Here is a 144,179-nt window from a genome sequence, read left to right as displayed (position 1 = left end):
GAGCTCATCGAGTGATTTGTTCATCTCATAGTTGGATTTGTTATTTAGTTTCGCAATTACTTGCTGCAGCTGTTGATTGTCTTGAAGGATTTTCTTATGTTTATTTTTATATCGATCTAGGTCTTCTTGTAGTTTTTCTTTTTCGTTTAATGATTTTTCTGCCTATCGTAGTTTGTTTTTTAATTTTTTGATTTTACTTGATTCGGATTTACCTGATGCATGTTTATTTGATTTGGTTTTACCTGACGCATGTTTATTTGATTCGGTTTTACTTGATTCGGTTTTACCTGATGCATGTTTATTTGATTTGGTTTTACCTGATGCATGTTTATTTGATTTGGTTTTACCTGATGCATGTTTATTTGATTTGGTTTTACCTGACGCATGTTTATTTGATTCGGTTTTACTTGACGCATCTGATTTATTTGATCCTCCATTCCAAATTTCGTATAGCCTGGTGTATCCGATCCGGTATTTATCAGCAATATTTTTGGCAGAAAATTTACCTCGTGACAAAATGATATCATCAATATTTTGCTGAGTCAAATTTGTTTTGGATGGCATATTTATTTTTACTCAATTAATTTTACATCCTGCGATATAATTATATTTTTTTCACAAAAATCTCGTGGTAAAAATATATCAGCACGTTTTTACCAACCAGGTACTTTGTTTATTGTAAAGGGTATTGTAAATACTGATTTAAAATAATATATAAATCAGAATGTATTTCTTACTTAGCAATATATGTGGAACGAAAATTTCACAAACTTCTACAAATCAAAAACCTATCCTATTCTTCACATCTGCAGAAGAAATCGAAGAGATGAGGCGGTATTGTGCTATCGCATATAGGACAGAAATACCTGATTTACGTAAGTCTCCTGAAGGTTAGACCTCAACCAGAGTGCGTACCATGCCAGTTTTCACTTACACTGGAACACTTTCCTCTTGAGTGCATCGACTTTCATCTTGTTAACGAAATAATTTGTTTATGTGAATTCGATGACGAAACTTTGTGGTGATGTACCACTCGAGAAAATCTTTGACTTTTTGAGGGAATGCGGAATTATAAAATAAACGTTGACCATCTGTTATAAGAATTTAAACTATTACCTTTATCTTTTATTTCATATACTTTTTATAGGTTTTTAACACCATTGGCTTTAACTAGTATCTTCTAGCAATTCATAATAGCGTTTATTTCAAAGGTTGTATGTTTCTAGATTTGTTTTAGTTTTTTGTTTATAAGTCTTTATATATACATTTTTATAATTTGGCTTTCATCAGCACAATGTAGTCAGTGATGTGCTGCTGACGTGCCGTTAACTCCTACATACATACATTCCGGTCTTCATTTGCCTAAATTCTACACGACTCTGTGCAAAACTTCTTCCAATATTCCACAGCAGTGTTGCGGAATACCATTCCCAGTGATAATAAACAAAAGCCAACTCTCTCTTGTTTAAAGAACAAGCTTATACAAATCGTATATGTATGTTTATATAATAGTTCAAACACATTGAAACACCTAACTTGCATATTCCACTATTTTCACATCTCCCAAACTTTAATATATATCATGTTTGTCTTATTCAAATGTGTGTTTGTGTATATGCATGTAAGTATATTTTATCTGACATGTGTTTGTCAGACACTGCAGCAAGAAAGAGATTTAGTTGCTAATATTTGCTGCATTTATGGCTTTAATGTCATATTATTTAATCACTAAATGTATCATTGGTTGATTCTAAACCAAAATGTATTCTCCACAGAAAATAATGGTATTATTTTCTTATTAATATAAATGCACATATGTATACATATTGGCTCTTACGTAAACATATACGTACATAAAAACATACATACATTTGTAGCCATGGTAGCCCATTTGAAAGAAAGAAAGGGCATTACAGTACAGAACTATATCCACCAGGTCTTGTCGAGGTCGCACTCTTAAAATAATTGATCATTTCCTACTGGAGCTCTTTTTCCACTTAAAACCAAGTGTCATTAAGTGTCAGGCTATTTAGCAATTTGATTTCGGGACTAAAATACAAGTGTGCCAGTAGAGTGTGATTGGTACTAAACTAATAGTGTGTCTATAGATTATGATTTGAATTGAACCAGTAGTGTGCCTGTAGGTTTTGATTTGAACTGAACCACCAGTGCGCCTATAGATTATGACTTTAACTGAGCCACCAGTGTGCCTATAGATTATGATTTGAAATGAACGACCAATGTGCCTGTAGATTATGATTTGAACTGAACCACAAGTGTGGCTTTATATTTATGACTTTAACTTAACTATGAGTGTGACTATAGATTTAAGATGTGAACTGAACTACTAGTGTGCCTATATATTATGATTTGAACTGAACCACCAGTGTGCATATAGCTTATGATTTGAACTGAACCACCAGTGTGCTTCTAGATTATGATTTGAACTGAACCACTAGTGTGGCTTTATATCATGATTTGAACTGAACCACTAGTGTGCCTATATATTATGATTTGAACTGAACCACCAGTGTGCTTCTAGATCATGATTTCAACTGTACTAGTGTGATTATAGATCATGATTTGAACCGAACCACCAGTGTGCTTCTAGATTATGACTTGAACTGAACCACTACTGTGCCTGTAGATTATGATTTGAACTGAACCACCAGTGTGCCTGTAGATCATGATTTAAACTGAACCACAACTGTGGCTTTATATTATGATTTGAACTGAACCACCAGTGTGCATATAGATTATGATTTGAACTGAACCACCAGAGTGTTTCTAGATTATGATTTGAACTGAACAACCAGTGTGCCTCTAGATTATGATTTTAAATGAACCACAAGTGTGGCTTTATATTACGATTTGAACTGAACCACCAGTGTGCATATAGCTTATGATTTGAACTGAACCACCAGAGGCTTCTAGATTATGATTTGAACTGAACCACCAGTGTGCCTGTAGATCATGATTTAAACTGAACCACAACTGTGGCTTTATATTATGATTTGAACTGAACCACCAGTGTGCATATAGATTATGATTTGAACTGAACCACCAGAGTGTTTCTAGATTATGATTTGAACTGAACAACCAGTGTGCCTCTAGATTATGATTTTAAATGAACCACAAGTGTGGCTTTATATTACGATTTGAACTGAACCACCAGTGTGCATATAGCTTATGATTTGAACTGAACCACCAGAGGCTTCTAGATTATGATTTGAACTGAACCACTAGTGTGCCTGTAGATTATGATTTGAACTGAACTACTAGAGTGCTTCTAGATTATGATTTGAACTGAACCACCAGTGTGCTTCTAGATTATGATTTTAACTGAACCACAAGTGTGGCTTTATATTATGATTTGAACTGTACCGCCAGTGTGCATATAGCTTATGATTTGAACTGAACCACCAGTGTGCCTATAGATTATGATTTTAACGGAACCACAAGTGTGGCTTTATATTTATGACATTAGCTGAACTATTAGTGTGACTATAGATAAAAGACTTGAAGAGAACTACAAGTGTGTCTTTATATTATGATTTGAACTGAACCACCAGTGTGCCTACAAATTATGATTTGAACTCAACCACCAGTTTGCATATAGATTATGATGTGAACTGACCGACCATTGTGCCTATAGATTATGATTTGAACTAACCCACCAGTGTGCCTCAATATTATGATATGAACTGTGTCTCAGTGTGTGTATATATTATGATTTGAACTGAACCACCAGTGTGTCTATATATTATGATTTGAACTGAAGAACAAGCGTGCCTATATATTATGATTTTTAACTGAACCACAAGTGTGGCTTTAGATCTATGACATTAACTGAACTATCAGTGTGTCTATAGATTTAAGACGTGAACTGAACAACCAGTGTGCCTATTGATTATGATTTGAACTGAACCACCAGTGTGTCTATAGATTATGATTTGAAATGAACCACCAATGTGCCTGTAGATTACAATTTGAACTGAATCACCAGTGTGCTTGTAGATTATGATTTGAACTGAACAACGAGTGTCCCTGTAGATTATGACTTGAACTGAACAATCAGTGTGCCTATAGACAATGATTTTTAACTAAACCACAAGTGTGGCTTTAGATTTATGACTTTAACTGAACTACCAGTATGCCTATAGATTATGATTTGAACTGAACCACCAGTGTCCCTGTAGATTATGATTTGAACTGAACCACCAATGTGCCTGTAGATTACAATTTGAACTGAACCACCTGTGTGCCTCTAGATTATAATTTGAACCAAACAACCACTGTGATTTGAACTAAACGATCAGTGTGCCTGTAGATTATGATTTGAACTGAACCGCCACTGAGCCTGTAGATTATGATTTGAACTGAACCACCAGTGTACCATTAGATTATGATGTGAAATGATGCACCAGTGTGCCTATAGATTATCATTTGAATTTAACCACCAGTGTTCTTGTAAATTATGATTTGAACTGAACCACCTGTGTGGCTCTATACTATGATTTGAACTGAACCACCAGTGAGCCTGTAGATTATGATTTGAACTGAGCCACAAGTGTGCCTATAGATTATGATTTGAACTGAGCCACCAGTGTGCCTATAGATTATGATTTGAACTGAAAAACGAGTGTGCTTGTAGATTATGATTTGAACTGAACCACTAGTGTGCCTGTAGATTATTTTTCGAACTCAACCATGAATGTGCCTCTAGATTAAGATTTGAAATGAACCACCAGTGTGGCTTTAGATTTATGACGTTAACTAAATAATTAGTATGCATATAGATTTAAGACTTGAACTGAACTACTAGTGTGCCTATAGATTACGATTTGAAATGAAACAAAAGCGTGCAAGTAGATTATGATTTGAACTGAACCACCAGTGTTCCTGTAGATTACAGTTTGAACTGAAATACCAATGTGCCTGTAGTTGACGATTTGAACTGAATCACCAGTGTCCATGTAGATTATGATTTGAACTGAACCATCAGTGCGCCTGTAGATTATGATTTGAACCGAGTCACCAGTGTGCTTCTAGATTATGATTTGAACTTAACCACCAGTGTGCCTATAGATAATGATTTGAATTAAACCACTAGTGTGCCTATAGATCATGATGTGAACTGAACCACAAATGTACCTGTAGATTATGATTTGAACTGAACCATCAGTGTGCCTGCAGATTACGTGTTGAACTGAATCACCAGTGTGCCTATATATTATGATTTGAACTGCCCCACCAGTGTGCCTGTAGATTATAATTTGAAATGAAACACTAGTGTGCCGATATATTATGATTTGAACTGAACCATCAGTGGGCATATAGATTATGATTTGAACTGAACCACCAGTGTGCCTGTAGATTGTGATATGAACTAAACCACTAGTGTGTCTGTAGATTATAATTTGAAATGAGCAACAAGTGTGCCTATATATTATGATTTTTAACTGAACCACAAGTGTGGCTTAGATCTATGATTTTAACTGAACTGAACATCTGAACCACCAGTGTGCCTGTAGAATATGATTTGAACTGAGCCACAAGTGTGCCTATAGATTATGATTTGAACTGATCCACCAGTGTGCATATAGATTATGATTTAAACTGAGGCACAATTGTGCCTATAGATTATGATTTGACCTGAACCACCAGTGTGCTTGTAGATTATGATTTGAACTGAACCACCAGTGTGACTGTAGATTATTATTCGAAGTCAACCATCATTCTGCCTACAGATTATGATTTAAACTGAACCACAAGTGTGGGTTTAGATTTATGACTTTCACTGAACTATTAGTGTGTATATAGATTTAAGACTTCAACTGAACTACTAGTGTGCCTATAGATTATGATTTGAACTAAACCACCAGTGTCACTGTAGATTATGATTTGAACTGAACCACCAGTGTTCCTCTGCTTGTAGATTATGATTTGAACCGAACGACGAATGTGCCAATATATTATGATTTGAACTGAACCACCAATGTGCCTGTAGATTACAATTTGAACTGAACCACCTTTGTGCCTCTAGATTATAATTTGAACCAAACCACCAGTGTGCCTACAGATGTTGATTTGAACTGAACCACCACTGTGCCTGAAGTGAACCACCAGTGTTCCGTTAGATTATGATGTGAAATGAAGCATCAGTGTGAACATAGATTATGATTTGAACTTAACCACCGGTGTTCTTGTAGATTATGATTTGAACTGAACCACTTTTGTGGCTGTAAACTTTGATTTGAACTGAGCCACAAGTGTACCTATAGACTATGATTTGAACTGAGCCACCAGTGTGCCTATAGATTATGACTTGAACTGAGCCACAATTGTGCCTATAGATTATGATTTGAACTGAACCCCCAGTGTGCTTGTAGATTATGATTTGAACTGAACCACCAGTGTGCCTGTAGATTATTATTCGAACTCAGCTACTAGTGTGCCTATAGAGTATGATTTAAACTCAACCACCAATGTGGCTTTAGATTTATGGCTTTAACTGAACTATTAGTGTGTGTATATAGATTTAAGACTTGAACTGAACTGCTAGTGTGCCGAGACATTACGATTTGAACTGAACCACCAGTGTGCCTGTACATTATGATTTGAATTGAACCACCAGTGTTCTTGTAGATTACAATTTGCACTGAACCACCAATGTGCCAGTAGATTACGATTTGAACTGAATCACCAGTGTCCATGTAGATTATGATTTGAACTGAACCATCAGTGTGCCTGTAGATTACGATTTGAACTGAACCACCAGTTTGCCTATAGATAATGATTTGAACTGAACCACCAGTGTTCCTATAGATTATGATTTAAAGTGAACCACAAGAGTGCCTGTCGATTATGATTTGAACTGAACCACTAGTGTGCCGATATATCATGATTTAAACTGAACCATCACTGGGCATATAAATTATGATTTGAACTGAAACACCAGTGTGCCTGTAGATTGTGGTTTGAACTGAACCGCTAGTGTATCGGTAGATTATAATTTGATCTGAACCACCAGGGTACCTGTAGGTTATGATTTGAACTGAAAAATACGGGTGCCTGTAAATTATGATTTGCACTGAACCACTAGTGCGCCTATAGATTACTATTTGAACTGAACCACAAGTGTGCCTATAGATTACGATTTGAAATGACCCACCAGTGTGCCTGTAGATTATGATTTGAAATGAACCACCAGTGTTCCTGTAGATTATAATTTGAACTGAACTACTAGTGTGCCTATATATTATGATTTGAACTGAACCACCAGTGTGTCTGTAGATTATACTTTAACTGAACCACCAGTGTCCCTGAAGTTTATGATTTGATCTGAACCACCAGTGTGCCTGTAGATTATGATTTCAACTGAACCACCAATGTGCCTGTAGATTACAACTTGAACTGAACCACCAGTGTGCCTCTAGATTATAATTTTAACCAAACCACCAGTGTGCCTATAGATGTTGATTTGAACTGAACCACCACTGTACCTGTAGATTATGATTTGAACTGAAAAACCAGTGTACCTTTAGATTAAGATGTGAAATGAAGCACCAGTGTGCCCATAGATTATGACTTGAAGTGAACCACAAGTGTGCCTGTAGATTATGATTTGAACTGAACCATCAGTGTGCCTGTATATGATGTGTTGAACTGAATCACCAGTGTGCCTATCGATTATGATTTGAACTGACCCACCAGTGTGGCTGTAGAATATGATTCGAACTGAATCACTAGTGCCGATATGTTATGATTTGAACTGAACCATCAGTGGCCATATAGATTATGATTTGAACTGAACCACTAGCGTGAACTGTGCATGTAGATTGTGATTTGAACTGAACCACTAGCGTGTCTGTAGATTATAATTTGATCTGAACTACTAGTGTGCCTATAGATTATGATTTGAACTGAACCACCTGTGTGGCTGTATATAATGATTTGAACTGAACCACCAGTGTGCTTGCAGATTATGATTTGAACTGAGTCACCAGCGTGCCTATAGATTATGATTTAAACTGAGCCACAATTGTGCCTATAGATTATGATTTGAACTGAACCATCTGTCTGGCTGTATATTATGATTTGAACTGAACCACCAGTGTCCATGTAGATTATGATTTGAACTGAGCCACCAGTGTGCCTCTAGATTATGATTTGAAATGAACCACCAGTGGTCCTGTAGATTATGATTTGAATTGAACCACTAGTGTGCCTATATATTATGATTTGAACTGAACCACCAGTGTGTCTGTAGAATATGACTTGAACTCAACCATATGTGTGCCTATAGATTATGATTTGAACTGAACCACCAGTTTTCCTTTAGATTACAATTTGAACTGATCCACCTATGTCCCTGTAGATTTCGATTTGAACTGAATCACCAGTGTCCATGTAGATTATGATTTGAACTGAACCATCAGTGTTCCTGTAGATTATGATTTCAACTGAACCACCAGTGTGCTTGTAGATTATGATTATGATATGAACTGAACCACCAGTATGCCTACAGATAATGATTTGAACTGAACCACCGGTTTGGCTATATATTATGATTTGAACTGAACCACAAGTGTGCCTGTAGATTACGATTTGAACTGAACCATCAGTGTGCCTGTAGATTACGTGTTGAACTGAATCACCAGTGTGCCTATAGATTATGATTTGAACTGACCCACCAGTGTGCCTGTAGATTGTGATTTCAACTGAACCACTAGTGTGCCGATATATTATGATTTGAACTAAACCATCAGTGTGCCTGTAGATTACGTGTTGAACGGAATCACCAGTGTGCCTATAGATTATGATTTGAACTGAACCACCAGTGTCTCTGTAGATTGTGATTTGAACTGAACCAGTAGTGTGTCTGTAGATTATAATTTGATTTGAACTACTAGTGTGCCTGTAGGTTATGATTTGATCTGAACCATACGTGTGCCTGTAAATTATGATTTGAACTGATCCACCAGTGCTCCTATAGATTATGATTTGAACTGAACCACAAGTGTGCCTATAGAATATGATTTGAACTGACCCACCAGTGTGTCTGTAGAATATGACTTGAACTCAACCATCAGTGTGCCTATAGATTATGATTTGAACTGAACCACCAGTGTTCCTTTATATTACAATTTGAATTGATCCAACTATGTCCCTGTAGATTTCGATTTGAACTGAATCACCAGTGTCCATGTAGATTATGATTTGAACTGAACCATCAGTGTTCCTGTAGATTATGATTTCAACTGAACCACCAGTGTGCTTGTAGATTATGATATGAACTGAACAAACAGTATGCCTATAGATAATGATTTGAACTGAACAGCCAGTTTGGCTATAGATTATGATTTTAACTGAACCAAAAGTGTGCCTGTAGATTACGATTTGAAATGAAACACCAGTGTGCCTGTAGATTACGATTCGATCTGAATCACCAGTGTCCATGTAGATTGTGATTTGAACTGAACTACTAGTGTGCCTGTAGATTATGATTTGAACTGAACCACCAGCGTGCTTGTAGATTATGATTTGAACTGAATCACCAGTGTGCCCATAGATAATGATTTGAACTGAACCACCAGTGTGCTTGTAGATTATGATTTGAACTGAACCACCAGTTTTCTTGTAGATTACAATTTGAACTGAACCACCAATGTGCCTGTAGATTACGATTTGAACTGAATCACCAGTGTTCATGTAGATTATGATTTGAACTGAACCACCAGTGTGGCTTTTGTTTTATGACTTTAAATGAATAATTAGTTTATATATAGATTTAAGACTTGAACTGAACTACTAATGTGCCTATAGATTACGATTTGAACTGAACCATAAGCGTGCCTGTAGATTATGATTTGAACTGAACCACCAGTGTTCCTGTAGATTACAATTTGAACTGAACCACCAATGTGCCTGTAGATTTCGATTTGAACTGAATCACCAGTGTCCATGTAGATTATGATTTGAACTGAACCATCAGTGTGCCTGTAGATTATGATTTGAACTGAACCACCAGTGTGCTTGTAGATTATGATTTGAACTGAACCACCAGTGTGCCTATAGATAATGATTTGAACTGAACCGCCAGTGTGGCTTTTGTTTTATGACTTTAAATGAATAATCAGTTTGTATATAAATTTAAGACTTGAACTGAACTACTAATGTGCCTATAGATTATGATTTGAACTGAACCATAAGCGTGCCAGTAGATTATGATTTGAACTGAACCACCAGTGTTCCTGTAGGTTACAATTTGAACTGAACCACCAAAGTGCCTATAGATTATGATTTGAACTGAACCACAAGTGTGCCTGTAGATTATGATTTGAACTGAACCACTAGTGTGCCGATATGTTATGATTTGAACTGAGCCATCAGTGTGCCTGTAGATTACGTGTTGAACTGAATCACCAGTGTGCCTATAGATTATGATTTGAGCTGACCCACCAGTGTGCTCGAGATTATGATTTGAACTGAACTACTAGTGTGCCAATATATTATGATTTGAACTGAAGCATCAGTTGGCATATATATTATAATTTGAACTGAACCACCAGTGTGCCTGTAGATTGTGATTTGAACTGAACCACTAGTGTGTCTGTAGATTATAATTTGATTTGAACCGCCAGTGTGCCTGTAGATTTTGATTTGAACTGAACCACCTGTGTGGCTGTATATTATGATTTGAGCTGAACCACCAACCATTGTGCCTGTTGATTATGATTTGAACTGAGCTTCAATTGTGCCTAAAGATTATGATTTGAATGGAACCACCAGTGTGCTTGTAGATTATGATTTGAACTGAACCACCTGTGTGCCTGTAGATTACTATTCGAACTCAACCATCAGTGTGTCTACAGATTATGATTTGAACTGAACCACCAGTGTGGCTTTAGATTTATGACTTTAACTGAACTACTAGTGAGAATATAAATTTAAGACTTGAACTGAACTACTAGTGTGCCTATCGATTATGATTTGAACTGAACCACCAGTGTTCCTCTAGATTACAATTTGAACTGAAGCACCAATGTGCCTGTAGATTACGATTTGAACTGAATCACCAGTGTCCATATAGATTATGATTTGAACTGAACCACCAGTGTGCTTGTAGATTATGATTTGAACTGAACCACCAGTGTGCCTATACATAATGACTTGAACTGAAGCACCAGTGTGCCTATAGGTAATGATTTGAACTGAACCACAAGTGTGCTTGTAGATTTTGATTTGAACTGAACCATCAGTGTGCCTGTAGATTACGTGTTGAACTGAATCACCAGTGTGCCTATAGATTATGATTTGAACTGACCCACCTGTGTGCCTGTAGATTATGACTTGAAATAAACCAATAGTGTGCAGATATATTATGATTTGAACTGAACCATGAGTGGGCATATAGATTATGATTTGAACTGAAGCACCAGTGTGCGTGTAGATTGTGATTTGAACTGAACCATACGTGTGCCTGTAAATTATGTTTTGAACTGACCCACTAGTGTGCCTGTAGATTATGATTTGAAATGAACCACCAGTGTTCCTGTTGATTATAATTTGAATTAAACTACTAGTGTGCCTATACATTATGATTTGAACTGAACCACCAGTGTGTCTGTAGATTATGACTTGAACTATACCACCAGTGTGCTTGTAGTTTATGATTTGAACTGAACCACCAGTATTCCTCTAGATTACAATTTGAACTGAAGCACCAATGTGCCTGTAGATTACGATTTGAACTGAATCACCAGTGTCCATATAGATTATGATTTGAACTGAACCATCAGTGTGCCTGTAGATTATGATTTGAACTGAACCACCAGTGTGCTTGTAGATTATGATTTGAACTGAACCACCAGTGTGCCTATACATAATGACTTGAACTGAAGCACCAGTGTGCCTATAGGTAATGATTTGAACTGAACCACAAGTGTGCTTGTAGATTTTGATTTGAACTGAACCATCAGTGTGCCTGTAGATTACGTGTTGAACTGAATCACCAGTGTGTCTATAGATTATGATTTGAACTGACCCACCTGTGTGCCTGTAGATTATGACTTGAAATGAACCACTAGTGTGCAGATATATTGAACTGAACCATGAGTGGGCATATAGACTATGATTTGAACTGAAGAACCAGTGTGCGTGTAGATTGTGATTTGAACTGAACCACTAGTGTGTCTGTAGATTATAATTTGATCTGAACCACCAGTGTGGCTCTAGGTTATGATTTGAACTGAACCATACGTGTGCCTGTAAATTATGTTTTGAACTGACCCACTAGTGTGCCTGTAGATTATGATTTGAAATGAACCACCAGTGTTCCTGTTGATTACAATTTGAATTAAACTACTAGTGTGCCTATACATTATGATTTGAACTGAACCACCAGTGTGTCTGTAGATTATGACTTGAACTATGCCACCAGTGTGCCTGAAGTTTATGATTTGAACTGAACCACCAGTGTGCCTGTAGATTATGATTTGAACTGAACTACTAGTGTGCCTGTAGATTATGATTTGTACTGAACCACCAGTGTGCCGTTAGATGATGATGTGAAATGAAGCACCAGTGTGCCTATAGATTATGATTTAAACTGAACCACCAGTGTACTTGTAGATTATGATTGGGACTGAACTACTTGGATCCCTATACCTTATGACTGGGACTGAGCCACTCGTATTCTTATAGACTATGACTGACTGAACGACTACTGTCCTTATAGATTATGATTGGGACTGAACTACTTGGATCCCTATAAATTATGATTGGGACTGAGCCACTCGTATCCTTATAGACTATGACTGGGACTGAACAACTACTATCCTTATAGATTATGATTGGGAGTGAAATACGTGTGTCCCTATAGATTACATTATGGAGTGAACAACTAGCATGCCGATAGATTAGTTAAGATAAATAAATATAAAATTTAGACTAAAGTTTAAACACGGCATTATGCAATTTAATTGGACAACACCACCTCCCCCCCACCCAAAAAAAAAAAAAAAACATAGCCCCCTTCAGTCTGGCAAACAAGTGACCATTCAAATTTTTAATAACTTTGACTAAACATTTTCGACATAATTGATCACAAAGTAAGAATTTATTAAGATCGTTTCAAATGTAAATGTCAATACCTTCTCAAATACTATATACCGAGTAAGTTGATCTAACTTAGTATATTGTCAGCAACAAAATAGTTCTTCAATATTACGATACAAGACCGTGGCACGCACCTCAGACAGGCGAACGAATATTAAAATAAACAGGATGATGAAAAGAGGGGTGAAGTGGAATGATGGAGGAGGGGGAGCACTAACTGGTGGCATTTGTACTAAAATGGACAAAATGTAGTTGTTAGATTTTCAGCATACGTGTTCATATTTTAAAATTTACACTGATCACAAAATGGATAAATTCTACCTTAAATACGCATTGTTCTACCGACATTATTTCATAAATGTATAACACATACATGTATAGAAACAGTCAAACTGGAAAGCACACACCCACACACCCACACCCATATATATATATATATATATATATATATATATATATATATATATATATATATATATATATATATATATATATATATATATGTGTGTGTGTGTGTGTGTGTGTGTGTGAAGAGCGAGATATAAAAGACACAAATATACACCAAACAGAGCCAAAAATACTGATATCCCTGGATCCTATAGGGAAATGCTTGACAACATTAACAGAAGTTGTCAATACGAAGAAATAATATTATCAAACAGGTTAGAGGATTCGAAACCGGGTCATCAGGTTACGGCAGCCATCCCCATAATCCCCTCACGAGCATGCACACATCATAAGATAATGTTACAGTGTCACTGGTGCATATATATATATATATATATATATATATATATATATATATATATATATATATATATATATATATATATATATGCATACAAGTTACGAATATTCATCGCATGAAAAAGAACAATATGTTCAAATTTTTAGAAATATATTTCTATTTTAACATTTGATAGCTTTTACAAAAGGTATTTCAGCATGACAAGTGTGTGTGTGTGTGCTTTGGATTTTTAACGTAGCTTTAACAATTTTTCAATCATATCACTACCATGTATACAGTCTGGCAGTTTATAGTGATGCCTAGCACTGGGGCATCATACAGCAAACATGTAGCATGATGTCCCACCCAGTTACATTATCCTGATACCAAGCCGACCAGTTCTAACAGTAACCTCTTAATGCCGAGTGCCTAGCGAGGCAGCTGTTAGTACCATTTATATGTCTTTGGTATGACTCGGCCGGGGTTCAAACCCGCGACCTCCCGCATCCGAGGCTGACGCTCTAACAACTAGGCCACCGGAGCGGTCATCTGCATGACGTAATGACAATACTCTGTATATTTATGATTCATTTACTTATTAAATCTTGTTCCGAACAATTATATGCCTGGGGGTTGCTTTGGGTGGTGGTGGGGTAGAATAGGATTTTATAGTCTTCTGTCATATTGTCCTTAGAAAAGTGATCAACATGTAGTTCCCGAATGGCGTTAGCAGCAGCTATATTTGTGGTATCCTTGCAGATTTTTTATGGTCTTTATAAATTGCAATAAATTCATTAAATCTCAAGATACTGTTACAAAACATACACACACAAACAGAACGCAAATCAGGCTTTCTGTTGGTATCTATTTGTAATTTATAAGTTGATTTTGCCTCAGTGTGCCTTGTACAAAATGGACAATTTCGATGGTCGCATAAAGGAGAAACTGCAAGGTTGTTAATCGTCCAAGTGAAATGGCAGAATATCGTCTGCTAGTGATCTTATCCGGAAGCATCTATAGTTGTGTCTCTGTGGACCATTTTGTTGATTGACGATTATCGGAATTTGCTGTTTATTCATTATTTTATTGTGCTTATTTTATATTTTAAAAAAATTACCCGTTTTAGTATATTTATCAAGTTAAGAATATGTTGTTAACAATGGGAATTTGATTTGTCAATACGCCCGCTTCAGACATTATGAAGTGAACCACTTTGTACTAAGAAATAGCAACCTGATTAAAATCAGATCTCCACTGTTATAACTGAAGGATAGTGGAGGTCTGATTTTAATCAGACTGAGGAAATAAAGATACCGCATTTCTTTTTTTAAGCAGTGGATGCATCGTCGTCTAGAAAGCAGAGCTAGCGACCCATAGCTGTATATCGCCCTGCACCATCGCAGCTAAGAAAACGCCTTTATATCTTGACATTCACTATCAATCCTGTATATTATCCCTACGCCAAAAAACTCGGAGGACACGTCTGCGTGTGAAGAATAACAAAATAGTTCCAAACATGTGACCCCATTACTTTATTTATTTTCATTTAATTGTGAGGGTCAGTCTAAATAATGCCCAAATGAGCATTTTAAAAGACGCCATTATTTCTCTTGCTATGGGCAGCAGACACGATGGGTTTAGTGAAAAAAGAATATCTTAAAAACGGCATGGATGAATTACATCAAGCTCATTTGAACAAAACGTTTTTCAAAATGATCACATGATCAAACGGTTTACGATTACACTACGAGCATCACGTTGTATTAAAAATGACCTTCAGACCAGAAAAATGCATTGGTGAATTTGTGTGGGGTTGAGATACAAACACTTTCTTTGCTATGAGCCTTCATCAGGTCAAATGAATGGTATATTGTTTTGATTTATTACGGCTATACAAATATGGACATTTTTGACATCACTGGTGTACTATAGATTTTATGAATTTTTATATCAGGCAGGTTGATTTGGCATCCGAATAGTCCCTTGCACCCTTAATCCTTTACACGTTCTCTGCACTTCACCGCGATGTGTAGCAACAAAATATCGCGTGAGCTGCTTGTGCTGGCAACCAGACAATTGCATCGCCCAAATTTTTTTGTCTGCCCCCCCCCCCCCCGGCAGAACAATTTTAAATGTCTAATAGCAATTTTGGGCCCCCACAGAACCTATCCCAACCCCGTAGTTGTGGGAATTGGCATGCCACTGAACGACGCTTTTTATGTTTGAAAGATAGTCAAGGGGGAGTAACTGCAACAATACGTACTTAAAGGATAGATATAGCTACTTCCCCTCGTTCATTTTCTCGCGGGGACAATGTTGAAATACGGCCTATGGAAATTTCGCTTTTAAAAGCAACCTCTGCCAGCAATGCACGTTCACATCTTTTAAAATTATTTGAATAATTTTACAATTCCTGTAAGAGTAAAGTAAACTGAAATTTACATTTTCATTTGATAAAACTGTTTTTAATAATAATAATAATAATAATAATGAGCCAAATAGTAATCCCATTAAAGATTTGTGTGACCTTGGTTTGGTGGTGTACCAAGGGTAAATGGTGCCTGCTGTAACAATTGGCCCAAAGGGGTTTTGGTGCCTCAAGACATTAAAAAAAAAAGATCTATTTAAACAAGCTGAAAGTTAACAAGGCACGATATGAGTCATTTCATAGTATCATGAAATTTACCGCATCACGTGTTATAGAGTTCTCATAATAATCGGCATGAGTGGTTGACAACATATAAAATGTTACCTTATGAATATGACAGTATCTCGTTAATATTAAGGAAATGCATTTTAAATTACTTTATTTTGTTCTGTTTTAAAATACATGTGTCTACACTTTCTCTTTTCATTTTGTCTGGAATAATATTCAAACCATTGGATTTTGTCCTTCTATAAAATGCAAAAACACCCCCCTCCCCCAAGAACTTTTTACTTTCTATCTTTGATTACAGAACTGTGCTTTTGCTTAATCACCAATAAGCTAGTTTGACTATTTTATTGTAAAATCATCAAGATTTGTACTGGCATCAATCAGAAACAAAATAAGGACTCTTTGATAATCATCACCCAGCAACTTGTACCACTTATTTAACTTACAATCAGGGTTTAACAGTCATTTCTTTTACCATTGAGTAACCACTTTTGTTTTTAAAGCTGTGCTGAATAGAAAAGTTTGACATATCATAACGATGTAATTAAAGAAGTTTTGAATTCAGTCTCTTTCAGATGCAAGTCTATTTTACAACAATTTCTTACTCCACAAATTAATATTATGATACTCGATTAGGGACATCATGCTAACATCTAAATCACAACTAATTTCAACTTACTGATTTGAATGATTACCTCAGTGGTTCTGAACCTTTCTGGATGGTGACCCATACAAGGTTTGTGGTGTTTAGCCTTGCAACCCACTGAATGCTAATGAAAAACCCATTTGTATGAATTTCAAATTTTTAAGGTTTATCTCAGCAACCTACTCAAAAGAATATGGTGACCTAGTTTGGGTCATGACCTAGGCTACAGGTCAAGAACCACTGGCTTACCTGAACATTGAGGCAAAAATATGTTTTGTTTTTTCTTCTACTAATCTGTAAGGGGAATACCTTGTTGAATGTTAGTCAATTTAAGACCAGTACCATGGAATTTATTACTTTTATGCAGTACTCCACTCAGACCAATTAGTGTTTCCACCCCAGAAAAGTGACCACGTCTCACTACCCAATAAATGGTGGCTTTTCAGGAAGTTACTCTGCAGTAACAGAAAATAATATATTGGAATTAGTGAGAATGTTTTTGTAAAAAGACATTCCTTTGGACACATTATATTTTATGTAACTGTTTTCTTTTATTTCTTGTCATCAAATTTCAAATTGGAGCCTTTCATCAAATATGTAATGAGAGGTATTGTTTCTTTTCAGTTCTTTTTTTTTGCCAAGTATGATGAGATTTTATAAATGGGTTCAGGAAACATATGCAAATTATGAAACTTAAAAAGCGCAAATTTTCTACGAGTATAACCTTCACCACAAGCAAAATTGGGAAGAACTAGTGTGTAGCTGAATAACTTGACCAAGCTTCTTTATTCCTGTTAATTATGATAAGAAACTACCATGGGGTCTAGGAATTATAAACAAATGAATATGTTTAATGCTAACATGAATGCACGTTTTCTATTACTGTGGCATTGATCCCAAGGTAGATGGCGCGAGTAAGCAGGTCATAGAATGAATTGTCTTAACTTCATAACAATTCAAATCCAGCATGATGAGAATCAATCAAGGGGTTTAGAAAATGTATGCAAAATTAAAACTTTATCCAAAACTGTAAACTGTTGATGATGATGCAGAAAAGAGGGACTGGTATTCCTACTAAATAGAGCTTGACAGAAACTGAATTCTATAGGAAATTTAAATAAAAATCCCTGAAAGGGACCGACTCTCTCCACTGTCAGGAAACAATTTCAAGGAATTCATGATGAGATTCTTTTTTTAAACTGCTGTGTTGACCCTAACTCAGATATTCTAAAGTGATTCAGCAGAATTATTGACAGGTTTTTCAATATTTGTATTGTGGCAGCCATACTGGTGTTGATTTTATTGTTTTATGCCACATCAACATGTGTAGATTATTTAGTGCCAAGGCAGCCATACTGATTGTCTGCAGGGCACCATTTTTCGTTAGGACCAACAAGAATTGCAAAATATGAAGAAGAAAGAAAGGAAGATATCAGCTTTTTTTTTGTCCAATTTACCTCCTTTTTTATTAAGGATCCAATTGATTTCATAATTAGTTGTCTTTTCATACTTAATCATCTAATTAGATGTCAACATGGCTTGCCATTTTGCAGAAGTGGCAATGATTTTAAAAATAACTGCCATGGTGGTCATTATACTTTTCAGATTGACACCATTTACATTTAGGATCAACAAGACATCATAAAAACTCTTCTGGTGAAAACCTATGACAAGATGATTTCATTTGAGGAAGAGTAAATGGCTGGTGTGGTGGCCACATTTAACATCACACTTACACCATTTTCATGTTGGACACACCACTCCGTTGGAATAGTGGTTAGAGCATCTGCCTTGGATGTGGGAGGTTGCAGGTTCAAACCCTAACCAAGTCATACCAAGGACATAAAAATGGTACTAACAGCTGCCTTGTTTGGTGCTCAGCATTAAGAGGTTAGTGTTAGGACTGGTCGGCCTGGTGTCAGGATAATGTGACTGGGTGGGACATCATGCTACATGTCTGCAGCATGATGCCCCAGTGCTAGACATCACTATAAACTGCCACACTGCAAACGTTGGAGCAATATGACTAAAAATATTTTAAAACGTAAAAAATATCAAAACACACACACACACATTTTGGACAACCTAGAAAACTTTATTGAAAACCCCATGCTGATATGACCATCAAGCATAACAATAACAAGATTTACAAGATGGTTACTGTGGTGGCCATATTGGATGTCCGAGTGGTACCAATTTAATTTATGACTAATAACCAGACATGACACGAAGCCTTCTCGTCAATATTACTTTCTGTTCATAGGAGTAGCAGTAATCAGATTGTCAGGATGGCTACCATGTCCCATTTTTTCATACACATCTAGTTTTTTTAAATTTATTTAAACCAATTTTGTTTCCCAATACCTCCTGAAAATGCACACAGAGGAATGGTTTTATGAGTATTAACATCTACAGACATACTGTTTAGCACTCCAAATTAGCGTTTGCAAGACAGTGGAATACTAATGGTAAATGGCACTGATGATGGCCCAAAGGTATTTTGGCACCCAAGACCTCTGGCACCTGGGGTTTTTGGTGCATCAAAACCTCTGGCACTGACGGCTACTGCCCCCTCCCCTTCCCCTCATTAGTACGCTACTGTTGTAAGGCTCTCATTATTGCCAATGCTTCTGAAAATATTTATTAAAATGTGGCTGTTTTTCTAAATTCATTTCTTTCAGATAATCAAGTACTTTTCCATAAAAACAACTTGTACACAGCTACATTCCAAAATTAAACGTAAAGGCTTCATGCTGCATGGATTGTATAATAATAATACCTATGATGCTTGAACAGATTTGTACCTATAATTTTATTAAAGTTTATGTTGAAAATATCTTGAATCTGTATATGATGTACACACAAAAGGATTTTTTTAAATATTTTTTTCCCATCATACATATTTATTATGAGCAGTTATCATCATGTCATTCACAAACTTCTAATCTGTTCTGAAAACAGCATGGTGAACTTGTGTCTGATGGAAATTTTCAATAAAATTAAACATTATTCAATTCAGCCTGATTCCCTTTTGGTTTCAAAACTTTAGGAATGCACTCTGAAACAATTACTTATAAACAAATCCTTATTCTCTTAAATAATTTTGTATCAGAGTTCATTAATGTGTAAATCCTATTATTTACATACTCATTTTTGTCAATCAATCCTGTATCAAAAAGTATTTTCTTTCAGTGATGCATTTGGAAATTATTCCATACTGTTACACTTTCAATTAAAATTAGATTTTCTGTTGAATTAAAACAGCACCTTGCTCCAAGTATTTCTTAAAAGAATAATGGCCCATTCACTCTACATTTTAGAGCTTTTAAATTCAATTACTCTAAAAAAAACAAAAGCTGACCACCAAGTTTATTTAATAATCTAAATTTATTGTCCAAGCTCTATAATTTGTCCAATCCAAATACTGCTTGACCAAACTGGCCTTTTAAAGAATTCATGAAGTCTTTAACATCAACTGTTCTCAAGCCACCTTTATTATACTTCTCAATGAAGCATTTTTTTTTTAGGTGGGGGAGGGTGTGTTCCATAAATAGTCTGAATTTATGTTCTTGATTTTCCTTAGTGTGTTTAAAGCTTTCAAAGACCATTACTCCACCTACAAGCAATAATGTACAACCATTTTCATTTTTCCAAATAAGCCAAACTAAGTTCAATTAACTTGCTTGTTCTCCACTCATTGAAATGAAAAGTTAATTCCACGAGTTTCTGCAGATGTGGAGGTCCAAGTAAACTGTTTATTGGGACAATATCTAATATCAATAATTTTTAGTTATCCATTCCTCCATACAAAAGACTTTTCACAAGTTAGGTATACATAAAAAAATTGTCAGATAATAACTTCAATAAATCTGATACCTTCGGAGCCATCTTGTGCCAACGTGGTGTCATCTGCAAACACTGAAATTTACATTTCTCTGTTAAAAAAGGGTCACCTTTTATGTTTTCATTTTTTGTGCAGAAAATGTTTTCTACTGATAAATAAATACAAGAATAAAGACCATCCTTGACTTACAAAGAGATTTAAAAGAACTGAGATCAGAAGAGTTCTTTATTCTTAATTTCCTCCATCATTCAAGTCATATTTAGCAATTCTGACTTGCATTGTGATGATTTCAGTTAGAAAATGCTCTATGTATGGAAAATGAATGAAGCTTACCAAGAAAAAAAAAAGAAAAAAAGTTAAAATAGATGGGAGATAAACATAAAATTTTCTTGAGGAAAAATACATCAATTTTTCTTGAAGAAAAATGTTCCACCAAAAATTATGAATGTTTTGGAAAAGTGAATGGGGATATGATATATTTTAGTGAGGACAGTAAAAGTAGTCAAATGATATACACAAATTTATTTCCCAGGTCATTAAAATTCTTTAAACAAAAATATTTAACCCCCAAAATGATAACTTTTTCTTTACAAATATTTCTATTGTTGTTCTGAATTTTTTTCCCCCAATGTATAACCTTTAAATCCCCTCCTGAATTGGAATAATATACAAGGCTTTGCATTTCTCTTGATATTAGTTTCAAGAGAAAGTGCCCTTGATTATGCTCAGTCAACTCCAAAACAAAAGGAAGTGGTACTGGTACATTCATGTTTATAAAACTCAATGATTACTTACTACCACAGTGAACCCCCTCTTATAAGACCAACATTTATGCACTGAAAATCTGGCCATATAAAATGGGTATATGGCCTCCCTTGAAGTACAACAAAATGGTAAAAATTATACTATAAAGCTGGCCAATTAAAATGGGTACATGGCCTCTTTTGAACTGCAACAAATTGGTAAAAATTACACTATAAAGGCCACTGTGTGGCAGTTTATAGTGACGTCTAGCACTGGGGCACCATGCAGCATGATGCCCCACCCAGTCAGATTATCCTGACACCAGGCCGACCAGTCCTAACACTAACCTCTTAATGCTGAGCGCCAAGCGAGGCAGCTGTTAGTACCATTTTTGTAAGTCTTTGGTATGACTCGGCCAGGGATTTAACCCACGACCTCCTGCATCCAAGGTGGATGCTCTAACCACTAGGCCACTGGAGTGGTCACTGTATTACTATTTCTATTCATTTCTGGATTTAAAAAAATGGCTTCTATATTTCACGATAAAGAATGCACTTCACCGTTTACTATAAAATTAGGTTCTAAACGGAAGACAAAGGGCATTCTCACCTAATGCAGAATAATATTAGAATACAACATAAATTTTTAGGATTGTGCATTTGGTTTATGAGCATGTATTTGCATTTTTCCAATCAAAAGTTTTAATAAAACAGGGCAAGAAATTAAAAAGAAAATTGTCACAGAATAGCAGGTAGAAAAAGTCTAACACAATTCTGTAACATAAGTTTTTTTATTTGCTTTCAAGATCTGACAGCAACAAAATTCCAAAATGGGTCTGTACCTATCCTGATTTTAATTAACATTGCTTGATTCAGGTGATCAAATTAGCTTCAATTTAACAGTGTACTACTCAACCTGTATTTACCTTCTTGGATAATGCAAACTTATTTTTATGACCAATATGAAAATTTAAGCAACAAAGCTAAGCTTTCATCTAATGTATATCCTACTAGCAATGGCATGGTAGATTGCAGAAAGTCTACAGCGTACTGAAAAGAACAGCTGGAGCTGGCATAGAAACTCAGCCAAATGTTTTTCCACCTAAAGCAATATTTGATGAATCTAGATCCACAAAATTGATAAAGAATCTGAAAAGAAAGAAAAAAATATTTGGAAAAATAAAATAATGAACTAAAATAAATATTCCTATTAAATGCATTTTACCTTAAACTCTAAATATACCCATGAAATACAATCCAACAAGAATATTCCAATACAGACATTGGGGTGCATGTATTAAGGTCATTGCTTACAAGGGATTCAAGCTTTCAAAAAGGTTGACATTTTTTTACAATCTATTTTAAGTCTGTCAAGACTTTAAAATAGCCCTCCAGAAACCTCTGAGAAAATAATTTGAACCTTTTCTGACTTGGTTTTGATTGGTTCCTAATCTTAGTATTGCACCTAGGGATTGTGGATTAGGCACAAGTTTTTGTCCAATATATTCTAAATCTTGACCCACATGATTGAAAAAGACAATTCTGGAGAACAAAAATGAATATTTATTATAATAAATCCTGGTAGAAAACAAATGAACACTTCAGTTAATGAAAACAAGATCCAAAACAGAAAATTCCATGGTGCAGCTGATTCCAGGTGAACCAGATACTTAAACATGTTCATATTTTTATGAGTAACATGCCTAATTTAATTTTTTAATATAAAGACATAAAATCTGTACTACAATAAAGTGTGACTATACAGGGCATCATCTTTGTTAGCCAAGGTTCCAATAACCTTATCTACACCTTGGCAAATCGAACAGATATATTGGTGCTTTGTCTTAGTGACATCTATTGGATTTCATGAGTTGCCTCCCTTAGTGTGTAATGCTAACTAACCAATAGTGTGATGCATTGTACATTGGCTGAAAACGGTTGTAATTGGCGTAAAAAGGATAATTTGTAACTTTAACCTCGAAAGTATGACTATGTACCAGAGGGAAGCCATTACATGTGTATTTGAGTGAAAGGTACTTAGGCCAACATGGACTGGCACTGAAAAATTGTTCTTTTATCAGCCCATTCAAGTTGTGTGCTCCCTTGATGACAGAGCATATGACAAAATTAAAGTGGCAAAACTGTCAAAGCAAATTAGAATATTTTTTTTGCACTGCTAGAGGATCTTTTGATAACATTTATTTAATGAAGTAAATGTTTCCTATCCATTCTTGAAGTGTTGTGCACATGAGAGAGAGAGAGACAGAGAGAGAGAGAGAAAATTTCTCTCTTTTAACAAGTTAATACCTTTGTCTAGGTATTTTCAGATGCTTTTCAATAAAATCACTTATAGCTTTGGCATGTTCATTATTTGTAGGGCCCAATGAACCAAGGCTAAGCAGCTCTATTGATGCACAGGGGTCAGTGGAGCCTCCATGGCACATCATCTGCTCTGGGTGAATTCGTACTGTCACATACTGGAATGCAAAATGTAAAAGAATTGACAACTTATAAGAGGCATGATTTACTGATAAAATTTCTGAGCAGTAATTGTGAACACGAATCATTGTACTCTTTCATTATTTTTAAAGCCAACAGACACTTACATTTTCATCATCATATTAAAGACTGTATAATCAGGAATGGGGACAAGTAAATATTACAATTACAAATATTACAATTTAAGGGACGAGTGATTGTTAAATTTTTACCTTAGTTCAGCTACTCCAAATTGGAGGTAGAAGAGGATTTAGTTTCAAAGGTTGTAAATCCCATTTATTGTGAACCTTTTCTTATTTTTCTATGGTCATCTTGTATATTCTTAATGTGTTCATTATGATTACCACAGCAATGCCAGCTCATTCAGCTTTCAATCTAATAAATTTCTGAAGCTTTTGGTTTGGTTATGTTAATTACAACCAAGCTGGACTATACTGTACAAACTAACCAGAAATTAGACAAAAAATAAGAAAAGGATAATAATAGCAAGTTAATGACCCAATTAGACAAATAATTTCTATTTTAATTACAGCTAAGCTGCAATTTACTTTACTACTTACTCCGAATAAAGAATGGTCTAAAAATTTTATTTCTATTGATGGAGAGACTAATGTACAAATGTTTAAATGAAACCAAGTCTGTTTACCAAAAGTTAGAAATTTACACTCACTATGGTGAGCAATAATTAGTTATTTTCTAAACAAGCCTTACAGGAATCTAGACTCAATACAACCAGTTACAGAAGCTTCAAGTTAGCATCAGGCACTTATGGACAGTGGATATTTTTTTATCTATGGAACAATGAAAGGACTGGAATTCTGAAACATTATGCATCTGTTTTTCTCCTTTCCTTTTCAGTTCTTTTTTTTCTTTCTTGTACAAAAATACAGCATACACTCAAGCCCAAAATTTTCAATATATATTCTAGTTGATACCACCCATCTTTCTTGATTTCCCTGGTAATGCTTACACACATAGACTGTAACAAGTGTTTTTTCTCTGGACACTTTGTTACAAACATTATGTAACTTAACTCTACTGTTTTGAAATTTTATCCCTTGATGAGAGCTGTGCTATATTTTATATGGTCTCTGTGCATTTCACCACTCATAAAAAATATTCACAAATAATAAATGAAAGGCATGTAATGAGCATTTCTCAACATATTTATTCCAAGAACAAAGTCCAGAAACCTGCTGCTTTCGCAGAAACTTGGAGAAAGCCAAATTCATTAAGCACTGACCGTGTGTCAACATTGTTGCCAAGGTTGTAGAATATTTTTCAAAATCAAGTTGTCCACGGGCAAGTGAATTGAAAGTTATCTTGTCCATATAAAAAAAATTATTGTATTTTACTAGTTAAAAAGAATAGTGGAAGAAAAAACCATCAAAATATTTATTTTTATCGAGCTAGACTATTTCAATGCATGTCAATTAGTGGAATGTAAAATATACTGGATATTTTGATGTCTCTGATTTTTGGACTGTTATGGTTGGCAGGGATGGTCCTGGCTTTTAAAAAGCTGTCGCAAAAAAAATTGCCAACCTCAATATTTTGTTGCCAATTTTCAAAAAGTGTCGCCAGAACAAGTAGTGTACATTTTTCCAAGTGCTAATTTAGTCTATTAATGTAACAGGCAATGAAAATTACAAAAGATGGGTTACTTAATTCTTTAATTACAACAAGCATTAACAAAATGTTACAAAGTGTTACATGAAGATCCGTCGCAATTTTAGGCTGCCCGCTTGTTGAATGCAGTTTCAAAGTCTAATTTTTCACATCTGTACGTGCTGATTCTCATGAAATTCTCGAGAGACGAGATGCAGAGTTTATTTCTGATGTCAGTTTTTATGAGGTTCATCTTACTGAATCCACGTTCACAGTCCACAGCACTGACAGGTGACACCAGTAGTCTATCAGCAGCCCCCCCCCCCATGGCTAGCTTACAAAGCTTGTAGTGAATTGCTTCCTAAATCCCAAGAATGATCACTGAATGCTGTATAAATTTTCTCGACAAACAAAATATGATCTCCATTCCCACGAATGAAACTTACACGAGTCAACACCTGGCAATATTGGACCGTATATATAAGCATAAATTCACACCCAATTTAGAGATTCTTTCACTCTTGTATTTTGAGAAATAAATAATTATTATTAATTATGCAAAACTGGTTGGGGTTTTTTTTGTGCTATTTCTTGTTTCGGAGTTTAAGTCTCAGCAGCCGTAACATGGATTGATGGCAAAAGGAAAAGATCAATGAGTAAAATGCTGCACTGGTGACAGACATAATTGTGATTGAGATTTTTCCATTTGCTTTGTATTTATACACAGTAGTCGGTACTTCAAAGGTTATCGGTTTTCTATGAAGGTTCAGCAAAACTTTTGTACTGGTATATGCAAAAAAAAAAAAAAAAAAACCAACAGAAGATTTAGCCATTCAATTAATTGTATCTGTTCTATTCACGTCTTCAGAAGTCGGTCAGTTGTAGGTATAGTGCGGTAGCATGATTGACTGTATCGCAGCATACAGTACTCAGCCCAGATGTCAGCATAAGCAGATTATGATGTAACAATGCACTGTAATGATGGGGTTGTCAATACGAACAAAGGATTGTTTGTGTAACAGATTGATTCCAATGCATTGCTTAGTCAAGTTTGTGGCTTCCTTTCGTTCTCCCTTTTAATTTATCCAGTCCAAATCTATGATTGTATGTACAAATTAAATAACCAAAAAGTCTGTCGCCAAAAAAATCGCCAGATGGGATATTTTTGTTGCCAATAAGGAAAAAAAATCGCAATTTGCGACATTGGCGAAGCTTAGGACGATCCCTGGGTTGGGGTCATCAAATTGAACAAGAATCAATACTAGCATCTGAAATGATGGATATGAATTTAGCTCTAGATCTTTTATCCTTGACATTCTGCAGTAGGACGTCTGATATACTGCTCATCAAGTCTATGCATGAAGTTGTGTTGGTGTGATCAGTTCCAAGTTCAACTCCAGTTCTGATTTGAATCTCACAAAGAAATTCATAGTCTGAAAAAGATTTTCTCTACTTTGCTGTGGTGTATGCTGTGTTAAACAGCGTCTTGTAGTGCTTGGTTTGGCTCACACTTATGTTTTTTATTACTCCGCCTCTATCACTCACTTCTTTTTCTCAGATTTGGCTTTTTTCAATATCAAATTTTAACTGACATGTATTTTGCACTTTTTGGTGTGTTAACAGTATGTTTCCTTGTGATAACCTGCCCTGCAAATAATCCACTTGTTTTGTCTGCAGCTGAGGAGTATCTCTTGCATATATTAAGAGATACGACTCCTTGTTCATCATTAACCGTGAGCCAAGGAAACTCCTGCAGCCAAGAATCTCTGAACACGTTTTCTTTTTGTTAATGTATTCATTCCCCATCAGAGACAAGTTTAGCTTTAGAACATTTTGTTAACTTTGCTTAAATTTTTCACCAATTGGCCATAGCTTTATTTACCCATCCAGATGCATTCCTGGAAAAATTCATCAGTCACACATAATGGTACTTGAACGGCAATTGTGTAAACTTTGCTCAGACAAAATGGGAACTATTGCCCGTCAAGTTAAAAGCCACAATTTACTTGTCAATGGACAAGTAACCATGCAAACATTGCTTGTCCATAAGAACAAATGTCTGACTCAGACAATACGTACAACGGATTTCTGCACCCCTGGATAATGTTGGTATCACTTGACTCCTGCACTGACATGCGATCTCTTCTTGGTGAATCTGGCTTCTGTTTTTTTCTTACAAATATGACTTTCATTTAATATTTTTGAATTTGTTGAACAACATTAGACAGGTTTATTGCTGGAATTACATGACTCTTAGACTGCTGATGTCACGGACATGAAGGCTGCGGGATTTATGGTCATGTGACTAGCATTGCAAATGGCAAGTACCTGCTCAAATTTTATCAATGCAGTAGTTTCATCTTATCTATCAGCAGATTAAAGACAAAATAATATTATATTCTCAATTTCTGAGAAAATAAATATTTTTCCTATTGATTTCATGCATGTATGGCTCAATGGTTGTTCAAGGTTGTTTGGCCCGCTAGTAAGCAGCAACCACATGCTGCCACTGTGTGGTGGCAGTAAATTCCAACTTTTCTATAGGCAATTAGCTCTGAGCCCACAACCCAACATAAATATCAAAATATTTCAAAAATGGGGTGGCAAGGGTTTGATGAAACTTTGACCACGACTAGGTCCAATGTTATTTTTGAAAAGCTATTTAATTATTCTCCCCTCTGCACCCTGAACATAGCAACAAATTCCTGCACAAACTTCACAAGTTCCCACATTTTTCAAAACCAATCAATTCTATTTGGGCATTATGCAATTGCAGACTACATGCAAGATTAACTGACCTCCAAAACTGAAGGTTCCAAAACTACGCAAGTCTGAAACTGAGATGTTGCCATTGTTGAGTCTCCTGGACAGTATTCTACATTACGTACTAGGACCATTATATGTTTGGTCTTTTCTTTCGTTCCACGATTTCTATGATAGCAAGGTTGACTTATTAAAAATTACGTCTTTGAGTATGTTTGAGTCTAACTCAATATATTTGAGTGTATTTGAATAAAAAGACGCAAGGTTTCCTATACATTATAATTTAAAAAAATGAAAATGCAATGAAAATAGTGTTATTATTTATGCTGATTTTTTTTATATAATATAATTTAATTTCGTTTATTGCTTGAATTAAGAAGTAGTTGCGACTTACTTACTTTGAGGAAAATATCTTGTATAAATGAAGACAATAATTTTTAATGCAAACTACATTCAAAATAGTTTGACACTTAACTTCATTGAAAACATTTACTAAAATGAAGACTAATAACATCCTAAATAAAATTATTTAAAACCTTGATAAAGCTGCTCCTGCATCAGTTATCACCTTCAAACGCACCGGATTTGCAGAGGAATTGTTAAAGCTATGTTAAAAATCCAAATCACACACATACAAATCTTAAATTACAAGCATAAAGACAAGTCCAATTATGGAATTGAGAACTGTTACCAAAATGTAATATCTGTAAGAAAATTACATGAAAGCAATCAAACTTCTTTCTACTGTTGGTCCAAACACCATAATGTGGGATCTAAGAATAATGTACATTCATCAAACAGCAAAAAAAATCATGCCAAGTGTTCATCGTATAAGTATGTAACTCAAGGTATTTTATGGAATTTTGGTGTAAATCTTCACTGATCAGTGCTTCACTTTTTGAAGCTTAATGTTTTAGCAATATATGCAAATAATGCCATTGACAAAGAAGTGAATACATATGGGTATTAAAAAAAATATGTCATGAAAGGAAAACTGAGTTTACTTTTTATTATCATTGAACAACTGATATGGAAATTGTAACTACTCTGAATCATGGGACCAAAAAATTCTTGTGATGTAAATTCCAAAATAAATACGGAAATGATCTGACATGCCATTTTTGCATCTAACTTTGTATTTAAATTACTAAAATAATTGTCTGTGCATAATTCTTGATAGTTACACTTACACTGTACGGCTATTTAAATTGCTGATTTTCACGAAGTTCATTCATCCTGGCATTATTACAAAATCATTACTAATATATATTTACTGGTAACAGATTAAGCATTAAACTTATGTAAAAATTGTATTATACACTATTAATAGTAAATGTTATTTTCTTTTTTTGTTTTAAATGTTGCAAATTTCACAATTTCCAGCTATGGTATATATGACATTGCGTTTCGGTACTTTTATTGCATTCCGGCGTTTCGGTGCATTCCGGTGTTTCTATGCACCGCACCATGCGGCGCACGTTACACAACGCTGTTATTTCTGCAGTAAGGAGCACCACCAAAACATGAATAACGTGATACTTCTTACATTGTAAGACTATCATTGATGTTATCAATAGTTTTCCAATTTGTTTAAATGACTGAACGAGTGTCTGTGCTCAAAGTACTCAGATGCAAATTGTGCCCCATAATCGCACCCGGATGTGCCTATGACATGGCCCCCGGTGTATAACAATAAATAACATGTTCTATACTCACCGACTCTGGTTTTCCGAGTTGTTTCGCAATGAAATGTGACGCTTGGAGGAGGAAGCCGTCTGGAATTTCACTTTTTGGTGTATTTGTATAGATCCTAAATATTGGCATTGTGTCAATGTGGTGATTACTTCTAGGCTGAAACGTTGATGAAACAGTCGCAAAAGCACCTGCAAATAGCCCCTTATGCCTTTGTCCAAGAAAGCGTCCTTTTTAATTGGACGCTTGACTTTTAAGTATACTACCAACTTAAACATATCGATGATAGAGAGCATTATTTTGCTTGAGTTAAGCGGCAAATTATTTCTATTTCGTAATGACAGAAATGCACACAAATTTAGCCGTTCAACGATGACTTCAGACAAACAGTTCAACATTGACGATGCCTTTGAATCAGACGATGAGGACAGAGTTCGACTGTATGGATCAACGAATGTAGTTAAACCATTTAAAGGCCCTAAAGTTCGAGAAAATGTACGAGTTGAACAACACAAGTATTTTTTTATGTATATTTTTTTTTTCTTTTTATACAAACGAAGTCTGTTGGGTCGTAATTTTTGTTGCTTATAATTAGAAGCAAAAAATTTTCTTCGTATTTATATAAAGCTCAAGTGAAATGATCCGAAGACAAAACGAAACGAGATCTTAAGGTAACGCCTATAATCTGCGCTATCCAGTTGAAGCATGTTCAGGTTTGGTATTTGATTTCTGGTTTCTCACTCGATTTATTTCATATCAGTACTTCAGCAGAGCATGCCTAATACAGAGCAGTAGGGCAATAATAAAAGAAAACAAAATAATAGTAATAGTTTTTTTTAATGTATAGCGTTAACAAAAGTATATTCCAAATTCACATCATTGGCTATAAGCAATCTCAAAAATTATATTTGATCTGTGCCAATTTAAAAGGTCTTCAAGAAATCCTCTATTTTTTAATAGTAATTTCAGTGAAATTTGAGCCATCTATCATGGCCATATGTCACTGTAAACAGCTTGAATGATGAAATCAGTGCATACTGGCAACATCACAAGCCAGTTGCCAAGGTTTGAAGTCAGTATTTTTCTTTTCACTAATCCACAGGATCACAATAATACACTTTTTTTATTGGTCCTGCTAAAATGTCACTAATCCTGCTAAAATCAAACAGAATCCAGTTCAGTTTCTAATTCAACAATTATTCATTAGTATCAGCAAAATATTTCACCAACAAGACTAAAAAAATGTTGAAAGTTCATGTCCAGGCTTATGTAAGATGCCCATGTTCAAAGATGCTGCAGTTTGCTATGCTTCAAAGGAACCCACTTTCTTTTTTTTTATCACATATTTCTCTGCCATTAAGGGTAGGTAGCTTGCATTGTGTGATTCCATACAAGTTTTGTGCCCATTGACAGGTGAAGTAGCATGTGCTCTTTCATATTTCTCCAAATACTAGTACATGAAGTTCACAACATCATAGCTATTCCAGGGTAATGCTTTAACCATTCATATTCATTTGCCTAGCATTCCTTGTACTTGCTTGCTGTCCTGTCTTGATAATATTTGTGACTGTATTCTCATGTCATTAAATTTCTGCTGTTTTGTGGTGGCTGCAAATATGTGTACATGTCACCATAATGCAGTGAATATTGACAAAAATATAAATACTAAAACAGATTGTTCTTTATAATTTGTGATTATTTGTTGTCAGAAAATGCAATTTTTTATCTGAATGGTCAGTTTCCTACCATTTGTCATCGTCAATAATTAAGTCAGTGCTTAGGGTCAGTACAATAGTCTCACTACTTTACTAGATGAGTGGTTTAACACTTGTCCAATTGCATTTTTAATGATTGTTTATATATATATATATATATATATATATATATATATATATATATATATATATTTATATATATATATATCATCATCATCATCATCATTGGCGACTCAGTCTCGAAAGACCATGCGAATAGTGCCCTTGGGGTGTTGTCTGTCTTTGTTGGCATCGTCTGCTGTGGCTGTGCAGGCCTATACGTGAGTGACAGTCCCTACTGCAGTTGGTGCAGACATACTGGGAAGTCTGCATTACTGTGGTTGCTGCATGTTCTTCTTTCTCTTATGTTTCTCTGCTGCCAACTGGCCTCTCCTCGCATCAGCGACTGATATGCCATTGTTTACCATCAGTCTCCAGGTGCCTCGGTCCTCTGCCAGTTCTTCGTAGCCATCGGGTGAAATGTTGCATGCCTTCATGTCCCTCTTGCATACATCCTTGAAACAGAGTGAGGGGCAGCCAACTCTTTTCATGTCAGTGGCCAGCTGTCCATATAGGATGTCCTTTGGCAGCCTTCCATCCTCCATGCGTCGGATGTGTCCCAGCCATTGAAGGCGGCGTTTGCTCAGCAGGGGGTACTTGCACGCTGCAGGATCTCGCTGTGTGGAACACGTCTTGCCAGCTGATTTTTAGGATGTGTTTTAGGCACCGTATATGGAAGGAGTTGAGCTGGCATTCTTGCCTCATGTAGGTACTCCAGGTCTCACTTCCATATAGAAGGGTGCTGAGAACGCAGGCCTGGTAGACTAGGACCTTGGTGTGCTCTGTCAGCGCGTTGTTTTCTCACACCCTTTACGTTAGTCGTGCCATGATCGTGTTTGCCTTTCCAAGCCTTCTGCCCAGCTCCATATCAAGCAAGAGAGTGTTGCTGATGGTTGACCCCAGGTAGGTAAAGTTGTTGACTGCTTCCAGGGTGACACCGTTGATTTTGATGGAAGGGGCAATGATGGTATCTTGCACGCTGACATTTGTTTTTTCCAAGCTGATCGTGAGACCGAACTGCATGCAGGCATTAGCAAAATGGTCTCCCAGTCTCTGGAGGGCTTTCTTGGTGTGGGTCACAAGAGCTGCGGCATCTGCAAAAAGCATCTCCCTGATGAGCACAGCTCTCACTTTGGTCTTTGAGCGCACTTGTGCCAGGTTGAACAGCCTCCCATCAGACCTGGTGTGTAGATATATACCATCCGTGGATGAGTCGAAGGACAGGAGCAGGGAGAAGAAGATCCCAAAAAGTGTTGGTGCCAGCACACAGCTCTGCTTCACACCACTGTTAATTGGGAAGGAGGTTGAGGAGGATTCATCATACAGGACTGTTCCCTTCATATCTGTATGGAAAGAGATTATCATGCTGAGGAGTTTGGGAGGGGGGGCAACCGATCTTACTGAGAAGTTCAAAAAGGCCCTTCCTGCTGACCAAGTCAAAGGCCTTGGTGAGGTCGATGACCTTGCTCTCTGCTCCTCTTGTAGTTGTCATAGGGAGAAGATCATGTCTGTCGTCGACCTGCCTGCTCTGAAGCCGCACTGGGATTCTGGGTACACACGGTCTGCCAGCAACTGCAGCCTGTTGAGTATGATGTGGGCATACACTTTACCAACGATACTCAAGAGCAAGATCCCTCTGTAATTATTACAGTCACTGCGGTCGCTCTTGTTTTTGTAAAGGGTCACAATTGTGGCATCGCGCACGTCTTGGGGGACTGCTCCTTCCTCTCAGCAGAGGCAAATTAGCTCATGCAGTGTTTTAATCAACGTTGGTTTTCCACGTTTGATAGCTTCGGGCAGGATGCTGTCACTACCTAGTGCTTTGTCGTTTGGGATGAAGTCGATTGCTTTGCTGAGCTCCTCTAAGGTTGGCACTTTGTTGAGCTCTTCCATGGTGGGCAGATTCTTTATGCTGCTGAGGGCTGCATCGGTGACTGACGTTTCTGGGGAGTATAGCTCTGAGTAGTGCTCCACCCATCTGGCCATCTGTTGCCCATGGTCTGTGATCTTCTGTCCCATCAGAGATTTCAGGGGAGTGACCCCTTTCACTGTAGGGCCTAGAGCCTTCTTGATGCAACTGTACATACCTTGGATGTGTCCGGACTCGGCACTGCGCTGGATCCCTTCACACAGTTGTTGCCAGTACTCGTTCGCACACTGTCAAGCGATGCATTGGGTGTTACTTCTGGCACTTCTGAGAGCAGCAAGCATCCGCTCATTAGGGCATTTTTTTGTAAGCTATGAAGGCTTTTCATTTCTCCTCGATTTGTGGTTCCATCCTTGATAGGTGTGCATTGAACCAGTCCTGGCTGGGTCATTCCTTCTTGCCAAACGTGGACATAGCTGTACTGTAGATGGCACCCTTCATGGCATTCCAGTTGGCTGTAGCATCGTGCTCAGGCAGGTCCTGGAGAGCCTTGTCCACCTTGGCGGGGACTGATCTCTGCACAGTGTTTATGCAAGGGCGTCCTTTTGGTTTTGAGCAGTGTAGTGTGTGTGGCTGTAGTCGCACTCTGCAGCTCACAAGGGCATGGTGGGAGTCACAGTCTGCACTGTGGTAGGTTCTGGTGGAGAGGACGCTGTTAAGGGCAGAGCACCTGGTGATGACCAAGTCGAGTTGGTGCCAGCGATGAGACCTGGGGTGTTTCCATGACAATTTGTGTTATGGCTTACACTTGAAGAAGGTGTTTGTTATGTACATGCCATGGTAGGTGCATAGCTCCAGCAGTCTCTGACCATTTTTGTTGGTCTTTCCAGTGCCATGATATCCGAGGCAGGTAGGCCATTACTCATGGTCCCCACCTAATCTGGCATTAAAGTGGCCGAGGAGAAATAGTGGTGCGTTTTTGGGGCATCCTTTGATCTGTTCGTCCAGCTGCCCTTAGAACTGATTCTTTGCGTCTTCTGACGATGTGAGGGTGGGGGCATAGACACTGATGATGTTGACAGGACCTGCAGCAGTGGTGAGGCAGAAGGACAAGAGACGCTCAGTGCCCCCTGTGGGAGGTTCAACCGAGGCCAGGAGATTGTTTTTGATGGCGAAGCCCACTCTGTGCTGGCGAGGCTTCTCAGATTCTCGACCCTTCCAAAAAGAAGGTGTAGTTTTCCTCTCTGAGGGAGCCACTAGAGGCGAGCCTGGTTTCCTGGAGGGCAGCTATGCTGATATTTAGTCTGGTGAGTTCTCTATCGATGATGGCTGTCTTTCTGGTGTCGTCCACTTCTCTGAGATCGTCAGAGATGCCTGTACACATGGTGTGCACATTCCAGCTTGCAAATCGAAGAGCTGGAGTCTTCTTTATTGGTTTCTTGTTTCTTTTGTCTGGTGTGGAAATACCGTCTGCTTGTCATGCTGAATAACACACTGAGCTCCAGACACCCACTGGAGCAGGCAGACGATGGCGGGTCAACACCTTATTGACCGGGGGCTGCCCGCCTTGAGGCGGGCGATAGTCGGCCAGTGGGACACGATGATCCCTCCCACTGTCAAAGCTGACCCATGGTGCCCTTTCCCTACGCCAATCGGGTTGGACTTATAACCTGTAATCTGTCAGCTTACGTGTTGTTTCCTCACTCACTAGCGAGACTGGAGTGTCCTCTCCAGGGCGCAAGCCTGGGCATGGAGTATGGAGATCCTGGGCTGCCCAGATGTCAGGATCCCCCTCTCATCCTTGCTGGTGGGGTCCAAAGGAATGTTGAGCATGACATTTGGCACCGGTTTGGATGCAGGAGCTGCCGGAAGGAAGTCATAGTTGACACCCAGTCGCCTTGGGGGCTCCACTACAGATTTTCTGTCTGGGTTTACTCACGTAGCCTTTCCTTCTCCCTAAGATATCCACAAGACAGTGGACTTGGTGGGTTTTGAATCAGTTTCCTTCTCCTAGATGAACTGAATGACAAGGCTAACGAGCTTCATCTGCCAGGTTTGGAGTCAGAGTTTCCCTTCTCTTAGACTGGTTGCCTGCCAAGGCTAACGAGCCCAGTCTGCCCACCCAGTTATACCGCCGGGCACTCGGTCGTGCCACACAGCAGGCTCTGCAAAAACGGGGCCCTGCGTGAAGGTGCTGCTGTGGACACAATAGTGTAGGAGAGGCCAATTGCAAGTAACCTCCTGCTCCGCAGAACGAGACAGTGGTCCTGCGGTGATCACTACACCTGGGATGGAGAGGCTATGAGAGACGCTTCACTTTCCTTTGGCAAGCAGGACATCAGGCCCAGGCCTCACACACACACACACACACACACACACATATATATATATATATATATATATATATATATATATATATATATATATATATATATATATATATATATATATATATATACATATAGACAAACACACATACACACACACATTAGCAAGCCCAGTCATTTTTCTGATATTGAAATAACTGGAAACACTTCATTTCTTTATATAGATCTGTTTAACAGCATTACAAAACAGTTTAATTTTTTAAAATATCTCTATTAGTAAAAAAAAAAAAGTTATGCAACTTTTAATTTCCAGAATATTTACAAATTTCTTGAATTTGTGTCTTATATAAATGTATTCAGATTAATATGTGGCAGTCATGGAACCGAAGTAAAATGTTCTTTCCATAAAAAATGTTATAACTTTCTTTTTGTTGAGATATTATTATGAATCTGGTGTTCTGATTGCATTTTTCCTGCTGAATTCATTGCTCTCATTAAATCTATTGTCCAACTTCATTATCTCCATTTATAAATGAAAAGCATATAAACACTTCACAACTTTTATGACAATACAAATATATCACATTACCGGTAGCAATAGTTCATATGTATGTAAAACAACCTCAAAAACAAAACAAATGGAATATTTGTTCGTAGCTGTCATTGAAACACTGATGCAAAGACCTAGTTTCATGAATAGGATTCAAGTTGGTTTCATCTTCTAAATCATGTGATGTTATATTTAGCTTCTTGAAGAATGGACCAGGGAACTAATGTTTCAATATCATATACCTGCAAGATAATTTATCACTTTCAGACTTTGTATTTTGAAAATAGTATTGAATCCTTTTCAATCTTATCAATGCATTGGGAATTTAAGAACCCACTTTCAGTGTGCGTGTAGTTACTTTGCTACACTTGTCAAAGTAGTATTTAAAAAAATTATGATATCGAAACTTTGCATTTGTCTGATAGTGATGCGATTTTTTTATCATTATTTCATCAGGCAATGTCCCATTACAAAATTTAACAAATGCAATAACATAATGAATATATGGTTGAACATATTTTAAAACCGATGACCGTTCGTCAGTTCAGATATTTACAGCATCAACAACTTGAGCCTATTTATAGTGGACAAAAATCTATGCTTTGTGTGTTCATTTTGCGACTGTATACTGTCTGAACTGTACAGCAAGCATTAATACGATAAAAATAATTAAAAAAAACCATCTTAGCATGTTCTTCTGGCACACCAATTTGTACGAAATTAATGAGTTTAGTTTTGTAACATCAGTTGTGGAAGTTAACATTGTTATCAGCTGTTAGAAAATTCAAAAATATGGTAGACAATGTCGACACGGGGAGATTCAAATGTTTTAAAAATTCAGTGCTCGTTGTGGTTGGTTTATAAATGTTTCCAATATATAAATTTAGTAGCAAAATAAAGCTTGGAATATGCCAATTTTGATGACATGTAATGCATTTATTTAAATTTCCAATCTTTTGGTCAAATCTGCATAAAGTTTGAGGGATTATTTCTTTGTGTAGGAATATCATCAGAACGTGCTTCAATCACTGACTGAATCATTTTCATTTCCTCTGATTGGATTGAAAATTTCATGAATATTCATAAAAATTTAATAACCTGCATTTTGTATCAAAGAAGAGAGGTGTCATGTGACTGCAGCATGATCAACACTTATTTCCAATGATGTGTGAAATCTGTTACTTTTGGTGATTCTAAAGTAATAATTCCATTAATATAGCATCAAATATACAAAGAAAACATGCCCATTATAGATAATTTTATTAGCTTTTACAATATATAAAATGTTTTGCAATCAGATGACGTGTATTAATGCTGCAATGAAAATTCTACACTTGGTCAGCAGTTTCATCAGATTTCAAGGTAAACTGTCATCTTATCTGTGTTAGACTGGGGTTGATATATTTATATTGTCTGATCTGTCTACAGTGACCACCCATGGGAAAATACCAAGTGGTTTTTGTATACAGTTGATCTTTGAAGGCAGGTCCAGTTCTCAGTATGAAGTTTAAAGAGCAGATATATGTCAGCTATTGTTTGAGCAATGATTGTATACAGAATGCATTGAAGGCAAACACAAAGATGACTTTATGTTTTTATTGTTCATGGATCAGTAATTAGATTAACACTTATAAACAAATAGCTTTCAAAAATAAACCTCGATAATAATTCTCAAAAGGCTCATTAGTTCAGATACTCATATTTCTGATGTTTATTTTGGCACAAAACTCCAAGAAATTGGTGAAATTTTAAAAAAATCAGGAAATGCGTACTTGATCATTTTATATTTGAATTCATACATGATCTCTTCCCCAAAATGATAATAAACTTTTTGCCATGCCACAGTCTTCTTATATTACATTTCAGTCTCTTCCCCAAATTGATAATAAACAGTTTACACTTTGTTTCATACTATTAGAAGAAAAAATATTTTTTTGTGTATGAGAAGAAAAAAGTATATATATATATATATATATATATATATATACACATACACACATATACATATCATACTTGATGAAACCACTGCCTGGTTAAGAAACACATGGTCAGTGACTGCAGAACACAGATGACTGATGATCACATTACATATATTAGAATGGCTGTTGTGACCAGTGACTTAGGACACGTTTGACTATGTCTACATGTCTGTATGTATTTATATTATATATATATTGTACAGTGTAATCCAGGTTGTTTAATACAGTTTAAATGGAGATGCAGAGGAAACTACTGCTTTCTGAATGATCTGTCTTGGGACTTAAGCTGATTGTTGATGATTTCGTTGTTGTTAAAAAAAATTGTTTTTGATGTTGGGGTAAAAATTGCAACTTTTCATGTACATGCGTAATCTTTAATCTTAACATTTTATTTGCCAAAAAATATTTTCTTTTCAGTGTCCTATTATAAATGGCTTAGAATTCAATCCTGATATGTATTAAAATAATGCTTGTATATATTTTTTTATTTTTTGTTTCTATCCTTTTGAAAGTAAGGACCTCCTGATTTTATGCCAGGGAATCGCAGAAATATTCTTGAGACTCCTGAGTTCCACAAGAGTCCAGGACTCCGCCTCATGAAACTCTTTTGAGAGCCCTGTAACTGTTATGATTGTGAAGGTGGTTATTTTCACTTCCCCAACAGATTAGTAGTGATTCTGTTTCAGTGTTCAATTGGCAAAGTCATTAACCATGGGTTAGTCCATTTTAATGTTATCTTCAAGCCCTAGCTACCAGATAATCCTTTAGTTTTTACCACAGAAATTGGAGTAATTCAGAAGAATGTATTGTAAGTTTATTTAATAAGCAAGTGATAAGTTCATAGTAAATAAGGAAATGATAGAGAGATCCCTCTGTAAGTTACAAGGGCCCCATACATTTTCACCTTGGGGATTTTAAGGGCCCCTTTTATGGAAAAGCTGGAGAAAACACCCCACTTATTCATGTCCATGTATTTATCATGCATTTCATTCATGTCCGTGTATTTATCGTGCATTTCATTCATGTAACCTGTACTTTTAGGATGAGGAAGAAGACGAAGATGTTGAGATAGCAAAACCAAATACTAATGGCCGTCCAACCAGGTTTGGGATATGAGTTATTATCTTGGTGTAGTGTATATCTTCTAACACTGTTGATGTTGACGGTACATCTTTCAAACTTTATTCTTTAACACTGTTGAAGGTACAGCCTTCAAATTGTATCCACTAACACTTTTGAAGGTACAGCCTTCAAATTTTATCTACTAACACTGTTGAAGGTACAGCCTTCAAATTTTATCCACTAATACTGTTAAAGGTACAACTTTCTAATTTTATCCACTAACACTGTTAAAGGTACAGCCTTCAGATTGTATCCACTAACACTTTTGAAGGTACAGCCTTCATATTTTATCCACTAACACTGTTAAAGGTACAGCTATCTAATTTTATCCACTAACACTGTTAAAGGTACAGCCTTCAAATTGTATCCACTAACACTGTTAAAGATACAGCCTTCAAACTTTGGGACATTGTGATTTGTTAATGTGCAGTGGGGCTTTGAAGTTTTGATGTTACTTCAGGGGGTGCAGATAAGGGATTTGGTGGGGATATTTGTTAAAACTAAATTTGTAATGTATTTTCTGAAAATCTTAAAGTTTGGATCTGTCGCTGTGAATGACAGAGCTATAACATTTGCAAACAATATTTGGATTACACCCTTGGGTCTTGTCTAAGTGGAAGTTTAATGCTGCCTCTGGCTCATGAATTGGAGACTGTTGAGATCCACACACTATAACCATTTACTGGTTTGAAGGACATAAGTAAACTAAATGAAGCATATGTTTTTCCCCTGGGTCATCACTTGGAAGTGTTAGAGAACCACACCTTGTAACCATAGATAGGTTTGAAAGACATGAACAGATTAAATCAGACTTACTACACACTAGTCCAGTGTCATACGCCTGGAATAGGAGACTTAACCCAAGGCTCATGACTTAGAAGGTATCATAATATATTCAATGCTAAGCGTTTATCTCTACATCTTTGGGCCCAATGTATTATTGTCGACATACATAGTTTTGAGATAAGTGTTGGTGTTTGTTTCTGGAAAAACGAAATTTCATATGCAAGTGAAATTGATCTGTAATGGTTGATCTTTTGTGCAATAAAATCCTTAATATACTAAGCACTGTATAAATATATGAAAAACCCATGAATTCGAATATTGGCCACATGTTAAAAAAATTAATGTACCTGTCACATCCTGCTAGAAAACACATATAAACATGTATATTAAAATAAAAATAGTAGTCTTCCTTTGATCTATATCCCATTGTCAGCCAGTATGTGGCAATAAACATTTCACTGTGATATTCATTGTCACCAGTAGTACATGGCTGTATAGTTGTTACTTACTTGATACAGTACTTAAAGTGGCCTAGGTTCTTGCCTGCCTGAGGCAGCAAACATAATCATCTTATTGAGGCTACCAAGGGGCTGAGACTATTCATAGGGAAATGACAACCTGTCAACAAGTTATGAATTAATTCAGCACAAGTAGAACTTGTATATACACACTAAAATTACAGAAGAAGCAGCATAATATCATAACTAATTAAAAGTATCTTCAGCATAATCAATACATAAATTTAAATGAATTAAAATTAAATGTTTTAGCAAAACAGTGGGGATGGGAAATAATAAGAATAGTTTTGAATTTTATGCAAGCTTCTTTTGTTTTAACCCTGACATTTGTTCTCTTTGGATAAAATATAACTATTTTACTGAAGATTGTAGCCAGCTTGCTTTGATGAGGGGCACATGCAGTATTGAAGTATTCACAAAATGTCATTTTCAGAGGACCTGACAAAGGCCTATTTAATGTGACTGCAGTATCAGATAACAATATACAAGAATTGGCAGTTTGTCAGCATAAATGATAAGAAAACAAATGATTTGTTCAAGCTGGGACCTAGTGTTTCTGTTGACATATACATTTATTTTCTATCTCTACTTTAACATAAGCTTGTTACATTTTGTACTATCAACAGATTATGGGCCCAGGACTTTGCATTTTTGTCAACATTGGCAGCTTGTTGACATAAGTGATGTCAATATAAGTTAGTAGGACTGTACACTTCCTGGACAAGCAGATCCAAATGCCCATGTTTGATGTTGCATCAGTGTCCCTTGGGTTAGGTCATGCATGTAGGGACATAGTACATTTACATAATGTCACCTTTCATCTCATGATAACGGTGGCCTAGTGGTTAAAGCGTCCGCCTCGGATGCGGGAGGTCATGGGTTCGATCCAAAGACTTACACAAATAATGCTAACAGCAGCCTTGCTTGGCGCTCAGCATTAAGCGATTAGTGTTAGGACTGGTCAGCCTGGTGTCAGGATAATGTGACTGGGTGGGACATCATGCTACATGCCTGCGGCATGATGCCCCAGTGCTAGACATCACTATAAACTGCAACACTGCAGACATCATAGCGATATGACTGAAAGGTTTTTAAAGCTGTGTTAAAAATCCAAATCACACACACACACACATGCACCTCATGATAACCTACATAATAATGGCTACATAGCTGTATTTAAAAAACCTGGTGTATTTAATGTAATAATGTTGTTGACTGTATGATTATTTTGCCAAGGAGATTAACATTTGAATTCATTGTTATTTTTCAATATATTATTGATTTTTTATATATATTGATTAACTAACAGATTGATTCTTCAGTTGAGTTGGAAACTGATAAGAAGTTAGGGAGTATTTGATACAGTTTAACTCCGGACCCAAATAATGTTGTTTTTCAAAAAGGTTCTTGTCTTTGGAATATTTAGTCTTCATGTTGTTTGCATATAAGCATCCTCAGAACAAGTCAGCTACTCAAGGGTGTCACTGCAAAATATAACTCAAAGTATGTACTGAAATTTTTGCTTTCAGGCTCGCCAATTTTAATTGAAAATACTTAAGTAGTTTTCTAAAAACTTGACTCGATTTCTGGAGATAGCATAGGTCTTCCATTTTAAAATCAGATAGAAAGGTCTTGTTAACTAGATATTTAGCTGTTTAAATGCTGGGTGTAAGAACAAGACGAATATTAGTCAAGGTTGCCATATACTCTGTATGTAATGTTTTCAAGATTTTACAGGGTTAACATTTTTTGAAGATCCGTGTTTGTCTCTGAGCAACAAATTTTGAAAATCTGGTTGCCCAGCTGACTTCTCTTGTTGCCCAGTAAATTATTGCAGTGACTATTAAGATTGCCTATCAAAATTATTCAGCACCTTCTGTCACATATATATATATATATATATATATATATATATATATATATATATATATATATATATATATATATATATACAGCATTAGTCCTGTAAGTGGAATGTGTTAAACAAATACACACAGTTATTAATTACTTAAGATTAGCAAACAAACAATAAATGAACAAAATTAATTTTTAATGCTGTCTTGTTGTTCATCAGCTTTCATTTAGTTGGCCTCCCCTGACCACAAACTTACCTATATTGTATGTTTATCTGAGTTTATATAACAATGGCTTACACTATTACTAACCCAATACTATTAATTCTTTGTCTAAACTATCAGGTAACTCAAACCTTCCATGTGGGATTTTCATTCTTAACCCACAAGCTAATATCGTATGCAGACCGCTCCTGTAGCCTAGTGGTTAGAGCATCCACCTCTAATGCGGGAGTTTGTGGGTTCGATCCCTGGCTGAAACATACCAAAGACTTACAAAAATGGTACTAACAGCTGTCTCGCATGGCACTCAGCATTAAGAGGTTAGTGTTAGCACTGGTGGCCTGATAATGTGATTGGGTAGGACATCATGCCACATGTCTGTTGCATGATGCCCCAGTGCTAGACATCACTATAAACTGTCACACTGTAGATATCGTAGCGATATGACGGAAAAGTTGTTAAAGCAACGTTACAAATCCAAATCCATATCGTATGCAACAACAATTATGATTGGTTTGATCATTTAAACTTGCTATATTCCTTTTGCTAAATTTAGCAAATGGAAACAACTGTCACATGCTTAATTTCAGGAATAATGTCAAGCCAAAATATGTAAGACTTTGTTGCCATATGTTAGTGTATTTATAAAAGACAAACATTCATGAATCTTGTCTGTTTGAGGGTTTACCTTGAGCAATTGGAGTTTGGGTTGTGATTACTTCATCAGAAAATGAATAGCGACTCCTGGGGATTAGTGTGGCATCTTACTGATTGCAGTTGCTTGCAACTCAATTTTGCAATTATATGGAAATTTTGGAACTATATGGAAATATTTCGAGCATCCTGCTGTAGGTGGCAAGAGTGACAATTTGATGGTGAGATGTTTGTCTCTGAAAAACAAACCAAATTCCATTTTAATTTTTAGCATGATCATTTTTTTTATAAATTCTTTTATTTTCCTGGCCAGGCTTTCACATTAGGAATCATTGTTGCCTGGCATTAAATTTTAGTTATCCCAGTCTCCCAGGTAATTAATTTTTCTACCCCAAGTAATTATATTTCATGCAGTTATTGAAAGAAAAGAGTTATATTCATGTTTTGACAACTCTAATTTTCAGCCTCCTACTTCCAGCCACTAGCTCCAGATCTTTGAACAGAATCAATTCAGGGAACACCTATGTGTCATCCAAGTCTTTATCCAATTCAACAAGGTACATGTGTACCTTTTTCAGGATATCTTGTGCAAATTATTTCTTTTAATGTTTGGGTAACACACACACACACACATACACACACCATGATTGTAAAATTATAGAATTTAATGATAGAGGGTTAGGTGTCACAAGACATATCCTGATTTTTTTGTAAGTGTATCCAGCAGTCTTATATTGATAATCCAGACACATCCATTAATATGACTGATATTCCAAACCAATCCATTTGTATCACATTCCTAGTCAGACCCATCCAGCATTATATAACATTGATAATCCAGATATATCCACCAGTATAACATTGATAATCCAGACCAATCTAAAAGTAAAACACTGATAATCCAGACCCATCCAACAGTATTACATTGATATTACAGACCCATCTAACAGTATTACATTTATATTACAGACCCATCTAACAGTATTACATTGATATTACAGACCCATATGTAAGTGACATCATTGTAAAAAAATGTTACTGTTCTCAATCTTTCTCTTTTAGAATGATTCAAAAATCATTTTTGCCAGAATTTGATGCACATATTTCATGCTTATATATTTATTGGGGTAGCTTATACTGTTAATTTCATCTTCATTCATTCACCCACATGAATTATGTATACTTTATATTGCATTTATGTCATTTGGTGGGACATAAAACAAATTTTTGTATTGTTTAAATTTATACTAGATAACCATTTCTGTTGATATGTAATTTCTTTTGTATATTTTTCTGCTAGCTGGCTGAAGCACCCAAAGATCAGAGAAAACTGGAGAGTTGTCTGTGGAGCCTTTGCATTGACAATTATTGGATGTGGTAAAGCATTGAACTGTTTCTTTAACCTCAAAATCAATGAGATAAATGTTTGATATGCTTTATAGCAGTTGTAATAGATCAGAAAGGCTTGTAGTAACAGGCTATTGATGTTCAGATTTGCAGATGTAATTAATGATCTTGCAATCAATTATCATCTAAAATTATTTTAAATGAATGCAGCGGTTGACAAATTTGACATCGGTCAGCTTGACTGGAGAATTAAATTGTCCTTTGAAGGAATCTGAGCTTGCCCCATAATGTGACATAAAAAATATCAAAACTAAATTAAAAATGAAAAGGATGGTAAAATAAAAAAATAGGATGTTTTAAGGAAAATGTGTTGTATTTATTTTACAAATATCATTCTGTTTTTCTTTTTATCATTGTTTGCGCCTTACAACCAAATGTTGAAAATCAGAGTTATTAAAAACAATATATGTAAATAGTACATGTATATATGTAGAAAAGTTTTAAAAGAGCAGGGTTAGAATGCAGATGTAGTTAGAAAACATTTATAAGGTAGGAGGTACATATAGGTTTGGAAATGGTTAGAGCTGAGAGGGAGAGGTAGAAAGGGGGAGGGGTGTTTAGGTGAAAGAGCTTATGCTGAAAAATTAAACACCTAAGGATAGAACAGTGTTGACTTAATTTGACTTATGTGTTAATGAATTATAAATTTGTTATTAATTCATCATGCAGTGTTAAGTATCCATCCAGTAAGGAAACAAGCTAAAACCAAGACCCTCAATGAAATATTCCATTATCAGTTATTTCCCTTCTAGCTTTTATTCTGAGAAATGTTGGGTCCAATCATACGTCTGCTTGCACTTCCATGTCACATGCATCTGAAGAATACCTCCCTTTGGCACCGATAGGTGTTGCTAGTTTTAGCTGAGCAAGATACAGTAGCTTTAGTCACTGATGATGTGATTTTGCATCTGACTGGCTGAGCTTGTTAGCCATATTTTTGTTCCAATTTTGATCAAACTTATTGAAATTTGCATCTTGTATGGGTTCATTAAAGAGCAAGATACAAGTATACTAATGAGGCAGTCTTGCATTTGATTGGCTCACCTTGTTGCCACTTTAGAGGACATATTCTGGTCTCCTTTTGATCCATCTGAATAGTCCATAATGACCACCAAAGTACTTCTTATGATGTTTAGTTGGCTGTAAATGCAAAATGTGAAACCCAGGCATCCAATATGGCCATTTGGAAGAAAAAAAATTTTGGCCACTACTACACGAGAACGGATGGTCATACTGGCATGTCATTTTCACTAAAAGACCTTCTGTGATGTCTGGTTGGTCTGAAATGAAAATGGTACTGAGCTGACACATCTTTAAAATCTTGTTATTTGCAACTTGTCCTAAATGGAAAGTCATATTACATGTAGTAACACCAGAAAACTAATTATGGTATTTTGTTGACACTGAATGAAAACTGCCAATTTGACCTCAAGTATGTCTGCCACAATGAAGATATTGAAAATCTGGTCACTTAATTCTCCTGAAAGAATGGTCATTATCATGAGACATTCAGGAAAAGTCTTCTGAAGGTGTTGTGTTTATCTTAAATGAAAATGATGCTGATCTTCCATCCAGTATGGCTGCCACTGTGGCTAATTTGATAATCTTATTAGTCAAGAATATCAAAGATGGTTTCAGCAATCAGCAGTTAAAAATAAGAAATGGTCTTAGGTTGAATTACTGGGAAAAAAATTTGATAAGTAAATCATCAGCATCCTCAAGAGACTCCTCTTAATTGAGTAACCATCTTAACTTAGATTTTGCTAAGAATATATATGCTTATCACTGTCCCTTATGTAAAGTTCCATATACGGGAGGAGCTTGTATTGGCATTTTTTCAGTTGTTACTAAAAGCCACAGTTCCAATTTGGAAATGAGTTAAAATAAACTTTAGGTTTTAGTATTTTCAATGTGTACAGGTGGTATAAGAGATTGTATCCATAATTAAAATAACACCATTATAAGATATAATGGTTGGTATAAGAAATCATTCATATATATATATATATATATATATATATATATATATATATATATATATATATATATATATATACACACACACACAGAGGTCTCAGAAACACTTAATTACACCTATTTGGGTGCCAATTTTTGATCTGGGAAGCAGAAAATCACTGAGGCAGGAGTCCTCCTTATGCATGCAATAGGTGTGCGGCAAAATTCAAAGACTCACCAGTCCTGCTTCAGCCACCTGCTTTGTGGGAAAATGTGTTGATCATTTAGCTGTGCTGATATTTACAATGACAGAATTCAGTGACTGAAAGACCCCTTGATGAACATACATGTTGCCATTATAAGAGTACATCAAAAAGAACATGATGCAATAGCTGGGCGGCAAGTTCAAAGGCTTCGACTTGCGGCCAGGTGGGAAAATGTACTGATATTTACAGTGATTGAATTCAGAGGAAGAAATACCCAGAGATGTACATGTGGTCATTTATAAAAGTACATCAAAAAAACAACTTTATCTCTCATTATTGTGTTCATTTCCGAATGTATCGGAATAAGTAGTGCATGTGACCTCAGAATCAAGACATGTTGAGACTTAGACAAAATGCCATTCATAAATTTGGATAAGTATTTTTGGGTCAAACGGCAAACTTGCAAAGATTGCAACAAGATTCAGAAGAGTGCTAAAGTTGCTAGAATTGATAGTTCGGATGGGACAGTAGCTAAGTGTAAGAAAGTGTGTGATGCCTAGCTTAGTGTTTGGAATAAGTCCTTACTTGAATTGACAAAATTCAGTCTCACTCTGATGGATGAACAAGAGCTATTTAAGAGGTATATTGACCATACTTTTTTTAAATGCCCCTCGCCTTAGCCCAGTTAGTTCTAGTGTTGTAGCAAAATGTATTCATCAGGACATCATTAGCTAGGCCTAGTTTTGATATTTACGTTGACAAACAAACTCTTGCCCATTCACGAGCATATGTTTTAATAGCTGATTGACCATTAACCTTTTTCCGAGTAGGGTAGCAAATATCAATTTCCTGCATCACATCCTTTGATGATAAAACATACAAACATGTGTTTTAAGATCAGAATCGGTGATCTGGATATATGTTAACTGCCTCTTGTACACTATTTTGTCATAAACTTAGTTTGAAACTCTAATTGAACCAGTAGTCCAGATGGGAAATAATGGCGCCCTTTGCTAAGTCTGTGATGTACCAGTTTATTAGATTGTCTGTTTTCGTAAATCATCGGGCAGATATATTCAGAAAAATATACAAATCATTGAAAGCAAAGCCTAGGTATTATTTTATTAAAGATTTAACTTTAAAATGCAACTTATGTAGGTCAGAAACATATGGAACAATGCTATGTTGTGGAATTTGCGAGATGCACTTTAAGGTCTAAGCTGTTTTCTGACTTAACATGTATTTGCGAAAATATGGGGGAAAACAGCAAATCAATACTTTTTAACTATTGCCTAAAATTACTACAAGTACATAGACAAATAAACCATAAATTTGCAATCCTGTCAATGGACTGTTGTAATGAAGCTATATTAAAGTGAGTGATTACATTACGGAAACCTCTCCATCTAAAAATAGATGTACTCACGTCTGTGTTGATTCTGAGGAAAGAAGAGACTGCAACTTTTGATTGTGGGACTCCTATTTTTACCAAAATGGGAGTCCTGGACACCTAGTTTTAAAATCATAGCGAGACCTCTGTATATATATGGTATATATAATTATATTTTGGGGTATGAATTAATACCATGAATTAGAGTGCAGAAATGGTAGCCCAATGTCTATTTGCCATCCTAATTAAAAATGGTTCAACTTGCAAGCCAGTATTTCTGACACAGTGGCCAGTTTAAAAATCTTCCTGATGTATATAGTTGGTGCTGATCTGATGTCCAAATTGGCCATCATAGCAGCCATCTTGAAAAATTTACTGCTGTTGCTCCTGATTGTAGTCATATCATCATGAAACTTTTCATCAGGAGGCTTCTTATGATGTCCAGTTGGTCATGATAAAAAAAATTCTGATGTGACATATACTGTGACCACTTTAGCAATTTTGTTATTGCTCTTCCTCTGAATGGAAAGTTGTATCACCAGTCTACTTATGATATCTAGTCTCATGAAGCGGCTCTTGTTTTTTCATGTATAATTTTCAAACAGTCTGTAGTTCTACCAAGCCAAGACTTTTCAAATTCATCACTTTATGAATAGGTTATGTAGTGGATTTATTGGCAGTCAGATGTTAGTGCAAATCTAAACATGGTAGTCACTTTTCAACTGCCAGGAACAGCCTCAAAATCAAAAGTTTGTTATGGGTTTTTAATTTTTTCATTTGCATATATTTCCATTTCAATTCATTTGGTGACACACTTGCATGCCGATTGTGACCTAAGGTCAGGGTCATAGTCATAGACAATGTGCAGTAAAGTTTTGGTTAAATTTGTTGAGCATATTTCGTAACCCCTTGATGGATTTTCTTCATACTTTTTATAAATCAGTAGTGTACATCCAGGGCTTGAATGACTAGTTTTTTATCCTATAAGTTAAGAAATAATTTAAAAAGCATTTTCTTTCAGCATTGTTTCTGACTGGTGTGGGGATTGTAATCTCACCTCAGAGAGGTAAGCTTTTCATTTTTTTTCGCTCACCTTTCTATGATACCAGTTTAGGTTATTGTATACGTATGCATCTGTTATGCATTATTCGTCCGTCAACAACTGTTTTTCTAAACTTCTCAAAATTCTCTGGAGCAATTTGTACAAGTAATGACAATTCGCTATCAATTATGACCATCATTATTAAAAATTATAAACATTTATACAGCTACTTTTCAAAAACTGCTAAACAGAATTTGATCAAATTTGTTGTTGCAGGAAAACCATTTAGATCAAAAACTGAAGAAGTCAATTGTTGTCCATCAACAATTGCCATTTTCACCTTCTCAGACTCCACCAGCTACTCCAGGTGGTCAAAAGTGCTGATTTTTACCAATCACCATCTCATCTCTTTTCACATGGGTTTGAGTCTGTTTGAGTCAATGTGGTTATGTCAGAAAGCTTTCCAGTAGCTTCCCATAGGTCGATGTTTCCTTCCAATGTTTTCTCGGTTTCTTTCTCCACCAATTATACTGACCATCATCCAGCACTGAAATATAGCGTTAAACCAAAAACAACAACAAATGCCGTCATTCCATTATTAGCTAAACTTTTGGAACATGGTGACTAATTAGAATGTGATATGGCTTGAGTAAAGATCTGTTCCAGATCAGTGATACCTCTTCTTTGGGTAGTTGTTTTTTTATAGAAACACCCAAATTAGTGTCAGAAAATACACATGACTGTTACAGTGAGCTTAAATTGCTTAGAGTTGGTGGGATTATTATTCATAATTGACTGTGTCGTGTAGGTTATCAGAGCTTTAGTGAACATTAACATCGGACATGAATAACTAGTCAAGCTAATTACAAGGTCTGTAGGGGACCTTGAAAAGCCTTGAAAAATGAATTTGTCCCTCAGGGCCATGAAAACACCTTGAAAATCAAAATATTTTCTGGGTACCTTGAAAAGCCTTGATTTTCTTGAAACCGAAAGGACTTAGTAAATAGTTTTCATTTTGCAGATTTATAAAGAAAATGGAAAGGAAAAAACAAATAAAAAACAAAAATGATCTCTCACTAAGTTTGTGCCGGAACAGAAATTCCCACAACTGGCCATAGCACAGTCATACATTTTGATCTTCTGATTGTATGAAGCCTGGATATAGCCACGGTTTTAATTTGAATCATTTGTACGCTTTGAAATGGCTGGCTGCCAGTTCCAACTTCATTGGCTGGGTGAAGAAAAATATAAAGTTCGGATTATGAGATCTTTCTCAGAGAGCTTTACAAACTATGATAGAAGGATATTGATTTGCATTTAGTGGGTGTGTGCTCTACGGTCACATACAGCTGGAAAAACCCCACCAAGCTGTCATAATGGCGGCTAATATAGCAAAACAAGAATCCTTCAGCATGAAATTGTTTTTGACAAACGAAGTATGTCTTTGAAAACAAAGATTAAAGTTTTAAATAGAAATTGTATATAGTCTTAATTATGAAATTAGTTAGTCCAGTTCTGTTTTTGGATTGAGTGGAAATAAGACAGTCAATAATTGCAATGAACACAATAAATCTAAAAATATAGAATACAGCTAAGCTGAAAAATATTAATGTATCTAATATGAAATAGTTTAAAATATCCATACAGTTTTTAAATAAGTGATAATATAGAGAGAAAAAATCTTTGTTACTTTTTTTGTTTTATGGGGGTGGGTGAAGAAGAAAGGCTGGTTCTGAAAAAGACATTATTCTGATGCCCAGATGTAGGATATTAATGGGAATGATATCAATGATCATACTATTGATTCCTGTTTTGGGGTTTTTATAAAAATAAATTTGCAAGAAATGTTCCTCATATGAAGTAATAGTAAGTGTTAACTTGTACATGTATTTACATACAGTTTCATTGATGTATCCTTTAAAATTAATGTAAGAATGCAACTTGAAAAACATGATTTTGAACCTTGAAAAAACCTTGAACATTTTGAAAGAAATATGCTACTGACTCTATTATTATAAACCGTAGCTGTCACAATCTAATTTATTGACTAGGCTTTGGCCATGTTATGCTTGCTTGTCTGAAATTACAATTTAGTAGTCATGGGCTACAGGGCAATAGATTTGTTGTGCCTTGGAGTTCCTGCCCAAAGCTACTGACTATTAGACCTTTCAGATTAATACAAAAGCTGCCCACCTGCCATCAAATATGACCACTGTTGGAAAAAAAACTTGTAACGATTTCTTTTCAAAGGGCAATCAACAGAATTTGACAAGAAAACATATGGGCATAGAGGACAACTTTGAAGCAAGTTTGTAGAACAGGTGCAATTCAAATATGGCTGCCATTGCTAAAAATAAAAAAAAATTGAACAACTTAACTGAATTTGCTCATAATTAACAGAAAGCTTCATGACAGGAAGTCCTTTCAGAATTATACATCTGCCATCAGGTATGGCAACAGATGTTAAAAATTGAAAAAACCCTTTAAACAACTTATTTTCCAAAATTGTTGACACAACTTAAAAGAAAGCTTCCTTGCATGAAGTCTTTTCAGATTTGTACAAATAATGCCACTCCACCATCAAAATTAGCAGCTGTTATTAAGAAGTATAAAAAAAAAACATTTAAATGACTTCTTCAAAAATGCTGAATAGAATTTGACCAGACTTGAAAGAAAGCATCCTGGCACAATTAAGGCTGTTACTGTGACTGAAATGCAGAATTTAACAAAACTTGACGGAAAGCATCTTGGTGTCGTTAAAGTTTATACAACTTAATCTGTTCTGCCATTACTAAAAATATAAATATCTTTAAATGGCTTCCTCAAAAAGTTGCTCAAAGAGAATTTGACCAAAATTGACAGAAAACATCATGGCTAAATCATTTGCCTTTTCAGAACACTGCTATCTAATGTCTGTCTGCTTGGGTTTGAGTAGCTTCCCATGGGCCTATCAGGTGCTGAAAAATGGCATTAAACCTGAAACAACAACTGTATTCAAATATGGTCGATCTTGGTAAAAATTGATCGCATTTAAATTTACTTTTTTTTAAAAAAAATTGGTTTGTAATGAATAATTTAACTGAAAGCATTCTGGTAATAAGGGCTTTCATATTTATACATTTATGCCAGTTTGCCTTCAGATATTGCCACGGTTACTAAATATGGAAAATTTATTGACTACTTCCAATCCTTTGTAAGAATTTGAATAAATTTGGCCGAGAGCCGTCTGACATGAAGGGATTTTAAGTTTGTATAAGTGACACCAATGAGACATCAAATGAGCTTGAAGTTACTAAAATAGAACAGCTGGTTTTTTTTCTAGAAATAAAATAACAGCTGGTTTTTTTTCTTCTAAAGATACTGCTTGGCAGACCAATGAAATTTGACAGAAAGTGTCCTGTCTTGAACACCTTTCAGATTTAAACTAGTGATGATGTGTTCTGCCAAAAGAAATATACCTGTTATTAAAAGTCAACATACATTTAAACAACTTTAGCTTAAAAACATTGAATCTGACCAGTTTGACACAAGAAATCAGTGCATGGTGCCTTTCATTATTGGTCATGCTGTTTGATGTGCCATCATGTATGAATGGAGAAGCTAGAGAAACTTTGAAACAGTTGTTTTCATAACATATTCAGTCAACAACATTGGAAGAAATTCCAACAAAAACATCCAGCTTGGTTTAATGGGAAGGTTTCAGTTGAAATATCTTGGACAATTCCCTTTGCATTTGTCAGAATGATGAACAGTCTCAGTCCCACTTGGGCATATTGTTGAATTACCCCAGCACTTGATGGTGACTATCAATCCTGTTTTGTCAAAGACGTGATCCACATTTGGCCATTCTTATATTTGTACATCCAGCCATTCACTTTGTTTGCATTATAACTAAAATATTTACATGTCTAGAACTCTATTTACAAATTTAATATAGAAAAGTGTAATTAATCAGTTTATATTTCCAAGTTTGTGTTGAGCTTGCCTGTGACTAATTGGAGTAAACAGACTTACAGATTTGCCCAAGAGAATCATAAGTTAATCTTTAAAACCATTTTTGAAGTCATTTATTTGAAGGTAGTCCACTTTCATCAATGCTTATTTGAAACTCAAAATGACAAGATTACATTATGACATCATTGATATGATGTAACATTTTGATTAGTTGTGTCATAGTGCTATGAACTCTGGTTACATAGCGGATTTAAAATGATATGGTTGCAACTTCTGTCTCATATTAAAGAAAAATTGGTGTATAATTTTTATAAGTGCAATAACAGTCCCGTGACAGAAAATGAAGAAGTCCTCCATAAACACACAATATTCAGGGGCTTGCTCATTCAGATTAATTCTAAATACTTTATCATTGACAGTGACCATCCATAGTTACATAATGTTCAAGGGCTTGTTTATTCAGATTTATTCTAAATAGTTAAAGTGCACAAAATATGCATTATTTTGGTCTCTTTGAATTATAACATATATTCACTTAATAAACAAGCCCAACTGAAAACTGCATAGACCCAGATTTGCCCTCGCATAATATGCCAGCAGATTGGGGTATATGCAGTTTGTTAGGAGTAATCAGTACAACAAACAATGTAGACCTTGATCTGCTGGCAGATATGTGCTAGCAGATCACGATCATTGTTGTATGCAATTGGACTTAATTTATGAGCATGAATATATGGTAAACCTACATTTTTTCATGATTTACAATGGCTAAAACCCTCTTTTATGATTGTGTTTAGAAAAAACGAATTCAGAATAATATAAAACAGTGGGAAGAATTTTGTACTATAAACTGAGCACTATCATTGGAAAACAGAATCTTGTACCAATAATCATTGGCATGTAAATTATTGATATAGATTATAATCGTTTATAGAATTTTGACAAGAGGAATTGCTGTGTTTCTGATGTATAATACTTTGAACATACTCAAAACTAAAGATAAGCTTTAAATACATGGCATACTAATATAGGTTGTTTTCATTGTTGGAAAACTTTGCTGTTTTACACATTTCTGGCATTAACCTGGTATTGATTAATGTAAATTTTATAGGTAACTTAATCTTTTTATTTCCAGGTATGCATTCCCTTGTCTTCTTCATCGGAGGCTTGCTGTTGTTAATTCCAGGAGGTAAATGCATCTAGCATGACATCTCTAAGAAATGCCTCCACTAAATATTTCTTGTTTCACGTGCAGATATTCATCTTCAAAAGTTAGCATGTAACTCTCGTTTTACAAGCCAATCATTAAATTGAGTTTAATGAATTATGCAGTGAGCAGCCAGTCCGTTTTTGAAGGTGCAGTGCAGAATGTAAAGTACAAAACGAATTGACCATATATCACTCATGCTGGTTGAACACGCTGTTGACTGTAGTTCGGTTGACAATACCTTTCAGATCTCCCATCTGTATATCTTTTCACCAAGTGTAACTTACATTCAGCTCCACTTCAAAAGTGGATTCTACCTGACCATTTTATGGCTTATAGCTACATCCCCAAAAGAATTACCACAGGTGGCAACATCATGGGTTATAAATCAATTAAGACAACTGCCCAACAACTCAGTATAGCTCAGGTCTGATTCTGTACAAGGCAACAAATGTTGAGGCAATATCATATAATGTGTATAGGGGCCGAGAACATGCAGTGGGAAGAGTGGAGCAAACAGGGATCTGTAGGTGTAGCCATGCAGATTATCACTCTATAGAGAAGTGGCATTATTTACCAAATGATTACCATCTTGGTTTATTCAGCAGTTTAACAATTAACAGATTGGAATTGATTTGATACAGGCATATTTGCAACATAAACATACCTGCCAAGATCACAGCATATCACATGAAAAACAAAATTTCTCAGTTACCAAATTCATACCTGCCAAGTCATGATGTGTTACATGATAAACATGGTTTTCAACAACAAATCCCCTTTACATACTTGTGCTTGGAAGAACATATTTGTTTAAAGTGCATTCATAAAAATGCTGTTCAGACTGTTGAGCTAGAAATTGGGCACTCATTGAAAAATTAAATAGATTTAAGTGAATCACACTTAACAAAATAATAATTGAAACACAATGGCATTGATAGTCACAGTCATAAAATAGCTGGTTTGTTGTAACCATTTAGTTATTGTGTAAAACAAAAAAGTACAGCTTTATCTAAAATGTTTGGTTAGTAATTATAATTATCACTATTTTTCAATTAAATTAACATTCTTGCAAAATAAAGATGCTGTAAGATCCATTGAACTGTATTAATTAAAATGTTTTATTGTTAATTTTCATGGACTTGGACTGAATGCATTGACCCCTCCTATTCACCATAAAACTCTTCATGTGAAAGTATTTTTACCCCCCCTCAAAAAATAAACCCAATATTGTCCAGAAAGTTGGCATGTGGACATATTTCATGAACATAATTTATGTCACCTTGTCTTCTCTTATTCCTTCCATTTATCTTTGCAACAAATTGACTTTATTATTAAATATTTACAGTCATTCTCTTGTTGTACTTATTAATACTGATATTTATAAATCACACAATCAACCCTTGAATTAATTTTTGTGGTTGCTACACCTTTGAGACCTTTAGTCTGTCTGAACTAGTTGTGGATGCCTAAGCATCAAACATTTGGAAGTTTTCAGTGTAATAAAATCGTTAAACTATAATGCATAATGAAGAAATTTCATGGCTATGTTCTCAAGGCAAATTTTATCATTACCATGATATAAAGAAATTTCAATTTTGTATTTATTTGCCATTTAGGAACTGAATAAGCTGGCAAGTCAAGTTTTGTAATTTAGATAGCCAAAGTTTTTCCCTATTTCACACAGCTTTGATATTTTCCCAAGTACAGGAAAGAATGTCCTTTTCATACTTCCAATGTGCCAGAAATCTTTGGAACTTAGATGTGGAATTTCTTAAAAGTATATCTGATTTTAACAATTCTTTCATAATGGAAACTATTTGTTCTGAGCAATCTGCAATCCTATACAATTTTGTGAGATTTTGAAGCTTAGTGGTAGTCAAACATTCAAAAACAAAAAAATTGATGGTCAGTATTTAGGACTAAAGTGTGTGTGTTTGATTTGGATTTTTAACATAGCTTTAAAACAAATTCAACCATATTGCTAGTGTCTACAGTATGGCAGTTTATAGTGAAATGTCTGGCACTGGGGGATCCTGCTGCAGACTTGTAGCATGTCTCATCCAGTCACATTATCATGACACCAGTCCTAACACAAACCATTTACTGCAGAGCGCCTAGTGAGGCAGCTGCTAGTACAATTTTTCTAAGTTTTTGGTATGACTTGGCTGGGGTTCAGACCTGCGACCTCCCGCATCTGAGGCAGACGCTCTAACCACTAGGCCACTTGAGTGGTCAAAACCCTAAAGTATTCTCTGCTAACCTTTTAAGATGCCTGTTTGATCACCCTCCATTTTTTTTCCTTTTACAGCATACCACCTTGTCTACATCTTCCTGGCTGTGAAGAGATTTAATGGTTACAGTCTCTATAATCTTCCTGTTTTTAGATAGAGGCTGGCACAGTAAATCCACCAAGAAACATTTGTCATGCACTAAATTACACAGATTGCAAAATTATGGCACTGTATGAAATCTGTTGTACATTATTCCAATATGCCTGACGTTAGATAATGGCAGGCACAGTATGCATGGACAAGAAAATATTAGTCTGTAATATGGAAAAATGGCTGTTAGTAACTAAATAGTATGATGTATAATCTGTTATCCATTCACTCAAGTAGATCATATGAAGTGTGTTCCTAATTGTATATGTGGTTGATAAATGTATTTCTATAATGGGCATTGCAGGAGTCGTGTTAAATTCATGAAGAGTCAAGATGTAGGGAATTTTTACATTGAATTATTCCAGTTCAATTCATGATTTTACTACATTATTAACATTCTTTTCTTTCTTCGTTTATCACCTCCCAATGTTATGCACCTTAATCCAGCCATGGAGTTAAAAGTTTATGCCTTTTGAGAGATCTTTTTCTGTGATAATTTGTTTGATATGTAAAGGTGTTTAGTTAGTGCAGTGGTTAATTTTACGTCATTTTCAGTACCCATATATGTTTTACAACTTAGGCCAGTGAATTTAATTAATGACATTGATCTTTATTTACTTTCTGGTTTAGCGTAGGAAATATAGTAATTTAGTACTATAACACTACAGACCTGCCACCTCTTTTGATTTTCTTTGTAAGTCTACGATAATTACCCTCAAAATACGAACTTATGGCATCCTAGCAAAAACTATGGAAAAATGATCGTTGCCAAAAAATCTGGATAATTGGTTCATCCGTGTTTTGTTTGGATCTGGGTTTCATCTTAGAATTAGTCAAATTAGTCAGGGAACCAGACTAACTTTACAACAGCACCCCAGATGCTTTAAACTGTTGATTATAGAATTTTTAAAAATGGCATCCAGAAAGCGATGCATGTTTAGGTGGTGCTCTACAGTTTCGCATTTTGCATAGGGTTAGAATTTTAAAGAAAAAGAATTTCCCCACCTTTCCTTACTGGTAATACTGGCTATTTAAAAAAGACCTTGTATATCTTAGGTATAATTCAAAGAACCTTTAATTCCCTTTATTTTGGTGTATGATTGATGGGTGTAATATGGGTTATAGAGTATATAGCTTGGCCTTACTCCAGATGTGCACCTCCGCTTGGTCATTTTCACTTCCTGAACTTCAGAGGTAAATTGTATAAAAAGAACTCATAACTTTTTTACATTTTATATATTTGGTAATTTATTCATAGCACTTTCAGAAGCTGGTATTGTCTAGTCTGGCAAAATTCATTTTCCCTATTTTAATAGCTGCTATAGATAGTGTACTTTAGACTAATTCAGGCTGATTTTTTAGCACAAGGGAGCAGTCTTTTTAGTTAGCAGTGTGCTTAGATCATGAACAATTTCCAAAAGTACAATATCCAAAGAAATATCATCCGCATTACATTAATTTAGCATAGAGGTATGACAACATTCTCTCCATTGTGCATGTTTTAAGTGCAGACAACTTGACCTTACATACGTCGCTCTCTCAAAAGTACATAATAACTGGTGAGCACCCCCTTAAGATGAAAGGGAAAATAAGTTTCTAGAAAAGTGTAAATAATCAACACAAGAATAAAAGGAGTAATCAGATTCTTATGAATAAAAGCTGGAAAGGACACAATTATGTTTATTGGACATCACATGCCAATTTGAGTATGTCTTGTGGTGGGAGATATGATTGCTTTCGTCATGTGAAATGGAAAAGAATTTCCAAATATTTTGTCAAGTTGCGAGATAGCAACAAGCCATTGAGCTGCATAGGGTTTGGAACTAGATTTTGTGCAACTGTATTAGTGGTAAATAAAGTCTACCCGTACTTTAAAAAAATTTCAGTTGAACATAAACTTTTAAATACATTTTCCAGCTTTACAATGGCAATAGCAGTTATTGATATTTTGTTACACCTTACAGAAAACTGGTCAATCTTATGGAAAAAATCAACTGCTTTACTGGACAGACTCGTCAGGGTTGCCAGGTCTGTAACAAACCTCAGTGTTAAAAAATTTTGAAAAGAGAAACACTAATCTTGAACCACAGAATGCACATGTTTATAAAATATAATCATAAAACAGACACTTGGATAATCAATGATTTACACATTTTTTTTGGGTTGTGGAACTTTTTGTGTTTCCTTGATCTCATCGGAATAAGAGAGCAAAGGTTGTGACCTATTTTACTGGTTTAAATTCCTCATCTAATTGGTAAGTTAGGTTCACCTCTGCAAAGTAGTGGAAAGCTGTTGTATTTTGCCCAGTATTAGAGTTGACTTCCACATCTCATTACAAAAACTTCAACCCTGAACTAATGTACATATATAAAGTTTGCCCCTTACCCAGGGTGTAGGTGCTATTAAACCCAGACCAGACTGTTGCCTTGGACCTAGGAGGAAAGAATGGTTGAAATGCAGTATGGCTGCACCTATGTAAATACCTGCATATGTATAGATGTACTGTTATACCTGAAAAATGAAACTTGGTGAGGGAATGCATCTTGATAAATAAAAAAGTACTTTTTATTGGAAAAGAGGTCTCTCGGGTCCGTATTTTATGCTAAGTGACTTAATTGAAATTTTGTGTTTTAAGGTCATTTTTTGTGTTGTTAGAATCATGAAAATTGATAATTGGGTTCTTCATCTTTACAACCAAAGAAAGTAACTGTGATGTACATTTTATGCTTTACTAACATAGGTATTTATGGTTAACCTATAACCAAAGATGTTTTTTCATGCTATATACATTCTAGCCTACACAGAAGGACCTTTCTATCACAGATGGTAGTAGGAGTAAATAAGTTGTTAAACATTCCATATAAAATAAATATATATATATATATATATATATATATATATATATATATATATATATATATATATATATATATATATATATATATATATATGTAGTAGCTAATCAGGGTAATTACTGATGCATGATCTATGCTTCATATAGTGTTCAGACTGTTTGTCATCTTAGCTGTTTTGGATGGACAGTGATAATAACTTCTGAAAAAGATGTTAAGAACAATGAGTTTTTTTATTTAAAATAAAGCTAATTGATCTCTGGTTTTTATCAACTAATTATTGTACCTTTACTTTAATGTCATAGGAATGAATGTTCTTTTTTACTTGTTTTATGTCTTTTATACTCTGTCACAGTGACCAATATTTCACTGTCAGGATCACTTTTGTCAGAATTTATTTTTGATTACTAATTAACGTTTACAATGGCAAGTGGAGACTGAAAAGCTTTGCATTGGTCAGTTGTTGATTCCACTCCGGTTTCTGTATGGTTGTACAAATTATTCCATTATTTCTTTGCTATATGAATTACCTTCACATCAGTGGAGTTTTTATTTTCATAGTTTTTGTTGTTTTTGTGTGATGAAAAATATATATAAAAATACAGTTTGCCCCGTGTCTTTTGAATATTAATGCAGGTAGTTTTAGTTATTAAATCAATTGCATACTGTTTTCTTTGAGAGTTTGTTTGCATTGGTTTCTCTTTTTAATATTTTGAACATAAAGACATTCCAGTTACTCATATTTAATACCGGTACATTTATTTAGCCAGTTGGCAAATGAATAAATTTGTACTTTGTTTAGCTTTTACTTCTATCACTTAACTGAGGACATTTGTATTCAGTTTTAGCTCCTCTGACAAAAAGGACATATGACTTTATCGCATGGCATTGTGCATTCTTCTGTCCACATTTTCTGTTTTTCACTTTGGAAAACATTGGACCAGTTTAAATCAGATTTGGCATGAATGTTGTTCAGATTTATAATAGGAGTGGCTCCCCTAGCATTAATGCACCTTCCAAGTGAGATTATGGTATAGTTCATTGTCCACTGTGCATTGTGTTCTCAATTGCTGTTTGCAATTTTTTTTTATTTAAAAATGATCACTAAGAATAATTGTTACAAATTTTTTTTTAAATTTGTTCAGGTGATACTAATCCATGATCAGATATGGACACCAATTCTAAAAACTTTTGAAACTGCTGAACAGAATTTTGACCAAAGTGGTCAGAAAGCATTCTGGTAATGAGTTTTCAAATTTGTTCTGATCATACTGATCAAATATAGCCACTTGCTAAAAACTTGGAATAAAAAATTTGTTCTTCTCAAAAACTGCTTCACAGAATTTGACAAAATTTGATATAAAGCATCCTGGCATGAAGGTCTGTTTGTTTATGTGGTGTCAATCTGCCATCAAATACAGTCACTGGTACTAAAACTGGAAGAACCCACAAAGTTTTTTTTCTCCATAAAGAAGACACCCAGCAGAATTTGACAGAGTACTTTAGGTATGTGGGGTTTAATGCCACATTTCAGGACATGACAGGCTATATATATGGTGGCCAGTATATTTGATGGAGGAAAAAACGTGGAAGAACCACCCTATTCCCAAACTTTCATGCATGACTAGTTGGTAGTTGATAAGGCTTATCAGATGGTGTAATCAAACCTGAAACCTTCTCATCACGTGTCCAATGCTTTAACCACTAAATCACTGCAGCTCTTTTGGGTGATGTTCTCGATGGTGTCCAAATAATGATGCCAGAGGCAAGGCCTCAGGGGGATAAGGACAGACCCATGCTGAATGCACAGACTGACTCCTTTGGTAATGCCAAGTAAGCGAGCATATGTGCTCCATGGCTGGGGCTAAGAGCAGTTTCCAAGTTTATTAATTACAACACAGTTCCTGAAAATATCCAGAAGGCAATGCTAGTTTTCGAGTTTTCGTATTCAATATGTATTAATGAGCTGACATGACAGCTGCCAAGTAAGTGATATTAGGCCTACTTGGGGCTATTTTAATTTTCTTAAATCTAGCAAGTAAATTGTTTTGTATACACATCCAGTGTACTCCCAACCACATTCCTTGTTGCTTTTCTAATGTACCGTAATATTACACATATAAAATATACATGTTAATAGTCAGTGTTACCTATATGTATTAAATAACTAAAATGTACATGTGGAAATGCAGCATAGATAGTGAATTGTAGAACTGTGAATCTTAAACAGAAGTATGAAGTATTTAGAAATAAATTATGCAATATGAATCGTTTTCTGTTTAATTTCTGAATGAAAAACTAATTTTCTTCTTGTTTAAGACATGAATGTAAAAAGTTAATAATGGTTCAAATTATCTTTGTATAAATGAGTCCTATTAATTTTTACCATTTACAGGTTGTCGTATGTGTTAAGGAATATCTTAGTTGTTTTGACGTGTGGCCATTGTATCAAAATAATGTGTTCATCCAAGATATCAGACGGCATACATTAATCTATTTATACATTTTATAATCTTCTGATTTATAATTGCATCATTTCTTGAAAACTTACCAAAAATATACATGAATATTCCATGTTGGTTGTTTACTTGGCTTCTTTCATAAGTCTAATTATGACTCGATAAATATAGTGGGTGAGTTGGATGACCTCATTATGTACAATATTGGGAGACGTCAGAATGTCATAAATTTACAGGTAAATATTGTTCATTTTAAGTAGGAACCATGATGGCTTAGAGGTTTGCATGCTGGAATTGTGCTGAAAGAGTGCAGGTTTGAATCCTACCATCGGACCAGCCTGACTCGGTTACCATCGTGTGTCCTCGGGCATGGAACTTTACTTCAGATGCTTGGCACTAAATAACCTACTTGTGTTGCTGTGCTATAAATCAACCAACCAGTCCTGTGTTAAGTCTATGAAACAAGATTACAATACAAAATTAAGACTGTATTATGAAGTCCACATTTAAGCAGTCTGCATCCCCAACAGAATCTATCCTGGCTATGGTGTTGAATAAGGAAGTCTTGCAAGAGGACAAGATTTCTGACACAGGAACAAGACTTTGCCAAGTTCCGGCTCACAAGTTCAATCCCAAGGACATGAAATTTTCATTCTACTGTTATGTATATTTAATTGTTTGTCTGTTTTAAATTTTCTTTTATTATTGCAATGTAACATTGTTTACTGGACTTGACCTTGTCCAGAATCAAGTTCAGTTCTTTTTGACCTGATTGGCTTTTTTTAAAATTTTTTTATTTCATTGCTGTAAATAACTAATAATAGCTTCATGAAACATTGTAACTAGTTGCTGACCTTGTTCCAAAATATGTGACAGTTTTGGTAAACAACTTTTAATTTTATTTTTATATATCTTTCTCAGAGTAAGAATAATTAAGTTGAGTCACGATCATACCTGGACTATGTGATATTTTATCATGTTCCAATTGGTAACAAACTTCTATCTTTTCCAGAAGAATGAGCTTTTGCCCTCATCCGGGAATCTGTTTTGTGTCTTAGTCATATAACTGATGTTTCGATAAAGGATTGTCAGTTGGGCAAAAATCACTTGACATGTTAAGTTGTATTATGTTGTATGTAACCGCTCCGGTGGCCTAGTGGTTAGAGCGTCCGCCTCGGAAGCGGGAGGTCGTGGGTTCGAACCCCGGCCGAGTCACACCAAAGACTTACAAAAATGATACTAACAGCTGCCTCGCTAGATGCTCAGCATTAAGAGGTTAGTGTTAGGACTGGTCGGCCTGAGGTCAAAATAATGACTGGGTGGGACATCATACTACATGTCTGCAGCATGATGCCCCATGCTAGACATCATATAAACTGCCACACTGCAGACATCGTAGAAATATGACTAAAACATTGTTAAAGCTACGTTAAAAATCCTAATCACACACACATTATGTTGTATGTTAAGTTGTATTATGTTGTGACCAGTTTGGGCTGAATTTTATTTTTCTTCAAATTATTGAATTCAAGTGATTGTTTTCCCTGGAAATACTAAAGTGCTCTGATAATTCTTGGACATTTATTGAAATTTATACTGAAATTAAAACTGGAACAATATTTTCTGTGATTCAACAAGAGACTGTTGACACATCTAGGATATTACAGATTGTAGACGTCATTGCCTTCCATCTTGAATTTCATCAGGATTTGAACTGAATTCACTTAGAACTTTTTATTACTAGGACTTGTTTTTAATTCTTTGATTATAATTTGGATTTAATTTGCAATACTGTAAGTTCTTTTTTCTCATTTTTCACTTTGTGCTCACTGGAAATAAATTATTTGTTAAATTTTACAAAGCTTGTTGTCTTCCCTCTTTTCTGTTACTTATTTTAAGAACATAGACTCGTAACACTACAAAAATACGTATGATGCATTATTTTTCTCTCATTTATTCCTTGGAAATAGCATCAGAACAGATCAAATGAAATATCGGTTGGTATTGACATAGCTTTGGAAGTACATAGTATTTTCACAATTATTTTGCATCATTGGAAAGAGTGTAAAAAAGGTTAGTTTATGACTGCAAGAAAGAATTTGTTGTAAAACCGGGTTTACTGCTTTTCGGCTGGCAAAATTGGTCCTTACAGTGACACGTCATAACCATCATCTAGCGACAGTGAGAACACACTTATATGGATTAGTATATACCACATAACTTTCTCCATTAAATACATTCCTCAATAATGTTAACTTGGGAATATTATCCTGCTACCTTGTGAAACCAGCCTTAATAAAAGACAATAATCATCTTTCTTAATATCTTATGTAGACAAAGGGCAATAACTCTTGCCCATTACCTCCCCTTGCCACCGCCAGGTGCCACAAGTTTCTAGCTTCACTGCTATATTAATAACATCATACATTTTACCTCTGACAATCCAAGCCATCTTAGTGTTAAAACTGGACCATCCAACTTTAATTTTGGATTTATTGTGTTGGACAATCAATCTTCTATAGGTTGTACACATTATTTTTACAAGTTCTGCCAATTTTGTGTACTTTGTAATCTTTATGGACTTTTGTCTATTTCAGACCATCTTATACGATGCTATCATTGAACCTCATGCTGTCATTTACGAGTTAATGCAACACTATTTTCACTTATTCTTTAGTAACAGAGAAGGTTTTAGTGAGTTAATAACATGTTGACTTGCTCATTTACGCTTTGTGTTTTTTTTCTTCATTTTATGAGAAATGCAAACTAAATGCATGAATGCACAAGTTTAAAGCACAGCACTGAAAGCATCTATTTTCAGTGATATTAATGAGTTATTAACATGCTGAATTTATAATTTATGTTTCATTTTTCTGTTCTTGTGTTGTTTCCTTTCAAATATCAACTAAATGCTTGAAATGCCAAAAGTTCAAAGCAAAGGAAGACCACCATGATTCTTGTATGTATTAAGTGTACATCATCTATGCCATGCAACATGCATGAACAGAGGAAGTCTGGGCTATAGTAGTCCAGAAGGCAGCAAACGGGAAGGAAAGACGGAATAAGTTGAGGTATGATAATGCTGATGTCCTCAGTATACATCCCAAGTTAACCTCCATTACGAGACTTGTGGGGGATGCTCCCCACCACCTAAAGTTTGTCAATTGCAGCTCTTAGCCTTAGTAATATCAATGGCTGGGGAGGAAGATGTTGAGATGGTACAACCATCCATCTTTGAATAGATGCATTGTCTGGTCCAGGAAATGATGATGCAGTTATTAAAATTGGGCCAGATATTACTTTTTTTTCTCTCGCTTCTGCACCCTTTTTCATCTCATTGTGGGAGTGTCCCCCTCCCCAATTTTAGGCTGCCCAGTGGGCTTAAGTCATGGCATTAGGGCCTGTAAATCCGGACACATGGGATTTGTACCAGATTCATTGGATCGATTTCTTAATACAGCTGCACCATCACCAGCCATCCCAGCTTGGGGACTTTTTGACAGTCCAGCCAGCTAGGATTTATGGGGATCTTTGTGGTAAATCCATCCATTTAGTCGTACCATTGGCAACATACCCTTACTATGACAGAGATTTCAGTAAGAAATCTGCCCATTCAGCCAGGCCCTTGGAGTGACAAGTACCAGTGATAGCTGGACTGTCTGATATACTGCCAGCATCCAGGCTGACCATGCACCAAGCAAACCAACTGGCTGTTCTGCCAGTGCTGGACTTCATATATTCACTGCTTTTCCATGATGGAGAATTAGTGACATTTTCACTGAGGACAGAATTGAGTCGTTGATGCCACCTGGTATGACTTATTCAGAGCTGCAAGCTGACCCAGGATCGGGACTAAACACACAGTGTGACAAAGTTCCTTCAAATCAGTCATACTCAGATCCAGCCATGAAACAAACTAAATCTAGCTTTAAAGCCACAGTTGAGGAAATTTATTGGGAGTTTGTAACTTTAGAATGCCCGCCACCCACAACCACTACACAAAACAAAGCATCAGTAGATCTCGGCGAGGAGAAAGAGACGCCATCCTTTTGGTTCCTTCCCCAATTGGCTAAAATTAAGGAGATATGTCTGCTCCACTATTTGATAAATTCGTCACAAGTGTGTTCCATACAACATCAAAACTAGTCTGGAATATCATCGCTACATCTCCAATGTTAGGTTTGGCTTCACTGGCAATTTTCCAACTCTCAGAGAAATATGGAAATAAGTACACTTGGGAAGCAATGGCCAGGACTGCTATAGTCATTAACTGGGCAGCTCACCATGCCATGGCCAATGTGTTGACTGCTTCAGACCTGATATGAGTTGACACATGTCTACAGTCCATATTGCTCAAGCCTTGTCATACCCTGGCTTCATGAACGACCAAGTTTGGATCAGCAGTGTTTTTGGGATGAAGAATTTTAAGAAGTTCTAAGGCAGGCAGATCACAGGAACTGCCCCTCCAACTTGCTGCTCAACCCACACAGGCATTTCAGAACAATCTGCCCTCGCCATTGCAGAGGGACATTAGGTAGACTCAGGATAAGGGATGTTTTCAGTCAGATGTAAAACAATATAGATCCCAACCCAGTGCCAGGAGACAACAGTCTTACCAAACTTGGAGGCATTGATACAGCGGTAGCAGGAAACCAAGTTTCTCAGCCTTCAATCCTCCTGACTATAGACACTGACTTACCCTCCCCAGTGCCTGCAGACAGCCTACCTGTGGTCAGCCAACTCCTGCAATTTCAGGCTTACTGGATCTCCCTGTTCCTTCAGAATGATTGGGTTATCATGGTAATTATGGCAGGGTTTTGGATTTCATTTATCCAACACCCTCCCCTTTCCACTTCTCCCCTCTTCACAGAGGTACCATCAGATTGGGAGAAGGATTCCTTTCTACAATAAGAAATACAGTTACTGATAGAAAAATTGGTGGTGGAGATTGTGCAACAGCCAAAACTTCCAGGAATTTATTCAAGACGGTTTCTTATTTGGAAGGTGAATGGCCATCATCAACCCGGGTCACCTCAACCAATTCATTTCATCATTGCAATTCAAGATGGAGATGGCGAGATCAATCCATCTCTATCCAACCGAACGAGTGAGCCTTCAGACTCGATCTGATTGATATTTTCATGTCCCTATCCAGCCAGCATTTCTGAAATTTGTCCATTTTGCTTACCACATCAAGGTTTATCAGTTCAAAGTCCAACTGTTTGACCTCAACATCACCCGTTGGGTTTTTACCAAGGTTATGGATTGCATTGTCACCATGTTGCAATCAATTTCATTTACAACAATGGCAGCATACCTGGACATGTAGAAACATATGGCAAGTTCTATTCTACTCGAAGGTAGAAACAATCTACTCTCACTTTTGGTTCATCTAGGCTTTCAAGTCAACCGGGAAAAGTCCTACCTGTGTCCATTCCAAAAGGACATATGAAAGTGGCATGTTTTCAGTACTTGTGCCATATCAATAACATTGTCCCTCTGAGTGCCTCAGTCCCTCAACTGGCTAACTTTTTTCTCTGGCTCTTCAAAGAGGAACAGTTGGCCCCCATTATAATCAAAGCTACTGCTCCTTGATATCGGACACATTCCGGCATCATGATAGATGTGATCTTGGCATCCGTCCGTCTACGAGAGACGATGGCATAGCTCCAAAGTACGCTTTTGCTTATCCTTCTTTATAGCTCTCTTTTCAGCTTGCTTTATTCTTCTCTTTTCCTCTGCGTTTTGAACTCCCTGCCTGACAGCTAGACGCCAGCTGGAACGGTTGTTTGCACAGCTCTCCCAGTCATTGACATTGATGTTTGCTGTCTTCATATCCTTCTTGCAAACATCTTTGTAGCGCAGATGTGGTCGTCCAGTTGGTCGTGCACCTTCTGCTAACTCCCCATATAACAGGTCCATGGGAATGCGACCTGGGTCCATTCTCTTGACATGGCCGAGCCAGCGAAGGCGCCTCTTGCTGAGTATGGAGAACATGCTGTTCATGTTGGCGCGTTCTAGAACCTCTGTGTTGGGTACTTTGTCCTGCCACTGGATGTGCAGAATGCGCCGCAGACATCTCAGGTGGAAGCTGTTGAGTTTCCTCTCGTGTCTTGCATAGGTGGTCCATGTTTCGCTGCTGTAGAGAAGTGAGCTGAGCACGCACGCTTGGTAGACACGCAGTTTGGTCTTCTCTGTGAGGTTGGGGTTGTTCCAGACCCTCTGGTTAAGTCTGGCCATCACTGCTGCTGCCTTGGCAATCCTGCCGCCCACCTCAGAATCAATGGAGAGTGAGCTGGAGATGTTTGACCCGAGGTATGTGAAGTTCTCGACAACTTCCAAATTGTACCCATCGATGGAGACAGAGGCAGGGGAGTCTGTGTCCTGTGCCATGACATTTGTTTTCTTCAAACTGATGGTCAGTCCAAATTCCTTACATGCATGGGAGAGGCAGCATACCAGCTGCTGAAGTCCATCTTCCGTGTGTGATGTCAAGGCTGCATCGTCGGCAAAGAGCAATTCACGGATGAGTACCTCTGTGACTTTAGTCTTAGCACGGAGACGGGCGATGTTGAACAGCTTGCCGTCAGCCCTGGTATGGATGTACACTCCCTCGCTGCAGTCCTTGAATGCGTACTGGAGAAGCATGGAGAAGAAGATGGCAAAGAGCGTCGGTGCAAGGACACAGCCTTGTTTGACTCCGCTAACGACTGGGAATGCTTCAGATGTTGCGCCATTGAAGCACACTGTGCTGTGCATGTTCTCGTGGAACGACATAATGACAGCAAGCAGACGTGGGGGGCAGCCGATCTTCTGCAGAAGTCTGAAGAGTCCACTCCGACTAACCATGTCAAACGCCTTCGTCAGGTCTATGAAGGCAACGTAGAGGGGCATCCGCTGCTCGCGACACTTCTCCTGCAGCTGATGTAGTGAGAAGATCATGTCTACAGTTGACCTGCCGGCTCGAAATCCACACTGGGATTCTGGGTAGACGCGGGAGGCTAGGATCTGCAAGCGTGCCAAGGCAACACGGGCGAAGGCCTTTCCGACGATGCTGAGGAGGGAGATGCCCCGATAGTTGTTGCAGTCGCTACGGTCTCCTTTGTTTTTGTACAAAGTGACGATGTTGGCATCACGCATGTCCTGTGGGATGTATCCCTGTTCCCAGCAAAGGCAGAGGAGTGTGTGTAGGGGCTGGAGCAGTGCTGGTTTTCCGCTCTTGAGGACTTCAGGCGGAATGCCGTCGCTTCCGGGAGCCTTCCCACAGGCAAGGCAATCGATGGCTTTTCCGAGCTCTTCCAGGGTGGGCTGTGTGTCTAGCTCCTCCATGACAGGCAGGTCTGGAATGGCGTCCAGGGCAGTTCCAGTGACATTGTTTTGGGTTGCATATAGCTCGAGATAGTGCTCAACCCATCGCTGCAGTTGTTTCCCCTGGTCTGTGATGACTTCGCCCGTCTTGGACTTGAGGGGGCGGTCTTGTAGCTGGGGGGGCCTGTCGCTTGTTTGATACCCTCATACATTCCTCTTGTATCCCCGGTGTCAGCAGCTGTCTGTATACTGTTGCAAAGGTTCAGCCAGTAGGTGTTGGAACAGCGGCGGGCGGTCTTCTGGGCGTTATTCCTTGCAATCCTGAGGGCTTGTAGTGTTCTGGGGCTAGGTGCAGCCTTGTATGCCAGGAGGGCTTTCCTCTTTGCCTCAGTCACGGGCTCCATCTCCTCCCAGTTTGCCTCATACCAGTCGACATTCTTTCGCTCCCTCTTCCCGTAAGCTGTGATGGCTGAATTGTACACAGAGTCACGGATATGGGACCACTTGGAATCAATGGTGTCATCAGGTGTCACTTTGGTGAGGGCTTCCTTCAGTTTGCTGATGAACTGCTGTGTTTTCTCTGGGTTGCTTGCACAGCAGGTGTTGATACGTGGGTGACCCTTCTTCTTGGCGTGGTGCAGCTTCTTGGGTAATATTCGCACCTTGCTGGCCACGAGGGAATGGTCCGTGTCACAATCGGCACTGTGGTAGCTGCGGGTAAGGAGGACACTGGCCAGTTCTGCACGCCTGTTGATGACGAGGTCTAGCTGGTGCCAGTGGCGTGAACGTGGGTGTCTCCACGACACCTGGTGGATCTCCTTGCATTTGAAGAAAGTGTTTGTCACACATAGGCTGTGGGAGCAGCACATCTCCAGCAGTCGCTGACCATTCTCGTTGATCTTGCCCCTTCCGTAAAAGCCGAGACAGGTGGACCAGGCCTCATGGTCAGCTCCCACTCTAGCATTGAAGTCTCCTAGTAAGTAAAGGCTTTCATTGTTGGGGATACTGGATATTGCCTGATCCAGAACCTCAAAAAAACTTGTCTTTCTCCTCGTAGGTGGAGTAGAGGGTTGGAGCGTACACACTGAAGATGTTGACCGGGCCTAAGGATGTTGACAGCCGGAGGGCAAGGATTCTCTCAGTACCTGATGATGGAGGTTCAATGAAGGTGATTAGCGTGTTCTTGACGGCAAAGCCTACACCATGCTGCCTAGGTTCATCCAAGGGCTTCCCCTGCCAAAAGAATGTGTAATTGGCTTCCCTGATGGTGCCGCTGTCAGCCAGTCGGGTCTCCTGGAGGCAGGCAATGTCGATGTTCAGTCGGGAGAGTTCTCTGTCAATGACGGCAGTCTTCCGTGCATCGTCGATCTGCTGTAGGTCAGTGGTCAATCCAGGACACATGGTCCTGATGTTCCAGGTTGCAAAACGAAGAGTTGGAGTCTTTTTATTTCTTCTTTTAGTCTTCCCTGGTGCAGAGTTTTGTGGCCCACTTGTCGAGATGGTTCTCTAAACTCCACGCACCCAGTGAAGCAGGCAGGCCATGGCGGGCAGCACCTTACTGACTGGGGGCTGCCCAGCTTGAGGCGGGCGGTAGCTGTCCAGTGAGACCTGATGATCTCTCCCACCGTCAGAAGTAACCCCTGGCGCCAAGCTCTACGCCAATCGAGCTTTGACTTAGAACCGGTAAACTGCTACTTCTCGTGTTGTGCCGACGCCGTACGACGACGCTGGAGTGTCCTCTCCAGTGGAGCTATGAAGCCTGGGCAGGGTGGTATGGAGAATCAGCTGTTGCCCATGCAGCAGATCCCCCCTCTCCGCGCAGCTGGTGTGCCCAAGGGAACGACGAATGCCGATACAGCTTGGCACCAACGGCGTCGCAGGAGTTGCCGGAATGACGTTGAAGTCAATGTCATACCGCCTTAGGGACTCCATCTCCGGATTTTCTGTCGGGGTTTACTCCCTTAGCCTTTCCCATGAGTGGGTATAGCCACAAGGCAGCAGAGGTTTGGAATCGGAGTTTTCCTTCTCCTAGATGAGCTACCATCCAAGGTTTACAAGTCCCATCTACCCGAAGATGTGATATCAGGCACGATAAAGATCTTTTGGATCTTTTAGTCAATTTGTATCTCAATAACCAAAATCCTTACATTTCTAGCGCCTCTTTCTTCCAGTGAAGCTGGGGAACAGAATATCACCCCACAAACCCCTGGTTTGTGGCCAAAATGGGTTTTATGCGCAGTGTACTTGGAGCAATCTCTGAGCCATGCATTCAGACATAACCTTTGAATCCGAGATATAGTAGTTGTTGGCTGGCATGCAGTCAACCTCCTTGAGTTTTTATCTTGGAGATTTAGCTTCACAGAATCAAACCTTGAACCTGGTAGGTCCAGTGATGGCATCCCAGATGACCATCAGGCCCAATTAAACAACACAGCTTATCAACTTCGCTGGATTTACCATTGAAATCTTTTAGGTAAGATTTCAATAATTATCTTCTTAACCCTATTTAGGGATCGCAGATGAAGAGACCCTAAGCTGTGTTGCTTATATAATTGGGAGAAGGGGTTATTCATTGGTATACAGAATCCAGCCATTATTCCCTGGATGGATACCTGAGTAGAGGTTGGATTCTCAGCGTTCCCATGAATCCTGCTATTACCTATTTTCCTAATGTTAATGTCACTGGGGAATGTATTTGAAGGAGAAAGCAGTTTTAAGTAAATGGTGTTTCTCCAAGAAAACTTACCCAATTACATTACTTAAAAACTCTCCCATCCACCCCGTCATGCGAGCGTCCTCGTTAGTATACCTCTCAACTTAAAGACTAGCCACACCTGTTGGTGGCAAGGGAGGTAATGGGCAAGAGTTATTGCTCTTTCTCTAGATGAGATAGAAAAAAGATGACTTTCTTCTTTTAGTTGGACTGGATTTGCAAGTTAGCTGGCAAATATTCCTAACATTAATGTGAATGGGTAATTATTCGCAACGAAACACAATTTACTTAGACATTTGCCTTCTCACATGGGCAAACTGTATCACACGTATAGGATCCAGAGAAGTGAATATAATTTATACAGCAATGGCAACATTGTTTTAAATTTTAAGGTTCTAGGTTATATTCAGCACAAACCTTACACAAAATATTGATTTCACTTCCATGTAAAACCTGTCTATCACAGGTGCCACTTTGAATGTTTCACTTAAAAATGAAAGTGAAAACTAAATGCATGATTTTAGACATTATTTTGCTGAGGATAGTCAATACTCAGTATTTTACCAAGCATTGCTGACAGTTAGCTTAGTCAAAGCTCATTAGTTCACCAAACTTTGCTGACTATTAGCTTTGTCAATTCTGTGTACTTTACTGAATGTTGCTGACAGGTTAGTCAATGTTTAGTAATTTACCAAATGTTGCTGTCAATTAGCTTTGTCTATACACAATAGTTTAATTAATGATTCATAAAAGGTCTTTATAAATGTTAACTTGAAAAAAATACTTTGAGAAGGGACATAACATAATATTTTACATTTATTTACTTTTGCTGTAAATGTATATGATCAGTACATGACAGAAAAATGGCTGATTTTGCTGACATTACCAAGCTCAGCAATTTTCAAACAAGTAACTGATGCTTTGCTGTCTAAACTAATTTCCAGGAATTCAAGACCAGTTCTTTTTAATTGCTGAGTGTTGAAATGTCTAAAATATTTTTGACAAGATTTACAAATTTACTGCTGTGGCTGCCATTTTCATTCAGAACAAACCAAATACCATCAGAAGACTTTTGTGAAAACCCCATGCCAGTATGACCATTTAATTGTTACAACCACAAGACCTACAAATAGTCGCACCAAAAGATAAAAAGTGAATTTAACTGTACCATATTTAATGTAATGCTCACACTATACACTTAATACACTAAAACGGGGAAATTTTGTGAGGATGGAACACATCGAAATGTGCACCAGTGATATTGTCAACAGGTTCCCCATCACACGCATGTACATACTTGAAGAGCTGGCTTCTTTGGTGAATGTTGGAAGTTCTCCATTTAGAGATATACTGTCTCTCAAAATATAGCTATGCTGAATAAAATGTGTAAGATTTGTTTCTTAGACCAGTTTAACTCATTAAGACACCCATCATGCTGAGTAAGTTATAAAAACATGATGTTATAGGCATGCTTTAATGGCATTGATAAATTAAGAATTATTTATTCATTAGGCATTTTAAAATTGGGACCAAAAAGAGGGATGTGTACTTATTGAAGCATGTGTGGATATTACATCGGATATAGTAATGATAATGAGGAGCCGAAGATGAATGAAGCTGTAATGACCAACGTTGCCATCTGTATATTTAAGCAGGCAATATTATTTTAAATTTTGAAACAAAACTTCTTAAAGGACAACAAGGAGGTCTGCATTTGAATTTCCTTATTATCATCAAAAGATATGCATGTACAATAACTTGCAGTAGCTTTCCCAATTTTTGAGGTAAGTTGGTAATATTATAATAGTCCAAGGTTACACAAAGATATGGGTATTTACACTGTCTTCTGATTATCTTCTTAATGTGTGCATGTACAAAGACTTGCAATAATGTCAGTCTACTCACAAAATCAACCAACTTGTGATTCATGTCTAATTTGTCAAAACTGCTTAAAGGATGACATGGGGACAAAATGAGAGACATCATGAGTGTGAAAATGTAAACAAAGTACAATGTACCTGAATGTACCATTCTTGGTGCTTGAATGTGCTGATTTATATTCCTACATGTCAGATTTTTAGTTTGCTATTTAAAAAAATACAAAGTTATTTCAATAGTTAAGAGTTTGTAATTAGAATATTTGAAAAAGCAACAACAACATATTTGAAAAAGCAACAACAACAACACAACATTATTCTCAAGATTGAGACTATACAATACATTTAGGAAGACAACTAGGAAAACAGACTGGGGAAAATGTTCTTTATCCAATAACAGTTCATAGCAAATAACATCATACACACTACATGTACATAGTAACATGCACTTTTTCTTCTTCAAATATGTTACCTGATCATAATACCTTAGAAGAACTACTACTACCTTGCAAGTTTGATTTTGTTTCTTCTAACAATGGTAAGTGTTTTAAAGGTTAGAACTGACATCTATATCTTGCGGTGAATCAGCATTATTTGTACCAATTAAATCATCTTTATGCAGTTTTCCTTTGTATCAAATTCTGTTCAGTGGTTTTACAGAATAAGTTGTTTAAAATATTTTTTCTTTCTATTTTTAGTAAATAGCTGCCATACTTTATGGCAGATCGCCATCATTTTTGCTAATCTAATAAGCCTTTATACCAGGATGCTTTCTGAAAAATTGGGTCAAATTCTGTCAAGTTTTTGAGAAGTCATTTTACAGCCATTTCTATTTTAGTAATGGTAACGAGAAAAAAAAGGGGCAGATTGACATCATTTGTACAAACTTGAAAGCCCTTCATACAAGAATGATGTCCAGTTGGATAAGATTTTGTTCACAAGTTTTCTCTTTTTAATAATAGCAGCAATCTACAAAATCACATATTATTTAAAAAAATTTAAAACACCTTTATGGAAGAAAGCTGAATATGGTCATGTGGTTTATGAGAAGTTATTGTTTAAAGGTTTCTGTATTTTTCATAATGGCAGCCATATTTGTTGGATTATTGTTTGCACAATTCAGAAAAATCCTTATGCCAGGGTGTTTCTATCAAATTTATTCAAAATCTCCAGTGGGTTTTGAGATGAGTTGTTTTAAGATATTTCTATTTAGATTAATTATATTCACATCTGATGACAGAGTAGCATTATTTGTGCAAACGTGGAAGACCTTCATGATAGAATGCCCCATGCCAAGACAGATCGAATTGGTGGAGTGGTTTTGAAGAACAAGCTGAGAACAGCAATTGTTGATAGAGTATGCATGATGCGTGCCAGTATATGTACCATATTACAAGCTTGCTTGGTCTTAACTGAAATAATGAATCTTTAAGTTTGTGAATGAGGACCTCCTGTTGGAATATCTACTCTGCAATGAGACTGCTCCGATGGCCAAAGCAGTTAGAGTATCTGCCTCAGATGCAGGAGCTCATGGGTTTAAATCATGGCTGAGTCATACCAAAATGGTACTAATGGCTGCCTCGCTTGGCACTCAGCATTAAGAGGTTAGTGTTAGGACTGGTTGGCCTGGTGTCAACATAATTTGACTGGTGAAACATGATCCTACATGTCTGCAGCATGATGCTCAAGTGCTAGACAACACTATAAATGCTACACTGCAGATACTGTAGCGAAATGATTGAAACACACACACAATGATTTGCTTACTGTATTCCCATAATGTTAGCTTATCCTTTGCATATTCAGGTTGATACATGCAGATTTCATCTTTAAAACTTGTAATTTAAATCTGATTCAGAGCCTCAACTGCTTTGTTGCATACAATAATGGATATCACAAGTGCCCATTTTATGAACTGGACGGGGTGGTTATTTCCATTGCTCTTTTCCACTGCTACTGACAGGCAAGATGGCAGGGTACTGTCATCAATTATTATAGAACATATCTCCTTCAATGAATGAGTACAAGTTTGATAAATTAAAAAAACGTAACATCTCCAATTTAAAATCTAACATAATTGTCTTTAAATATGTGGTTCAGCAAAGAATGTCCCACAGTCTTTATGAATAAATTTGGGATAAATCATGTGAAGCTGAAAATAGAAAACTTGCAAGTTTTTTTCAGCTGGACAACAATGCAGCAGATATAACTACCAAGAGTTCATTTTGCAACTTGTGCAAAGTGCCATAAAAACTGCACCCACTGTTAATTGCTCTCCTATATAAGCATAATGATTTCATATAAATTACAGGACATTGATTAAGCATTTACAAGAGAATTAAGTAAATGAGCAAAAACCACGTGAAACAAATCAAATGTCAAGCATGTGACCTATATTTTACAATGTATCCAGAACAATAGCCAAGTTTTACAAAATGTACATAACAGAAGCGAACAAAAAATATCAAATACATTTCAAATACATAACAATAAGTATGCATACAAAAAGGATGTACATGGCCATATGCACTTGATGAAAATAACAATGAAATTAAGAACATGCATGTAACATTCATGAATTAAACAGCAGCATAAACTACTGTAGAATCATTTCCAAAGGTATCAATTTTTCTTTTACTAAACTGGCAGTCACTGATGGGGAGACAAAAGGATTTTCTTTAAAAGGAAAGTCTGTGAAGAAAAAAATTTCTCTTTATTATTGCTTGACAATTTTTTCTATTATTTTATAGATATCAGCTTTATAAATACCAAAATGGTAAATGAAATTTTGAGGAAAAAACTTGTAGATTTTAATGCAAACTACACATCTAGCAAGTATATGACACTGTCAGAAAGCAGATGTAATATGTACAAATCAGAGGATGTCTGAACAGTTCACTCCATCATGAGGTCAGTTTGTGTTCAAATGAAGTGCTGTATACACAATGGCCAAGAATGTTATTCGAATTAAATAATTTCATAAACTAAAACATTTTATCAGTTAATATTTTAGCTTCATCATCAGAAATGTCTCATTAGCAAGTCAATAGTTTTTTCAGCATGGAAGTACTGTAAATGTGTGACACATGTAGCGATCGTAATCAAAACCTCAAGTTATGTTTGCTTTTAATTCAACTGCAACTTTTTATGTGAAAGAGGACATGTGTGTGATGACTGCCTACCCATGTCAAAGTAAAAAGAGGACATAAGTGTGTGATGATTACCTACCCATGTCAAAGTAAAAAGATGATGATGTGATTGCATCTGGGCAAAAATTTAAAGTATCAGTTATTATTTTAGTTTCATCATCAGAAATGTCTCATTAGCAAGTCATTAGTTTGTTCAGCATGGAAGTACTGTAAATGTGTGACAAATGAAGCTGAAGTAATTAAAACTGACCTAGTGACATCATAAACAGTATCTAATGGAGACCATATGTGACACTGACACTGTGGTCATGTCAAATGATTTTGAAAAATAATCACAAAACTTACCTATACTGGTGCAGATAATAAATAAAATAGAACACAGACTTTCCCTTAAATATTATGCATTGATGCTGTAAATGGAAATCCCATCAGTGGTAGGTAGGTAGGAATATGGATAAGAAATAGAATCCATTATATACATTCATGTAGGATAGGGAAATTTATATCAAGGGCCATAATCTGAAGGTAGGAAAGAGGGTTACAAACAGAATCCATCATAAGCAATTAGGTGGAATAGGGAAGTCCCACTAGAAAGTCAGAATTTGAAGGTAGGAATGAGGTTCACAAATAGAATCCAGCATATATATCGATGTAGGATAGGGAAATCCCACCAGATGATCAGAATTTGCATGTAGGAGTTTGGGTCAGAAATAGAAACCCTCGTATACACCAATGTGGGATGGAGAAAGAGTCAGAAATGGAAGGTAGGAATGAGGGTCATCAATAGAATCCATCAAATATATTGATGTTATATATTTTGATATAGGATAGGGAAATCCCACCTGACAGTCATTTGGGTTAGAAATAGAATCCATCATATACACCCATGTGGGATAGAATCCCACACCTGGGTCAGAATCTGTGGGTAGGAATTTGGGTCATAAATAGAATCCATCATATTCCTTGATGTTGAGTAGAGAAATCCCAGAAAGCTCAGAATTTGTAGGTAAGAATAGGGCTTTGCAGAGTTTCTGTCAACAAATTATGATCATGAGGATGGAACTTCCCTATCCCACATAAACACATATGATGAAATTATTTGTCTCCCATTTCAAATTAGGAAATTGTACTGGAAAAAGAAAACTGATGTATCATCAGTATAACTTTTGAAATATTGAGCATTTTCTGAAACTTTTTGTGCCATTTTAAAGAGCTAAAAAAGTAACTTTACAACCAAATAATTTGTTGTGAACAGCAATTGCTATTTCCAGTTTAGCAATATTGGTCTTCTGAATACTAAACATGCAAGAAACATAACATCACCAACTTTTTACGGGTCTTTATATTCATGATTTGCAGCAACCATACAATCCAAACAAATGGTACCCAGTGATATACCAGTACAATGAACCTGTGATAAACAATAATAAGTAATAAATAAATATTAATTAATTAATAAAAACATTGTACATCACATTTTACTGTCAGGTACAATGCAACATATAGTTTTGACAAATTTACCAATTAAACTAAATTTGCAAAAAAAGTTTCATGTTAATTAGAAGCAAGCATAGTAATACATTGCAATTACTACAAAGGAGCGAGTCCTAATAATATTATGTGCTAAATATGATGGACTGACTATATATATTACGGTAGTAAATTCATATACTTTTTAGGGTATAATTTTCAAGGTCTTGCAAGCTGTGAACCATTCAAGGGATCCTATCAGTTCAAAAGGATCATCACTGTTAGTTTTTTATATACTTAAAACTGATGATTTACAAACAGAAAATGCACAAATCTGATAATCCCCAATAAATCCACAAAATTGATACTCCCTGATAAATCCACATAATTGATACTTGATGAAAAATAGTGAATTCACAGTATGCAGGTTTACTGGTTACAGCTGGATTCAGGACAAATAATTTAGAAAATATAAATGAAAAAGAAAACAAATTGTATTGGCTGCAAGATTTAGAAAGTGAAAATAGAGTGTTGTGTACAATATATTGCAGGTCTTAAATGAAAATTGATTACAAAGTAAAAATAACAAGCAAATAATGTGTATTTTTTAACACTGTATGGAAAAGCACAAATTATTTAAGACAATTTTTTTCACAACAAATTTATTAATGAACATGTTTATTTAGATAAAAGCAAGTCATAGTAACAGTATCATAGTTGCTTTTGTTTTGGAGGATGTAGTTTCTGTTGTCCAACTTCTCATTCTAAACCCTGGAAAATTATATGGGTTTCTAAAAAATGAATTTGAAAAATTTCACAGGCATTAAACTGAATGTCATACCTTTGGTTAGGTGTGACAAAGGCTCGACTTTCAATTTTATCAAACATGCAGACTGTAAATTCATATATTTTCAAGCACATATAAAACTGTGTTGTTTCTTGCAGATGATGAAACTGTTATCAGTTAAATAAACTATGGACAGTGCTGGGAATGGGGGTGATTTGAGTTCACAGAGGGTTCAATGTTGTGTCTTTACGCCTGTGGATTGCAGCATTCAAAAATCCACACATCTGTTTCACTTAAATTAAAATGTATTTAAATGTATACAACAGTGTATCAGTTCAATCATGGCTATACAGTGCTGAGTAAATTCAAGAACTCCCAGCTGGCATAGAAAACAAAGATAAAGCCATAATTAAGTAAAAGTTTTAAAATACCAATTCACATAATTTTAAAAATTGCACAATTTCCTCTTGCCATATTGCAGGATGGTATACACTGTTGGACCCAATTTAAAACCCCAAGCTGCTAAGGAGAATTCCCAGGACTATAGTGTCAGTAATTTTTGGTACCTTTGTTTTAAGTATTATATAGCAACTAATAATTTTTATTTTCTATGGGAAATAAAATCTACTACATTTTAACAAGTGAAATGTTTTCTTCACCAGAAGTTAAAGGTTTAAAAAAGACAAATATTTTAATAGTGCATGAAAATTCAGAGTGTATGGAAATCCGAGGGTACAAAAAACTACTAATGATAAAGTATATCAAAAATGTCATGGCAACTCTATTCTCTGAAAGATCATAAAGTACTGTATATACTCACTTACAAGTCGAGTCCAACTGCAAAAAACATAAACCGTGATCTGCCATCACATAATGTGCCATTAGATCTTGGTTTATGTTGCTTTTTTCCTACTGATTACTCATAACAAAACAAACAGACCCAATTCTGCCAGAACATTATGGGATGGCAGATGTGAGCCATAGACAGTCTGCAGTTGGACATGATTCATTGGTAGCATTAAGTGATTTACTGCAGCTAGGCAACAAATTGTGACCAAAACTTTCATTTGAGCCATAGGATTACAGTAAATCCATTCATTTTCATGAGCATCATTCTGATATGGGTGGGTGTGTGAATGACATTGTTTCAATCTGTGAACATGCCATTGTGGAGGAATGAATCTACTCTCTTCATAGGTCAAGCATTTCTTTGTTATTGTGTTTGTGTTTTAAATCTGTGGTCTACACTATTGAAATGACTGACACCAAAAATTCATCTAAGAATTGATATCAATAGTTTCCAAAGCTGTAAATGATTATTGTTAATTTTAAACAACTGCAAAGGTTCTCCATATTAAATATTACAATGTAAATTTTGATACCTCTCCTAGAGAACTCGGGTTTTCAAAAACATGGTCTAAAAAGATCTAATGAGTGTCAGCCTGATTGGATATTATTACTGCCACCATCCAGGACATAACCCTCCATGTCTAAATTGGGTCCGCACTCAATCAAAATAAAACAAAAAATTATGAAAAATGAAAGTCATGAAATATGACATGTCCATACACTAAAAATCACTCATTAACAATTATTACGGTCAAGGATATTCAAATGGATTTTCTCTGGAATCAGAAAAGATGGTGCTACCTAATGCTGGGAATAATGGTGTTTCCATTTATCATATTATCACTGCTGATTTTACGAAGATCTGAAAACCATCACTAACACTCAATATACTGCATATTTCAGTCTACTCAAAACATATCATCTTCATCGAGGTGCATCAGGTCTTTTCCCACTAGGTCTCTGTAAAAAATAATAAAAGGAACTTGGAGTAGATTCAAGCCACATAAACAAACTAAATTAGATAAACTTTTTTTTACTAAAATAACTTAAGCATCAGAAAAGAATACTGTGATTTCATATATATTAGTGAGTATACATTTTTGTGGTTTTACAAAAATTACATTTTTATTGGTAATTTGTCAATTGAGAAGGACTGTCAATTTATTTCCCCCAAAAGATAATTTGTTCACTGGGTCAATAAATTCAGTTTACTAAACCATGAAACCCACAAAAATTGTTACCCAATGCCACATGAATCACTTTATATTCACTGGGTACAAATTTTCATGATATTCATGGGGAGCACTCTAGTGGTTACAGCATCCACCCAAGATGTGGGAGGTCACGGGTTCAAATTCCGGCTGTATCATACCAAACATATAGTTAGTGTTAGGACTGGTCGGCCTGGTGTCAGGATAATGCAACTGGGTGGGACATCATCCTACATGTCTGTGCCATGATGCCCCCATGTTAGACATCACTATAATCCGCATCACTGCAGATATTGTAGAGATATGACTGAAAAACTGTTAAAGTTACATTAAAAATCCAAATCACACACACACACACACACACACACACACACACACAAACACACTTATTCATGGGTATCATTTTTCAGGGTATTCATGGGCACACATGCCAACCCCAAGAGAGGTATAAGCATAACTTGTGCTAATATAAGTAGCAAAAGAGTGTAATCTATATATTACTAGTACTTATATTAATAACAATACTTTGTTGAGACTGTGACATCACAGCTAAGATATCACATGCAATAATTACAGTACACTGTAAGAAAAATGTACATTTATTTTTATTACTAACCTGGATCTGCAGGTCAAAATACTTGGCAAAAATGGGCAAAATCCATGTGGATTAGAACCAGAATACAAACATAAAACATACTGACAAATTATTTATATTCAACACTCCCTTTCACTAGTCTACATGTCTAACATTTCCCAAATGATCATGAACTCCACAAATTTTGCAATGACCTGAATCCAAGTGCTAAAACCTGCTTGAGAGACCACTACTATGAGAGACCACCTGTTTTGAGAGACCAGAATCTCAATGCACAGATTTATTGATTATATAGTGTTACAACCTGTTATGATAGACCACCTGTCTTGAGAGACCATTATTTTTGGCAGGGGTGGTCTTATAAGACAGGCTCTACTGTACTTCTTTACAAATTTGTACAGCAGTGTTGATTTGCCCTTTTTCAAATTAGACATGTTTTGAAGTTTAAAAAGAATTAACTGCTCTAAGAATTTTCATCCACAAGTCAAAACGTAGAAGCCTGTTTCAATTAATATCTGGCACCATTTTCTTTAATGGTACAGACTAGTCTGCTAACTAACTTGTTTATCAATATAATCAATCTGCAAGGCCAAGTTTCAAATCAAAGAAACCCGTCTGTTTTTTTATGGTATTCATGGGTATCAATTTTCATGGTATTTATGGAGTTCAATTTTCATGGCATTCATGGAGTGTCAATTTTCATGGTATTCTTGAAGTTCAATATTCATGGTATTTTTGGAGTTCAATTTTCATGGTATTCAAGGAGTAAAATTTTCCTGGTATTCATAGGTATCAATTTTCATGGTATTCATGGGTATCAATTTTGATAGTATTCATTAAGTTTAATTTTCATAGTATTCATAGGTATCAATTTTTACGGTATTCATGGGTATCAATTTTCATGGTATTCATGGAGTTCAGTTTTCATGGTATTCATGGGTATCAGTTTTCATGTTATTCATGGGTATCAATTTTCATGGTATTCATGGAGTTCAATTTTCCTAGTATTCATAGGTATCAGTTTTCATGTTATTCATGGGTATCAATTTTCATGGTATTCATGGAGTTCAATTTTCCTAGTATTCATAGGTATCAATTTTCATGGTATTCATGGGTATCAATTTTCATGGTATTCATGGAGTTTAATTTTCATGGTATTCATAGGTATCAATTTTCATGGTATTCCTGGAATTCAATTTTCATGTTATTCATGGGTATCAATTTTCATGGTATTCATGGGTATCAGTTTTCATGTTATTCATGGGTATCAATTTTCATGGTATTCATGGGTATCAATTTTCATGGTATTCATGGGTATCAATTTTTCATGGTATTCATGGGTATCAATTTTTCATGTTATTCATGGGTATCAATTTTCATGTTATTCATGGGTATCAATTTTCATGGTATTCATGGGTATCAGTTTTCATGGTATTCATGGGTATCAGTTTTCATGTTATTCATGGGTATCAATTTTTATGGTATTCATGGGTATAAATTTTCATGGTATTCATGGGTATCAATTTTCCTAGTATTCATGGGTATCAATTTTCATGGTATTCATGGGTATAAATTTTCATGGTATTCATGGGTATCAATTTTTCATGGTATTCATGGGTATCAATTTTTCATGGTATTCATGGGTATCAATTTTCATGGTATTCATGGGTATCAATTTTCATGGTATTCATGGGTATCAATTTTCATGGTATTCATGGGTATCAGTTTTCATGTTATTCATGGGTATCAATTTTCATGGTATTCATGGGTAAGCTAGACAACAAAGTGAACAACACAATGAAATATATTCCAAGCTGATACTGAAAGTGTCCCTCCATTGCCATATTCAGTTGAAAAGCATTTGTGCCTCTTTCAATACAAGCAGTATTTATAGTGCTGAGAAATATGTAGCATAATACATTTACAGAAGATGACAAACAATGGAAATTTACTGAATACAATTTATTTGCATGCCAAATTTCAAAATTTACTGAATATAATTTGTTTGCATGCAATATTTCATAAACAGAGATTAATGCAATTACTACGTCTGATACTCTAGTAATAAATTGAGTGCATTATATATTACTCCCCAAAACTTTATGCAATCCAAATTAGGAAACATCTGAGAAATGTTACTGTGATGGGATTAAAGAAAATCAAATATCAGAATTAGAACCCTTCCCAGCACACATACTTGAAAATTATGTTAGTCTCTATTAATCCAATAATATATGCAACATACTGTATTGTTCATAAAGCACTGTATTATCTCTTACTAAATCTTGTTTCATACTGAACATTATATATATATATATATATATATATATATATATATATATATATATATATGAAAGCAATCATGCTGTCTGATTTAAATCAGTTGCTTGTGGAAAAATTAAAATGTTTCCACTGCATATTTTACATTTGCTGATCTTAGTACTATTCACAATTCCAATACATAAAAAAATGCCTACAATATTTAAAAAAAAGGATGTGCCCCTCCTTCCAAACAGATTGCAAAAATATTCTTTGATTTACAGAAAGATGCTAATATATCTGTTTCATTATTTTTTTAATAAAAAATTATCTTGTGGCAAAAGAAAATGAAAATATCCCAAGCTTGACAGAAAATTCATGGCTCCCCCCAACCTCACAATTAAATGACCAGTGCCTAACTAAGTGCTGAATGAGCCATCAGCGCAGCAGTTCCATTTTCTCAAAGTCCATTTTAATTATTTCCTTCCAAAGTGACATTTTGTTATGTGTGGCGTTAATCCACCTTGCTCTGAGTGAATTGGCTGAAGGAATACATCTTCACGTCAATTGAGACCTTATCTGGGAATACATCTCCACTGTGGTTACATTCATTTCATCCAGAAATAGCCTGGGCCATGACACAAAAATCTGGGAGTTGCATTTTTCTGGTACAAGCAACTGTATGATGATGGTTTTCCTTAACTGAGACAGCAGCATCTACCTGCTATGTGCTTTGAAAAAATTAAACACCCTTACCACCTATAAAATTTTCCACTTTTTAACTACTGTCTAACCAGCACTATCGTTGGGAAGCAAAACAAAGTTTTGAAAGAACTGTTTATATATTGAAATGATAAAAGTTTTGTCTCAAAGAGGCTTATTTTGCTGTCATTGACTTTGTTTAAAAGAATGGCCTGGTTTGTTGTTATTGGTTTTGTCTCAGAAAGGCCTAGTTTGTTGTCATTAGCTTTATTTCAAAAAGATCTAATTTGCTGTCACAGACTTTGTTTCAAAAAGGCCTGGTTTGCTGTCAATGGCTTTGGTTTAGGGCCTAACCTCTAAATGTTGACAGTCTACATATGGACAGCAATCTTAAAGAAGACTGAAAAGCTACCTGCTGTCTTTGGCATGTTTTAGACTACTCCAGTGGCCTAAGTGGTTAGAGGTCATGGGTTTGAACCCTGGCCAAGTCATACAAAGACTTACAAAAATGGTACTAACACCTGCCAAGTGCTCAGCATTAGGTGGTTAGTTTTAGGACTGGTCGGCCTGGTGTCAGAATACTGTGACTGGGTGGGACATAATGCCACATGTCTGTGGCACAATGCCCCAGTGTAGGACATCACTATAAACTGCCATGCTGCAGATATCATAGTGATATGACTGAAATTTTTTTAAAGCTACATTAAAAATCCAAATCAAACACACACTTTGGGATGTTTCAGCAAAACATACATGGGGCCTAAGGAAAGCACATTAAATGTGGTGTGGACACAGCTACTATTTAGAATTTTGTATAATTTTCATATGAACTTAATGTGTAATATGAGTATCTTGGCATATATTTTTAACAAGAATCCCTTAAAATGTCTGACAAAGTACTATGTTGTTGTTGTTTTTGCTGTTATAGGGTTTAAGGCCATTTTTAGCACAAGATAGGCTATACATGGCAGCCAGTATAAATGGTGCAGGAAGAACCAGAGAAAACCCCGGAAAGAACCACTGACCACCAAGAAGCTACTGGAAAGCTTTCTCATGTACCCACACTGGCTGACCCCGATACTTGAACCCATGTGGACAGAGGTGCGATGGCATTGATCTATAATGGTGAGTGCTTTAGATCACACAGCCACTCAAGGCCCCTAAAGTACTATGAAAAGTACTGTGTAACAATATATTTCAGGAATACAAAATGAGATCCTTTCTTCCTTTTAAATGTAGAGTGTTAAAAACCATCTCTGACAGCCTTCAGCAATAATAACAAAATTCTCAAATTAGCTTTCATTTAAGACTGATATCATATGAAGTCTACCGGTGAAACTCTATGCTGATATTGCCAATAACATTATGTTAAGATATGACGCTCCATTCAGTAGGAGTAGCAGTAACAAGAATTTCAAGATGGCTGCTGTGGTGTCCATACTGGATGTCAGATTGGTACTATTTAAGACCAACTGGACATCATTATGAAATCTTTTGTTGAAAAACCTCACCTCAGTATGAGTGTTCAAGAAGAGTCATGATAACAAGATTTTTCAAAGATGGATGCCCATCCAAGTAGGAGAAGTTATAATATTTTCAAGAAGGCTGTAATGGTGGCCATACTGGATGTGAGTTCAGTATCATTTTACACTAGACAACATAAGATGTCTTTGAGAGTAACCCCATGCTGATATGACCATGAATTAATGGATATGACCATGAATGAATTGATATGACCAGAAGTAGTTATAACAAGATTTTTAAGATGACACTATAGTGACCATACTGAACATCAGACTGATACAATTTTCATTTAAGGTGAACAAGACATAAGAACAAGTTTAGTTGACAAGGGGATTTACAAGATCGCTGCCATTGTGGCCATATTGGACATTAGGACATCAGATTGGCACCATTTTAATTTGGGATAAACTAGGCACCGTAATAAGTCTTTTAATATAAAAAAAAACCATGTTGATATGTCTATCTGTAAAGGAAGAGTAGTGACATAAAGATTTTCAAGATGGCCACTATGACTGCCATACTTGACATCAGACTGGCACCATTTCAGTTTAACACATTAACCCCTGGTGACAAGTTTAAGTGGCAGGAGGTAGTAGCCTAATGCCGAGCTCTGTAGCATCAAGGTTATGTAAGATACACTAAAGTGGGTGGTATAATAGAAAGGTAGACAGATATAGCTCTACAATGATACCAAATAATCTGGAATTTCTAGTTGCACTACAAAATACAGAGGGAACAACCTCAATTTTTGGACCCAATTTTTTTCTACAAAAAATTTTGCCAGTGGTCAGGATCCGATTTTGTGTCAGGATTTTAGACTTTTTGGTCTCAGATCTAAGGCAAACCAGTATGAACTGTAAACAGACAGATGAACCTTTGCAAAAAGTAGAATAAGATGAGCATTTGGAATAAAAACTGGTCTCTATATGAAAATAATGGGTCTGTTAAGCAAAAAAAACTAAAATAACTCCAACTTTTACCCTTCTGCTCATGCACAAGTCAAATAATAATAATAATAATAATAATAATGAGGACTTTGTATAGCGCCTAATCTTTAGAAGCTCTAAGCGCTTTACAACATTAGACAACACCTATAAGATAAAAAACATATAATGATATGATTACAAAAACAAACACCATGAAATTAGAAAACATTAAAAAACATGCTGAGAATATTTAAGGTCTTTAAGTTTGTTCTTGCAGTTGAAATAAGTGAGTTTTGAGAGCCCTTTTGAATGTGATCACTGTGTCTTTGTGTCTAAGTTCAGTGGGCAATTCATTCCACATTGCTGGGCCCTGGTATGCAAAAGAACGCTGTCCATATGACTTTGTTTTCATAGTGGGAATAATGAGTATATGATTGTCAGAAGAGGAGTGTAAGTATCTTGCTGGTGTGTACAAATGGGTGAGGTCTGATAGGTACATTGGACTAGTATGTTATTGGAAGATCACCTGGAAGTTGGTGTTTTCAGATGCATTCAGAAATAGCTTTCAAAATTTGTTCCCTACTCAAATTTCAGTCAAAAACGACAAAAACCTCCAGGGGTAATGTGTTAAGACCAACTAGACCTGTGCTGGTCATAACAGATAAGTTTGTGTATTTTGGGATTTTTAATATAGCTTTAACAATTTAAGTCATATTAGTCATTTAGTCATATTAGATGCCTGACCAGCATAATATTCATTTAGGCCCAACAAGACTATGGAATAAATGCAAGTTTAAAGTTTCAAGGCAATCATCCAAGTAGTTCATGCACAAACTTGTACTAAAGGGGAGACAGAAGGTGGTGGTCAGATTCGATGTCCACCTTTTTTATTCAGAACGAACTAGACCATAGTATGTTTGTGTAAAGTTTCGAGACAATTTTACAAATTTATGAGAAAGAAAACAATGATTACAAACTTGTGTTAATGGACTGATAGATGATGGTCAACAGTCTAAAGACCATACCATAAGCTCTTCTGGTCTATGACCAGTAGAGCTAAAAACCTGTTTAAATGGAACAACCTTTAATACAAGTAGTTAAAATAAGCTAGAAGATGTGTGCAAAGGTTGTTGGCATCATGTTGGATTTAGATCTCAGAATTCATATTAAATAATATCTATGAATAATTTAGCTAATTACTACAGTAGGCATTAAGCATGTCTGTCTTTATTATCTTTTCTAAGACAGAGTCATTGTCACTCAATAGTACTCATGTTTTGGGGCTGAGCTTTTTGTTTTTTAGTTTTCTTCCCAAATGGCTCTTAGCACCATTGATAGAACTTGCAATGGTTTGTGGTTGCATATCTAAACTTAGTGATCTCCTTGATACAAAAGAATGAACAGTTATATCATCAACATCAAATGAATACAATTAAAAGCAACTCTTTTGACTTATATATCTATATCTTATATATCTACCTTGTTTGTCTGAGCTGCCAGACTTCCATTGTAGGTGAACACATTATTCACTCTGGTTCGTTGTGGTCTAGAATTGGAATCCTCACCATCATCATCATGCTGTGTTCCAGAGGTTCTGCTGGTCCTAGACAATACAGAAAAAAAACTTGATTACACTGCTGACTTGGGCAGGCATGAAAAATGAATATTTTTGCTTACAAGTTATGATTTGATTGGTAGACATGTTTTATACAATTTTAGTGTATTAAGTGAAATTAAGAAATTACAATATCTCTAAAGTAACTTGTTTTCCTTATTATAATTAGAGTTTGAAAGGTATGGGGATTATGATTCTAAATGTAATACAATGAAGCTATTACAGATAGCTTTCATGGAACCAGGACATTTTTATAATTAAAGAACAGGTTTCATATTCACAAAATTCATCAACCCTAGTGCAATCTCAAACTCAAATATTGTTTTCTTGGATATTTATGTACAGTACATACACAATTAAAAGTCTAATTGCAAAAAGAAGAGAGACTCTGACCTACCATCACATAAAGTGCTGGCAGATCAGGGTCTATGTTGTTTGTTCTACTGATTACCCTGCCCTGACTGGTTTATTCATTAAGTTTACATACAATAACCCTCTATATTTAGCAACATTTTTCAGGTAAAATTAAACTTTAAAATCTCTTTCATATAAATAAATAAATTCACTTCAAATATATAGTATTGAGTTTGTGTGTACATTCCAGTGTAGGTATTTAGTGAATATCGAGCCAGGTGTTCACAACATAATGGTGTCTTTGACATCATTCAGTTTACACTAGCAGACCCTTCATTTATCACAACTCCCTGGAAGACAAGAAAAATGTTGGGATAATGTGAAGTTGGGTAGTTCCAGTTCAGGTAGAGGCACATACCTGTAGTTTGGAAAAAGCAACATTATGGGGAAGCAAAGTTTGGATAAATGATGTTTCATTCTACAACATACAAGTTTGTATATACCATACTCATGGAAGCCATCATTTACAAACATTAATAATCTTGTATGCACTCATTTTCACAATATCTCCAGTTATTTATAATAAATGACTACAGTCTGTCTCAACATGGTCAGGTTGTGCATTATTCAGTTTTCTGAAAAATTACTTCACCAAATGCAAATATGGAAACCACAAGGAAACTAAATTGTATCTTTGCAAGAAAATGTATTTTTAATTTCAGTCTTAAGCCGAATATATAATACACAATGGAAAACAAAAATTCTTCTACCAATGGGCACCATCTTTACAAGTCACTGTGGGTTACTTTCTGCAAAGCATTATGGGTATGACTGGGATTAGGTCATCATTTGAAAGCTGTTTCACTGATGTAAGGTATAAGCTAGTAAGCTAGTAAATTATAACTTCTGCAGTTTTACCCACAATGCCTTGAAGACAATTACAGATTGCCAGAATGAGGCTAACTGAGAAACTGCATAAGTTATGGATACAATTAACTCAGCACAGCACTGTTGTGTGCTTAGTGGTATGTCAGATTCATGATATGATCTAACACTTCATTTTCATTTGATTCCAAAGAATCCTACATTGAAAAAGCAATGGATAACAAAGATAAGAAGAGATGGCCAACTCTTTCAAGTGAGTATTATAAATTATATCCATTTGTTACTCATGTTTAAGTGAAGTTTTGCACTTTAATATTTGTTTTCAAAATATGAAGTAATGTTTTTTTATATTTCATTTTATTTAAAATTTCCAGCTGTCTTTTACTATTTTTCAGTACATAAAAGTTCTTTATTTCAAAGACTTGCTCTCTTTTACTGAAATTCAGTTACTACTTAATAGTAACATTTTTATTAGTAAAAGCCTGAAATATTTCTTCTTAGTATTGTGTATTTGTCCTTTTATGCAACATATTTTGTTTATTTGAACTGACTAGGTTACAAAGTCAACAGTCATGTGTTCAAAACATTTTACAAGGGATGATTGCAAGTATTGGACATCAGCACAAAAAAGACTATGCCCTGAAGCAGTGCCATCAAAATTTGATTGGAGCAGTGAAAAATACCCAGGCAACCCTTACTAGGAAAAGTATTTGCTTCTGAAGAATCGATTACAGTTTCAAGGAGTTAATTAAGAATATGTTTTGTGAAATGAGAAGGAAATTAAAAAAAGAAAATATTTTTTTCAGATGCTGTTAGACAATGAATTTATTACAACAGTCATTGATATTATAATAAACAAAACTTGAATGCAACATTTTAATGAAATAGTTCTTTAAAAACCACAGTGTAGAAAGGTAATTTAAAAGAGGTTTTATTACATCATTAGTAATTGTAGATACAGCAGATTCCTGAAAAATGGGTGAAATATTTTAGTGTTTATAATGACATAAAACTGTTGGATTATACAAGGATGCTTTTTTCATTTAACAGAATGGATAATGAAGTAACTGGGACAGATCTGTTTGCTGACACAGAAGCCAAATCCATTAATGACAATCAAGAACAATCCTTATATCAGCAAAGGATAGAAGAGTAGGAGGAGAAACTTCGGCATAAATTGGAAGCATGTGAAAGACTGAAAAACCAGTTGCAAATAGAACATTTCGACTTAAATAGGTTTTCAAGTGACAAGTCTCATATTATTCTATACAGGTTTTGCCTTGTTAAAGACTGAAAAACCAGTTGCAAATAGAACATTTCGACTTAAATAGGTTTTCAAGTGACAAGTCTCATATTATTCTATACAGGTTTTGCCTTGTTAAAGATAGTAATTGAAATAAATGTAATCAACCTTATATTTTACTTGCTGCCAAACAGCTTGGTTGAAATATATTGTTTCTATACGCTGGTCATTTTGACACCAAATCAAACAACCCAACCACTGTAATCCTGTAACTGCAAGCTGTGTCAAAATATGGTACTAGTACTTGTGATATTTGTTCACATTCAGAACTCCATTTTGATCATTTGCCAGATATGAGAGCTCTAGGACAGTCCTGACTGGAGGACACTTAATTTCTAATAAACCAAAAGATGGGTTAGTTTTGGGATTGTATACTTTTCTGTCTGGACTTGCAGCAAACCAAGGACATCAAAAATTTACAATCACTCTGCAAGGATAGAGGTTAACATGGGTTTTGTTGGGTAATGGATGGGTTTTTGCTGCTTCAGGTTCTGTTGCCAACCCTTGGATCATAGCTACAGATGTAACATTTCTTGCTGATTTTAATCTTCTAGCTAAGATGGTGGGATCCTTGTGGCATCTGTAAATCTCTCCTACTCTTGATGCTGTAATTCTATTTCTTCTGATCCTGTGCCACAATGAACTCTGGCTTTGGAGTATTATTTTATATTCAAAATTTTTTATTTTGCCCATGGTCATATTTAAACCCTCCAACTGTATACTTTGAGGATTTTTTATTGCTATCTGAAGATGATTTGTCACGTAATTAGAGCAGAGCAGGTCTGGAAATGATGTGTCATCATACATAATTATAATACAGTGAGTCTCTGGCTTTTGTTGGTAGCTTAGGACAGAACTACGAGGTACTAAACCAAATTTTGTTTGTGCCGATGTGGCGGAAGGTAATTTCAATGCTGGTAAGATGAACATGGAACTGTCAGCATTTTTTAGGATGAATATATTGTGTTCCGAGTCCACATTATCCCCAGGAATAGGGTTGTATAGTGTAGATTTTATCCCATGAGGTGTCTGTTGTATTAGCATATCCTCTTATTTCAATATTTGGTACTGCTTTTCCTTTAAGTTTTTTCCCCCTCTTGGAGCATGCCAGGTTTGAGGCTGGAATGTTTGTGCTATATCTTCTAGAAGTGCCCTTTGTCCCAGCAGTTTGTATTTGGCTAGCTGATAGAGTTGACCAACAATATGTCCACATGATCCTGTTAGTTCTATAGGGCAATTGCAGAATGCAGATGTTGATGTAACCTTCGATATTTCTTTAAATATGACCTGCAATGATTAAAATGTAACCATATGAAACATCTATTTTTAGATTTATTTTTCCTGTTACAAAATAAGCTTGAAAATTTTATGATTCAAGCAATATGCATAATCATACAAATTACTGTAATCTGATGTTGTGTTTCATTTTCTTCTGAGATCTATAACACTTGCCCGTCACCTCAGATCCATTATTGAAGGTCTCACTAATAATAATCATAACAATAGCTACTCTACTCTCATTTTGCCTGTAACACTTTGATTTGAATTTTTTTACAATGTATTATGGTAAATTTGGTACCACAAAACTGAGAACTGTTTTACATGTAAAGTTATCAATGCCATACATATTCTAGCCTTGATATTGCTTGGAGATCTGAAACTTGATCAAGTTATTTTGATTACACTGGTCAACAGTGAAATCATTACTGACTTGAAAAGGCCCTAATCTGTAGTATTTTGGTGTGCCGAACACGAATATAACCGTGAAAAATTTGTATTGGCTCTCGTTTTGAAGATATTCATATACCTCATTTTCTATGTTTCACTGTGTAAATTTCTCCAGTAGGACTGCAGCAACATCCGGAATAATGATGTAACATTGCATAATACCATCATGCTCACATCATCCACAGTTGATTGCATCATTTTCTGATGCAATGCAATACTAATGCCATGCGGCTGCTGAAGTAAGTTGACGTCAGCAGTGTACTATACATGTGTAGGCCTATTATACTAATGCCAGGCGGCTGCTGAAGCTGACGTAAGCAGTGTACTATATAAAGCCCAATCAGATAGGTTCAGCATTTAAAATATTTTAGACGTTGTGCGAGACAGTTCAAGCTACTGTTACATAAAACTTATTATTTTATCCATTTACGTACAATAAAGAACAGTAATGCCTCGAAAGTGTGTTAATACCGCGGACAATTTTTGCTATATTTGTGGGGAAGTGACATTTGCCAACCAGAAGAAAAGTATCAATTCTCAAGTGAAGAAGGCATATCATCTTTACTTCGGATGCAAGGTTGGTGACCAAGACAAGCCTTGGGCTCCGCATATATGCTGTGCTACATGTACAACACAGCTTTCACAGTGGTTGAATTGCAAAAGGTCATCAATGCCGTTTGCAGTCCCAATGGTGTGGAGAGAGCCAAGCAACCACCTAAATGACTGTTACTTCTGCTTGGTTCCTCCTCTTTCCGGCGGAATAACGAAGCGAAAGAAGTCGAGAATAGTCTACCCAAACATTCCGTCTGCATTGAGACCAGTTCCACATGGTGAGGGACTTCCTATTCCATAACCTCCAGCAGAATATTCTCTTGATTCATCTGACGAAGACAAAGGTGAGTCGACCTGTTCTTCTCCTGGTCCATCAGCATGCAGTGATCCAGATTTTCACTGTGGTGCATCATCAACCCCACACAGAATAACACAGGAAGAACTAAATGACCTGATTCGTGATTTGGACTTATCAAAGAACAAGGCAGAATTGCTAGGATCAAGACTCCAACAATGGAATCTTCTAGAAGAAGATGTCACAATTACTGCATATCGAAAGCGCCACCAGCAATTGGAGCCTTTCTTCAGAAAGGAAAGTAATCTGATATTCTGTTCCGATATTGAGGGCCTCATGAATGCTTTAAAAATCACTCATGACCCACAAGAATGGAGACTATTTGTGGACTCTTCGAAACTGAGTCTCAAGGCTGTGCTTTTGCACAATGGAAACATTCTTCCATCTATTCCAGTAGCGTATGCTGTCCACATGAAAGAGACATACGATAACTTAAGGCAGCTACTGAATTCCATTGAGTATAACAAGTACAGCTGGCACCTCTGTGGTGATTTGAAGGTAGTTGCCCTTTTAATGGGACTGCAGCAAGGATATACAAAATACATGTGTTTCTTATGCGAGTGGGATAGCCGAGCAAGGGAAATGCACTACATGAGGAAGGAATGGACTCACAGGCAGAATGTAGCCATTGGAGAGAAGAATATCCAACACCCAGCTCTGGTTGAGGCTCAGAAAATCTTGCTACCACCCCTTCACATCAAACTAGGTTTGATGAAGAACTTCGTGAAAGCCATTGACCGGACTTTGCCAGCATTCCGATACCTGCATGAAAAATTCCCTCGACTCAGCGAAGCAAAGATTAAAGAGGGAGTTTTTGTGGGTCCTCAGATTCGAGAGCTTTTCAAAGATGACCGGTTCAACAACTTGCTGGAAGGTGACGCGAAACAAGCATGGAATGCTTTTCGCCTAGTTTCTACAAACTTCCTCGGAAATGTTAGGGCAGAAAACTATAAGGAACTAGTAGAAGACATGTTGATGAAGTATAAGAAACTTGGCTGCAATATGTCTCTAAAGATTCACTTCCTTCATTCCCATTTGGATTTCTTTCCTAGCAACTGTGGTATTGTTAGTGATGAACACGGCGAACGTTTTCATCAAGATATCGCAACAATGGAACAAAGATACCAGGGAAAATGGTCCACTACAATGCTGGCTGACTACTGCTGGACACTCCTCAGAGATGCTCCCGAACGTACAAGAGACAGGCGAAGAAATCTAAGATGTAGTCAATGACTTGATTTTTTATAGGTAGGCTATTACAGTTGACCTTTTACTATTGGAATGCATTTCGTTATGTAAACATTAATTTCTTGCAGATTACAAAAAAACTAGAGCCAATTTTGCAATTTGACTGTCATATTCGTGTTCAGCACATAAAAATTGATAAGAATTGACTAATTTTATTTCAGTAACATGACTTTTGTAAAAATTTGTTGTCCAGTGTTATTGTAAACTGGCAATAATCTTTGGGAAAATGATACCTTATGGAGAGATATAATCTTGGACAGACTGGTCAGGATATAAACTGATGTAGGAAATCTCCCATTTTGTTTAGGGGATGAGTGCTAATAGCTTTAACAGAGGGAAAGAAAAGGAGTGCAAAGCAAATGTATCGGTGAAACAATTATTTCCAACACAGTGTGGATGATAAGGAAAACAACACTTACCTCTTAGATCTTGGATGCATCCTTCACTGAAATACCTGAATCCCTTGTTCATGGATTTATCACCAGATGACTTCTTATTTACCTTCATATAAGCTTGCTTCAACAAATAAAAAGGTAAGTGGCGGCAAAAAATCTAATTCCTTGTCACTGTAAGAAGTAGCCAATATATCACTATAGACAGCTATGTTCAGTTAGCCTCACTTTGAGTCAGTCATTAATATTCATGAGAAAATATTAAGAGGGGTCTTTTGTTCTTCTAAATGAAATTGAAATTGATTTATTTACTAAAATTAATTTGGCTGTTGTGCTGTCGGGTATTATAATAATAATATTGAATTTAGTTCAGCACATTTTTTCCAGACAACTGAAAGGGAATATCTACTTGAAGAAATAAAATTACTATTTTGTTAGAACAATGGCTTGGAAGCAGCAGAATTTAAACTTAAGTATAGAATCCAGTGATATGACTGGTAAAATGTAAGTCCAACTTAAAATTTATCAATGAAATAGCTTAAGCTAAGACTAAATTTAAGATTTATTGTTAATCTGAGGTTGCTAAGACAAACTGTTGGATAAAAGAGTTTCAATTCTGAATAAATATAAAAATATCAAGTGAAATCTGGAAATCTATAACATTCAAGGGACCAATGCAGACAGTTTTTCCAAGTATAAAGGTTAAATACATCATAGTTTAAAAAAAAAAAGATTTGTTAGGCTGCACTTGGCGTTTTATGTAAAAATGTTCTAGACTGCAAACACCAAAAGTTTCAGTTCATGTAACTACATTTGCATAATCATATACTTTAATTGCTAAATGATATGGAGGAGGTATTGTTGCAGTTTGACATACAGCTAAATGATATGGAGGAGGTACTGTTGCAATTTAATATGCAGCTACTCAAAACATGACCATATGTAGTACTGCAGCCTGTGTACAATTGCCACTAAATATTGCCAGGAATAGATAAACAAGAGTTCATTGAAGAGCCTGGTACTCTACTGTTCAAAAAGAATTCCAGATATTCAAGACAAGAGCTTTCAAACCTCTCTGATATTCTTGAGCAGTCCGATTTTCAAATCTGTCATTGAGACAGCTTTATTGGATGAAAGATTGGCACCATTTTCATTTAGGATAAAAGAGACACCATTAGTAGACTTCTGGTGAAAATTCCATATTGATAAGACCATCACTTCAGGCGAATTAGTGACAAGATTTTCAATATGTTCATTGTGAAAGTCATATTTGAGATCAGATTTTCACTTATGGCCAACCAAATATTAATTATATAATTTTTTATGTGAAACTACATATCAATATGATTTTGTATTTATAAGTAGCAGTAATAACAAGATTTTCAATGGTGGCGTCAGTGGATGTCAGATTGGTGCCATTACCATGTAAAACCAACTTGACATCGCAAGTCACCTGGCATCAAAAAACCACACTGTTATGGTTTTCTGTCTAGGAGGAGCAGCAATATGATTTTCAAGATGGCCTCTGTGCTGGCTATATTGGACTGAAGCAAATTTTTTACTTAAGACCAATTAGATTCTATAAGAAAGTTTTTATTGTAATACTCCCATGCTCATATGACTTTCCATTCAAAAGGTAATAGCAAAAATTTCAAAACAGCTGCTGTGGTGACAAAGCTGGATGTCAGGTTGGCACTTTTTTCACTTAGGGCCAACTAGACATCATAAGAAAGCTTTTAGTAAAAACCTGATGATGTCCAGGTGGAATAATTTTCATTTAGGACCATCTACACACCATAAGAAGTCTTTTGGTGAAAACCCTAGTTCAGTATGAAAATCTGTTTAGGAAGAGAAGTGAAAGTGAAAACAATATTTTTAACATGGCTGCTGTGGCAGAGACATTGGATGTCTGATCAGCACATTTTAATTCTGCACCAACTAGACATCATAAAAAGTCTTTTAGCTAAAACCCTGTTTGATTTGGCACGAAAGTCTTTAAGAATAGTGAAAACATTTTCAAGATGGTGACTGTAGTGGCCAAATTTTATGTTAGAGTGGAAACATTTTCATTTATGATCAATCAGACATTGTAAGATTCATGATGAGAAGGAAACCCGATGATCTTATGCCTTACCATTCATGATGAGAAGGAAACCCCACGATGGTATGCCTTTCCATTCATGATGAGGATTATGGTGAATCCCCATGATGGTATGCCTTTCCATTCATGATGAGAAGTCTTATGGTAAAATGCCATGATGGTATGCCTTTCCATTCATGATGAGAAGGAAACCCCATGATGGTATGCCTTTCCATTCATGATGAGAAGGAAACCCCAAGATGGTATGCCTTTCCATTCATGATGAGAGGGATTAATATTATGGCCATACTGAATTTCTGAGTAGCACCATTTTCGTTATGACTGAAAACAACTTAGAAAGAATGTGTGTGTAAAGTTTCAAGGCAATATTCTGAGTAATTTAGGAGTAGTAATGCATAAATGGACATTGGATGACAGATAAATGGATGACAGACAATTGGCCATCACATAAGCTCTTCTGGTCTATGGCTAGTGGAGCTAAAAACAGACCAATACATCCACAAATGTGCATCAACATTAGATACATCTGTGCCTATGGAATGAAATGCAAATGACCAGGACTTAGTGACAAAAACAAAGAATATACCTTTATATAGTATTTTGATAATTACTGGTCATTTGCAAACACTTCATGGAAAATTACACAGATTTATGACACACCAAACTGGCAAACCTGGATGCAAGTTGCCATATTGTTGTGCCTCTCTTTGATTTTTTTAAATTTCATAAAGATCTTTGTCATCCAAATTAATGAATTCTACTGTGAATCAATTTAAATTCATGGACTACCAATTTACATTGCTTTTGGTGGCAAGCTTAAAGTCATAATGAAATATGTACCAAACATTTACTAAAAACACTCCACTTTCCCATCCATATTTGATGGTAAAGCATCACTAGTTTGTGTGCTTGCTTTAATACCAATGGTATTGATAGCACTGTGAAATATATAACATTGTACATTATGGAAGTTGATGAACAATGGAAATTTACAAATTATGATTTGCGTGCAAAAATCTTGAAAGTGTCATACAATGACTTGGTCAAATGCTACAGTAATAAATTATGCTTGTGTCCATCTTTACTTCCTAAAGATTTATATTCATTTATGATAACTACATTACTCACTTTTACAATCAGTTTGCATGTGTGTGTGTGTGTAAGAGCAATTACAGTGTACGATTCAAATATTGGTAATTTCTTAAATAAACTAAAATGTTTTTATCGCATTGTTAATTCTTATGACCACAAGTACTATTAATTACTATACTAAGCTAATGGAACAAAAGGACACATTTTTATTACTGTATGCATGTCATACATGTAACTAACTCCTGAATAAAGAAACAGCAAACCAGTCCTGCTTTCTCAAAGCCCATTTTCATCATGGCTGTCAAAAGTGTGGTGGTTATACACTTTACATGACTTGCCTTTGGAGTACATGTCTTTAAGCTGATCAAGACATTATTTAAGAGAACATCTCCACTTTCTTCTTGTTCATTTAATTAATCAATATTCTGGGCCATCCAGGTATCTGGCACAGCCAGTAGTATAATGCCATTTTCCAAAAATCAAGACAGCAGTGTCTCCCTATCATCTGCTTTTAAAAAATGCATTCAAAAGTAGCATTGTCTTTAAGATTTCCTGCTTTTTGACCACTGTCTTATATAAGGCAGTGAAAATCAATTCTGAGAAAGCTCTTTATATATGGAAAAGATGGGTTTGGTTTGCTGTCAGATGTAATTCATAGAAGCAATGAAAGAGGAAAAACAATTTCAGTCAAAATGCATGGTTACCTGGATTGTGTGCCTGGAGTTGCTCTGGGCCTATACCTGTCTTGCTCTCTTGTCACATCTCTGGTATTGGCTGTCATGTTGGGATTGCTTGTACCTGCAACCAGTTGAAAATATTCAATCCTAATTCTTACCATAAGTATACTGACCATGATGATCTGTATACATTTTTACACACATTAAAGGATTATGCTGTTGACCAACAGAAAAAATGATAATTTATATGGGTCTGCACTGAATATTTGTTTTGCTGGTATAGAAATATTTGCCAAGAGTTTTAGGTCCAATATTTGTCAATTCATGCTTTCTTTAAAATATTTTTTCATACAGTGGTTTTTAAAATGAAAACCAATTTTGAGGTAAATTATGCTTCTACAGTAATATTTATTCTGTCACTATGTTAGGAACCCTTCAGCAACCTTGTAAATCCAGTCCTCCCAAACAAATACAAAGATGCTAACATTATTTTAATTGTTTTAGCATTGAAAGTGGTATCCTCTCAAATAGAGACTACTGGCTCCTAATCCTACATGTCTTTTATCAATGGAGTGGAAGTGCACACTCTTCCTGGTCGATAACTGATGGAAGGCTTGTGTGTAATCATATTATGATTAGGTAAGTATTATCAAAGAAGCATACTTTAATTCAAAAAATGGTTTCTTCTTTAAATACTCTACCTAATCATATTTCTTTATTTAGCCATGGCTGCTGGCTCCTTATATATGAACTGCAGCTTCTCTGGCTCTGAGAAAATGGGCTCTTTCTGAAGAGTAGTTTTAATAATAGGTTTTTCCTGTTGTTGTTGTTGCTGTTGTAGGGTTTAATGGCATTTCTCAGCACAAGATAGGCTATACATGGCGGCCAGTATAAATGGTGGAGGAAGAAAAAAAACGGAAGGAACCAGCGACCCACAAGAAGATACTGAAAGCTTTCTCACGTACATACATTGGCTGAGCCCAAGACTCAAACCCATGCAGACAGAGGTGAGATGGCAGTGATCCATAACAGTGAGTGCATTAGACCACATGGCAGCTAGGGGCTCCGGGTTATTCCTGTAGTGTGTGCCTTAGTGGGATCCATTCTAATTTTCTGGTCCCATCTGGAAAATGAAGGCAGGGTACTAGGTCAATGGGCATGCCTACTTAGCAGCCTTTTTCCTGATCTCCTCTACATAGCCATGACACATAAGACTCTTCTACATAGCCATGACACATGAGACTCTTCCACATAGCCATAACACATAAGACTCTTCTACATAGCCATGACACATGAGACTCTTCTACATAGCCATAACACGAGACTCTTCTACATAGCCATGAAAAAATGAGACTCTTCTACATAGCCATGACACATGAGACTCTTCCACATAGCCATAACACATAAGACTCTTCTACATAGCCATGACATGAGACTCTTCTACATAGCCATGACACATGAGACTCTTCTACATAGCCATGAAAAAATGAGACTCTTCTACATAGCCATGACACATGAGACTCTAAGACAAAGGCTGGGATTTAAGGGCTGCCTTGTAGTAAAGTTTTCAGCATGAAGGTAGGATAGTGTCTCTCTTTGCAAGGTGGAGGTTGATGAAAACAACTATGGAACTGGAAAAGCAAGCATTGAACTTGTAAGTAGTTCTCAGATGTGTCTCTCATCGATTGTTTTACTCATAGGTCTGGTCTAAGCTGCTCTTATTTACAGAACACCATGACTACAAAAGTTAGGCATGGCATCAATAGTTACGACTATGAAGCAGTTGCTGTGTGTCTTGGAAGGTTTTCTGGTCCAGCTGTATGCCTACCCAGTCAATGTCTCCATTAATGGCTGGGACACCAGTTTGTAATAGGCTGGGATGAAGTTGGATAGGAGTCATCATTGTGTGAAGAATGGCCTATTGATGATGCCTCTAAAAGTAGTGCGAGATGTCAGCAACTCATCCAGTCTGCAATAGTCTGAAGGAAAGCTGGCCTTTTTGTTTTAAAATTATGATGGAAATAGGAGCTCTAGAGGACACTGAGGGAGCAAACATTCATATAAGTTTATGTGAAGAAAAAATATAAGGACAATTCAAGGACAGAACTCAGATTCTTCAAGAGTAACACAGAATCAAGATATAAGCCAAAATTCCTCTAAAATTGATAAAGTAAAAACAAAATAAAAAGACCAAATAAATGTCCTGGAAAGCATGTTGTATTTGCCATAAATTTGGTGAACTACAAGTTATAAAAAATTTACAAAATAAATTTTGCACCTAGTCAGTAGCTCCATTTCCTTAATCAGATCTTTTTGGACAATAAGGTTTACATTTGGGCCATTCATAGAAAGCAAATATTTTAGTACTTTACGTTTCTCTTAGAATAATTACCTGATCGCATTAATGTTAAAAATATAATAAGCCCACTACCTCCTAAATCCAGACCTCCCAAAGATGAAAATTTGTCTTTCTGTCTTTAAATATAGACATTGTGGAGAGGCTGGGAGAGTACAGTGCGACCCCACTATAACGTACCCCACAATAACATGAATTCAGATATAACACAGTCGTGGCATGGCTCACAAAATTTTGTATATTCATTCGCACATAAAAAATATTTTTTGGTCAAAGTATGTGAAATAGTGTATACAAAATTTATTATCATTTTGGGAAAGAGATTGTGTATGAATTCGAATATAATATGATCGTGGCATGGTTCCTGAAATTTTAAATACATGTACATGTATTTTTCTCGCACCAGGAAAAATATTTTTTTTTAAGTATGAGAAATAGTGTGTAAAACATTTTATTTTCATTCTGAGGAAGAGTTAGTGTATGCATTTTAATATAATACAATTGTGGCGTAGTGTCTGAAATTTAGCAATTTTGCCAGGTTCTTGAAGTGTTATGCCAAAATAAACATTATTGGAAATGTTACTTGTTACTGATCCATAAGTAAAGCCAGTAGGTCGTCTTTGTGATTGTCTTCAATTAATTCTGTATACAGTCGTTGCTCAGTCAATAGCCAACATGTGTTTCTTCTTTAACTGCATATACAACCAAGACAATGTGGTGGTTGATAAAAGATTCTCACAATTTAATAAACATCAAAAAACGAAAGCTGCCAACATGTTTTGCTGGGCTTGGCGATGTTATTAGACACAAATAGTCAACCAATAAATAATGTCCATTTTATTAGCTGGAAATTGAAAGGGATTGAAATTGTATATGCGTTCAGCTTAATTTCTTTTATAAAAGTGACTCGTGACCATTGCAGGCCTACTGCACTTAGTTCTCTGGTTTTACATGGGTATGGGGTTTGTTCATAAACTTGTTATAATTTCCTATTTTTCATAAAAATATTTTATTGTCACAGAAAAGCAAGTTCACAAACACAAATTGTTCTCTGCACTTTGTGCAATGATTAGTATAGTAGTTTTCACATGTTTCTTTCGATATTCACAAAATCTTAAGTAAAAGTTATATGCATGCTGAAAGCATGTGTTGATTGTTAAGTATTCTTGCTGTAAATTTGCAATGGATAAATGTACATGGAAACGCATATGAGAAAATTTTAGCAGAATGAAATTTGTACAGACACTGTTCATAGACCCTGGAACATAATGAACCGTACACGTACTTAGTCTTTCTTAACCTAATTTTGCTTTTAATTTTTCCAACTGAATTCAGACACATAATGATGTGTGACAAAATTAATGAATAGTTTAAATATTTATGCAATTTTTGCAATGGAATTACATGTACACCTCTCCCTCAATAATTCGCGCACAATGGGGTCCACAAACATAGACCGCACTATAAGCGTGGCGCAAGTTACCAAGGGACCTCCAAAAATTGAAAAAAGTCACTTTGACATCAAGAAAACTGTGGTGGTGATGGGGGGGGGGGCGGCATTAGGGAACTGGCTGTTTAATGACTGAATCCTCATTTTACAATCACATCGATAATAATTTTTAATAATGCGCTTTTTCTAATGAAGTTGTTCGTTATTCTGTTTAAATAACATTTTTATTCTCAAAATATCCAACATATGAAACATCGTTCCAACTGGTTTGAACAACCATCATGTGTACGCGAAAAATCTGTGTATTACGTCACTGCATTTTGTTTTCTTGATGAGTCTGGTTCCCTTACTGGTATTTAATATTATCTTGCCAAATTGGTAATCCACAATTTGGGAACTAGACTAACTGTTGATACACCACCAAACAAGATTCCTTTTTGTCAAAAACACGCGACTATTATTTCGTGACACGTCTACGTTGAAACTCAATTTTTTATTGTTCAATTTGTACAATGTTAATGTCATAATTTCATTGAAAGTAATAATGAAATTTCTTATCATCCCTGAGGATATCTCTAAATGCCAGTTCAAGAATTCTCTGAAACTCGCTTGCCCACAATGGTCTGTATCTGTGAAATCAAGCTCTTTATTTTACAAAGTATTCATTTCGCTTTGCTGCCTTGTTATCTTTGATCACAGTTATGAAAGAGTCGGTTAATTTAAGGTAGTTTCTGTTACATACATAATAATGTTTATTACAGTGTTCCATTGATCAAATGAAGTGAGTTCACCCAACATATGAGTGAGGCCACTAGATTTTAACTTAGTCCGATTTTTGTGCCTTTTAAATTTTCTTTTATTCCACCTCCTTTTAGAAATTTCAAAAGTCAAAATTAACGTGATAATATAAAGGAGGCCAGCTTTTAATTCAGTGCAACAATACAACAAATACTTCCGCAAGTCAGTTATCAAAACATGGTCGGCACTTAATTAGGTTCTCAGAGAAATGCTTGCGGACACAGCTGTTACAGTAGATTGACGCATTTTACGTTTAATTACAAGAGGACACATTGCACTTATGACGATTACACTTAAAAGGAACTAAAAGATGGAACTAGAACACAAATTTCAATTGATAAAATTTTTATTTAATTTGTATTTATTTATTAAGTACTTCCTCCACTTGGCGTAAGTGACATTTTCATTGATCAATATTTCCTTACATATCATTAATTGCGGTGCGGTATACTAGGAATGTCGTTTAGAAAGAAAATGTAAAAAATTGTATTTTTAAATTTGTTATTTCATAGTGTTGATTAAAATTTCCAGGTCCTATCTACCGTTTTCAATGATAAAACGAGTGATACATCAAAGCTTCCATTACCAATTTTGATCGCGATTTTCTTCAAGTTCAACAAATATGGATATATTTTTGGGGTATTTTCGGGTTTAAAAAATGGGATCCACGCCTGACACCGCGTTATAAGTGGGTTCGCGAGTTATCAGGGCGCATGTTATTGAGGGAGTGGTGTATTATAGATTAATTGCAAACCCCAATGGTACAATATCAGACAGCATGTAAACGCTGTTAATACTCTGTTCATGCTGTATATTAGATGCTGAATTCAGACACAATGATCTGGGACAAAATTACTGAACATTGTAAATCTGTGTGGAATGTGCAGGGCTTGTAGAGATTGCTCTTATTTCATGAGTAGAGATCTTCATCAGATGACTCTGTTCTGGTGATAAGCCAGAGTATGCCATATGTATTACCCAATTCAGTTATGATGAGAGGGTTGCCAGGTTTACAGGGCAAGAGAGAGGCATCCTTAACCATGACTCAGTATGCTTCAGATATATTCTGAGTGCATGTCTTGGATCCTGTTTGAAAGCCTCTTGGATATGTCAATACAGGGGAGAGGACCTATGATAACATTTTTATTGCCCAAGGAGAGCAACCTATTCTTGGTGACAAAACCAGGCTGTGTCATAAGGACTGCAGAGCCATCTGATTGAAACTGAAAGTAGACAGGGTCAACCGAGAGGGCATGTAATTCACTGACTCTGCATGCTGAAGCTAATATATTCAGGAAACAGATTTTCACAGTTTCTCATCCTCAAGATCATATCAGTTAGCTTTCACTGTTTTGCCATTTTCCAATGAATGGATGGCAAGTGACCTCAAATTTTGACCTGTCTTTTGCAAGGAATGTGGTTTTCTTTATTTTCAAGGCAAAGAATAAGGTCAGGAAACCCCTTTGCTGACATAGTATAATTAAGATATTATTATAATCTGACAACTGGTTAAAAATCACAAGATGTAGGCATGTCAACAAATTTGATAAGGTTCATTCCCACAGGCCTCATATATAACCTCAACTGGAACATTGCTTGACCATTTCCATCAGGATGTGAAATAACCTAAGAAGTAGTTGTTGGAATACACATTAACCTGGTGTGTTTGGAGAGCTGCATTTGGCTGAATGCACCACATGCTACGACAGCAAAGGCCAAAGTCATTCTGATTGTGACTTTGTCTCCTTCAGCGATCATATTCTTCCATGTAAATAAAAGTAGTTCAGAATATAGATCTCAATGGCAACAAATTACATCCTAGGTTAATTTCATGACCTGACCGACATTGCTGAGTGACATTCCAATCACATATAACCTCTGCACATATATTTGTAAATTAAGAACCAGTCAAGTCACATTTGAAACTCTATTTGCTTTATATAGTGTGCACCCACAATACAAGGGTTTAACATAATACTTCTTCCACATAAAGAGATTACAGAGACATGTGATATAATTAATAAATATGTGCCAATGTTGAAAATTCAGCAGGACTTGAGCCACACTGATGTTATCGTTTAGTACCAACAAAGGAAATGATGTGTGTTCATGTATATACTTACCTGCAACAAATATTACACTTAAAACAATGCTATCGTAAGTCAATCAAACCATAAAATTCCATGTTCATCTTATATATATATATATATATATATATATATATATATATATATATATATATATATATATATATATATATATATATATATATATATATATATATATATCTCATTTTAAAATGATTTCCCTAACCTTTATATGACATGAGAAATTCATTAAAAAAAATCTTATCTATAATGTGAATTAAAAACTCAACAAAACAAACCATATGTGAGGAACCATTCTGCTGTTAAACCTGGTCTGGGATATACACTGAGCTACATAAAGAGATTAATGAAACAAGTCAGCACAAACTATCTTACTACAATTAGCTTTTATCCATCAGCTTAGAATTCTCCAGTTACCTCTAGCTCCCCAGGGTACCTTTCTCTGCTGCTGGCTGTTCATGTCATTTTTCTGATTCTTCCTCCCTGAAGAGATATGCCCAAGAAGGTCATGTGTTTGTGGAGTGTCTGATGACTCTTTTAAAAGGCTATCTAGTGCACTTCTTATTTTAGTATCACTACCCGACTTTCTCATTCTTGCTGGTACATTCCTTGTTGATTCTCTATCAACATTTGAACTTTGTCCAGATAAAGGAAGTGGCTGTTGGTAGCTGGATCCATGATCACGATCCTGATGTTCGTACTTTCCTCCATATTTTGGCCCAAATGAGCTGAGGTTGCCTCCAGTGCCTCCTAAAGCTCCAGTGCTGTTGACAACATTTGATGACATCTTATTTCTACTCGATCTACTCTTAGTTTGGTCCTCTGTGCTATCCTCTTGCCACTGTAAGTGTGGTGGAGGTTGATGCCGAAGTGAGCGCATATTTGGAATGTCATATGAGGGGGAGATACTTGTCAACTTTTTCTTTGGTTGTGTGGTTCTTGTGGCAGGTGTGGTGGATCTAGGTGTACTAGTACCATTTTTATCACACAGAGCCTGTAAAATTGAAAATAAGTTTTCAAATATGTTGAAACCATTGCAAAGTCTAGTTTCAAGTCTCAAACAAAGACATACATTTTCCTTGGATTAACCATCATCATTATTAGTATGACACTTTGCAGACAGCTTGTAGCAAGTTTTCAAAAACAATTTTTGGCTGCACAGGTACCAAAATGAAAGAATGAAGAAGTCCTGTCATACTGCACATAAATTTAATGCACAGTTTAACATTCACAAACAATGCAGAAGAGAATCTTAATTGTTTATCAACTCAGGCACTGTATTTAAATTCAAATACATCTTTTCCCATGCAGGAACTTTAAAATAAAGCAATTTTTAAAGTAGATTATGTTTCTCCATGAATAATTACCCAACCACATTACGTTAGGAATATTAGCCTGCTACCTCGCAAATCCAGCCCTACCAAAAGTCTAAAATTGTCTTTTCTTGTTAATTCAATAGACGAAGGGCAATAACTCTTGCCCATTACCTCCCCTCGATACCACCAGATGTCTTTTCCAATGCAGGAACTTTAAAAAATAAGCATACATCAACCTCAAAAAGTATTATAAAAAAATACCAATATTTTTAATCATGTAATGAACACAGACCACACTGCTTCTTATAAATACTTAACAAGCTTAGGCTGCATGTTTTATTTATTAATGTCTCCAGTTTACAAAACTTTGTTCAGTAGAATTACAACTAAAAAATGATAAATAATGGCATATGTCAACATAAACAACAAGGTTACTATCCTATCTCGCATGCACATTCCCCTTGTTGTCAGGACAAGGTAGATAACTTTTCACAGCTAATCCTGGTAACTCACATGAAGCCTATTATACAATAATGAGACAAACTGTTTAATTGAGAACATGCTACATTGCTGATTACGAAGTCTGCTGAATGGACTTTCAGATCTTTGCCAACACAATGCATAATTAATGTATATATCAAACCTAGAGATGTTTTTCCAGACATGTAGAACAAATACCGCTCCCTGTGGCAATGCCAGTTCAAAAGTAACAAATGAATAATGTATGAGAGGCAGTTAATAGTGACCTAGTTGGATTTGGATTTGGATTTCTTTTAACATAGCTTTTAAAAAAAATCAGTCATATCATTACAATATCTGCAGTGTGACAGTTTATATTGATGTCTAGCACTGGGGCATCATGCAGCAGACATGTAGCATGATGTCCCACCTAGTCAATTTATCCTGACACCAGACTGACCAGTACTAACCTCTTAATGCTGAGCACCATTTTTATAAGTCTTTCGTATGACTCAGCTGGGGTTCAAACCAGCAGCTGGGGTTCAAACCAGCATTCTCCCGCATCTATTACCACAGAACTTCTCACTAAGTTTTGTGCTTATTCAATCGAAGGCTGTAACTGAAAACTCAGGTTTGACAAAACATCAAACCCACATTAGTGCAGCATCTCACTGAGATAACATTGACCTAGTTTGGCAGATTATAATGCAGCACTCAAGGAGGTACATTGCCAAACTGCATGATGCAACTGTACAATGCATTCTGCCTGAGAGCTTAATTTTAACCAAAAAGTATTGAAAAAAACACAGAAAATTGTGAAAGACAAGACATAGTGGCCTATTTGGGAAGCTCATGGTGTTATACTTATTTAGATGCATCTCCCAAGTTTCATATCTTGTATCTGAGAAATATGCTTTAATAAAAAAAGTGTAACCAACTCAGATATTTACAAGTACTAATTTGGTAAATTATTGTCCTCTACTTTTAAAAAACATCTCAGTGAGTTTTATGACCAGATTTATGTACGAATGCTCTGACACAATTACACACTACAGGCTTAGAGTATGTATGAATGCTCTGACACAATTACACACTACAGGTTTAGAGTATGTATGAATGCTCTGACACAATTACACACTACAGGCTTAGAGTATGTATGAATGCTCTGACACAATTACACACTACAGGCTTAGAGTATGTATGAATGCTCTGACACAATTAAACACTACAGGCTTAGAGTATGTATGAATGCTCTGACACAATTACACACTACAGGCTTAGAGTATGTATGAATGCTCTGACACAATTACACACTACAGGCTTAGAGAGGAAAAATGAAAATTTGCTAGTCAATATGCCCATAAGACAACATATCACTTTAATCACTATAGTAATTGACTGTTATAACACAAAGTTGTAATAGCTTCAAAGAGTCGTGTAGAGCTAACAATCTGTTGTTGTTGTTGTTGTTGTAGGGTTTAACACCATTTTTCAGCCCATGATAGGCTATACATGGCAGCAAGTCTTAATGGTGGAGGAAGAACCTGGGAAAACTCCGGAAAGAACCATCAACCCATGAGAAGCTACCGGCAAGCTTTCTCACATACCCACATTGGCTGAATCTGAGACTCGAACCCACGCAGACTGAGGTGAGATGGCAGTGATCCGTAATGGAGAGCCGTTTAGACCACTCGGCCACTCGGGCCCCGCTAAGAATCTGTGGAGCTAACAATCACCTTATCTTTCAAAAACTCTCAAAATGTACAAAAAGAGGTCAAAAATGACTCGCATAAATTCTGCAGGTCAGAACTACATAAGTATTAGTGAGATTATTTTTGTTTTCTAAAACTAAATTTAGTGAGTGATCTGAACTACAAGCAAATTGTTATACATAAATGGAACAAAACAATGCAAAAGACAATTCACCCAGTCTTTCTAAAGTCAATGTGTCTTGGCATAGAAGCCTTGATCAGGCAGGAACCACTATCCTGTCAAATATATGTATATACAGGGTGTAAAGGCACATCAGCACAATCTTGGCTATGTAGTGCATAGTGGTTTAGACAGCATAATAAAGACTCAGAAAACAAAGATAAAAGCAAATGTGGGGAAATCTTCAAGATACAAAGTCCAATTTTTTATTGTACATTTTTAACACTTCCCATAGCTACTCTGCTGGAACAACTTAATGGAACATATCTCATGTCAAAGAGGTTGCCCCCATTAGGAACCTCCAACAACCTGAATAAGCCATTCTACATCTGTCAGCACACAGGAGGCCCCCAATCAAATATAACCAAAGTTTAAAATCAAACTAAATTTATATATACATCTAGCAAATAGCCTTGTTAAAAATCTGACTGCCTAACCAGAGCTTCTAAACTGATTAAGCTCTAACAAAAATATGAAAATGTATGGATGGACAGATTGATGGATAGATAGGAAGTTAATAATATATGTTCCATTCACAGTGCATGACATAGGCATAGGAAATTAATAATATATGTTCCATACCCAGTGCATGACATAGGCATAGGAAGTTAATAATATATGTTCCATACCCAGTGCATGACATAGGCATAGGAAGTTAATAATATATGTTCCATACACAGTGCATGACATAGGCATAGGAAGTTAATAATATATGTTCCATACACAGTGCATGACATAGGAACAGGAAGTTAATAATGTATGTTCCATACACAGTGCATGACAGAGGCATAGGAAGTTAATAATATATGTTCCATACACAGTGCATGATATAGGCATAGGAAGTTAATAATATATGTTCCATACACAGTGCATGACATAGGCATAGGAAGTTAATAATATATGTTCCACACACAGAGCATGACACAGGCATAGGAAGTTAATAATATATGTTCCATACACAGTGCACGACATAGGCACAGGAAGTTAATAATATATGTTCCATACACAGTGCATGACATAGGCATAGGAAGTTAATAATATATGTTCCATACCCAGTGCATGACATAGGCATAGGAAGTTAATAACATATGTTCCATACACAGTGCACGACATAGGCATAGGAAGTTAATAATATATGTTCCATACACAGTGCATGACATAGGCATAGGAAGTTAATAATATATGTTCCACACACAGAGCATGACACAGGCATAGGAAGTTAATAATATATGTTCCATACACAGTGCACGACATAGGCACAGGAAGTTAATAATATATGTTCCATACACAGTGCATGACATAGGCATAGGAAGTTAATAATATATGTTCCATACCCAGTGCATGACATAGGCATAGGAAGTTAATAACATATGTTCCATACACAGTGCACGACATAGGCATAGGAAGTTAATAATATATGTTCCATACACAGTGCATGACATAGGCATAGGAAGTTAATAATATATGTTCCATACACAGTGCATGACATAGGCATACAATTGATAGATCAGCTGAGTAGAGGTAATTCTGCCTATTTATTAAAATAGGAACTTAGATAAAAATCCAAATCTTTATGTTGGACAAAATGTTCCACAGAAATTCGATGAGAAATTATGACACTGTGACTATGCAAATCAGTATATGTTACTTAGTAGCAATTTATTAAGATGTTGGAGTTATTCTCACAAGTCAGGTAACAATTATACAGCATGGCTGTATTTATGTAATACTCACACCTATCCAGCAACAGCAGTGGCCGGTGAGTTGTTAGTTGCAATCTGTTAATTTTTTAATGGGGGTGGGGGTGGAGTCTACAATCAATCTTTAGAAAGGTTCCATTAGTTTCATGACAATGCAGCTTATTTTTTTATTTTTGTATTAATGTAACCTATATTTATTAGAGTTTACTTTTTTTGTAGGTACAAACCACTAGCACTACCTACTATTTTCCACAATAAAGGGAGGTACTTTCAATTACGTCATGACCAGAAACCTGTCAATACTTTTGTGCAAACTGTCTTATCCATCACGTCAAGAATGATAGATCCAATTACAACACATGCTGCTGATCATCTATGTCTCTGTGGTTTGTTACATGTTAAATTCACCAAAATGAATTCATTTACTGGTGTATTGTTCAACAGTTGTATTTATTACTGTATTTATTAATCTAATTTATTCACAGCAGCAGCCAAAAAACAACTTTAAAAAATAAACTGGATGCATCAGGAAGGTCTAAAAGAAGTTAATATATCAACAGATACACTCCTTACCTGATGGTGAACAAGAATATCTAATGGGAACAATTCATCACAAAATTCGCAGGGTAACATGTCCACATGTGGGGCAACAACCTCGATGTTGTCAATACTGAAGGGATCGAACTCTGGATAGCTGAAACACACATGGACATACAAAAAGCTAAGTTATTAGAAAATAGGAACTCACAAAATACCCATACTTCTGGTGCATAAGACAGTATTTTTAAATAATGTTCAATACATCCTGGATATTAGGTCAAATGACCCACATGACAACTTTGATAGTTACAGACAGAAATACATAGTAACTTTTGTTTTGTGCAACAAATTTGATTAACTCATTCGGCCCCGATCCTGTCTGTAGGCGTGATCCGGTTTCTGCATTCATTGGCCGATCCTGCCTGTAGTCGTGAATTGTTTACTGCATTCAATGGCCGATCCCATCTCCAGGCGTGATGAATTTGTGTTAGATACAATGTCTCTGATTGGTTAGAAATGGGTTTATTCCAAACAATGAATAAACCAATCAGAAATGATTATACTTTCATTTGTGGAAATTTGAATTGTTCAGAAGCCAAGGGCTACTGTTTGAGAGCGGTTTAACTACATGTGTTCTGTTCATGAAAAATCGTAAATGATGGCGGACGTAAGAGTGATTATTGATGAGAGCAAAAATGAGGAGTTTCTCGGGTTTGATCTTGAAAATATTGAGCAAGCTGAGGAATGATATGTTAGGCAGTTGGATATTTTGTAAGATTTAGATTCAGACATAGAAGTTTCTGAGACTGAATTGTCCGAAGATGAGGATGCTGACAGCGATGATGATAGAGTTCTTGCGGATAAACGTTGCACATAATTTTGTAAATACTGTATAAATAAGTTGTGAAAGACTTGGACAAATAGGAAAAAAATAAATCACTGTCTAGACAAAATCATTTGGAATAAATGGTGAAAATTTCGTGGATTTTAATTGGATATAATAAAAGAAATTAAGGTAAAAGTGAATGCATGTGCACTATGTTTTCAAAATTTTTCAAACAGGTTAAAACTCGGGGGCACAAGCAGCTAGATACAGCTTAGTGTTTCTGAGGCATAGCAGCAGCGATACTGATAACAGTGCTGGGGCCGAATGAGTTAAACCCTGGAAAGTAGGTTATAGTAAGCCAGTTTTACTGCCTGGCACAGCTTCAACCCAAGATGTATTCAGAACTACACTTTTAATTTAAACAGAGGTATTCAACAAAGTGATACAGTCCTGACGGGAAGAATGACTGGGCAGATGTACATATACACTGATCGACAGAAGAATGAATGGGAGAGATGCAAAGATACACTGATGAACAAGAAGGATGAAAAGGCTGATGCCGATCTACTGAATGACTGGGAAATAAAATCCAATATACTGATGGTTTATTGAACTACCATATATAATCCCTTATAAGTCAAGACCAACTTCAAACAACATATACCCTGATCTGCTGTTTACAATGTGCTGACAAATCAGAGTCTATGCTGTTTGTATTACTGATTATTCCTAACAAACTGAATAGACCCAGATCTACCAATCCATTATGTGATGGTAGATCTAGATCTGACAAGGATGATTTATAAGCCAGTATATATGGTATGTGTAAAAAGCAAACATAATACTGTCAGTGTAAGATAAGTATAGAATGCATGAAATGCAAAAAATTAGAATGGTGTCAAGTTTTTGGCAATAATTGTCTACATATATATTTTTAATTTTTGACATGGTTTTTACAAAAATGTTATTCTCAAAGTAAACTTTTTTTCTTGCAAAAATGTAGAGAAATTCTGATACTTAGGGATAAGTGTGCTGTATGGTGTTTGCCAAATGACTTTAGTTTCTGTTTGGCAATGAGATTAATGTGTCTTGACTAAGGACACAACACTGCAGCCAAACCAACCTGGTCTGGGAATCAAAACCTGGTACTCCTGTGAAGGAGTCCATCATATTAAAGACTGGTAACTAAGAAAAGTCTTTAAATTGAATTATATTATTTTTGATAATTATATTATGAAATTATTATTAACTTTGAGTGTTTCTTAATATATTGGTGAAACAGTATCATTTATAAAGCCATTATTACTAGAACATGTTCTGTCACATTTGGTCAATTTCTACAGAGAAGTTTCAGAAAAGTCATTTGGTCCAATTTTAGTAAAGCTGGCTATATTTGATACTATCTGATGGCAAATTGGCATCATTTGAAGAAATCTAAAAGATCTTTTTATGCCGGGATACTTTCTGTCAAATTTTGGTGATATTCTGTTGAGTTATTTTTTCAGAAGATGTAACTAGCACCTGTGAATCAACAGAACAGCACAAACAAAAGATGAAGAAGCAGAACATAAGCTCTCTTGTCTTTATGGCTAGGAGAGCTAAATAATGAAATTATTAAAAATTTCTCACAGTTCTTCAGTTCTGAGGTGACCTAGGTTGTCAATAATGGTTGGTTGTTGTTGTGGTGATGCTGGCATATGCTCTGTCCTGTTGTCAAGGCGATTGTTACTGTGGTCATCATCAGCAGCATGAGGCAACTGTGGGCCAATCACATCATGACCACAAGCAGACTGAAATGAAAAAGAGTCAATGAAGCTTCTCTGAAAAAAGAGACCAAAGTTGTCTTTTAATCACTGACTTAACTTGTAATTATTTGCATTCAGCAAAGACAATTAATTTTAATGCAAGTTTACATGATTTTATGCAAATGAATCTCGATGCTATGGTACAATTAAGCACTGGCACTAGAAATTTGAAACTGGATTTAGGTACATGTATCAGCTTTCTCAGACAAAAATGCATGACAGTGATGCTGAAATGATTGGTGGCAACAGCACCAACTCAATGTTAAAGTTTAACTCCACTCAACTTTTACTGGCTGAAAATAAATTCTATAAATCTAATTTCTTCTTTTTAACTGCTCAAAGTATTTAAACAATCGACAAATTCAATACCAACTTGGCAACAAAACTATCTTCTTATTTTGGAGTTAACAGGATAACTTTAAGTGCAGACAAAACATCTTTCTCATTGCCTTTAATCCTAAATCTGATAACATGGATAAAACCACTTTAGTTGGATCAGACAATATTGAAATGTCATCACATACAAGTTTAGTTAAATCTGTAAGTAATGTTTTTGGGTACAAAAAAATCTCAACAAGTTAAAGTCATATAAGCACCATTTTTAATCAGAATTAGTTAATACTGCAATACTGTTCTAGTGAAATCTCCAACATGTTCACAAGATGTAGTCATAAAGAGATTTTCAGGATGACTACCAAGGTAGCCATTATGGCAGTTGTAGCAGCATCCTTTTAATACAGGATAGACAGGGATCGTCCTGGGCTTCGCCAATGTCGCAAATTGCAGTTTTTTCCCCTTATTGGCGACAAAATATACCATACGATTTTTCGGCAACAGCCTTTTGGCCATTTAATTTGTACATACAATCATGGATTTGGAGTGGAGAAATTCAAAAGGACCATGAAAGGAAGCCACAAACTTGGATACACAATGCATTGGAATCTATCTGTTACATAACAAATATTTTGTTCATATTGACAAACCCATCTTTACAGTGCATCGTTACATCAAAATCCCCTTATGTTGACATCTGGCCTGAGTACTGTATGCTGTGATACACTCAATCATGCTACCAGACTATACCTACAATCGACAGACCTCTGAAAACACGAACAGAAACAGCTGCAATTAATTGAACAGCAGCTAATCCTTCTGTTTTTTTATATAAATATACCAATAAAATAATTTTGCTGAAACTTCAGAGAAAACTGATCACCTCTGAAGTACCAACTGCTGTACATAAATACAAAGCAAATGGAAAAAAATTGCAGAATTAAATACTGTCAACAGTGCAACATTATCATGGGTAAACGCAAGCTAGATGTTGCATGTTCATCATCTCATCCTAAGAGTAAGTCATCAAAATTAACAGCATTTGGATTTAGTGCAAATTCATCAGGCAACACAGCCACTGATCCTGATGTTATACCTGACAGTCCAACATCATCTACATGTAGTGACGGTAGTAATGCTTCAAGTGCAACACCATATCATGATGAACATGTCAAAGAAATAGCAAAATAAAACAAGTTCTGCATAGTTGAAAAAAATTTATTTCTCAAAATACAGGAGTGAAGGAATTAAATTAACTTACAACATGGTGAATGAATTCCTATCTCCTAAAAGTCCTATCAATTCCAATAGTTCCAAGAAATCCAAATACATTTCAATGACAAATACCCCTTCTGTGTTGAAGTTTCAAATGTACAGAAAGAATTAATTTCTAATGAATTCAAATAGTCCTTGAATAAATTTAGTTAATACCGTACAGTTATTCTAGCATGTCATGCAAAAAATAAACCTTTTCAAAAGCCAAGTCAGGAGACTGAATCCAAACACAAGAAGATTGGTTGTTGTTGTTGTTGTTGGGTTTAACGCCATTTTTCAGCACTCGATAGGCTATACATGGCGGCCAGTATTAATGGTGGAGGAAGAATCCGGGAAAACCCTGGAAAGAACCACCAACCTTAGAGAAGCTACTGGCAAGCTTTCTCACATACCCACATTGGCCGAATCCGAGACTCGAACCTACACAGACAGAGGTGAGATGGCAGTGATCCGTAGCGGAGAGCGCTTTAGACCACTCGGCCACTCGGGGCCCCAAGAAAATTGGGACCTACCATCGGGAAGTTTTTTTTGCGGCATATTTAAGCATCAATTTCACTAAATATTCTCAGATTTTCAGGTCCATAACACGTGAAATCTAAAAAAAAGACAAGCCATTTCTCCTTGTGGAGTGCATTATATGCCCCCCACACACACACATGCCCCCATTTCAATCTATATGACAGCTAAAAGTTAGACTTAAGCCTCTTCGACATACTTCAAAGAAACCGCCTGTTCTACAGTTAGTGAAAATACTAGCAACTGATTGCCAAATAAAATATGCCCTATATTTGTTAAATCTAACAATGCCTAAAATGGGTGCGACTTTATGTTACAAGTTCAAATGTGGTCTCAAGTTACCATAAATGTGATATATGTGTGTGTATATCCCACCTTATTTCCTTATTGTTAACTCATATATGCAGATAAAACTCTTTACTAAATAACATATTTATTCTGAATCAGTTTTTGTGGGGTACATATGCTCTGTGACATGTTTCTTCATACCTTCTTTTAATTTAATGATGGTAATTAATGCTTATATATATGGTACACTAATACCAGGTGTTGACTCGTGCAAGTTTCATTGGTGAGAATGGAGATCTTAGTTTGCTTGTTGAGAAAAAATCTACAATATTCAGTGATCATTCTTGGGATTTAGGAAGCAATTCACTAACATGCAAAGCATGTATAGCGCAAAAAAAAAAATTTCTGTACTCCTGGTTGACAGAGATGTACTTTGTGAATCTAGTCATAAAAAGGGGGGGGGGCATTTAATTCCTGAATGCGTGAAATCAACGGTCGCATGATACGTCATTTATCTTACATTGTAAAGTACGATTATAGGGTTTTAGTATTAAAATGTCATTTTCTAAAGTTCATTACAAAACTATTATTTGGAAAATAATATACATAACATAGAATTGCTTTATACCTGATGTTTCTATTAATGTCAGGAAAGTATATATTTTACATTTGATAATGCATTTATTTCAGGTGACAACAGTTATACCTATGCACTAACGGTGATGTGGGATGCAAAGACCATGGAATCAGTGCAAAACAGTCATGTAATGATTTATTTTGTAATATTATGGCTGCATTGCTTGTTGTCAATAAAGTAAGAATATCCCATCCTTTTCAATTTTCATTGCCTATTACATTAATAATATTGGAAAAATATTCACTACTTATTCTGGCAACATTTTTTGAAAATTGCCAATAAAATATTGAAAATTTTTGGGTGACAACTTTTTAAAAGCCATGACCATGCCTGGATATATGTCAGTAAGGTTGTCAGTTCTGGAGAAGTCGTTTTTAAATGAATTTCAAATTTTAGGACACAATGTATCATTTTTATTCAGGACCAACTACGAATAGTGTGAAGCGTTTTAGTTAAAACCACATGTCCATATGACCATCCTTTACAAAGTGACTACCTAGGCATTATGTTAGAGGTCTGACCAGGACTATGTTTACGTAGGATCAACTAGGTCTTATAACAAATCTTAGTGCAAACTCTATGCCTATGTGAGGAAGCTATAACAAGATTTTATAAGATGGCTAATATGGCAGCCATACTGGAGGTATGATTATTATTTAGGGCCAACTAGGTATCATATTAGGAAGTCCTGTAGTCAAAACCAAATATCACTATGAATATCAGTATGACTGAGTAACCATTTAGGAGAATTACATGTTACAGTAGCAATAACAAAATTTTCAAGATGGCTGCCATAGTGGCCATATTGGAGGTCAGATCAGCACCTTTTTCACTCAGGACCAATCAGACATCATAACAGTCTTTTAGTGAAAATGCCATCTTGCAAAGGCCATTGTTTAGGAAAAATAGCCCAAATAAACTTTAGTAAGACAGCCTCCATAGAGTCATACTGGATGTCAGACTGGCATCATTCTGATTTAGTACCAACCAGAAATGACACCAAGTCTTTTAGTGAAATCCCAGGTTGCTATAGTCATCCACTGATAATCATTAATAAAAAGATCTGCCAGCTGTGTCTGAGGTCTGCTCGGCACCAAGAAAGAAAAATAATGTGCATACACTACAGCAGAATACATAGCTCACACTTAACAAATTTTTAGAGAAAACCATGGAATCAACATCACTTCAATCAAGTCCCCTGGTACATGAAATTTGTCAGGTAAATAATCCTGAGTTGTTGAAATAAAGAAGCTCAGTTTACTTATAAGTAAATAAACTCAGCTTTCTCAAAGCCACTGATAATTAGGTCAAATTATTCAAGCATTTACAGGTGAGCTGCAGTTATCCTTTCATGATGAATCGGCCTGATTTATATGATTTTTAGGTCCACTAATATAGTACCCTGATCTTGACCAGTTACCTTTCCCTTTTCCCTTACAGTCTCCATGACCTATTTACCATACCAGATGTTAACCTGTGATTTTTATTCTTCTATATAGTTCTCATTTGTTGCCAAGTACAGTGGCTGCAGTTGGACCATACCTGGGGCAGTCACAAGCAAAGGAGTTACACCATTATCTTTCAATTTAGTCAGCATCTTTACACAGCATCATACACATGTGCTTTAATAGCTGATTAGCCTTGTATTGATGGCAGCATCAGTTCCCTCTGATGTGAAGCACTTGGATGAAAATACAGTTTAAGTAACTGAGTTTGGCAGGTGTTTGATTTGTGCACATACAACACTGTTTTAATCATTCAAGTGACTGCCATTTTTTGCTGGCATAGTTTTGTTATTGTGTATTCTTTAGTTTAGGCTTCTGTAGAAGTAATCCACAAATTAGATGCCTACACATATGCAAACTATGACAGGTAAATCTACACATTTTAGTACAAATAAAAATGATTTTTTCTCTCTCATAAAACCATGAAAATGAGGATATCTACTTTTATAAAGCATCAATGCTTTAAGTTGTATAAAATAATTGTAAATTAAATTTTTATTCTCTTTTGTTACACATATCGATGAAACACTTTATTATGTCTCTGAGTTTATCTTAAAGATAAAATAATTCTTGCAAAAAGCATGGGGTAATTTTTCATGATATTAAGTATACTATTAACTGATTTTGGAGACCACTTTCTTTTCCCTAAATTAGTTACAAATTCTGTAATAACTGCATATTTCCTCATTAAGAGTGTTTTGTTCCTAAGAAAATGATGTAATTATTTTGTGATTTTTGCAAAACAATTCAATTATCACAATTCAAGCTCATGGCTTAGGCAGTGTCCACCCAAAACTAAATTTATGAAATACTATATAGATCAGTCTACACAATGTGGTTATCAGTCTGACACAAGTACATCCTGATCAATAGGTAAATAAATTACTGCACCTTCATGTGTATTTGACATCAATTCGCAAAACTGCAACAAAAAAACCCACAATTCAATTATCACAATTCAAGCTCATGGCTTAGGCAGTGTCCACCCAAAACTAAATTTATGAAATACTATATAGATCAGTCTACACAATGTGGTTATCAGTCTGACACAAGTACATCCTGATCAATAGGTAAATAAATTACTGCACCTTCATGTGTATTTGACACCAATTCGCAAAACTGCAACAAAAAAAACCACAAGAAGAAACAATGTTATGAAAGTATGTGCACACTAAACTCTGTCACTGGCATTTTTGTGTCATATTACAAACTTAATAATAAAGTAATCACATTAATATTTGGGAAAATGTATTTGGATAGAGTTTAGCTTTTAGTAAACTCTTTTACCTGATGAAGTACAAGATCATCAGCAGGACATGGCTGCCCACAGAACTCACAAGGTATCATAGACAAATCTGAAATAGAGAACATGTGCTGATGACACTGCATATATATTTATCATATTCATATGTTAAAAAAAAGGATTTTACAGGATAGTGTCTCATCCATAATCAATGCAATGAACAGGACAGTGTCTCATCCATAATCAATGCAATGAATAGGATAGTGTCTCATCCATAATCAATGCAATGATGTTTTATCAACACACACCCACAGTGGCATGAAAATATAAAAGTATGGAACTGACAGTATTTTTGTGAACTGCAAGCACCTGGAGTTTCCAACGTTACCACAGATTTATCAATTTTTTTTGTTTATCACATAGTTGGAACTCTATGCCTACAGTGTGTGCAGTTTAATATTTCTGATATTACACATGTGAACATATCACTTTATGTGATTCTGATTGGTCCAAATAAGCTTATGAAATTATTGTGCAGTAGTCTCTTTACTGATTGGCTATGATCGTGGAAAAACTTTGTTAACCCTGCCTTCAAGAATTTTTTGTTTTCAGTGAACATTTATAACCGCTATTTTTTTAATTGACTCACAAAAGCAAATTGGGAAAAAATGGTCTCATCTGTTTCAATATTGCCAATTTACCCCCCCCAAGGGTTTGTCATGTCATGTATAACATATCATAACATGAAAAATGGCAAAACAACCAAGACAAGAACAATAAGTAAAACTACCGGTATTGCTAAGATGATAACAAGGGTGGGGGTGGGGATGGATGCGTGGTATATCTGTAGCATGGAATCCACCCTATAAACAAGCTTGGTTGAGATGTGAACTTACTGAAGTAAATAAACTCACCTTTGTTCATTGAAGAATGTAGTCATAAACCGGTCTCCCCAACTGACAGAACTTTATCCAACCACAGCATATTTATGCGGTAAATATGTAATGCAAGTCTGACTCAAACGGAGATTTGTTTACATCTAAAATCTAATGTTCCAAATCAAATACTGTAAATATCCAGTCAAAAACACATTAAATGTGTATTTCTGCATCCAGTAACCTTCTTTTAACAAAAATATCACAACAATGTAATGTTTAGCTGTGGAATTTCAACATAAACACCTTCAATATGTTGTGTTGGCCAACTCAAACTGGTAATGTGCACTTATCAAACATAATGACATCACACATACTGGACATTTTGTGTTGAAAAATGTGTTGTCTTTTGTAAAATGTTCTATCTGGATGGACACTTATTCTTTGATTTATAGTTATCAAAAATGGATAATATACTTTTCCTATTTCAACTCTGGTACTATTTGTTACGCACAACAAATGAAAAGTACAGCATCTGTCAGAATAAACAAAATTATTTGTTCTTCTTTCTAAATAATTCCTACTGAAATAAAACTATGTGATGAAAAGAATCTCAAATGGGTAATGATTTAATATTAAATTTATGAAACTCATTAAATAATGCCAAGGCTCGCAAAAGCTGAATAATATTCAACTTGTTTCATAAAATTCAATATTAAATCATATCAAATTTTCAGTAAACAAATGTTGACTTATAAGCAAGTATATATAGTAGGTATTGATAGGCAAACAATATTTTGTGCTTCCCATGTGAATGCTCCAGTGGCCTAGTGGTTAGAGCATCCGCCTTGGATGCGGAAGGTTGCAGGTTCAAACCCCAGCGAAGTCATACCAAATACTTTTAAAAATATGGTACTAGCAGCTGCCTCGCTTACTGCTCAGCATTAAGAGGCTAATGTTAGGACTGGTCATCCTGGTGTCAGGATAATGTGACATGTCTACAGCATGATGACCAATCACTACAGACATTACTATAAACTGTCACGCTACAGACATCATAATGATATGAATTTTTAATATAAAAAAAAAACAAACACACACATGCTTCCCATGTGTCAGTGGTTCTTCTGAGTTCCTCCTCCACCAAATATACCGGCAGTCATGTATAGCCCATCATATCCTGAAAAATGGCTTTAAATCCACAAAATGAACCATACTGTGTCCATGGTCTTAAGGAATAATTTTGTAAGCATGCAGAATGAACAATGCATGCATACCTTGTACTATACCATTTTGACAAGTGGACTAAGCCCTAATCTGTATCCTAATGAAAGTCTAATGGACAGATCCTTCTTGTCAGGTTCTCTATAGACTTCAAAGCTGAAGAGTCATTTGACCCTTGACACCAAAATCTCAAGAGTCAAAATGAAGATTGCAACCTTGAGTCAAAACTGAAATTTGAAGAGGCATTTGATTCAGAGCCATGATCTTATTGCTGGGATTGTTTGTGATGCAAACTGACGATTAAGATTTCTTGTCTCCTGCTGAATAAAGGGAATCGTGTACAGTAACAGTGTATGACAATTCAGTAAAGAAGCAAGATGTGTGCATCAATTAGTTCACTGCCAAGAAGTTTTCTTAAAAATAACATGCGCTTTTAGTTTCATTTGTATGATCACTGACTGTCGACCACCGATGGTATTAACTGTGCTTATTAAGTTTCACTTATGAGTCTCTCATTAGTTTTCTGGTCCAGATTTATCCCTGAACAATTTTATTTTTGCTCAGAATGGACAGTGTCTTCTCTGTATCAGCACCTGAATGTGGCGATGACAAACAAGCATGCTCAGCCTGCAAGAAAGATCAAACTTTGGTTTTTCTGTGGCTGGGTTGCAGACTGCTCTCCAATACTCTTCCAAGCTTGCTTCATCCAAAGGAGAAAGTTTCAGAGTTGGTAACAAGATATATTCCAAAGTTTCATATGTATTAGACAAGAGTTATTTGTTAGCATTGGGAGAAAGCTTATGTTTTGGCATTTTAACATAACTGAACTAAAACATGTATCAACTTCCTTTCAATATTCCTCTGTAAATATCTACAGCAACGCAAGAACAATTCAACAATACAAAAAAAATAATCAAAGGTTACCTGGTTTTCATTAAAAGACTTAAAACCATCATCTACCACTTTTGATTCCTTTATTACACATCATAAAATATCCCCCACCTAGCCTTAAAGTCTCCAGAAAAGTAATCAGTGAACAGCTTTTTCATTTCATTCATCGATTTATAAGTGCTATCATGTTTGCTGCCAGGTGGTCCTAAAGACCGCCAACTTGTTGGCATTTCGAATCAAATGGGACTTTGTTAGTAACATGGTTGCCATAACTGTATGGGCTTGTCTATGTTTTCAAGCAACTGACATGGTGTAGTTCACCATCTTTGATAATATCAATAATTCCAAAAATTGATTTAAATCTCTTTGAACACATGTATACAAGAGTTCCTCCTTTTATTTGTTCAATTTGGTTTAGAGATATTAAAGCTAGTTATTGAAAATATTGGACACAAACAACAACAACAAAGATTTTACTAAAATGGACTGTTCTAGAAACCAGAAAAGAACAGTGAACAGTCTGTATGCTTTTACACTGGGAGATTCCATTTGCTTTGAAATGCAAATAAGATGTCAGTGTTAATGACTCCTTGGCGACAGTCAGGTAAGAAATTATATGTCAATGAATGAAACAACTACATTTTGTGCATTTTTTCATATCCTTGATGCTTTTCATTTTTTAAAATTCACAGTTATACCAGTGAAGCATGACAAAAGTGACCAGTTGGCTCTGGCCAGTTCATACTGATCTTACAAAGAGGCTGATAAGGTGTAGGCAGTAATCTAGTAATGTGAATCACCGGTACATACTGTCAATTTGTTATGGACAGCGTACACTCAGTAGTAAATTATTCCAGAGGCAAATCAAAACTGATGCTCCAGCTCAAATCCATGTGCATAAAAAAATGCACAGACTGAAATTTCCATGCATCAGATATTGGTAAAATTTAAATTGCATGTGTCAAAACCAGACATTACACATCTATTGAGAACCCTGCATCCTAAACTCCACATCCCCCATGCAGGCATGGAGGTGATGAATTGTCCTGATGTGCTCTCCTGCATCTCATAACAGTCAACTAATGGAATGATGTAGAAGTTTTATTTTAACTGTTTCCATTTGTAATGTATTTTCTGCTTGGACACAGAAATGCTATTCATTTCTATATGGTATTCATTTCTATATGGTATTCATTGTTGGGCACTCATTTCCTAGATTAAGTGGTAGTAAATGTGACCAAGACATAATTTTTGTTATATGGCTCAAGATGGAAAATTCTCATGCTGTTTTTCACAAATTTTACAACCTAACCCTGCCCACACAGAACATAATCAAGGGGTCACAATCCATTACATATATCTCCCCTTAATAATTCATGTATAAAATATGGTGAACATATTAACAAACATTAACATAATTCCAATATTATATTTACCACTGACTTCCTCAAAATGATTCCACTTTTGAACATACTGATAAAGATGGGGAAGTGTGATCAGCAATTTGTATAGATTTTATGGGTGGATACAACTTCATCAATCACCTTCACAATCACATACAGTGGAACCCCGCTATAACGTGCCCCGCCATAATGCGAATTCGGATATAACGTGGTCGTAGCATGGCTCCCGAAATTTCGTATATTCATTCACACATGGAGAAAAAAAATTTGGAGAAAAGTAAAAAAAAACAAAACAAGAAATTAACTTCATTTTGGGCATGAGATTAGTTGTGACTTTTAAAATAATATGATCGTGGCATGGTTCCTGAAATTTGAAATTCATTTACGTGTATTTTTATCGGACCGTGAAAATATTTGTTTAACGTACGAGAAATAGTGTGTAAAACGTTTATTATAATTTGGTGGAAGAATTCGCGTATGACTTTTAATAATAAACGATCGGAACTTAACAATTTATCCAGGTTCTTTAAGTGATTTTGGAGAAGTGATCGTGTATGAATTCTAAAATAATACGATATATATAACGTATGAGAAATAGTGTGTACAACGCTTGGCTTCTGAAATTTATCAATTTGAACAGGTTGTGGTAAAGCTCCGTATTCTACTCTAGAAGAGAAAACTGGTTTCATTAGGTTTTTGAATTGTTAAGCCGAAGTAAACATTATCGGAAGTGTTACTTATTACGGATCCATGAGTAAAGCCAGTAAATCGTCTTTGTGATTGTCTTCCATGAATTCTGTATACAGTCGTTGCTCAAACAATAGCCGACATGGGCTTCTTATTTAACTGCAATCACAGCCAAGCAGCAGACAAAGCTGTGGTTGATACAAGAGTCGCACAATTTAATAAACATCAAAGGACGAAAGCCGCCAACATGTATGCTGTGCTTGGCGGTGTGATCAAACAACAAACAGTTGAAAGTAAATAATATCCACTTTATTATCTGTAAATTAAAAGGGTATGAAATTGTACATCCGTTCAGCTTAATTTTGTTTTATATAAAAAGTGATTCGTAACCATTGCAGGCCTTCATTACTTAGTTATCGAGCTTTATCTGTGTACGTTGTTTGCTTATATAAAAAAATATTTTACTGTTATGGAAAAGCAAGTTCAAAAACGCAAGTCGTTTTCTGCTAAAGAGAAACTGTATGCCCTAGATCAACTAAAGAAGGGCAAACAACAAACTCAGCTTGCCAGAGATCTAGGAATCAGCGAGTCCACTTTGCGAGGGTGGAAAACAGATGAAGGAAAGCTCCGTAGTCTACCCAACATTCTTGAAGAGGAAACTGGTTTACAGCGTAAAAGGGTTAAGTTAGCTAATGACAATGTCCTAGATTCAGCTTTGTACCAATGGTTTGTACAAGCTCGCTCAGAAGGTGTTCCAATTTCTGGCCCAATTCTGAAAGCCCAAGCAGAGAAATTTGATCGCCGTATCAATGGAGATGATTCCAAATTTAAGGCGAGTAATGGCTGGCTAGACAGATTCAAGAAAAGGCACGCTATCAGCCAAGTTCTTGTGTCTGGGGAAATCCGCTCCGCTGACAAAGAGGCTGCCAATTCCTACCCGATTGGGCTTAAAAAGTTGCTGGAGGACGGTTGCTACACAGCCGACCAAGTCTACAACTGCGATGAGACTGGTTTATGTTATAAAATGTTACCCGATCGCACCCTTGCAACCAAGACTGACAGTCACAAACGAGAAGGTTTCAAGAAGAGGAAGGACAGAGTGACTCTCTTATTTTGTGTTAACAAGTCTGGCAGCCACAAAGTCAGACCTCTGATGATTGGAAAATCGAAAGCTCCCAGATGTTTTCATCATGTAAATATGAAGGCACTTCCATTTCAGTACACTAACAGCAAGAATGCTTGGATGAATAGCTCCATATTTGACGACTGGTTTCACAAAACATTCGTTCCAGATGTTTGGGCTCATTTACGAAAACTCAAGCTGGAGGAAAAAGCTCTCCTCCTGCTGGATAATTGCCCTGCTCACCCTCCAGCGGAAAATCTTGTCAGCAGTGATGGCAAGATCAAAGTTTCGTACCTCCCGAAAAACACTACGTCAGAAATCCAGCCACTTGACCAAGGCATAATTTCCATATTTAAACAAAATTATCGCCGTGAAATGATAAAGGGAATGGTAGCAGATAATAACGCATCCGTCAACACATCATTGGCATTACTCAACTTAAAAGAAGTATGTCACCTTGGAGGTAAAGCCTGGGATGCTATCACTGCACGCTGCATTGAACGATGCTGGATAAAGGGTCTTGGGCCAGCTTTTACGCCCTCGACACAAAATGATAGTGACGATGAGCTTGAATTTACAGGATTCACTGAAGACGACGTACGTTTAGCAGAAGAAGCACTCAAAAAATACGAGCACAGTCATCATGATATCCTTAACTGGTATTCAGTAGATGACATCTGCTCTATATACGAACACATATCAGATGACGTAATTGTTACAAATGTCAGCAGGAAGAATGAAGCTGCACAATCAGAACCTGAAACCAGTGACGATAATGATAACGATGACGATGGCACCCCAACTCCCCCACCAAAAGTGTCTAAAGCAGTAGTACATTTAGAAGCAAGTTTAAGGTGGCTGGAAACACAAGATGTTGACAGCGTCAAAGTCCTTCAATTAAGAAACAGTCTTGACTTTGCTAGAACCCAACAGTTCGCGGCAAAGAAGCAAACGTCATTGGATATATTTTTCAAGAAATGATGAAATTTAAATTTGGAACCACACTGACTTTGCACTTTGCGCAACGATTAATTTAGCAGTTTTCACATGTTTCTTTTGATGTTCACAAAATCTGAAATAAAAGTTATTTGCACGCTGAAATCATGCGTTGATTGTTAATTATTCTTGCAGTTGTCGCATATGATAAAATTTTAGCGGTATGAAATTTGTACAGACACCGTACGTAGACCCGGGAATAGCTGCATGCAATGACCGTACGATATCAGATGGCAAGTAAATGGTTTCAATATTTTGTTCATCCTATATTTTACACGACGAATTCAGACTATTACAAAATTATTGAATATTTTAAATCTGTACGATTTTCAATGAAATTACATCCATTATGGATGAACTGCATGCCACGACGGCACGGTAGCATACGGTGTTGATACACTTTTCATGATATAGCGATAGTCTGGTATTATCGGTCAATCTGTATTATCGTTCAAACAAATAAAAATTAGTAAATGTTTTTAATGCACAGTAATAACCTATAAATATATTAGCCATCGATTATTTTGAATATATCTTAATTAATGCATTCCAGTTAATATTCATCTGATGATAAGCCGACTTTTGATCATCGTACATGTATACACATATATGTTCTCGGAAAAAAGTTAAATATTGTAAAACCCCGCATTAACGCGACCCCACTTTTAACGCGATCCGATTTTATGGACCCCGATCATCGCGTTATAGCGGGGTTCCACTGTATTTGTTTCTGCAAGCCCTAAGGCTGGTTGTTGTTTAAGGTTTCATTTACACAACAGTGAAGCCCAAAGTGAGCTGGATGAATGAAATATAGCAAACAGTAATATTCATCATGGCAATATTACATTAGTTGTTAAAGAACAAGAATCAAAATCATTTCCTCCTTGTAATATCCTCAGGTATCTTTCTTAAAATCACAACCAAGAGTTTTGGGGTATTTTTTCTTCCTCACAATTACACATGGATCAGATTAATTCAAGAATAGTTAATTAAGTAGTGTAATTAATTAGGTAGTTGTTGAATGCAATTCGAATTAAACTGAATTTCATTAAGTTTATTTATTTAGCTCCTGACCATATGGTAATATGAATTTGTTCATAGTAAAACAAGTAGGTACATGAGATTGAGTGGTTGACTTAACACTAATTTATCCACTGGCCTGCAAGGTCAGCTCATATGGAAATCAACTGGCCTTCCCAATAAAATTTAATCATGTCTACTGAAAATTTAACTGGCCAAAAGGGACTGAAGTTGTCAGTATTAAATGGCCCTATTCAAATCCCAAAGACTACAGGCTGGGAGGCAAGCAGCTAAACTGTCATTTAATAAATGGCAAACCTGGAACCTTAAAGCCTCAGACAAAGTCTAATACAAGAAAAGAATTTTTTTGTACCTTACCTTCAGAAAATATGTTTAAATTATCAGAAGAACTGTGGTTAAACCCAGGCACAAAAGGAGGGAAGAGAGGTTCACTTTTCTCCATGGAATAGAACCTATCAGGAATGTCACTATCGCTGTCATAGAAGTCATTCTGCAAATGCATGGCAAGCAGTCGGTCCATTTCTACATCCGGGGTTGAATGCGAAGCTAATTCTGATGCAAAAATGCAGAAGAGTTTAAAATGTGCATACATCTCCCATTTGCTGAAAGACAATCATGAACTAAAGCAGCTACAGTGGCTTGTGAACACTAAGCCTTACGTTTTATATGACATAAAGGTCGTAATCCAAACCCTTCAAATTATAATATACCATATAACAGGTATTTCTGTGGATGCTTAATTCATTAAGTTTGCTTTTAAAAGAAGATTTTAAATTTGCCTAATTATATTTATATTATCATGCAACTAGAGTATAATATTTTAGATGGTAAATTTATATGGAATTTAGTGTTATGATCCACCCTAAGACAGTCACTGCTGAACTGCCATACATTTCTCCAGAACTATAAATTTCCACATTAAATGCATTCAATAAGTTGTACTTTGCATCAAGAACAGAAATTTTGTGATGTTAAACAAGAATTCAGTTAAATATCTATGAATAAACTAATGTAGAAAATCAATATATGCTCTCCTACTATTACTGGGGGACATTAATGTCTGTTGTTTATTATTTTGGTAATTTGTTTGGTCAGTCTGTGACTTAGTTGTGATCTTCTAGATATGTGATTCTTATTTCCATTAAAGAAATCTATTTTCCTTAATTTATCCAGTTTTACATTTGAGAATAATGTCTTCATTCAGACTAGAAAATTAAAAATTTCTTTTAAGTGAAAAAATGGGAGGAAAGTCCACATAGCAACATCTATGTATATAGAAACAATAAAAATAAGAATCAAAATGTTTTCTTTATTTTATCAACTGAAGCCAGTGATCAGTCTAGCATGTGTAGGTTTTACCTATTATCTACAAACCTCTGAGTCACAATGGCTTTGCAAACATCATTTTAAAACAAACCAACCAATGGGTCAAATAATGCAGGGCACTATGTTTGTAAGCTACATAAGGCTCCCCCCAAAATATGTGTTTTAGGATCGGCCAACTGTCCCTGTTTTTGGTACTGACCACAGCACCATTTCCACCCTGGGTAAAAAAAAAAATTAAATAAAAAGGCAAAGTTTTCAGTAAATTATGTTTCTCAAAGAATAATTACCCAATCACATTACATTAAGAATATTAGCCTGCCACCTCGTGAATCTAGTCCTACTAAAAGAAAAAAATTGTCTTATGTCTATAGAAAAGGCCAATAACTCTTGCCCATTACTTCCCATTGCAACTGCCAGGTGGCACTAGTTTTAGCTGCGCATTACACTAACAAGGATGCTCACATGGCAGGGTGGTTGGGAGGGTTATTAAGTAATGTGATGGGATAAGTAATCTCTGAGAAACATAATTTACTTAAAAATTGACTTTCTCCTTTGAATATGTTTCCCAATCACATTCTGTTAGGAGAATAAGTAATAGGAAGAGGTGATGCTGAGCAGCTGACCTCTTCCTCAAGTACCTTTCTTGAGAAAGATGGTTGGCTCCCCATGTGAACAATAACCCATAATCCTAATTACATAAGCAACACAGCCTGGGGTAGTTTGACCTGTGATTCTTACATACAGTTAAGAAGGTAAATGTTGAAATCTTCTTATGTACATTACAGAAATGTATTTTCCTTAAATGTGTTAACTGATCTAATTGGGTCTGGTGGCCATCTGTGATGCTACCACTGGAACATCCAGATATAAGATTTTCCTCTGTGACTCTAATTTTTTTAGATACAATTCAAGAAGGTTAACTCTGCATGCCCACCAACAGCTTCTATTACATCTCAAAATCGAAGTGTTTGAATCTGAGGCTCACAGAGATGGCTAGAAGCTTTTGAGATGTAATCTTCATGAGGTGACTCTGATTTGGTAAGTTGTCAGAATATACAAAGCTTACTTCAGCCACAAAGCATGGGCTTGTAGGGCAATATCTTGTGTTCTGGCTATCACCAGAAGGAACAGGTGCTTGCACGTGCCATGACTTGTCTCTGTGTGTTTCAAGCAGTGCTTGAGAGTGCAAAAAGATCTAGCATGATTGCTGTTCTTGACCTGACTATGGAACAGAGCAAGCGAGTGATGACTCTTTGGTGACCAGTGATGGTAACCTATTTCTGGCGACAAAGCCTGGTTGTATCAAGAGAACCACCAAACCTTCTGATCAGAACTGAAGAGAGTTTGGGTCGATAGAAAGGGCATGCAACTCATTTACCCTTTTGCATGCAGAAGCTAAACTATCAGGAAACATGTCTTGTAAGATAGTAACTTTAGTGAAGTGTACTAGTGACTCGAATTGAATCAAATCAAGCCATGCTAAAACCCAGGATTGGTTCCATCTGGAAACAGAATGGGATTTTGGTCGATTGAGACCAATATGGGCTAAATGATAAGAAAGGTCTTTATTATGCCCCAAAACATGCCTGCCAAGATGCTGGAATGTGTCTGATATCATGGAGAGGTAGCCTCTGATGGAGATTGGGGCCAACTGTTTCTCCTGAAAGAGCCAGACAGAAATGTCAGCCAGTTGAGGGATGGAGAAACTCAGAAGTATGATGTTAATGGATGGCACCAGCATTATTCCCATGGTCAGCCAATCTGGGTTGCGCCACTGATGCTGGACTGATTGACCCTTGGGTGTGATCATGACTGTTTGATTGAGAAAACTTGAAAAGGGGCACCATTGTGCTCGCAATGTTATTTCTAAGTCATGCATAAAAGACAGCCTTGTGTGATCAAGTCTGCTGCCACATTGAATAAACCGAGGAGTTGCAAAACTCTCTTGCTGAAATCCAAGTCAACTTGCACCTTAATCTGGTTGGTTACAAATTATGTGCACAGATGTGACCAAATTTTGGGAGCCCAAATGTGACCAAATTTTGGTATGGACAGAGGTCTGACTTTTCCCAGTTAACTAGAAAGCCTAGATGATTGAAAAGGAAGAGGAGATCATTCCTGCCCTGGGCTAGGATAGAATTTACCATGTGTTTCTGGAGGATGCTATCCAGGTACACTGCCATCATTGGAGATAACATCAATTGGAACAGGATGATGATACAATCCATAATCTTGGTAAAAGCAAAAGGGCTGACATTGAGCCACAAGGGGAAAACTTTGAACTGATAAAATGTGTCGCTGTCAAGGGGGGGGGGAGGGAGAAGAATAGGGACATGAAAATATGTGTCAGTCAGATTGAGACTGTTGAATGGAGAGGCAGATTGATCTTGTTCTCTCCATCTTGAATTCTGGAGGCGTAATCAATTGGTTGAGGCCACTCAAGTTGATGACGAGTCTCGACTTGCCATTTACTTTCCAAATAAGAAACAGCCTTGAAGAAAACCCCAGGGGTTCCGGGACTATGCACAAGGTCCACCATTTTTGGGGGATGAGCGATACATATCTTGTTGTAGAAAGGCATCCTTCTCACAATCTGATGGTGCATCTGTGAAGAGGGTCAAGGAAGGAGTGTGGAGGGGGTTGTTGATGAACGAAACCTGAAGCCCCCACGAAAAGACTTGGATCACTCTGCACCCACTCGTTCTGAAGGGATAGGGATATGCAGAGAGCTCAAAATTCAGTTTCTTACCGCCACTGTACAATTGCTTCCTAACAAATGGTGCACATGTCAGTGAGAAGATCCCATCCTGAGGCCACTAAACTTTCCTTCACACTGGCATGGGCTGAGTGGCTCCAAACACCCATGTGGGTTGGGTGGTAAGGTAGTTCCAGAGCTGCCTGCTTCTGAACTTCCTCTATTCTTCCTCTGAAAGCAAGGGTAACCTAGACAGGATCGTCTGGAAAGGGCGGGGGGGGGGGGGGGGGCGGCAAGATTTGAGTAACGTGGGTCACAGACATGCAAAACGTCACATCAGGTGTAAATTGGCAGAAGCCGTCAAAGTAATGGCCATGGTATGGTAAGCATGCCTGGTCAATGATCCTAGCAATCCTGGCTGTTCCCTTGCAGCATGCCCACTGGGCTACCTAAAATTGGGATACATTCCCCAATGAGTCAGTATCGACAACAATAAACTGTAGGTTGTCTTCCTTGACTTATTCAGTCTTTCCTTCCCTTCACTGCCATGTGGACTATTGCTCTGAATGTGCATTTCATGCATTCTGTAGACATTTCTACTGAAATGACATAAGATGGGAAAAAAATACTATAGCCAAGCCTTTCTCTGACCAAGTACAAATGCTGCATGTTACACAATATGTAAACATAGTATACAGGAGTCATGGCAGACTTCCATGCTCTGAAGTTGCATTATAGCCTTTAGATGACATTCTGCTGAAATGACACAAAAAGCAAGCATGAATTAGTAATTCATGATATTACTATACATATAAATATATATAAAAACACAAACACATATATTCTCCATTACTAACAGAGTAATTGTGTGTGTGTGTCTGTGATTAGGATTTTTGACGTAGCTTTAACAATTTTTCAGTCATATCGCTACAATGTCTGCAGTGTGGCAGTTCTATAGTGATGTCTAGCACTAGGACATCATGATGCAGACACGTATCATGATGCCCCACCCTGTCACATTATCCTGACACCAGGCCGACCAGTCCTAACATTAACCTCTTAATGCTGAGCACCTAGCGAGGCAGCTGTTAGTACCATTTTTGTAAGTCTTTGGTATGACTCGGCCGGGGTTCAAACACATGACCTCCCGCTTCTGAGGCGGACACTCTAACCACTAGGACACCGGAGCGGTACAGAGTAATTGAAAAAGTCAGTCACATTATAAACTTACAGACTATACTTTGAACTTATGCATTCATTTATTTAGTTGACCTTTCCACTGAAACGACACACAGAAGGGAAAACCAAAACATAAACTAGCAATGCAGCAAGTAAATAACTTGCTAAAACCAACTCTGTAACAAATGGAGCAAGCGGAAAAAGTCAAAGTTGCACTAACACATAATGACCCTGCAGAGGTCAATGACAGCATGGTGTGATGTAGTCTTAAGAGGACAATGTCCCTAAAGATGATACAATCATTCAAATTGGCAGATGTTAAAAAAAAAAGAATGTATACAACCTGCAGCAGAATGATTAAACCACACAACAAAATCCAAAAGGAACATTGGATGATTCAATCAGAACAAAAAAATGACATGATTTGTTGGAGGATAAACTGTAAGATGTTACCAGTACAGCAGAGAAGCTAAAATCTAGCGACATCTGACTGTGGCAAGAGGAAGTAATGGGCAAGAGCTATTACCCTTTGTCTATATGAGATAGACAAGCAAAGATGATTTTTGTCTTTTATAAGGGCTGGATTTTCTGTGAAGCAGGCTAATATTCCAAATGTAAGATGATTGGGGAACGTATTCAAATGAGAAAATAAAATTTGACACTGATTTATGCATCTAATTGAGCCATTTCTGCCTGGTACTTGAAGTGCTAAGTACATTACATATACTAATCATCATATCTATAATGTTTGAAATAAAAAAATTAAAAAAACATGCCTGCCTATCCCAATTTTAAATTTTTAAAACCAGTGCAGTATGAATTACATGCTTTTTTCTGACCTAAGACGATTCCAGTGAAAACTTAAGGCCAATATGATTCTGTTCACGAGGAGTAGCAATGAGGTTTTCAAGACGATTGCCATGTTGGTCACGCCTGATGTCATATTAGGGCCATTTGCATTTAGAAGTAAAGCAGACACCTTAAGGTTGTTTTTATGTAAAAAACCCATGTTGATATGATCATCCATTCAGGTGGAGGAGTATTACAAGATTTTCAGGTTAGAGCATCCACATCAGATATGAGAGGTCATAGGTCTGAACCCCTGCTGAATCTAACCAAACACTGATAAATTACTATAAACTGCCATACTGCAGACATCATTAAAGCCACAATAAAAATCCAAAAACACACACATACAAGATTTTCAAGAAGGCTGCATTGGTGGCCATACTGGATGTCCAGCTGACATCATTTTCATTTAGGACCAACTATACATCAACATAAGTTTACCAGTGCAAACTTCACACCTACATGACTTTATATTCAGAAGAAGCAGCAATAACAAGATTTTCAAGATATCTACCACAGCAGCATCAATTGACTGTCAAATTGGAACCATGTTCATTTAGAACAAATTAGACATACAAAAGGCATTTTTGTGAAAATACATGACCATTGATTCGGAGTATTGATGATATGTTTTTCTAGAAGGACAGTCTGGCACAACTTAAGACAACTGAGACATCATAAAAACTGTTCTTGAGAAAAAATATTATTAATGAGGAGTAGCCATAAAAAGGTTTTCACTGATGTGGCCATCCTGGATGTTTGTGTATAACTACTTTCATTATAGACCAACTACACATCATAAGAAGTCTTCTGATGTAAACCCCATATCAATATGTATTTCCATTCAGAAGCAGAAGCTATAACACAATGACTACCATACTGGGCATCAGATCAAAACCATTTTCATTTTCAGCCAACTAGACACTGTAACATATCTTTCAGCAAAAACACCATCCATTGAGAAGGAGTAGCAATAACAAGATTTTCAAGATAACTGCTGTGGCAGCCATATTGAATGATCAGCACCATTTGCATATATTAGCATCCAGACTTTGGGATAATTGTGTGCGCAAAGTTTCATCAAGCAGCTGAGGAGTGATTACAGATGGACGGACATAAGATTTTTTTGGTAGGTACATTTCCCTCACAAAGATGTTGATATGTAAAAAAAATTAAAAATTGTACTATTGTTTCATTTTTACCCAATCTTCCATGTACCTTGCTAAATAATTGTGAATAAATAATTTATCATAAACCTTGATCAACTGACCTCTCTGCCTGTTGAGATATGATTTGTTGCTAGCTATGCTTTTGCTGTTCTCTTCATTTGCTCTGCCTGATAAATCATTCACAATAGTCTTTTTGTTTCTGAATCCCGCCATTGGTGGACCACTTGCCCCAACAAAGCCTGGTAATTTTGACTGCCCTTTTCCAAGTCTAGCTGTTGGATCAGTCAGCATTCGATTCAATTCCTCATATGTAAAAGAATTTGTTGTGGTTTCTCTTTCACTAAATACTGGATTGTTTCTGAACCCAATGCCAATGCCAGGATTAAGTCCATTAGTCTGTTTGACAGGAGCAGCTGGATATGTGCATTTACTCTCCTCATGTTTTATCTGGTCTTTAAGCATAATATACTGTCCACATTTGACACATGGTTCAGTGCGACTCCCGCAGTAGTCTTGATGAGTGTTCAGGTCACTTTTTGGGAGCTCCAGCTCACAATAGAGGCATTTCATTGGTCGCTTTGGACATGCATTTTCCTGTAAAAAAACAACAACAAAAAACATGAAATGGAGATCCTGATAAATATATTATACACAGGATTCTCACCAAGTCCAGGTTTCCTTCCTTGAAAAAGAGTTGGAGTCCCAGCCCTAAGAATATGAGTCTCAGTAATACAATATTTCCTATGCAACAATCTAGGGTACTATGCATGCCTTGATGCTGAAGCCAATACAAATGTCATCAGACTTGTTTCTCATTCATTGTCGAATGTTCAGTATTATTACACAAGAACTAAAATCTAAAGTAATTAAGAACTGTGATAAATCTAACAACTCCCGATGACACTGCATTGATGTTCTTTAATTTTGTCTGCAGCAAGAACAAAAAAAAGAGATTAAGGTTTCTTTTTATATTTATTCAAACAGCTTGACTCCATTTTATCTCATATTTGTGAATAAGTATGATGAACCACTAAGAAATGTTAGATACTTTAATTATGTTACATGTTATGTGTACTTTGTGTTTTTCATGCTCAATTAGTCAACTCATGTAATGCTCAATTAGTCAAATGAAATGAGTTGACTTAATAAATGACTGTGACTGCTGGCACTTATGCAGAAGGAACTGCATTCCTTTAAACATTTTTATTCTACCTCATTTAATATAAAAGAATAATTAACATGCTCATACAATACTACTCATATTAAACTTGTAATTGATTGTAACAATGCAACCAGCACTTCTGCAGGACAGAGAACAAAAATAGTGGGTGCTTAATTAGGTTCCCATGCGAATGGTCATGTGCACCACTGTGACAGTCAGATGAATCATATCTGAATACAAGATGGCATATCACAATTATGATGACCTCGCTAAAACTGAATTAAAATATAAAATCAGGGATCTGAGCTTCCAGGTCAAATATATGCAAAATTCTCAAGGGATGTACTGTTTAAAATGTCTCATTGACATGCTTTCATTTTACCCTAGGATGCTGCCCCATTTCATAATTTAGTCAGCCATGGTCAATCTGTGGAACAGCTAAAAGCTAGACTTAAGTAAACAGACATGAAGCCAGTGTGACTAATCAGCAGTTATTTGATTCACATTTCATTTCTCATACTGAAACTTTTTTAAAACACATGACTGAAACATGCTTCAACCTAAGCAGAGAACCATACTGTTTATATAGTTTGATGGGAGCAAGATGTTAAAATGGTATTTACATGACTGAATGGCCATTACAGCAAATAAACAAAATTTACATAAATTAATCCAAAATATTCAATTTATTTTGTTTTTTACTGTTAGAAGAAAAAACGTTATGGTGATTTATATTAGAAGAGTCAAAGGAATCTCAGCCATTTATCTCTACCTGCAATAAGAACCACCTGTTTTATAAGAACCACCTGTTTTATGGGACACAATGTGGGCTTGGAAGGTGGGCTCTAACAACATTTTCTATGGTTTATTGTGTACCTCCTACTTTCCATGGTAAGATTCATAACAAATATTGAAACTTACCTCATGATCTTCAAAGTGGGTTTTCTCCACCTCAATCCCACATTTGGGACATTTAATCTTTGCATGCATTTCCTCAAAATGGACCTCCATTTCACCTTTAGGTACAGGTTCCTTACAGTGTTCACACAAACTGATGTGTCTCTTACAGTGTATCTCATGTGTCGTGAAGTTGCTGGTGGAGATATCTCGTTTGCTGCAATTAACAAAGTTAAGCAGAAATATCAGTCCTTTTATTCTTCCTACCATCATTCTTTCTTTCTTGCATATCATGAAAAACAGCAAACATTCCATGGGTTATACACAGTGTATACAGGTACTCTGTGTTGTCTTGGTTTTCTCTGAAGCAAAAAACTGCATCCCTGTCTCAAACTTGTCTTCAAGGACACCCATCCGAAACAAAGAGTCACTGGAAGGACTAATGCTCTAATAACCAAAAATAATTTCCAGGTATTCAAAATAAGACCATTTCTTCTATTTTAAGTGCCAAGTGCTTAAACCATCTCTGATATTTTTAAGCAATAAAATACAGTGTTCCCCCTTTCACCTTATCTGTGCAGAAATGACCAAAATCTTTTAATCTGACCTCCAGTTTTGATACCAAGGTTTGATTTTTACTCATTCTGAACCCTCGTTTCTGACACCATGGGAATGTTGACTCTCAATCTTGCACACATAGGGGAATAAAAAGATTCTAATATTAGCCATTGTGTGGTTGGATGAAATTTCAGCATCATTTTTGTTTAGACTAGCCAGACATTCAAAGTCTTTCAGTGAAAACTCCATGTCAATTATGATCACAGATTCAGAAGAGTTAACCATAACAAGATTATCAAAATAGTCACCATGGTGGCCACACTGGATATCAGATTGGCATTATTTTCAATTAGGCCCAACTAGACACCATAAAAAGTCTATTGGTGAAAACCCTATGTTGTCAAGACTGTCCATTTAATAACAATAAAAAGATAATCTAGACACTACCAAGTGGCCATGTAAAATTTCAAACTGGCATCACTTTCCTTTCAGACCAAATAGAGATAATGAGTCTTCTAATAAAAATCCCATTTCCAATTAACTTTCCATTCTGTTGATTTTTTAGTTTATAGAAATTAGTGTGAATAGTACAATCGCATATCCTAGAATAAAACCTGCAGTATTATTTAAAATCACTGGGCTCAGATGATGTACCTTCCCAGTCACTGATGGTTAAGACAATAATGGGGTTAACAATTTGGTTGTCAAATGATATAATACCAATAAAGCATGTTATTATCATCATTTTGACCATATAGGTGCACACCATATGAATGTATCATTGATTCCCCAAAGAAATATGGCTCAAAACATTTTTGGGTTGTTTCTCAAAGATTGTGTGAATATGTGTATAGGTTATAGAAGTTGTTGTTGTAGGGTTTAACGCCATTTTTCAGCATACGATAGGCTATACATGGCGGCCAGTATTAATAGTGGAGGAAGAACCCGGGAAAACCCCGGAAAGAACCACCGACCCTCAAGAAGCTACTGGCAAGCTTTCTCACATACCTACACTGGATGAATCTGAGACTCGAACATACGCAGACAGAGGTGAGATGGCAGTGATCCGTAACAGAGAGCGCTTTAGACCACTCGGCCACTCGGGGCCCCTGGTTATAGGTATCCATCTTTGAAAAAAAATATTACTTAAATTTTCTGTTCTAAAATTTTTATTTAAAATGTTCAGAAGATATGACTCAACTTTAATTATATAAATTTCTGTGGTATTCCTTTCTAAATTTCAACAAACTGTGTACGAGTATCCTTATAAAGGGTTCCAGTGTATGACGTAATCAAGCACTACGTGTGTTCATCTGAATTTTTGTTTTACTTCCTGATATATTTGGCACAGTAAAACTGTACTTTAAAAAACACTGGACTAAAATACCACCTGGCCTGTTATGAAAGACCATATATGTAAGCACACAGCACATGCACATAGCAACGTGTTATATAATGTGATGACCTCTAACACATCATTGGCCTTGACATAACACTTTTGCTTACAGACACAGTGGTCTCTCAAGACAAATTTCAATATATAACTAATCTCCTACTACTCAGAAATTCTGGATAAGAAGGTTCTGCCACATACAAATTCTTACCTTGGCATTGGCAAGTCCAGATATTTTGCATCAAATATGACTGAAAATTCAAGTTCATTAAAATGATTATTCTCTTGGTGTGATTTGACTGCTTCCAATTTGTTTTTACAAGTCACATTGATCAGAATCCATATTTCAATAAATCTGCTGCTTAAGCAGTCTAAAACATACAAGCAGGATCTTTACAACTCACCACAAATTTCCATTTCCTACTCTGTGGACATAATCCCTTATTTATCAGGTAGAACTCTGGCCTATCTAGTAAAGCATGTTTCTGGAAATTAATAAATGGCTATTTACAGAATTTAGCTGAAAGTTTTGAAGTTGAAAGAAGATTGGCTCCCTCTAATTAGTAACAGTAACTTATAAATAGTTTTAAAGAAAATATAGATTTTAAACTTAAACTTTGATAATCACTGCCAGGTCTCTTCACCTAAAGTACATTTATTTCACATTTATATTTTGTTGCAAGATTGAAAACAAGTATGAGTGTGATAAGAGATGTAGTAATCTCTTGCATGTTAACAAACCAACTTCTCAACCATATATTAAGAAATTAACATAGGAAACATATTTCTGTATCAGAAACACTCAGGACAGTTACAGAGAGATATCATGATCTCTTCTGTGTAGTCTGCTAACTTAGTTCATATGAGTGCAGCACTGGATATCTGGGAGATCTGATTTAATAAAACAAAGCAATTATGTAACCAAAAAACTTGTTTAGTTCCCCTGTTTGTGATTCACCCATGTATCCCAACTACCAGGCAGGTACAGTAACTCAATGCAGGTAGATCATATCTTTTTCACCAAACCATGGGTTTATCATCCTTATCTTAGTTCACTTCTTGATAATGTAAAATAATTACATTATATATGTGTATGCATATGGTCCAAAAGACTTGTTTATCAATTTTTTGGGTAGTTGGGTGGTAAATGTTTAGGTCATTCTGGGCTCTTCTCTTCAGTTTTAAACCATTAAGAACCTAGTTTCATGCAAGTAGGACCACTCAGGTGTCCTAGTATCTGCCTCAAATGCAAAAGGTCACAGGTCTGAACCCTGGCCAAGTCATACCAAAGAGATAAAAAAAGGTAATGGCAGTTCTTTTGCTCGGCACTCAGTATTATGAGGTTAGTTTTAGGACTGGTTGGCCTGGTGTCAGGATAATGTGACTGGGTGGGACATGATGCTATATGTCTGTGACATGACTCCCCAGTGCTAGACATCACAACAAACTGTCACACTGCAGATACATATCAATATAACTAACAAATTGTTAAAGATACATTAAAAATCCAAATCACACACATACACAAACACTCGTACCAGTATAAATCAACATGAATAAACTGAAAGTGTTAAAAGTGAAAGTAGGCGATTCTATAGCATTGCATTCTTTGTCCATTTCATGATCGTCCTTCTTTTCTCAGATATTAGTTTCAAAGTGGTTTCTTCAATTCTATGGACTTTTTCATTCATTATAAGCAAATTTCTGGATCCAATAAATGCATATAAGTTCAAATTTTTATTTGCCAATACTTATATTTGTGTTTATACCAAAGTCACTATATCGGAATGCAAAGGTTATGCGTTGTGGTTAATATTTGGGTTTCTTACGTAACACTTACTACAGTATGCAGTTACAGGATGCGTCTTTACATCGCTCCTTGGGTCAAGAATTGTGGGGATCTTAAATTATGGTTTACTTACCAGTTTGGACAATGCTTTGTTTCCCCGTTTTCAGCCATTTTCGATACTGATGTAAAAATTTTAATCTTTCTCTTACTATGTCCAAACTTATCAAGTTTCGTTAGGAATAAACAATGAATGAATTAGTCCTACTTCAGTACTCAGTATTGTTAGCAACTACAAAATAACTCGGGATCGATTCGTAACGCAGTAGACACAACTTTAAGAATCAGCATCAGGTGGAAAATATCACCATTTTGTCAAACTGAATCATTATGAGTGGATATGAGAATTCCTGTTTCTCTCCAGGTTTGCTTTCTTTTAGAACAGAAAGTAATACAGATTCGACCCCTAAAAACATCTGTCACCCAGAGCGTAACAAAACATAAAAAAGGAAAACATTTATCGAGACTGGTTTTCCACGTTAGCTCACTCCAGAGCACAGTCTTATAATGTTCGCGTGGAATCCGGGAACCCTGGATAATCGGTTAAACACGCGGTACCCGGACCTTCGCGCAGCAAACTTCATAAGTTTTAGTGGGTTTTAAAAAAGAAATTAATCACTTCTAAAAATTAGCGTTTAGATCAACAAGTAGAACACTGCTGTGCTTTTTCCCCCCTGACTTTACTTATAATGACTAAACAGAGCTGGCAGATTTTGTTTATAGATGCACATTTTATCAACTGAGGCCAAGCCGTAAACTCTATGACCAAAATTACACCCATAAATTATACACAAAAATACTGTGACTTAAAAGTTATTCAAAGCCATTTTGAAATGGCCAGGCGTTCAACATTAAGAGGTTAGTGTTAGGACTAGTCGGCCTGGTGTCAGGATAATGTGACTGGGTAGGACGTTATGTTACATGTCTGCGGCATGATGCCCCAGTTCTAAACATCATTATGAAATACAACACTGCAGACAGTGTATCAAAATGACAGTAAAATTGTTAAAGCTACATTAAAACTCCAAATCACACACACACGCCATTTCCCATCTATCTACTAACAGGGTTAACACATCGGAAACTTGGCTGGCCAAGATGGTTCATTTTCGCATGGTCTAAAAATGACCTCTGACGTAGTTGTGGAAGTAACAAAAAAAATTATGGTTATGGTAATTCGCGTCTTGCGGAGTGTATGGTACATACTGCCACTGAAAAGGCCGACAATCTTTCATTTCGCCTTCATAATCTTCCCAT

At 36.1% G+C, this 144,179-nt stretch overlaps 3 protein-coding genes across 5 annotated transcripts; 1 reads left to right on the top strand and 2 right to left on the bottom strand.

The window, feature by feature from the left end:
• Positions 1 to 22,510: 22,510 nt before the first annotated feature.
• Positions 22,511 to 30,460, bottom strand: LOC149775281 (macrophage migration inhibitory factor homolog 1-like). Its single transcript, XM_089944060.1, has 3 exons — positions 30,325 to 30,460; positions 24,046 to 24,215; positions 22,511 to 22,887 (listed from the first exon to the last, which is right to left on the bottom strand). The coding sequence occupies exons 1-3, from the start codon at positions 30,430 to 30,432 to the stop codon at positions 22,821 to 22,823; spliced, it is 345 nt and encodes a 114-aa protein (XP_089800186.1). The 5' UTR covers positions 30,433 to 30,460; the 3' UTR covers positions 22,511 to 22,820.
• A 47-nt stretch (positions 30,461 to 30,507) lies between these two features.
• On the top strand, positions 30,508 to 64,710 carry LOC149775280 (transmembrane protein 134-like). Of its 2 annotated transcripts, XM_089944057.1 has the most exons (7): positions 30,508 to 30,795; positions 39,879 to 39,940; positions 44,457 to 44,549; positions 45,293 to 45,369; positions 49,973 to 50,017; positions 55,083 to 55,136; positions 57,466 to 64,710. In XM_089944057.1, exons 1-7 carry the CDS (start codon positions 30,508 to 30,510, stop codon positions 57,543 to 57,545), a joined length of 699 nt encoding a protein of 232 aa, XP_089800183.1. In that variant the 3' UTR covers positions 57,546 to 64,710. The 2 variants fall into 2 exon arrangements, with proteins under 2 accessions (XP_089800183.1, XP_089800184.1); XM_089944058.1 differs by lacking the exon at positions 44,457 to 44,549.
• Positions 64,711 to 75,118: 10,408 nt separating this feature from the next.
• On the bottom strand, positions 75,119 to 143,383 carry LOC149775279 (TRAF-type zinc finger domain-containing protein 1-like). 2 transcript variants are annotated; one of them, XR_016416596.1, is made up of 12 exons: positions 142,999 to 143,383; positions 139,150 to 139,342; positions 137,168 to 137,660; positions 130,206 to 130,400; positions 121,653 to 121,720; positions 115,636 to 115,796; positions 113,214 to 113,334; positions 107,651 to 108,227; positions 100,549 to 100,642; positions 89,699 to 89,822; positions 77,972 to 81,962; positions 75,119 to 77,925 (listed from the first exon to the last, which is right to left on the bottom strand). XR_016416596.1 is itself a non-coding variant. In XM_089944179.1 (11 exons), exons 1-11 carry the CDS (start codon positions 143,034 to 143,036, stop codon positions 81,927 to 81,929), a joined length of 2,100 nt encoding a protein of 699 aa, XP_089800305.1. In that variant the 5' UTR covers positions 143,037 to 143,383; the 3' UTR covers positions 75,119 to 81,926. The 2 variants fall into 2 exon arrangements, 1 of the variants encoding a protein (XP_089800305.1); XM_089944179.1 differs by having other exon boundaries at positions 75,119 to 81,962.
• Positions 143,384 to 144,179: the final 796 nt, after the last annotated feature.

Source organism: Sinohyriopsis cumingii, chromosome 19 (assembly GCF_028554795.1).
Source record: "Sinohyriopsis cumingii isolate HCF-2022 chromosome 19, ASM2855479v2, whole genome shotgun sequence".
In the NCBI taxonomy this organism is placed as follows: Eukaryota; Metazoa; Mollusca; class Bivalvia; order Unionida; family Unionidae; genus Sinohyriopsis; species Sinohyriopsis cumingii.
The sequence above is the reverse complement of the archived record's forward strand: the minus strand, read 5'-3'. Positions and strand labels throughout refer to the sequence as shown.

Excerpts from the sequence above, each read along its gene's own strand:
- LOC149775280 (XM_089944057.1), top strand. The coding sequence starts at position 30,508 with ATGCCTTTGTCCAAGAAAGCGTCCTTTTTAATTGGACGCTTGACTTTT. Across the intron at positions 45,370-49,972 it reads ATTGACAATTATTGGATGTG|CATTGTTTCTGACTGGTGTG; the intron begins GTAAAGCATTGA and ends ATTTTCTTTCAG. Across the intron at positions 50,018-55,082 it reads TGTAATCTCACCTCAGAGAG|GTATGCATTCCCTTGTCTTC; the intron begins GTAAGCTTTTCA and ends TTTTATTTCCAG.
- LOC149775279 (XM_089944179.1), bottom strand. The coding sequence starts at position 143,036 with ATGGCTGAAAACGGGGAAACAAAGCATTGTCCAAACTG. Across the intron at positions 130,401-137,167 it reads ATATCTCAACAGGCAGAGAG|AATTAGCTTCGCATTCAACC; the intron begins GTCAGTTGATCA and ends TTTTTGCATCAG. Across the intron at positions 100,643-107,650 it reads GGTACCCTGGGGAGCTAGAG|GTACAAGCAATCCCAACATG; the intron begins GTAACTGGAGAA and ends AACTGGTTGCAG.
- LOC149775281 (XM_089944060.1), bottom strand. The coding sequence starts at position 30,432 with ATGCCAATATTTAGGATCTATACAAATACACCAAAAAGTGAAATTCCA. Across the intron at positions 24,216-30,324 it reads AACTCGGAAAACCAGAGTCG|TATGTGACAGTACGAATTCA; the intron begins GTGAGTATAGAA and ends TTTGCATTCCAG. Across the intron at positions 22,888-24,045 it reads CTGAAAATACCTAGACAAAG|ATTCTTTATCAATTTTGTGG; the intron begins GTATTAACTTGT and ends CTTTCTTTTCAG.